Source organism: Tubulanus polymorphus, chromosome 2, assembly GCF_964204645.1.
Source record: "Tubulanus polymorphus chromosome 2, tnTubPoly1.2, whole genome shotgun sequence".
Lineage (NCBI taxonomy): Eukaryota > Metazoa > Nemertea > Palaeonemertea > Tubulaniformes > Tubulanidae > Tubulanus > Tubulanus polymorphus.
In genome coordinates this window covers 11,713,108-11,857,286 of record NC_134026.1, presented here as the reverse complement: position 1 = coordinate 11,857,286, position 144,179 = coordinate 11,713,108, and the positions used below count along the sequence as shown (strand labels likewise).

The window sequence follows — 144,179 nt, the reverse complement described above, 5'->3', positions numbered from 1 at the left end:
AATTTAGAGCTGGATCATCAATGATTACTCATCGCAGTGAAGGCAATCACGAATGTACTTCTCATTCCTGCCTGTCCACCGAGGTACACATACCCATCTACGTACTTAACGGCTACCCCGTTGGTATATGCCGTGGTCTAGATTTTAAGAACATCTCTTCACAAAATATGTACTAAAATCGTGAATATGGTGACATAATTACTCTACAACATGAACGCACCTATAAACAGAGAACTTTTCCAATCTCTGGATTTTCATGAAATATTCACATTAATAGAATGAGAGGAATATATCATATTCATCTTAACCATTTAATAACCCGAATGACTGGTAAGATACAAGGATGTATTTTTCGTCATGTCCCCAACACGAATTCTTGTCCTTGTCCAAGTCCCCCATAACATGGTGTCTTAGTCGAATCGCAGTAGATGATTTATGGAAAACAAAGACAAGTTGAAGTGAAGATGCTCACAAATCCAAGATCATTTTCATGTTCATGGCGTAAAATTCCAAAGGCTCCACGTGATGAGTATATGCAAGCAGCGTAGATCGGTTGGGGTTCAATTTAACAGAAAGCGAAAATGAAAATTAAGTTTATCTTTACGCTGTTTTATATCATGAAATTGTATATCATGGGCATAATACTTTTCGATGATTTTCTCTAATTTTTTTACATACGTTTCTATTCACACTGCATGTCTCATTCAATACATTATTAATTCACTCGCTGTTTTCCTTCTAGATAAAAGGTGCGTTCAACCTATACACCAAATGTAAAAGTCTGAAATTTGGTTTGTTCGTCCACTCCTACCGCAGGCCTGGCGTCATGGGATAGATACCCTTAATAACAGTAATTGTCGAGATGATACGTAGTAATCCACGGCCAATATCTAATGGCAAGATTTGCTTGATTGGCGATAGATGATCTGACAACCCTGGAGGAAGGACTAATAAATACGTCGCTTGTTTTGTTCATTTGTCGAATTCCGATTTTTGTTTTCGGTTATCTATACCACTGGTCTTTACAAGGATTGCTGTGAAAAACGCCACGAGCGCTAAGAGAATTCGATCGAAAACTGAAGAAGGCTCTACCTTCCAGTTTCAACGAATTTGTATGTAGCTCCCACAGCTTATAACACCGGAGGACTGGTGAATGGTGAGAAAGGAGGAAAAAACCTCGACGCTTAAACGATCGAGATGATACACCATGTCCATGTGAACTTGTCCGCCGGTTAAACATCTGCTGACGAGAGAAATTTTCGATAAACTCTTTTGCTGCCTCTAGCAGAGACCATACTATAATCTGTGAGTGTATGATCGTCAATCAAAGAAAAACGTTTTTGCTTTTTCGGGGAACCAAAATGTCACGCCTTGATAAGATGATATTTTTGAAATGATATAGATGATGTATAATGCTTCCACCACGAGTTCCATCTATAGATCCATTGATACATAAGAAAAATCTTACGTACGTATTGCTAATATCAGTCAATCGATATAGAATAACAAAACATAGACGATCGCGTCTCTGAACTATATAATCAACAATCTTCCAAGTTCGTCTGTTCTTGGGCTATGTCTTCTGTATGGTTACGAAGACTGTCCGGAAATAACTTGGCTCACAAAACGATGGGCATCGATACTCGCCTTGACACTCGTTGCGTAATATTTGTCATTTGAAACTACCAATCAGAAGTGAGACGTTGAGATATGATTTCCGTAAATGCCAAAAATGAGATAATGTACAGTGTTTCTCATTACAGCAAAACAATAAAACAGGACGAGGGCAGGATGTTTTTATTTTCATTTTCTTTTAAAAAAAAGTTCAAATAACAATGATTTACAAGTAGTTTTTTCCATGATGAAGGGTGGGGTATTTTTTATTCATATGAGGTCAGAATTTATAAGCCATGAAGGAATTCTGGCCAGATTTCCAACACCCGAGTGAAATAAAGTTGAAACGAATGGCAAGTCAATGACTTTAAAAGAGAATACACTTTTTTGTGAAATCTGTTTGCCATTGATCGAAAAGTCGCAAACATAGAGGTTCGAGTCCCAGGGATATCTTACAGAGCCTTTGGTTCGAATTGTCAGTTATGAATAGTACAATCCAAAGGTTGCGATCGGGAATAATTAAATACTTAGTGACGATATAAAAAACTTACGGCAAAATATTCAAATCCGAGCGCGCGCGTGGATTCTTTTCACATCTGTCACTTAATTATCTCGATGCGGGCTGGCAATTCCGTTTTTTACTTACGATCTTTGACGTACAAACGATCTGCGCGTGATCTTCTTATATCACTTTATCGTCATTCCTAGCAGCGCCTATTTCTGGTCGGTATCTTGCAAATTACTTGCGAAGTCTCAAGTCTGAAACCGCACTTATATGATATATTATTGTTGGATTGAAAACTGATGATATTATCGCAACTCCATCGAAGGTCGTTGAGAGAAATGGGGGAAAAAAAATTTGTAAACGCCGTAAAACCGTTACAATAATGTATTTAAGGCTATACAAAGAAATACCCTAGTTGGCTCCACTTGTAGCAGTTGAGGGCGAGTGCCTGGGTTGCGGGGAAGCTACTTCGCCTATTTGCATTCAATTCAATTCAATATTTATTCGCAAAGAAGTATAAAAGAACTATAGACGTATTTGTTCACGAATTTAATTTTCTAATAACTGTTCACATTTTTCGAATGATGTATCTTGAGTTGATGTGGCCTATTTTATCTATATTGCGGCCAGTCTGGTAGAACTGGTTGCCGGTCAATTCAATTAATCGTCGATATATTCATATTCAAAATAACATCATCGATTCTTAATTAGAGTTGTATGCTTATTGCAGAAAAGCCTTTTGGTTTAACTGTTATTTCATACTTTTTATTATTATTATCTTGAACCTCAAAACAGCTGAATCTCTTACTCCTCCGTCATTTCTCAACCAGTATGTACCAAATTTGCTGGATATATACCGGTACTACACCTTAATACATACAGCCCTGATAAAATTTTGATTGACCCCTCCAAACGTCAGCTAGGGGGCTTCAGGGGGCGTCAGCTTTTTTAATTCTAAGGGTCCAAAAGTTATGATAAAATTGCTATTTTGAGATTTCAGCTCGACGTCAGCGGGAAAATTGAAGCTAACCTGTTGTTTATTTCACTGTTACACCTTTCTAGGTCCAACCGTTTTCCGCTCTCTCAACGTTTTCACCCATAAATATAGGACGAAAAGCCAAGAATCCCGCATTATTCCCTTATCCAAGTATTGAATAAATGAACAAAGGTATTTAACGTAACACCCTTGGTTGCTTTTAATTTCTTCATTTAGCATTTCGTAATTCCCAGCAGTTTTACCCACTTCTATTGGTTTTCAGAATTTCTTTAGTTATACTATCATTATTGACATGATTAGACCAACGCTTTCAAAGCGCACCCCCTCAATATAATCTTCATCTTATTCATTAAAATCTCGGTTCCACTCAGTAAGTTCATTTTGCACACGCTTACTTTTATGGCGTTTTATGATGAATCTCTAGGCCTTGCTGGCCGCGACGAGATTTCCTCGCGATAACAATTAAATGAGCCACTTCGTCTGAGTAACGTCTAGCGAGATGGTAGGACGCCTGGCGTTTCTACACTATGTGCCAAACCATTGCTTGTCTACCCGGTTACGTTTTGGTAACTTCTAGGTTAAGATTCTATTGTGGCTGATTCGGGACAAATCGATATTTTTTCATCCTCTACGAGAATGCACAGAATCGAAATAATTTGTTTGTGCAGTATTTGTAAATGCAACGGAGTACTAATGACACGTAATGAATTCACAGAGTTTAAGAGTGAAATATGTTAATGCTAGGATCACACACACGATTCTTCGTCGAGGAATCGAACAACTGAGAGTCGAACACCTCTATTCTGAGACATCGAGAGAAAATTTGATTCGTTATCGAATTTACATGTAAAGTCACATTTTACCGTGATAAAATTGGCTGAAAAAAAATGGATAAACAGTAATAATCAAGGAAATAACAAGAGAGTTTTCTGTGAAAGCAACAGAAAACCCTATGAACCAAGAGAATAAAGATATGTATTTCTGCAAAGTAGCAGAAATAGAAATTATTACATTGAGACAGTTTGTAGAGTTACAATGATTTTTTATTAACAGAGACCATCATCAATAATGCAAACATCAGCTCCGCTAAAATCTCATCATACAAACTTCTCAATAAATGTGTGGCAACCAAGGATCTTCTCGTTTATGAAAACGCGTGCCAATAAACATTATCAACTCAACTATATGAAGCATTTATCGAAAAAACCTTTATGGCATATTCTCACGACAGCAATTTCAGCCCCACGTCCATATAGCGATTTCCCTTTGACAAACACATAATCTGTGCAGAAATAAGAGTATACGATGTATTTAAGGTTATGACGTAGAGATTTGCGGAAATGTAGATATGGGAAGCTGCTTTATATTTTCATCATAATTGAGTCTTGGGTGAGGATTGGCCACAGCACGTCATCCTAAATACAAATTGTCACGAAACAAAAAAAAAATGTACTGCGCGCACTGGTACATCGGCAGGGTATTGTCAGAAAGCTGATCTAAAAAGTTCTTTCATAGACTATGAAAAGGAAAAGTCTTGGTTCTAGAGGAAATTATTATTAGCATCCATAATTTTGAAAGAATTGGTCAATGAAATATTCTGATAGAAGTTTAGATTCTGTTGTATCACTCCCATTATTGGAAATGCCCTGCCGCAGTGAAAAGTAATCATTTGGCATTTGTTATCTAATCGTGTGTTATTCTATTTACAGTCTGAAGCAAGAAGAATTACACTATGCGCGGGAGCCAGTGGGACGGACACACAGTAGATTTACTTGAATAGTATGAAATATAATTATAGACTTTTGAGGTGAGAGCGATGTAAACCAAAACTCTTGATTTATCAAAGAATTCTTAACTGGAATAATTGGAGAGGCTATATTTCTAACAACCGATGAATATGCGATCCTTATTAATTGCAAAATGCGACGATATTTACGGACATGGTTGGAGATAAGCACTAAAATTACTTGTTCTAATTTCCGGTATTTAAAAATATTATGGAAATCGATATGGAGAATATTCCTGCAAGTGAATATTGGTCATTTGTATGTCATTATTGGTTGATAAGTGGGGTCCTTAACGCCACAGACTATCCTATCAGCTAATGGGTTGTGCAAGTTATAAGTACCCATTTTGTCCCTTTTTGGTCGATCACTTGCGTGTAAAATATCCATGAATAGTTTGTTGTAAAATATTAACCTATCCGTCATAACAGAAGTACATAGACCATACAATTCATATATTTTCGCTCACACAAACAAAGTAAGTATATACTGTTGAAGACGTATTCACCCGGCACACACACGTTTTAGACCGTTATAACAAATACAATAATTTTCAAATTCCTTTTTATGACCTATCCCATAGGTTATCACGGAAACGTATCCGACATTTATTTGTCACGGCATAATTTATTAGCGGTACGATTTGAGAAAAATTTCACTTGAATCGAAGCAACAAGCATGTATGTTACTTTTTAAACGATGGAAAAATACAGAGCACAGCGCTAAAAATTTAAAAAACACATCTCAGCAAAACTATAGGTTAAGAATTTTTCAATATCTCCCTCATAATTTTCAATCATAGTCACCGTCTAATTTTGAACTTCAGAATTTGTGACGGAAATTGCTTAAATCAGGTGGAAGGCAATGATGTTCAGTACGGCATGCATGTTTTCGGCAGGTGTCAGAATACACAATATCTTATTTTGCCCAGGGTTCGTGATTTCAGAATCGATAGTTTTTCTCTCTGATATACCAGCTGTCGATTTAGGAAAAAAAGGTCCTTTTCAAATCGATGAGGAGCAATTCAGTAACATGTGCAATTGTTTCACTCGATGGTGAAAAAAGCAGAAATCAATTTTAGTTAGATACTGAGTTGGTTCAGTTTGATTTCGCCAGAATGCCGAAGAGCTGTGATAGAGTTTTTCAACTCTTATAGAACGTGTATGGATGTTTCGATTATCAATTTTTCGAATCGGATATTTTCTAAAATGGAAGTTACATAACACCGAGGTAAAGAACCACACAGAAGCCAGAATGTGTCCATTCTGCTTCACTGTCAGACACTGTTCCCAATAACACGATGACTTTTCTAAGCTTCTTAAAAGAAGAAGCCAATAAAGTGATAACATCTTCAGCTAATCAGCCGCCTGCAGATTGATTTCCTTCAAAAGCCTATTAGCCGCCCTGTTTATGCGATATTAACAGGCAGAAAACAGACAAATCGTAGTTACAGAATGTCATTGGCTGTCAGCTCCGATCACATATCATCCATGAATGATTGAATTTGAAAACCCGCGAATTATCTATCATGCCATGAAGTATCGTTAGGCATTACTTAATATATACAGTTACTGAGGATTTGTGGAGTATTTGATCACACTAAATCAGCTGGTGCATTTGATTGCTCAGTAAATGAATTAAGCGAATAAGGTCAATCTTTCCACTAATATGTTAATCAATGAATCTGAAAAACAGACTTCCGCGCCATTAATTGCACATTTAATGGAAAACAGATATGCTTAATTTATCGCAGGCTTCTTAAACCTTGTCTAAGATTGTACCGAAAATCTAATCAATTGGTATTGATGCATGTATATATTTGTATATAATTATATTTGTAGATGTGAAGTGTGATGACCTCACAGAACGGCAGGTGGAACACAGTGAGCGGAAAATCGTAAAAGCGCATTTCGTTGTAAATAGCACAAAATGGCTCCAACAGAAAAAAATCTATGAATAAACCTCTTGTTTTACATTTAATACTTTATATACTATCATTCACTGTCTAAAACTATGGACATTAGTTCATCAGAAAAGGAGACCGTGAGGAGAGGTTAAGTTATGAAAAAATGCTATCAGAACAGGAAAATAAAACCCGTTAAAGAATAAATTTGAACCATTCTAAGTTTATAGCCTGATTAGCCCATAATTCAGCCAAATAAAATGAATCTCTAGTATATGGATGGCAAAAGCAACTATACCAAATACGGAGATTCGGAATTCAGCGAAGGAACGCAGCAACGTGGTAACTTATCAAGAACAGGTTTTGCTACTGAGTATGTACAACGGACAGATCTTATGCAGATACTTGCTTGACACCGTCGGTTTAGAGACCTATAATCGACCTTATACGCATACGTCATTTCAATTGCGTTAAACATCGAATTTTGCTTCTGATAACGGCCAGCTCGGTGCGCGCTGTGGCGACACGTGAATAAGCTCTATATTTTCCAAGATCATCCATTTTCTACAGCATCAAGAATTATCTACATGTATATATTCATCGTCAATCTTCAATCTTAACAATTCTATGTAACGTATACAGTGTTCCACAGTAAGTTTCGTCTCATTAATCCTTTGATTATCAAAAGTATGAACTATGCTTTTATCAAGGTTGGATTGTTTAGGTGGTGGCCTGGATATTCTACCTAAATGAGTTCATGATATTGTTAAGACCCGAAGGTTTCAAATTTCCAAAAAAGGCGGGCGATGAATATGAATGATATAATGCCTACGTTGCTACCAAGTCCATGGTATAGCAGGGTAAGGCCAAAGAAAAACCCGTATTTCTCAAGAAAGTCAAATGCCGTCCGCGTATTAAATAAAAAGTACCTAATAAAAATCAATACGTAAAATGCGCTCACCTGCTTCGGCAAAGCATCGATCGTGTTTTTATCTATAAAGATTAAAACCTACTTGACCGAGCTGTAAATTATTTGCACAGTCGTTGTTTTCTGCGGGCATATGACCGTCCTTCACGTTATAGGCATTTATAAGTGTTCGCGGTAACAACAACGCCGACTAGGGCGTTGAGTTTCACAATTTCGAAGAAGCGTGCAAGAATGCTTGCTTCAGTTTAAATACGATTAAATATGAACGATATTTTACAAGTTTAGAGAGTTTCTTAATTCTAAATAAAGCTTTTTGCATATGTTCTACTCGCTAGCATTAATTTAAGCCAAAATTTCAAAACTTCTGAGGAAAAGTACGCCTGGTAACATTTCTATATATTTGGCTGGAATTATTGTAGGAGTTCTTTATGTGTCAATTGATGAGTATAATCTTTAAAGTAACAAAATCAGCAAACCAAAGAAACACTCAACACTAACAGCATTGCATTATTTTATCCAGTGGAGCTTACGAAATTATTCTCCGCCAGAGAAATTGTTACATTTCAATGAACTTCTTTCCCTTTTTAAACAAATCAATCACTCGGGTACTGGTGTTAAGTTTGACCCAGGACTAACATTTTCAATTGAGTTAGCTCCCAGGTTAATAACAGTCTATAAAACCGGCCCCAGGTGTCAAAATATGATTCACAAATACTCAAGAATACTTTCTTGATTGACAATCAATTCTTCAATGAATTTCAAGAATGACATAAAAAAAACTTCCTAGTCCAAAATATGATCCACGATTGATTGGCAATTTTCATGGAACCTTAACTTCGGAAAAATCAGATTTTACTTCTTAAAATAAAAGTCTTTACGTCCTATAATAGTGTTTACTACTAAGCATCTAAAAGGAAATATTTGACCAAAAATAATAGGTTATCTTGATGAGGCAGGCATTACGAAGAATTAAAAGAATTAAAGGAAAAATCAAAAAGATATCTCATGTCGAGTTAGAATCTAGAAGTCAATTTATTTTGTAAATAACTGCAGATATATTTGCTTTTATGTCGAGGTATGATTTAGAGGATACGTAGACAATTTTCAATTTGGATTTTTGTTCGAATTTATTTCATTAAGTCAACATTTAATAAAAAATAGTTCCACTTAATTCAAGAATAAAAAAAACAAGAGATGAAACCGAAAAATAAGGCTAGCAATGTGCTATGAACGTGAACAGAGACCAGTGCGGCAATTGAAGTTGACAACAGATATTTATTTAACGAATATATGTACGTAGTTTTTTTCCAAACAAAAATAAATTTGTCCATTACGATTTGTATGCGAATGAACTTGGCACAAAATTGTCTATCGAGTCACGTACAAAAAAAGGGGAGCCATAATAATGAGCGTGGGCACTGTCATTTTGGTAAATATGCCAATTTCGTCACCATGTTGTTGCAATCCTAGATTTCTAGAATAACGTCCGTCAATAAATAAATTGGATATCTATAAATTAGCGATTTCATTACAGACGAACGAACTCTAATATCAAGTCTGGCCTGACAACCCAGACCGGTTTGTAGAGCTTCCCCCAAAGGATATGCAAACTGTGTTATGTCTAAAAGAAGTCATCATCTTTGCCAATCGAATAGGTTACATCCATTTCGAATCAGAACCAGTAAAATATGAATTCATTTAATCATTATAGATATACATGTACTGATCTGATTTTGATATTTCGTATGCAGATAAGGACATCTGATTATCTGATTATCTGATTAATGATCCAAAATAAATTGTTCCAGGGGCGTAGAAGATGAACGTGAAATACTAAAATAGCCACCCAAGTCCGATATACTTCGAAAGAGTGTGTTACGCGCAGTCAATTGAGTAATCGTCATACGTTTATCTGAAATTAGCGTCTTCAGGTCGACACTACACTGTCGGTCTGTCAACAAAAAACGATACGCGGTTCAGTAAATAAGAAAAACATTAATAATTTGAAATGTATACGTGTACATGGCCTTCGTAATTTTCCTGATATGCTATACATTTATTTGCATTAAAAGAAGCCGAAATGGTGGGACAATATGCCAATAATCTGAATACATGGACTTAAACCCTATGATAACTACTGTCGAAAGTGGTGTCCCTATTTTGTGAACATACCGTCACCAAATCTGCAAACACATAAAAGACAAGGTGGCCCATTTTATGAAATATCGACGTATTAAACCATAAATCGAAGAAAACTAGAAAATTGCTCAATTTACTTCTCTATAGTCTATAATCAAACGGTACCGGTTGGTTTGATAAGATCGTGGTAATCTATTCGTCGAATCTAAGCTTTACAAGGGCGATAGGAGCGAGTTCCATGTATGCGAAAGTAACCCAAAGTTCACAATACGAAGTCAGAATGGAGGCAATCCCGGAATCCAGAAAAATGTCGCACAACGGGAGTCTCCACGTTTAACGCAAAACAAGGTTCAGCACCTACTAAGGAAAACGCTACAACACGAAAAATATGACCGAATGTGAATGCGCAAAGCAAGCTTTTTCGGCTCAAGTAGCGTATAGGGTATTGCACAGTGAAGTTCCTTCGCGTATTCTTACTGCGTTGTTCGGTTTATGTGTATCCCAAAGAAAGTTGATATATGTCGACACATTTCGCCATCGATTAACATTCCATGTGTCGACGTGTCGACGTGTCTACCCACCCACAAATTAACTATGAACGATCTATTAACCTCATACCATACACCAAACACACCACGTGACCAAACACATGAAAAACCCCGTGACACCGCCAGCAATTATCATAACAGCCAACATTTCATGTGTAGACGTGTCTACGTGTCTACCCAGACACAAATTAACTATAAACGCAGCCCCATACACCAAATACATCGCGTGACCAAACACATGACAAAACCCGTGGCAATCGTTCATGCCATACCATATCATAACCATGGCCACTTCTAGATACGAAGCACCTTGGATTGTACAGTTCGTTATAGAAGCATTTAGAACTAAAAAAAACAATTGCGGGAAAATGGACGTTAGCAAGTTCCCAGCACTGTCAATAGAGATGCGCCTCCAAAAAAACAAACTTGGGGACGGTGAAAAATGGTATTGTCCATATTGCTACGGAACAACGTAGAAACGTGACGGCTCTTTTTTCACGATCAAAAATCACATTTTTCGCAGCTGATGCTTATAGTTTACTGTTTCCGTTTAGATTTGCAACAGTTTGAAGTCATGAAGTTGCAACCGGGTACTGCCAGGACAACTAATATGGAATATTATAAATTGTTACAAAACTACGAAAATTATAGTCTGTAATGTCTACGGCATCAGTGCAAGCGACTTTGAAATTCTCCGAACCCAAAATGAAGGCGTTCCCTCTCGTTTTGAGTGTATTTCTATTCTATGCAAATACATGTACATGTACGAGGTAATCACTCAACTCCTTCCGTAGCCTCAAGTGTGAGAACGAAGTTCCTACACACATGGTGAACTAAAGTTATGTTTCTAAAATAAAATACGTAACAGGAAACCAATAGGGCCCTATAGATTTTGTATGGACTCAACAGCATCACGTTCAATTTGATCACCGTGAACATCAACGGCCTTGAACCTTCACTAGCGCTACTGTCGCTAAAGACTTGGCGATTTAGTCGACAGAAATCGCCTTTCATAAATCACGTAAATCGTTTAAGAGCCATGATTGGTCGGTTGAATACGGCGCTCGAGGCGAACGATCGATTGATGAAATCGCCGGCGACCAAATGCGAAATGTTGGATTCGGGCGATTCCGTCAATCGCCGACCCTGACACACATGCGATTAAATTTGTCATGTAGTACGCAAAAATTAATTTCATTGAAAATTTAGAAAAAAAGAAAAAATAAAGAAAAAATATATCAAAAAGGACTTAATTTTAGTTACTGACTTTTTAACGAGAATGAAATCTTCGAAAATTGATCATGGGGATTTTTGTCTCAACAAATTAATGTTCATTTATTTCAATACATCCCTGGAATGACATATAAAACAACCAAAACTATGAGTGACCAAGTTTATGCAAATATGTGCCGGTTACTGACGAAATAAAGTTCATCGACTGACATGGTTTTTAAAAATTTCATGATATGATTGCTTTTAGTAGGCAGACAAGCTTACGTCTTCACTCACACAAATCGTTGTTACCGTTATCGACGACTGATACATAGACGCAGTGAACACGAGAGTGTAAAGGCGATATTGCATACGTGACTGTTTTCAACGCGAACGCTCACCACTGCGCTGCGATTTACAAACTAATACAAATAATCCAAAACGATAATAAACATAATAATTCCAAAACGAACGTCAATAGAATGACTTCAATTAAAGACGATAAAACAATTATCTCACTCGTGTAAATATCAGAATCATCTTAAACAATTCGATGCTATCATCTGATCAGTATCATCAATGAATCAGCCGTGTGGCGAACACGGAAGTAAATTTCCGCAATTTAAACCAATATCGTCAGATATCTTGATGCAAAGTTACCTTATGCACGAGATATCAAAACTAGATGAATCATTGAACACATCGCACACAATAAATCGTTATATCATACGCCTTGAATATCAGTATTCGCGCTAGAAATGATAATTATTAACATCTTCAATTGTTCCGCCATTTTGTTAAGCGAAATAACGCGCACCCGCCGATCCACCTCATTTACATATTCAATGAATGCCATGACCTCATGATGGAAGTCAAACCGGGTCAACACAAATTATATATAACCGAGATTTTGGTGGGTTTCGTCTTTGAAAGCCCATAACAACCGAAGCAAAGCGTCAAATCTTAACGAGATAAAGTTCTTCCGACCCAAATCACATTGAATTTTCACATGTGTAATTTTGGACAGGTAAAAATGCTGCAAAAAACGTGCTCAAATAAATCGAATTTTTGACCAATTTTGGTTAATTTCTCAAAAAAAATATGAAACCCACAGCTTTCAACTTTGCGCACCCAAAAGAAAAACAAATGCGAAATATAGCTGCAAAGCAGTGATAACGGGTTTTCTGCATAGTCCTGTAAGTATTCTTGATGTTGTCTGAATACTGTGTCGACCACGATCGCATGTATGCTGAAGCAGTCGCACCAAGTTCGACACTCCTACTGTACTTTCGGCGCGCTCGAATCGCTTCAATCGACCTTTGAACCAGTCTTCTACTCAGTATGGCTTTACACCAGGCGAAAGCATTTAAATACGATAATACGATGGCTCAGGATTTTGAAAATTTCTTCCTGATACCTAAGATTAGGGTATAGTATAACAAACTTGATACTGCACATCAAATCTGTGAAATTCTGGCGACTGACGATACAGCTCGGCAGTGCGTTGAAAAAGTGATCGATTTCAACACTTACAACGTAGGAGTATTCTGTGGTTCCCCGGAGAAGTACGTAATTCTAAAAACACTTGAAACAGCACCCATTGTCAGAATCGAAGGTATTCCGGCGATCTGCCCTCATGAAGCGGTAGATATCTTACCAAGCGTATTCGTGACTTTGACATTGAAAAAGCAAAAAGTGCAATTATATGATCTGAAATTGAGTGGAGAGAATTTGGAGAGAAAACAAGTACCTTCTTTGCAAATTATGAAAAACAGCGCGCTAAAAAGAATCACATCAGGACTCTCAAAAATAATCTGGGTGAAATTAAAACTGGTCAAAAAGAAATTGAAAAAATTCAACTAAAATTCTATAGAGACTTATATAGAAAAGAAGAAACGGATTTAGAAACCCAAAATCTATTCCTGACTAATCTACCTAAAATTTCTAATCAAAAGAAACTCCAGCATGACTCCGAAATAGATATCGATGAATTAACAAATTCAGTCAAATCTTTCCAAAATAATAAATCCCCTGGTATAGACGGACTACCTATTTTATAGAATTTTTTGGCATACTCTCCAAAATGACTTTCTACATGCGTGTATACAAGAAAATAGACTTTCTAAATCAATGCAAACTGGTATTATTTCATTAATTCATAAGAAAAAATGACAAAACGGACTTGGAAATTGGAGACCAATCTCATTACTATGTACAGATTACAAAATATTCACAAAAGTTCTCGCTAACAGATTAATTACCTGTCTAAAGGCGCGTTCACACGACGAAATTAAGACCGGTCTAAATTTGGTGCGGTCCAATTTAGACCGGACCAAGCGTTCACACGGGCAAAATTACCGTTCCAAATTAGACCGGTCTAGTTTAGACCGGTCTAATTTGGCACGGTCTAAAAGAGCGAACCAGGTCCGGACCAAATGTTGGACCGGTCAATAGCCGCGTTCACACGACAACTAGTTAGACCGGTCTAAATGGGTCCGTACCTGGTCCGGTCCAAATTTAGACCGGACCAAATGTTGGTGAGCGTTCACACGGTGTTTTGACACGCGGTGATAAAATCGCTTGTCACCGGGCCCACAAGATGTCGCCATCTGCTAAATAATTAATGTTTGGAGCGTAATTCGTATTCGTATATCGCGATCATCATCCGTTTTACTGCCGTGCTTTGAACCGTGTTTAAACGACACTTAGAGTTTCAGCGTGATAGAATAAAATCGAATTCGCAAAAATGTCTAATCCTGACAAGAGGATCGAATTGGTCAAATGAAGAATGTCTTGCTATACTTCGAATCTGGAAGCAAGACTTCACCCAGGCGCAAATGATTATTTAGCAGATGGCGACATCTTGTGGGCCCGGTGACAAGCGATTTTATCACCGCGTTTCAAAACGCCGTGTGAACGCTCACCAAAATTTGGTCCGGTCTTAGACCAGGTACGGACCCATTAAGACCGGTCTAACTAGTTGTCGTGTGAACGCGGCTTAACAGACATAATACACCCAGACCAGACATGTAGCGTAAATGGACGTCGAATCCAAGACAATGGTCATATAATAAGAGACTTGATTGATTACGTTAATAATGATAATTTAGAAGCATTTATAGTGACAACCGATCAAATGAAAGCTTTTGATCGCGTTGACTGGCAATATATATTTAAAACTTTGGAATCTTTTTCGGTTTTGGAGAAAATCTAATTCGATACATCAAAACTTGCTATTCAAATCCAAAATCCAGAATTAAAAGTAACGGTTTCTTAACTAAACCCTTCACTTTAGAAAGAGGCGTAAGACAGGGATGTCTCATGAGTGCAATACTCTACATAATAGCAGCGGAACCAATAGCAATTAAAATACGCGAAAACAACAATATCAAAGGAGTAAAACTACCAGATGACAGAGAAATTAAAATCAAACAATATGCAGATGACACTACATTATGTCTAACCGACTTAGAATCATTGACTCAAGTCTTTACAACTTTCACTCTGTTTGAAAGAGCATCGGGTGCAAAAATTAATAAAGATAAAACTGAGTGTATGTGGATAGGATCTTGGAAAGCTAGAAACGATAAACCTTTAGACTTAAATTGGAAGAAATCAATGAAAGTTTTGGAATTCATTTCGGCAATGAAAATACTGATGATTTAAACTGGAATCCGAAAATAAATAAAATTCAAAATATCATAAATCTTTGGCGCCAAACTAAATTATCTTTACATGGCAAAAGGTCGTCATAAACTCCTTTATACTACCTCTATTGCGGTACACTTCCGAAATTTTTCCAATTCCGGATAAATACATCAAGATCTTTGAAAAAAAAAACATTAATAAACAATGGGAAACGCCTTGTCGGTAAAGACATAATACACACAAAAATCGAACATGGAGGTCTCGACATACACAGCATCAAATACACACAACAAACACAGGCAATTAAGACGATCTAACCACGCTCTAAAACCTACACACTGGAAACCACTGATCAACTACAACCTGCAAAAATATCTAGGCCCAGGCTGGAATATTTCAAACATCACTCACAATGAAATACTAAAAAAAAGTCATTACGAATGACTATTACAGGCATTTATTAAAATCATGGACAGTTTTTCAACAATATCTAGTTCCAACTGAGTCCATTACTAAAATTCTGCAAAAACCTATTTTTGGCAACCAAAAATTAAGCTGAACAAGAAAACCAATTTCACAGAATACATACAACACGGTATAACCAATCTACGACATCTATTCGATAATCGTGGCAACTACAAAACATTTAACGAAACCCCACTAACAAATAGCTTAAAACACACACGTATATACAACGCGATACCGCAACATTGGAAACTAATTCTATCTGACCAAAATTTAGATCCTGGTGAATTACCAAAAATCTATGTGCAATTTGATAATATAGACTGTACTTAAGAAAAATTTCATCATCTCAAATTTATAGAATTCTATTATTCAAAAATCTTTATCAGATCACACCGATTGGACAAACCAAAATTACTGAAATTTTAAATATTGATCTGAATTGGCCTGAGATTTGGACTGAAGTTATAATAAACATATTGATAGACGATTTAGTGATATTCATTGGAAATTACTACATAATACTCTCGCAACAGCTTCATAATTATTACTTAAGAACATTAAAACTGATCCAAATTGTAAAATTTGTGGACGCGCGGCTATAAATGACCATGTAGTATATTCATGCACTGAAGCACAGCAATTATATTCACGTATACAACCAATCTTTCAACGCACACTAAACGCACCTATAAATATCACTCAAGACATCGTCTACACAGGAATTACTAAAACAATAGAAAGAGATTTCTTTAAACGCACACTCACAAACTATCTTTTATTTCTCGCACAATCCATTTTGTACAAAAATCATTACAATCTAGAACAAGGCTTTGGCCGCATCAACACTATAATTTATTTCAAAAACTCACTAATAGATCGCCTAAACCAAGAAATCATGCTTCAACAAAACCTTCATATTTGGAGTCTTAACAATATACTTATACATCCGGACACAAGCGGACTGAATTCAGTAAACAGATTCACAATCGACACCATTAGCGTAGTCTATTAATTAAACCCAACGCCATACACCTACATACCCGACTTTGACACTTGAGGTATGTTCTGATTTATATCGAACCGGGATGACGGTCTATCAATACGCATAGAACTGTCTGACCACTTATGTTTTATATCACCACATACGCATTAGTTACCACGCATTAGTTTACTGTTTCTGATGTTTTGACTGTAAACTCAGTCTCATTGCCGCGATAGCTGGAAAGCTGCCTCCTTTTTGGCTTCAGGATAGCAAGCTCAGTCTATCTGCGCGCAATGATGACTGGAAAGTTGCCTCTTGACATCGGTCTCATTAAAAACTACCAAAAACATAATTGTTTAAATAAAACCCGATCAAGACTGTATATACGTTTGTGTACAAATATGTATTCAATACTCACGTGCCTGTGCCGCTTTCTTACTGACTGTCTATCAATGCGCATAGTACTGTCCCTTCGATTCGACGCACCCACAGACCTAACCATGCACTGTATATTAGAAACACAAAACTGCTCTCCGTGTGAAAACTTTTACTTTTAGGCAAACTCAGCACCAGATGTGAAGTACCGATCGCGCACCTCTTGACGGAGAAACCCATCCTCATCGGAGCTGCACCGTCGATGTCATAAACAACACTTCGGATACCCAAGGACCATGCTGTCATCTGGAAAATTTGCGTTTTGAAATGTACTTCCTTTCTATCTAGTCAACACGCGGGACAATCAACTTATAAGAATTTCTATATCAACATCTACCGGAAAAAAACTAAATTATCGGACTATTTACACGCAGATAACGACCAAAAAAATACAAAAATGGACAAATGATCTTCAACCTTGTAATCTAACTATTTCCAAAATTTCGATGTATTAAATTAGGCAGCCAGAAAAATTCATCCCAATCAGTCGCTTGACACTAGGCTGGAAGATTGTTTGAATGAACCGGAACCGAATTTCCCAATCATGTACTTCGATTTAAACAAAAAAATATGTAAACTCGACCGCCGATCACACAACTATATCTGTACTTCGATTTTCGATTTCAAAATCAAACCCCCTGTTTCGCTCCCGGCAGGTGTGGTGGGTCTGTAAGGGACACTCAATCAAAACAAATCAAACAAAATTTACCTACCAAATAAATAACAGGGACAATCCCTATTTTAAGATCAAAGAAATTGAAGGGAATTTGATAGAATCCTGTTCAACGGTCAACACGGTTTTATAGAATGAAGGTCTACAAACAGTCAATTAGGCTTACTTGTAACCATGGACAACTGGACCAGATGGTTGACTCTGGAAAATCTGGTTGACTCTGGAAAATCGACTGTTAGGCCTTATAGTCTTTATGGATTTCGACATAGCATTTGATAAGGTACTACATCAGCGATTACTAAACAAGCTATTTGGAAACGGTATCAAAGATGGGTCGCTTAAATGGCTCAGCAGTTTTCTCCGATCGAAAACAAGTGGCCGAAATCAATGGAACTGTCCCATCAGGAATAAGTAGATCTAACTAGTGGAGTCACGCAAGGTAGTATCCTATGTCGTCTTCTATTCACTGTCCTAAGAGACAGAGCAATCCTAAATGTACAGGACCGAGTTAATTTCCAAAGTGACCTAAACAAGTTGTGTCCCTTCCATACATGGTCAGAAACATGTAAGATAAGCTTCAACCTGAAAAGGCATAAATATGGATATTAGATACAATACCCAGGTTCATATTATACCTATTGTGTTTGGGTGTGAAGATTATTTTGTTCGAATGAAGATTACTCGTTATACCGTGATGAAAAGACTATTTAGTTCCACGAAAGTCTTTTTCTTTGGAATGAAAACCACTTCGATAGATCAATATACTTGTTCGAACGAAAAACGTAATGTTCCGACAAGAAAATTTTGTTCGAATGAAAACAATTTTGTTCAATCGAACAATATACTTTTTATTCAAACGATAAACTTTTCGTTCTGACAAAAATATTTGTTCGAATAAAAAGCTATGTTATTATTCGAATGAAAAACTCTTTGTCCCGACAAAAAAATTGGTGTGCGAAAAGAATCTCGTTCAAATAATAGTTCGAATGAAAACAATTCTGTTCGATCGAACATTTTCGAATAAATAAAAAAAATTGGTGTGCGAAAACAATTTTGTTCGAATAATAGCGAAATCTATTTTGTTTGATCGAATAAAACATTTTCGGTTTAAACGAAAAACTTTTTGCTCTGACAAAAAAATTTGTTCGAATGAAAAGATGCTCAGACGAAAAAAAGGGCATAACATCCGGGGCTCTGTAGTAACTCGATTCAGCAGGAATTGATGGAATACAAGTTTCATTAATGATGAAAAAACAGCTTTTTAATAAAATCTTCATTTTAGCTTATGTAGTCCTACGTATGCGCGTAGGCCTAGCATCCGGACAGAGGAGGCTTTGACTTATTGCACTTTAACCCTCGTAAACATCGTATTCCTACACCTCTATTTAACAGGGTTAGGTTTCATGGTGTATTCGATTTGCAAAATCAATTTTATTTTCGGACGAAGAAACAAATCTTTTGTACTACGTGTCATAGCAATGTTGCCGGATTTTCTATTGCAAATTTTGTTTCAATTTCGGCTTGACTTTATTATTATTAGTATTTATACCTAGCACACACGTGTAAGTGCACCGTTTGAAGTGATTCGGTTCATATCAATACACACCGTTTACAGTGATTCGGTTCACATCGAATATACAGCATGTTGTGCATTGAGTCCTACTACGATATCGCCGTGATTCGTACGGCTTATGATCGAATCCCATATATTGATCAGGTCAAACACAAGTGTCTAGGGTTTTATATTGCTTTATATCGTTACTTTCAACTTGATTTATGTATTCAACTTGAATAATGTAATTACTATCCCGAAAGTAGGTGCCTGAAAGTAAGTCAAATCAATGTATTAATGAATTTGTGTCTATGTCCAATCTCTTCGTTTATGTATATGTTTCGGACACTCTTTTGTATTCGCGGATTCGCGGTTTCCAGGAATCGGTCTGACGGGCGTTTTTGTCTGTGTTAACATCATTTTCCACCGATTCGTTTAGTGTGACCTATCATTTCTCACAGAAACAAAAAAAACAACTACTATTTTTAGGAACTATCGTCATGTGTACTCATGTGTCATTTCAACCATAACACACTACAATTCGTTAATATTTTAGACTCTTTATCAATACGAAGTACATTTTCATTTGTCCGCCAATGTGGTATTGTCATTTCATTTGCATTATAAATTGTTTTCACGTCATGAATGACAGGAATGGATCCGAAGGTCCTACTTCGCACGTATTGGCCAAGATAAGAGTCAAAATGTTCTTTCACTGTTCGATATTTCGGAAAGTTTTTTGCATGAAGCCACTGATTCTCGATCAAATTTGTACATGCATTAGTTTCAGGATCTAAAAAGTGACACTATGATTAACCGTCGAGTGACTATATCCGCGCTCTCCCAAACTAGTAGAATATGCTTTCCAGCAATCGCTCATTATCGTGGTTCCCGGTTAAATACACTTCTCGATTGTCGGTACCAACGTTTCCGCATCCCATTTTTCGACTGCAACCATGAACACGTTTGCATTCTTTCCACGTTCGATTCCACCTGTCTTCCGTGGTTGTATTTTCTTTTGCCGAATTTCGATTGTCTATTTCAACAACCTGGGCCACCGATTGCTCTACATTCACGGAAAACAGTTTGATCGCACACTTCTCTGAAAAAAATCACCCAATCAACTATTGTGCGGCTCGAGAGCCCCATTTCAGTCTGAATAACACATTGTTGCACGCCACGCGATAACCAATAGGTAATCTCTAAAATTTCGGCTATCGTCAGATTGGATCTCGCGAACCAACTTCCACATCCAACCGACAAGTGATGGCGATGTAATTTACCTTTTATTCGCTTGCAGCCCTCATTTCCAGCTTTTGTACTTTTGTATAACGTTAAGCGCATCGTCCCTTTACAATGTCCGCACTATCTTGAACTAGCCATCAGATTGCAGTCCATTAACGATTGCAAAGTACCTTTCCGACGACTCAATATCGTTGTCTTCAGTTCTTTATAATTTATGATTTTCTGTTTATCGTCTCTATCGTAACTGCAACGCTAACTGTCATCGCTCTCGATTTTAATCCTTTTTGCATCCGGTGAACTCGTATAAGTTTGAAATTCTACACGTTCGACGTGTTATGTATTCTAAAACCTCAGCAGTTGGTGGGGGTGGATCCCTATAGAGATTTTCTTTTAGAAATCTTTCAATTGTGACAAATCAATAGGCCGGGTGGATGCAGGGTGCCTCATGCCTTCCTTGAGGTACTTCAAAAATTTCACTCCCCTTTTTAAAACTGGCCAATGTTTAATTTTTGTAGTTTTTCAAAATTATTTTCTGTTTGATATTAAATGAATTTTAAGTGGCCTAAATTCAGCTTTCAATAATTACATAAATGTATCTTATGCCTATGATTGTCCAAATTGGTGGCCCTTTTCATAGCGACACCAAAATTGTTTCATAACGGCTCGTCTTTTATCATAAATACATATTTTCATAATTACTTCGTAATCAAACACCTCTTAATAATGACAATAAAATCTCACACGGGTCATTTAATTCAGTATCATGATGCCCGTTGTCTTTATAATTTCGAATAAACCAAATGCATTACCAATCAACTTTTAAGGATAACGGTGGCGTATATTTTCATGTTGGTTATCGAGCACTGTAAAAAATATTGTTGCATTTTTACAATTAAATATTGGCAGCAAAGTTGATTATGTGCAAACTTGACAAGAATAAGTTGTAGAATTAAATGTCTCTACAAGGAAATTTTGTAAAACGCAATAGATTTTGCAGAAATACACTGAATTTTGTGACAATCTACTTGTAAAACTGTAATTATTTCTAACAGTGCGGCTGACAGCGCGAGCGCCAGACGCTACACCTTGTGCGGGGCTTGCTTGAAATAGCTTAAATTGAAATGAAAGAAATGAAGTGCTAAAATCTCTACCGATCTGAGGGAGGTTAAGTCTTAGAAGTCTGGGGTCAGTTGCATAATCATGACTTAGACTTAAGACCAATCTAAGACCAACTTCGTTCTATAGCCAATCTAATGACTTAAGACCAGTCTTAAGATTTAAGACCACTTTTGGACTTAAGTCACGACTGTGCAACTGGCCCCAGGGGCCGGTTACTCAAAAGTTGGGTAGAGTTAACTAGTGGATAGTTGATATGGTGACAATTGAAATTTCATTGTTACTATGGTATTTAACGGCCGGCTATCTTTAACCAACTTTTGAGCAACTAGCCCCAGGTGTAAGTCTCATTGATTTTGTATTGAGCGTGGAAAAAAAACTAAAAGATAAAACCCAAAGTGACATTCAGTATCTATGTCATCGCATATCATATATCATTTAGCGTTTCTTTTATATTCATATCTCATGTAATCGTTTTCATATCAGCAATGTTTTGATAATTTTGATTGTTATTATAATAGTACTATAAATGAAACTTTAAGCGAATACTCTTGTGCACGAAAGCAGTTTTATTTTCGTTGAAATATTCGTTGTCAGAACAATAATATGTTCGCATTGTGAAACTTTTTCCAATAGGTTGAGTGGTCGCAGCGGTTGCCTGCTGGCACTAAATCAACACAACTTTCGTGTGTCCGCACCACAAAGAAGTTCACTGAGAACCTTAGTGTCAGTGACACTAAGTCGCGGAAGCCATATACGCGGTGATTTTAAATTCTTTTTAATTCAACTCTAATTATATCATCACTACTCAGCTCTCATTCAACCGATTTCAAAAAATAAACCATCATTGCAAACCTCTGATCTTTCTTGTTCTTACTGTTCCGTGTTTATTTAGTCATTTTGTCATCGTATTTTGTGTATGAAACGATTTTTCATGACTTTTCAAATATCCACGAGTCGCGCAGGGCTCAAGTCCATAGCATTAAATAGTTCCAGCGGAGACTTATCACATTGGACTGGTATTTGGAATTAATCCGCCAATATTGGACTGATTGAATCTTACGACATTACGCCATAGGGACGTGCGGCTCAACTCCAGATAAAAGTAGAGATCTATCAATCCTAAATGTCGGCCGATTCTACTCGTCGACAATGTCTACAACCCCGATTGTCGACCGATTTTACTCGTCGACAATGTCTACAACCCCGATTGTCGTCCGATTCTACTCGTCGACAATGTCTACAACCCCGATTGTCGACCGATTCTACTCGTCGACAATGTCTACAACTCCGATTGTCGTCCGATTCAACTCGTCGACAATGTCTACAACCCCGATTGTCGACCGATTCTACTCGTCGACAATGTCTACAACCCCGATTGTCGACCGATTCTACTCGTCGACAATGTCTACAACCGCGATTGTTGTCCGATTCTACTCGTCGACAATGTGGATTACCCTTATATAGAGTGGCCGGGATCGAGGGGCTGCGAGTGTGCGTGGATTACCCTTATATAGAGTGGCTGGGATCGAGGGGCCGCGTTTGTGAGTGGATCACCCTTATATAGAGTGGCTGGAATCGAGGGGCCGCGTGTGTGCGTGGATCACCCTTATTTAAAGTGGCTGGGATCGAGGGGTGGTGTGTGCGTGGATTAACCTTATACAGAGTGGCTGCTATCGAGGGGCTTCGTGTGTGCGTGGATCACCCTTATAAAGAGTGGCTGGGATCGAGGGGCCGCGTGTGTGCGTGGATCACCCTTATATAAAGTCGTTGGGATCGGGGGGTGGTGTGTGAGTGGATTACCCTTATATAGAGTGGCTGCTATCGAGGGGCTGCGTGTGTGCGTGGATTACCCTTATAATGAGTGGCCGGGATCGAGGGGCTGCGTACATGTGCGTGGATTACCCTTATATAGAGTGGCTGGGATCGAGGGGCCGCGTGTGTGCGTGGATTACCCTTATATAAAGTGGCTGGGATCAAGGGGTGGTGTGTGCGTGGATTACCCTTATATAGAGTGGTCGGGATCGAGGGGCTGCGTGTGTGCGTGGATTACCCTTATATAAAGTGGCTGGGATCGAGGAGCTGCGTGCTTCCATCAGTTGATTTTGAAAATCTGTATGCGAGGGGAATGAATGATGTGCGATTGTGTGTGTTTTAAGGTGGCCCAATGCTCTAAACAAGCATTCTTGCTTTTTATTGGGCTATCCTTCACTAGATATTATAACATCTTGTCGACTCTTTATTCATATTTATATGAAATGTTATGCATGACCATCTGTTATAATTTCTCTTGAAAATAAACAATATTAACCACAACCGAAAACAACCAAGATTAGGCTGCAAGCACGGAACCAGACATTAGCGTAGTAACATTAAATGTGTGTGGACTGAAAAGTAAAACTTTTGTAAACGAATTTCATGAGAGTAAGATCACATGACATTCTTATCCTGACCGAGACCAAACTGGACGATACTGACTAAGATTCGGCGAATACATTACTTACTAGTTTAGGGAATACCACCTAATCACCAATAATCGTGAAAAAAATTTCTAGGTTTCGGTCAGGAGGAATAGCATTAGTGATCAGAAGTTGCTTTGAAAACAAAATCATTAGAACAGGAACAACGAGCAATTTAGTACTCTGGCTTACCCTCGATAAAGGTATTGGCTTGGATAACAATCTGTTGATTGAGACTAGCATGAAGTACGGTGGAACACAATGCTTCGAAGAACTAAATGTAGAAATCATTTCAAATTATAAAGCAAATGAGGAATTTCGGTAATAAGAAAATGAAGAATTGAACCTCATAGTTTATCATTTTACGAAGCATACGAAGCATAAGACAAATCGCCCATCGTAAGTTTGAATAAAGATAAAATGGGATTATAAAGACTAAACTCATCCACAGTCCCACAATCAGAAAGTCGAAAAGGTAGATATCAAAATGTTAAAATTTACCATGAAATCTGAAATTCCGGATGACGTCATTCATCGATGACGCAACATCGACGAGAGGATTATTACCACAACGCTAGTTGGAGAACCAAACCCGGATTCACAACACTGGTAGATATACGCAACCATAACATAGGTGGAAAATCCATATCCAGAAATATACAACCTTTACACTGATCATGTACAATGGCGTTTAATTCACTAGCAAATGAATGTCAGAATCTACTAATTTTGTGATAATTTTTTATTAGTTGGTTGTTGTATTTTTCATTTTTATTCAACCAATCAATGTTTCATATTTTTTCATATTCATTCAACAATTATTTCAACAATTTCAAAATCATGTAAACCATCTTCATTTTTCCCATGACAAATTGTTTCAAAACTTAATAAATCTTTTAATTTATCATCATTTAACCTTACATTCCATTTATCAGGTAGAAATACCCTAAATTCACGTGTTGAGTTTATACTACCATAACTTAAATGAGCTGAGTTTTTTCACCGTATTTAGTTTTTACTATTTTTTAATGTTTCATTTCCTGTAACACATCGTTCAATTTTTTTATTTCATATACTTTTTTCGATGGTTTTATTCTTATTATTTATTGATTATTGACCCCAATTATTAAGGAAGAAAAAATATGAAAAGTGCGGGCGTCTCGACCTCTGGCCTGAACCCTAACTTTCCCATTACTGATATTGTTGAAGTCCAGATTTTCATTACTTAAGTAAACTGTGAAATTGACTCCAACACCTGTGGGATAGACCTTAATATAACCCAAAGCCATTCCGCATCAGTAACTACGGTGTACCGGTCAATCACAATACTACGATTCGGCAACCATAAACTTTCGCAAAACTGCAGACATCAGTCGAAAAGAATGAAAAACAGCAATTTACGTTCGAATCGATACTTGTGTCACTCGGCATAACGGCCGACCACCACAGCGTCGAAATTGCTGATCTCAAAAAGAGCGAGTTCAATACCTCCAAATTTGACAGTATCGCAGAAAATATCACATTATTCACGCATTTTAAACCAGCGGGCGCCAAAGTCCGTCAAACAGGGACAAAATGAAATTAGAAAACGTGGTCATTGAATAGCCGTCCGAGCTAAATACAAAAATACACCGCAGCCCGTTCGATTAACCCGACAACTGTTTAATTATCTCCGAATGAGTTGAGAAAAAAGATGCCCCTCATACCTTTTGTGCCGAGAAATACACTGTTCTTATACAGCCCATGCCCGAAGGCATTGGGTTTGTTCGGCTTAAACGTAGGAATGACCACTCACCGGCACTTGTAAAAGAGACAAAAGTTGATGTTGTTCACGCCAAAAAAAGCAGAACGAGGACAAAAAATTCGAAAACGCTTGGATGTGGGGCGCTCAATCGTAGATCGACTGCTAAATATAAATACACGCAAGATGTTGGGAGCTGGTTACTTGGAGATACAAACTTTAAGTGGCCAGTAATGGTAGGCTTATCAAGCGAAATGATGAACATACCATGGTTAGTACCCATGAGGCATTGCTACCATGTTCAGATAACCTATTTACGTTCGGAGACTAAATCCGCAAACATGCGAAAGGTGCCAAACACCACAGCAATAGGTACTCGGCGTCCGGCCTGCAGAAAGACAGACACGTAACGGAGTGGAGCGGGAAAAAGACAAAAAAAAGCCACGGTTGTCATCCGGGGACACACAACAAAGTGCTAGCTGAAATCACCACCCCACACTGCTGGAAAGTGCTAATGCATAGGAACGCGATAGCATTTTGTTGACTTGCTTACACGTGTGGGCTCCCAGGCTAAATCCCCGTTTAGTGAGTTTCGTACCTTTATCTCGCGTAATGACATCTTACATTTTACCGAATCTAAACTCGACACAACCGATGAACCCTTGATTACCGAATTTGCTGAAAGTCTTTGACTGATTTGAACCCGTTATTTCTGAATTCCATTGTCTCATTTCTGCAAGAATACCAATCCCGCAGTTAGACATATAATCGTAGGTATCCTAACCATTAACGCAATCAAAGCGACTTCCCACCGACACAGACACGAATAAAGTGGGATATGAATAAAGCTAACTGCTACAAATCAGAGGTAGAAATCGACGGATTGCCGGAAATTTTAGATGATTTGGCCAGTCAGTTTTTGCATAGGAACCTCGGAAGCTAGTAATACGAGTGGAATAAGCCACCAGCCACCAGCCCATAGCCACCAGAATAATGAGTGTTCAATCGTTAGATATTGCTCTGAACGCCGCTCGGAGAGCAAAAAGAACCCTTTATAACATCGAAACCGAAATCAAATATAGCTGCAAAGCAGCGATAACGGTGTTCAGCACCAAGCGCACCATGCAATTCAGAATGGAATCCACCCATTTAGTCTTCTTACATTTAGTCTCCCGGACATTTAGTCTTCCGAAAATTAGTCCTCTTTGATATCACCAACCCAATACAATTAGTCCCCCTGATATTACTAATTAAACTGCTCATAGGACTCTATCAATGGATTAGGATTGTTTTATGGATAATATGTAGTACAAAGTGTAACAACTTCGATTAAAAAACGATAAATTAAATTCACTTCACTTTTAAATGTTTTTATTTAGCTGCATATCTACAAGAACGAATATCTAAAAAAGATATTTACATATATTGCAGCAAAATATTCACAATACAAGAAAGCACAATCTTCAGCACAGTTATCATTATTCATTTGTTCATTAATTTCGCAGGTTGCGCCCAACACGACGTAAAAAGGCAACAATATTTGATTTACCGTCGCGATGTTGCTCACAGAGGTTTTTCAGCCGATTTTGTAGCTGGACGTAATTTCGTTTGACATGTTTTTTTTTGTGTGGCTTACCAGCTTCCATTTGTGCCAGAACAGTTTCAACGCAACTTTCCTCTGGCAAACATTCGATACCACGCCAGATAGATGGATGTTTTGATCCGACCAATATACAGAATTTATTGTTCCAAGCCTCTGACAAATTGCTTTTTCTGTTCTCAGAATTCATGGCAAAAGTATACATGTTCCAGTTCTTTGGAGGATGCTGGGGGGCACGTTTTGAACGGAACAGCCCACCTGGAGCATGAATTTTACGGTACGTTGACGCAAGGTTACTGCCGAAGTAATCTACAAGCTCAGCATTCTCTTCTGCAGCAGTAAATTATTGTATCCGGATTCAACATCATCTACAGGCAAGGAGGCTAAAGTAGTCCATTTAACTGTCCACAGAATAACTGAAAATCTTTATCGTCCCTGTACATGGTTACAAGTGCAAGGTTTTGATTCTTTCGATATATACACTGGGACAAATGATAGAAGCATCCTCGTAATTCAATATCAACAAACACAGATTTTGTCGCATTGAGAACTGCCAACTCAAAATCTATCACAAAAGTTTTCGGCAAGAGAAATAGTCCCTTCCCATCGCACTGTTCACATAATACGGTGAGAAATTCTTCATAGGTTTCCCGAGCTTTCCTTTGAAAGAATGCACTAACTGTAGAAAAATCAGCCAGAGGGACATGGATTACATACAACTGTTCGAACAAAATTGGTGCCATCTGGAAATTTCCGTCCGTGAACAATAATATCAGCTTCACTGAGTTTTTTTAAAATAAGTCTGTTGCAAAAATCACGATTCTTGTGCTCGCGTTATCATACATCAGGAACACTTCTCCACCCTCTCGGGTGAGATACCATGTATCTGTAATGGTTGGAGGTATAAATCCCCAGGGTAAAAATCCCCTAGGTAAAAATCCCCAAATATTCAAAGTAGGTAAAAATCCCAATGTTGATAAATTCTTTTCTTTTTTTCCTTATATTTCCCTCTGGCATTTTTACCGATGATGTGATTTTTCCTCTGGCATTTTACTTCTGGCATTCTTTCCTATGGCATTTTTACCTCTGGCATTATTACCTGGATTACCTGGATTCTTCCACAATGATAAACTGGATACGTATCAATTATACGAATTAATTGACCTTAAGATTGTATCTACTTACACTACATTCAGAAAGGGTATTTCTATCTACTTTGAAGAATTGGGGATTTTCACCGAGGGGATTTTTACCCAGGGGATTTTTACCGCTAACCATTCGTAATGGACAGTTCATCATGGGTTGCAGGATCTTTCGGATATTTCTTGCGTCGAACTCTTTGCATTACTTTCGTGCACGTATCAGCGTGAGGTAATCAGCTTTGTACATCTTGGTAGGTAAATCTTGAAATTAACAAGAGAAATTCCACAATAAATTCAGCCAAAACGAGAAACTTGAATAGAAGAGTATACATTGTATATATTTGCGCAACGTTTCGGCTAAAGACTATTAGCCATCATCAGGCGTACTGAGAACAGGAGAATATTACAAGATATCTATACAAGACCAAAACAATAGAAACCTAGGAGTGATTAAAATGTTGCAAGGGGAATAGAAAAGTAATGACATTACAGCTGGAAAACAATAGTAAAGTAAGCAAAGGCAACCTAGGGGGCAATATAGATTAAAGTAATTTAAAAACAGAAGACACAAACTAAAGTGATTAAACGTGAGGACAAGCTAAGGGGTAATCAAATTGAAAACAAAGAGAAGGAACACGAAAGGCGATAATCAGTGAGTGAGTGGAAACAAGCAAGCGATATTCAAGGCAAACAATGGAGGGAATTAATATAACGGGGATACAAGAGACGCGAGAAATTTGGAGATCAACAAGTTTGGGGGCGAGAAACCGTTATTCAAATTGACACAATTTCCCGAGTTTTCGATAATCAGAGCCGATTCCAAAATCTGTCGTTTAAATTTTTCCGGACAGTGGGAAATTATGGAGGCATTTTCAAAATCAAAATTGTGGCTGGTTTTGTATACGTGATTAGCAACAACTAAGCTTTATTCAAAATGTCGTCGGGGTACGTTCATTTATCAAGAGAAGTCTTGATCTGCGTTAATTCATCATCCAAGAAAAGGGGGTCACAAATCCTTAGCGCACGAAGGAATAAGCCTTGGACAACACTAAGTTTAATGTTAGGAGAAAGAATGCAGGTATGATCCAGAGCGGGTAGGTTTCCTATAAACTGATAATTTTAAACAAGACAAACAATTGTGAATACAAACATCAAGGAAAGGGATTTTCCCATCAATTTCCAATTCAAATGTGAAGTTCAAGGAGGGATAAAAAGAGTTGATAAATGTGAGAAATAGATCAATATCAAAGTCAAAAGGTAGAAGCACAAGAATATCATCAACGTATCGTAACCAAAGTCTAGGGGGAGTATCCGTGTCAAGAGGTAGTAATTCAGTTTCAACGTGTTCAAGGAATAGATTCGCTAGAATGGGACTAAGCGGGTTCCCCATAGCCATGCCAAAAACTTGTTCGAAATATGAATTGTTGAAACTGAATAGGGGTTCTGAGTGCAAAGTTCAATTAATTCGATAATACAATCAGCAGGAATGTCAAAATTAAAATCCACCGAAGGAAGCTTAGTTTAAGAAAACCCCGGTAGGCCTAAGAGGAGCATTGGTAAAAAAGAAACTAGCATCAAACGAAATGAATCTATCGTTACCAGGTATAATGTGTTTTAACCGTTCTAATAAATCTTGATTGTGTCGTAAATGTGAGGGGAGAAAGAACCGGAATCCCATTTAGTCTTCTGACATTTAGTCTCCCGGACATTTAGTCTTTTCCACTTGGTCTTCTGACAATTAGTCCTCTTTGATATCACCAACCCAAGACAATTAGTCTTCCTGATATAACTAATTACCTGCTCATAGGACTATGGGTTAAGATTGTTTAATGTATGGTATTGTACTAAGTGTTGATATGGTTGTATGGTATAGTACTAACTTTGATTTAAAAACAATAAATTAAATTCACTTCACTTTTAAATCTTTTTATTTAGTTGCATATCTACAAGAACCAATATTTACAAGATATTTACAATATTGCAGCAACATATTCACAATAATACAAGAAAGCACAATATTCAGCGCAGTTATCATTATTCATTTGTCCACTAATTTCGCAGGTTGCGTCCAACACGACGCAAAAATTCAACTATACTTGATTTACCATCGCGATGTTGCTCACAGAGGTTTTTCAGCCGATTTTGTAGCTGAACGTAATTTCGTTTGACACGTTTTTTCGGTGGATTCCCAGCTTCCATTTGTGCCAGAACAGTTTCAACAACGCAATTTTCCTGCTGCAAGCATTCGATAGCACGCCAGATAGATGGATGTTTTGTTTCGACCAATATACGGAATTTATTGTTCCAAGCCTCTGACAAATTGTTTGTTCTGTCCTCAGAATTTATGGTAACAGTATGCATGTTCCAGGTCTTTGGAGGATACTGTGGGGGAACACGCTTTAAACGGAACAGTCCACCTGGAGCACGGATTTTACGGTACGTTGAAACAAAGTTACTGCCGGAGTAATCAACAAGCTCAGCTGCCTCTTCTGGAGCAGTCTAGCGTATATGATTGTATCCGGATTCAACATCATCCACAGGCAAGAAGGCCAGTCCATTTAACTGTCCACAGAATAACTGAAAATCTTTATCGTCCCTGTACATAGTAGCAAGTCCATGGTTTTGAATCTTACGATATATACACTGGGATAAATGATAGAAGCATCCTCTTATTTCAATATCACCTAACACAGATTTTGTTGCATTGAGAACTGCCAACTCAAAATCTGTCACAACAGTTTTCGGCGAGAGAAATAGTCCCTTCTCATCGCACTTTTCACATAATACGGTGAGAAATTCTTCATACGTTTCCTGAGTTTTCCTTTGAAGGAATGCATAAACGGTTGAAATAGCAGAATCAGCCAATGGGACATGGATTACATACAACTGTTCGAACAAAGTTGGTGCCATCTGGAAATTTCCGTCCATGAACCACGAATCAGGTTCACAGAGTTTTTTCAAACATATGTCTGTTGCAAAAATCATGATTCTTGATGTTGTGCTCGCGTTATCGTACATCAGATACTCCTCTCCATCCTCTCGGGTTAGAGACCATGTATCTGTAATGAACAGCTCATCATGGGTTGCAGGATCTTTTGGATATTTCTTGCATCGAACTCTTTGCATTACTTTCTTGCATGTATCAGCGTGAGGTAATCGGCTTTGTACATCTGGGTTGTTAAATCTTGAAATTATTTCTGAATGTATTTGAATTGGAATTTCTCTCGTATTTTCAGCTCGTTTCTTCATTTGAAATCTTGCTTTAGTTACTTCAATTTCTGTCATATCTCTACAATGACTATGTTCTGCGGTTTCTCTAGGTCCAGTGATTTCTATACTCGTCATTAAGCTTCCTTTACAGCCACCATTTCTTTTCACACACACCCAGCGAATACTTTCTTTTTTGGTGTATTGCTTTGTATACATGAAACCACTGTAACACAACTTCTGGCCATCTCGGGTACTTTCGATTATTTCCATCTTCTGAGAGCTGTCCTTTAAGCATGGGGTTTAATATTGGACTAAATGAAATTTGAAAATAGCCCCTTATATATGATTCAGTAGGGCCTAATTGCTGATAAATTACTGATTGAATGATGATCAAAAGCAAGAAAATTGTCTGAGTTATGACTATATCGTCACTTCATTAGTTATCAATTAGCTACGTGAACATCTTATCACATTTATTGATTTAAGCCTATCCAATAGTTATTTAATCGATCAATTGATTATAATGCATGAACAGTCTTTGCGCTTGCATATTGTGCTATTATCCGCGAAGCAATAACATGTAAAGTAAATTTTTAAAGAGCAAAAGGGAAAAAATAAGAAAAGTAATTGAGTTTTCCTAAGTTTATTTTTTGGGGGTTCCAGAATTAAAATCTTCTTTGTAAATCCTTGCTGTAGTTCCTCCACGTACGTATCATCCCAAAGTCTTCAAAATAGAGTTTGAAGACAAGCTTTTGTTATTTATTAATGTTTCCTTAGATTTAATGTTTCCATCATTTCTTTTTACACACACCCAGCAGATCCCACCTCTGCTCTGTATTGCTCTGTATACATGTAACCACTGTAACACAACTTCTGGCCACCTCGGGAACTTTCAATTATTTCCATCTTCTGAGAGCTGTCCTTTAAGCATGTAGTTTAATATTGGACTAAGTGAAATTTAAAACTATCCCCTTATATATGAATCAGTAGGGCCTAATTACTGATTGAATAATGATCAAAAGCAAGAGAATTGTCTGAGTTAAGACTATATCGTCACTTCATTGGTTACCAATTAGTTACTTGAACATCTTATCGCATTTATTGATTTAAGCTAGATCCAATAATTAATCAATCGATTATAATGCATGAACAGTCTTTGCATTGTATATTTAGCTATTATCCGCGTAGCAATAACATATAAAGTAAATTTTTAAAAAGCAAAAGGGAGAAAATCAAAAATGAAATTGAGTTTTCCTAAGTTTAATTTTTAGGGTTCAAGAATAACAATCTTCTTCGTGATGTCTTTGCAGTAGTTCCTCTATGTACGTATCATCCCAAAGAAGCTTTTGTTTTTTTGGGGATGGATAGGGGATATTTACTTAATTTACTGATAACATGATTTGCACTTACTAGCCATTTAACTTTTCCTTTAGATTAAAGATCTATTTATCAATGAATTTATTATAAATTCCTTTCACCAGGCTATATGAATTGTTTCCTAAGATTAAAGAATAGATTATGAATTAGAGAATTAATTAATGAATTAGCTGATTGTAACTATCGTAGGAAAATACGACAACGGAAATATTACCACCAGAAAAAAAACATGCCACCGGCAAAAATGCCACCAGTGGAAATGACAGTAGGAAAAAATGCCACCAATGACTTTTCTACCAGTTTAGAATGGACAAAATAGATGATAATAAACTGCTACAGTTTATTTTCAGAATTCTTCTTTCTAGATTATATACACATTCGAAATATAATTACATGTACTACTTTACCACTTATGATGAATAAAATTCTCAATCTTTATTAACACGTGATGTACATAGCATTTGATTTATCATATTGATATGAACAAGGGAGTAGTAGGCAATATAAAAGCAGTAATGAACTAAACAAATTTCAAGCAGAGTAAAGTAGGTGGTACTAAGGTACAATAGTAAATATAAGTATAAGCTAGGGTTAATATACAAAGTAAAATCAGCCAGTAACATTTTATATTTCATAACTATTACTTATTCCTTTAATTCTAGATTGTTCTAAATTATTATAAGTTGTTTCTGCTAATATTTTGTCATTTTTATAAATGATATTAATATAATAATCATCTTTCAAATGATGATAATATTCACATCTAAAAATTTTAATTCTCTTACTAAATGTCTAGCACCCTATCACTTTATTACTAGCACCCTATATTATTATATCCAGGAAGAAAGCCACTAAATATTTGGATTGATATATGAAAGCTGTGGGTACTGGAGTGTGTAATGGGTAGTGTAGTGTGATCTGTGTGCATTTGTGGCCAGCACACAGATCACATTGTTCATTGGGGTTTAGTCCAGGACTCGCGAGATTTTCAACAACACGGAAGTAACGTGTAATAAATGATGACTTGAATTGCATGACTACCTACCACCCCTCATTATTGTTGGAAAAGTTAACGTTCCGCACTGACTAAAAATTAGTAATAATAATTAATAACATTTTAGAAATGGCCAGAATTTTAACTTAGGGTTCTATCTCATTTTTATTTTACAATTGCGATTGGTATAATTTTTTCTTAAACGGCCGTTAAGGCTTCATGTTTCGTCTGCAATTCACTGCAAATAGTTACGCACTACGCACATTTCAGTGTTTTTGGCAGCTGTACACTCAATCGGCACCGTTCGTGACTAGCTTCACTGCGGAATTATCATTAATTAACATCGCCATATCACATCATCAACTTATATTGTGCCTTAAAACCCTAACAGCCGAAATAATTGAAATGCACACACGATTTCTATCATTGAAAATTGAGGGAGTGGCCGTGTTTGTGTTCTGCTGTTTCGCGTAAATCCCGCGCGGTGTGGGGCCGATACGTCCAGATCAAACTGAACTGTTGATGGATTAGTTGAACCAACATCATCACCTTAATTAGTACCATATGTTGTTTCATTATCATTATGAAAACTTGTATCAGTAAAATCAGGTTGTGGTTCATCAGTTATACCAGGTTCATCGAGTATATCCATTTCATATCCTTCTCCACCTTCAGCCATTTATATCATATAAAAATATAAATTCAAAAATTCAATTATTTCATGTTGAATATCATCAGTTTTTATATTTTCTGATGTATTGTAATCTTTTATTTTAGAATCATTATCTAATTTAATATTCTTAGTTTTAGTTTCTGTTAATTGTATATATTTTTTTTACCTTCCATTAGTTTTGGAGCAGTGATAATTGTTATTAACATCATTTAATCCAAATGAATTATTCATTCCAGCAGTCTTAATTAAATTATCATAACTAATTATATTCCCCATCTTTAATATTAAATAATTAGAGATTATCAACAAATTAGGACCTATAAAATAATTTAATCTTATATGTGATTTATCTTAATAATTTTGATATCTTACTATATTGTCTGGAATAGATCTATTCTTATCATTATGAATTGAATCTTCGAATAAATTTTGAATTGTTTCTGTGTATCAAATGAAAAATTATCATTCCCAATCATCGGGGATCTTGTTTCAACCTGTGATCCTAATATGTAAACTAAATATATTCTAATAGATTGATTTATTCTTTGTATACATGGCTTGGTAAAACCTTCACTATTTTCTAAAGTAAAATCAACCCAACCAATATTATTTTCTTTATTTATATCTATTGATTTATTGATATTCAATGTTTTTAAATTTATATTTTCTATTTTACCATAACCTAATTTATTAGTATATATATATATTGTAAATACTATTAACTGGTAAGGGAAGTGTACAATATTGTAAAATATTTTCAGGACAAGGAAGTGATCTTATTGTTCCAGTTTTTGTTCTAAAATCAGAATTATTTATATTCATATTAAATTCATTACAAACTTTGATAAGTTAATATTATTATATAATTCTTAAAAATATTTAGATCCTGGTAAAGGACATTCTAACACATTTAAATATTAATCTTATTTGAAAGTATATATGAAATCTAAAGACTGATAAAATTAATGGTAGACTTGGTTTATTTAATGATTGTTCCAACTTATACCAAACCCCGTTGTTGCACAATAAACTGCAAAAAAATAATTGGTTCTGCCAATACTTCATATTAGATTTTAATAACCATTTTTTGCTTCTTTTAATTTTTTAAAATTAATTAAATATACATGAAATATATTTTCCATCTTTACATTAAAATTATTATTTTCAGTAACATAAATATCTAAATTAATTAATGAATCTAAAACTTCATGTCTATAAATATTTTTATTAAAATCTATTGCTGGAATATTATATTTAATTATATTATTATATTGAAAATCCTTTGGAAAATTATTTACCATTTATTTTACTAAAAGATAAATAATTAATTAATTCTCTTAATAGTTTATTATCTTGTTCTTCAGTTGTAATATTACCATTTAAACTAATCATACGATCTAATGTATTTTCTAATTTATTCATTTCTTTTATATTAGATTTAATTTTTTCTTTATTACTTTTTATATTTAACTTTGAGCTTACGCCATAGTCAGGTCAATATAACTCAAAATTGGGCTTAACCGGGAACAAATTGCAACAAAAGGTTTTTTGATTGTTACCATACCTATGTGTGCTGAACAACATTCTAAAAGTCTACCAAAGTCTGCCCACCGGAAGTCCGATTTTTCAAGATGGCCGCCAAAGACCTACCTGTAATCAGAAAATCAGCCGATACTCCACAAATATGGATCATAGAGTTTGTTAAATGGTATGTAACCCCATGTTTTCAGGTACAGCGAATGCATTGGTGATGTTATTTCAACCCACCCATGGTCACGTGACCCAGAAATTCAAGATGGCCACCATTACATATGCAAAATGTATTATATATATTAGAAATTCTTTGATATCTTTGTTTCTGTTAGTGCTAACGGCGTCGATATCGGTTTCTACCCTATGTTTTCAGGGTCAGACAATTCATTTTTCATATCTAGGTTTTTGTAAAGTGATCACGTGACCCAGAAATTCAAGATGGCCACCATTACATATGCAAAATGTATTATATATATTCGAAATTTCTTCATATCTTTGTTTCTGTTGGTGCTAACGGCGTCGATATCGGTTTCTACCCTATGTTAATTCATTTTTCATATCTAAGTTTTTGTAAAGCGATCACGCGACCCAAAAATCCAAGATGGCCACCATTTGTATCTGGTCATGTGACCAATTTAGCCAAGATATTTAACTTCCACTTTTTTCTGGTAAATTGCTTTATTTTATGCCGGCATATAATTTAACAACGATCATCATTTATGTTAGTTTGAATGTAGGTAAAATGGTTTGAAAAGGTGCGATGACGTCAGGTAATTGGTAACTACTTTTTCAAATTGACGCCTCATTTCCAAGATCTAGTTGCGAATGAGGGTAGTCTCTGGTGTTCCGATTAGAATTTGTTAATGCTAAAATTTAATAATCAGTTCATTCCACCACGTAGCAAGAAGTTATGAACCCTATTTCCGTAGTAAATGTTCCAAATTGTTGATCTGGAGACGCCATGATGCCAATGGATTGTAGTACCATCAATCTTCATCTAGAATAGGTCTCGTGCTATTTGGGTTATTACAAAGAGTGATTTGACATGAACCACATACAGAAGTACACGACAAACCATACTTTCTGCAAGTGCATCTCTGGGTTCTACAATTAGTTGTGCAGTTGCAGTGGACCATGTTTAAAAGTATATCAGGGGCTGGTTTCTCGGTCGTCATGACTGGAACATATACTTTGTCGTCTAATAATTGCCATCCCCAGTGAGCAGGATCGATGTTTCTTTCATTCCCAGTCCAAACCAAAATCTGGTAGTAGCATCTATAGGAATGGAATTTGGTTGCTGAAACTGTTGGTGGCAAACGTTCTGGTGTGACAAATGACTTCCCGGATGTTACTTTCTTAGAGAATACTGCTTTTCTTAGAGCTGCTAGTGAATAGTCAATGTTTCCATCAAAAAGGGCAACCATAGCCTTACCACCAAGATCTTCAATAATTGCCATTTCTTGTTGCGGCTTTAGAAACTCGTCTGATGCCAATTTCAAGGCAGGATTTATTTTCATTTTCTCAAATGCAGTCTTTTTGCCAATTCCAAAAATTCTCGAGGTAGAGTCGCATCCAGTAAATGCGTGAAGAAATAAAAGCCTGCGACATTGCTCTTTGCCAATGCTGTTTTCTATTGTTCTAATATCATAGACTTTTGATTGCCTTCTACCACTTGTGAAATAGATAGGATGAGTACTAGGTTCGATTGAAGAATAGTATAGCAGGATAAGTAAATCTGTGTCTTCTCCTATAAGTGTAGTTGGTTCACAAACTGCAGACTGAACGGCTTCTATGGTAATTTGAACATCCGCATCATTTGGTACATTCACAACCTTACATCCGCAGTTTTTCAGCTCAACAGTAATCAAGTTGATAAAACGTTGTTTGTTGACATCTCTACCTAGAAATTCATCTTTTTTTCCTGTAAATATGGTGACATCAGAGAAATTTATGACAGGGTGCAAGTTTGATCCGCGACGCTGGTGGGTATTATCCTTTATGCTGGGACCTCCATACCCATCAAATACAATTGCAGCCATGCCGTTATTATGCTCAACATATGCCGCATATGACTTTGCTATATTTCTATAAGTGTCACCCTTTTTCCATTGCAATTGGTGTAATAAAAATCCACCATCGATCACAAAACTTTGATCATTTGATGGCGGATAATCTATGATTGGGTTGAGTGTATTGCATTTTACATGTTCTACAAGTGCATTGGCTAATTGTGGTTTATCAGCTTTACGCAGAATGTTCTTTCCTTCAAACAAAGCCATAGGGTATGGGCTGAGCTCGTACTCCATTGCATCTTCTAATACAAGGTCTCCTGACTGAGAAATGACAACAAATCTCTGGAAAAGTAATGCAGGATCTATAGTCTTTTCTGCAGATATATTTACTGATGACCCTTCAGCAAGCGTGACTACTATGTCCTTGCGCTTGAATGATATGCTGAAGACATCCTTTCCGACCATTGATGCGATCATGTTGTTCCCAATGGTAAACATTTCACAGATGTTGACATTTTTTCTGCTACAACTCCAGTGACGATATTCCTAAGTAAGGGGTCTGATGAAAATGGTGGATGTAATTGGAATTTAGATAAGATTTTCTTAGAATCCTTCACATCACGTGTTATTCTGGCTAATGATGCCTCTTTGTGCTGGATTGTGGATGTTGCAGATAGATCTAGGAAGTCATTCATTGCTGCATTGTATTCAGCTGTTGTAGGTGACGACAAGGTCCACATGAGACGAACATCTTCTGCCATCCCACTCCCCCTCGTTAGACCACCAGTACTTTTTAAAGATTTCATTAAGGTCTGTTCTATGACAAGATCAGAACAAAGACCACCCCAACACTGTTCACTTCGTCTGATGACAAACTTTCCATCACTGAACTGTTTGAATATCTTTGGGTATTTTGTAGGTAACTTGACCATTTCTTGTAGATAGAGATAGGCAGATTTGCGATAGTTAAAATGGCCGGCAGCTGCAAATATGGGTAAGCATTCTGAAACGGCTCTTAGATGTTGCGCCCAGCAACCCGATCGTTCAGCATGTATCAAAGATCGTGCTATATCGATCATCCTAAGATAGTTTAACAATAGTTGGCAAGTATGAGATAAACTTTTCAATTCTAATTTCGTTTTTTCTATTTCAGAATTCATGGTGTTGATTGGAATTGAATTTCGAACTGCTTCAGTATCTAATTTCCCTTCTTTCGCCATATCATATAGGTTTTCACATTCTAAAATAACCTCTTCCAACTCAGAATTGAATTTCGGCATTTCAGTGATAACCATATAATTGAGACACCTACCCATTTAAGATGCCCACGCAATGCACGTTCTGCTTGTTTTCCAGACAACATCTGCATAACTGTGTTCTCACGATATATATCTCCAAGAATTTCTTTCAGACCGGAATTGGCCATCAATGATCCTATTGCACCTACGAGATTCATGAGGGTGTGAAACGAACCAAGCATCAATACAATATCTTTGAGTTCTTCCTCTCCATGTATAATTTCACAGGCTTTCCAATATAAGGGTTGATCAAATGTTATAACAGCTTGGAAATTATACTTCTTTGCAAATGTATTGAGGAAGTTCAAAGTTGATAGAATGCAAGTTTCATCCCCGGAATACATGTCAATCATTGGTAGGTAGAATATTGCTGACCTATCTGGTGATTGCATGCTGTTACTTTCATGGAGCAAGCTCATCATTCCTTTCCAGTTCGGAGTGTCTTCGGCAAATTTCAAAGACATCTCCCACAATATATCATATGGCATATCTATTTTTTGGAATTGATCAAGACGTTCAAAATTCAATTTCTTCTTTGCAAAGCGAGAAAATCTGTATTCGATGATTGGCACTTTGTCCTGTTTTAGATCAATCATGGAAACATCTAATCTTCTGATTGCTCGTTTTATCTTCTGAAATGGACTGACAGCTGCCATCAGTCCCATACCATGGAAGGACCCTTTTCCGATTACATTCCTTGGACGGACTGACTGTATGATTGCTTGCCCTATGCTGCATATCTTTGGTTGAGCACATTTACCAACAAATAAATGACCTAAGAATATACGGAGGCTCTCAGGAAGATAAGCGTATGCAGCATTGATATCTAGTTCATCGACAGTTGGATACGTATCCGTACTGGGGAATGTACTGTTTTTTATGTCGCTTTTTATCAGTTTTGCGGCCGTGTCCAAAATTGCCTTCTTTTTTTCTTCTTCGTTATCATTTTCTTGAGATTTGTTGAAATATGATCTGAGGATCATCAATGTTTTTTCCTTGAGAGTAACAATATCACACTGTCCTGAATGATTTGAGATAGTAATGGACTCAACGTTATGTGCTTGTGAGTTTGCTTCTTAGATACTTGATGCTGTAAGGTTGAATATCATCATTTTGCAAAAAATCTGCCATCTTTTTTTTGTAAATCAGCTAACCTGAATTGTTCTTCATAGGATGATTCAATATAAGTACACAATTTGTAGAATGCCTGCTCTTGGGCATCACTTGTAGGTCTTCCGAATTTCTTGTGCCTTGTATCTTGATCTCTTTTATATTTGATTGGAATGTCGCGACCAGTTCTAAAGTTAGAGCAACAGGCGTGGTGGTACGTACAGTCAGCAGCATGAAGGTCTGAAAAAAGGAATTCTATGCAGCCTTTCACAAGGAATGACCATTCGTCACATCGGTTTTTGCAGCATTCCAAGATGCTCGTCACAAACATATTTGTTTTGACGCAGCTGCTGTTTTCATCATTTTGGACAGCAAACCCACAAAGGATGCAATTCCTTCGTATATTAAAGCTTCCAAGTGATGACCTACTGATGCTTCTTTTAACACCCAACAATTTTACCTCAGACTCTATATTTTGTTGATATTTTATTTCTTTTTTGTTGACGTATTTTCTTCTACACTTGGTGTGGACACACTGGCCTACTTCAATCTTCAAATAATCACCTCTGGCATTGCTTGCATTGTTTATACCAAGGGCACCTTTCTCACCAACATTGCAGATATCATCACACCAACATTGCAGATATCATCATTCTCGTTAAAACTTTCTCCACAAATTGGACAACCACAATCAGAACTATTCATACCTAAAAATCAAATATTGGTATGCTTAGTGTTCATCAAAACCATAAACGATAACTCTCGTTAAGTTCATAGGCCCTATCCTACATCGACGCTTTCGTGCAAAACTAAGACACTTCAACCTATGAGCATTACGTCGGATTTCTCTTATTACATGAGGACAATAACAGGTTTTTTAATCAAGAAAAGGTATAGGCCTACGGATGTGTAAACTGACAGTAAGGGAAGTTTTAGATTGCACCACAAGATGCTTACACTGCAGTACCATCACTGCAAACTTAATGTTCAATCCGCAAAGCATGTAAAATTCAATTTAGACTGCATACATGGCATTTACATTGGTGTAAACTTACTCATAAGATTATGCCTAACACACCCTCAAAGAATGAACGACATATATTGCTGATTTCACTAACCTTGATCCCTTGGATATTTCTATTCACTTGAAAAGGACAACTGTGCAAACCATATTCAAATCATAACTGACAAATGCAACAATATTTTCTGTTGCTAGGCTAGCGTCAGTAAAATTAAGAAATTCTTTCTATAATCATTAAGGATGGAGATGCTTCATTTGCACCTCTTCCAAGGGCCTAATGCTATCTTAAATCATCCGGCAGACATCTTGGCTAAATTGGTCACATGACCAGATAAAAATGGTGGCCATCTTGAATTTCTGGGTATCGTGATCACTTTACAAAAACCTAGATATGAAAAATGAATTGTCTGACCCTGAAAACATAGGGTAGAAACCGATATCGACGCCGTTAGCACTAACAGAAACAAAGATATCAAAGAATTTCTAATATATGTAATACATTTTGCATATGTAATGGTGGCAATCTTGAATTTCTGGGTCACGTGACCATGGGTGGGTTGAAATAACATCACCAATGCATTCGCTGTACCTGAAAACATGGGGTTACATACCATTTAACAAACTCTATGATCCATATTTGTGGAGTATCAGCTGATTTTCTGATAACAGGTAGGTCTTTGGCGGCCATCTTGAAAAATCGGACTTCCGGTGGGCAGACTTTGGTAGACTATTAGTATGTTGTTCAGCACACTTAATAGGTATGGTAACAATCAAAAAACCTTTTGTTGCAATTTGTTCCCGGTTAAACTCCAATTTGACCGGACTACCAGTTAATACACTTGATGATAATCCTAGCACACCAATTTATATAGCTAATAGGTGTCAATGGTGGGAATATTGCTTAAAATGTTATCCCCGAACTAATTGTAACAGACCGACTTATAAGAAAATAATATATAATTTTAGATTATAATATTTTTCTTTTTAATTTTCAAATCATTCTCAAATATTAGTAATTAAATATTTCTGATGAATTGTTAACTAAGATAGCTTTTTGAATTTATAATCTACAGATTCAACATTTGTTGTAACTTTAATTCCATCTAAGAATGATTTGTTGTTCTCACTGTGTACTTGTTTACTCTCCATTTTAATAACAAATTTTCTATTAAAATTGATTTCATTAATATAATATTCATTTATATGTTATTCATTTATATGGAATTACTAGAGTAATTAGATAAGACTTGTTTTTTTATCAGAGGTTGAAAGGTTGAGTGAATAAAAAATAAAGATAAATTCGAGCTTGCGAGAATTCATTTTTATTTTTTATGAACTCGACCTTTCAACCTCTGGTATGGAACAAGACTTATCTAATTACTTATAGGATGTGTTTTCGTCTTGGATTAATAAATGGGCATGTGTTTGGGTTACCAAAAGATCACAACTTTTTTCATTTTCATTCGATTTTCTTCATATTCTAACCGCTTGCACATAACTTGTAACTTGTTCCCTTGATTATCAATTGTGAGATTGTTCCCCAAATCAAAAGTTAGCCGTTATGTAGTATCATGACTACTTAAATACCCTCGAGTTGTTTATTGCAATAGATGTTAAGTATATAAACACACTCCTGTCGCTGGTACAGTGTTGCAGCATGACTCCTTCCACTCCAATCATCATTTGAAAATTATATGAAAATGGAAAATATCACAACATTGGTTGCTTCTCTGTTAAAATGAGTAAAGAACCAGCCTTCTTATAAGTTCCTACCAATGTATGACAAGTTTCACAATTCGAAGTGGCCTATTTTTAGAGAAATGGATGTAATTCTGTTGTTTCCAGTTACAGCTCCGAACGTACTGGTTACCAGTATATCACGTGATATGGCTCACTGACAAATGATGAGCCTTATATACTCGGACTCAGCCTTTAAAAGTACAACCGTAGTACGCTATATTTTCGCTGTCTAACTGCGCAGTACAGTCATGAATGGCGGACATTATGACATTATGAATTAAAAGCAATGCATATCAAATCCTGTAATGCCTTCAGTTTCTTGTCTTTAATGTAGCAGATTTCGAATACTTCATCCACTTCAATCAATCAGTATCTTGAATTCTGAATTCAAATGAGCCGATGACCTTCAAATTTCTCTTTACTTATAAAGTTTATTCATCAAAGGATACCGATAACGAATTACAAGGCTACTTATGCAGATTTGTAAAACGAAATTTCGTAACACAGAAATTCATATTCAAAGGCAGGTTGTCATATACATGTATATACATTGTACTAGTACACATGCACATACAGTATTAGTCATTAGGATATATTCAATGAAAATCCATAACAGTGTACAATATTCTGACATTGAACATATAATGGCATTATCAACACAACTTAAACCTAAATGTCACCATAACTGGTAAATTAGACTGTCGAGGATATGCGTCTAATGTCCCAGCACATTATATTGATGGACATCCATTATGACATGTGAACTATAAATGACATGTGACATCTGCACAGTAGATCTAATGGGGTCGGTCATTTGATATCAAACTAGAGGTCGGACACAGCAGAATGTATGATGATAATAACTAGGGGTCCGGGAGCACCATAACCACTTGATGCTTGAAAATCTGACAGTTACAATACAGTCAACCTCAGTTAATCCGTATCACTAGGGACTGAGCTTTTTAGTACGGATTAAGTGATAAACGGATAACAGATTATTTGGTTAGCAGTAAAAATCCCCTAGGTAAAAATGCCCTCAGTAAAAATCCCCAATTCTTCAAATTAGGTAAAAATCCACCTTCTGAATGTAGTGTACGTAGATACAATGGTCAATTAATTCGTATAATTGTACATATATCCAATTTATTATTGTGGAAGAATCCAGGTAATCCAGGTAATAATGCCAGAGGTAAAAATGCCATAGGAAAGAATGCCAGACGCAAAAATGTCTAGTACCTAGCCGTTGTTCCTCAAACAACGTCTAGGGCGAAAGTGCTCATATAAGGTTAATTTTCGAGGGACGAGGCTTTGAGCATCTATTTCACCCCTTAAAACACCATCAACTTACCTCAAACTGACTGTTCTGTAATCAGACGGAAGTTAACTATTGTTTGTGCATAAATTTGTAATCCTAAGTAGCTTTTGACGATCGTAGTAGCTCAAAACTTTTGACTAGTCGCCTCAAAAAATAGTTGAAGTGAAGCAACATAACAAATATGGCGGCTTTTCGTGGTGCATGAGGGGAGTGTAAATTACGGATTCGGACTTGAACTTGTACTGACATTGATGCCAATGCAGATATTATTCTTGTTTCAAATTCTTAAGGTTAAAATTGACCAAAATTTATGCGTTTTATCAACAAAAATTAACATTTAGAGAAATTTTAGCGAGACATATTGAATATTCACACTTTATTAATTTAGTCTGTATTGGAAATCCTGATGGTGGCAATCAATTCAATTCAAATCAAATCAATAAATTCTCCGGTTCGCGATTTAAATCATAAAAAATATTATTATAAAACACGTTTTCAAAGTCAACAAGGTAACTAATTAATTTATTTTAGTACAAAGGTGTTATTTGACACCAAAATCACTTGTTGCATTGCAATTTACAGGAGTTCACCTCTATATGATACTTTAGCGTCAGACGTTGTAGGGAACCGTAACAACGACTGGTATTCAGACTATAAAAATGCCAGAGGAAAAATAACATAAAGGACCAATGGTCCAGTGGCTGGCCAAACTTAATCCGTTCAATTCGCCCATTAGTAGTGAAATTACAGGCTAATGAAATTACGTTTGAGTGTGCTAAAAATAGCTTCGAGCGTAGTGTATTAAGCATATGAATGATTATCGATCGGCCAGACGGTTGACATAGGCTCGCTAACGCTAGCCAATCTTATCATAGGTAAAAATATCAGAGGTAAAAATGCCAGAGGGAAATTTAAGCAAAACTAAGCAAAGAATTTATCAACATTGGACCTGATATTCTTATTTACATTAGCTTTTACGTAATGAATGCACAGATTAGATATACATAACATATACCTACGATAATAAAAATCAAAAAATGAATCACAAATCTATAAAATAAAGTCTGACATAAGCATGAAATTCTTAAAAATTTTCTTATTCACACAAGATGATATTGAGTAATTGATACAACATATTTTTAGATCATCGGAAATTAAAAACTTAATGCACATTGCTTAATGCAATTCATGATATCAAAGCAACAATTAGATGATTAGTTTACGAGATATTTTTGACAAGCAAGTTAGTTGTAATTTAAACAATCAAAGGTTTGGCTGCAATTCTTCCCACAAATTTGAGTAGTTTTTGACGTGTTAGTTTGCTAGGATTCCTGATATCAAAGCAACAGTCAGATGAATAGTTTATGAGAAGTTTTTGTTGTAATTAATGGAATCAAAGGTTTAGCAGGAACTTTTCCCACAAATTTGAGTAGTTTCCGACAAGTAAGTTTGCTGTAATTCATCAATTTACCCCTCTGGCATTATTTCCTGTGGCATTTTAACCTCTGGCATTTTTACACCCCTGGCATTTTTACCTCTGGCATTATTACTGCGTACCATTGTGGAACATCATAAGGATATCATCAGTATACAAACTATAGTATACACTTGAATTAAAACATACTACAAATTACCAGCCCATTTATACCAAACTAGTACTTAAAGTTATCACACAGCTTAATGAAAGGGTTCATCACACTAATATATTACACTAGCTTGAATCTAAAATATCTACAATTAAAAGTCCATTATTGCTTATAATTCATGGCATTGCACTGCTCAAATATACCACAAGTCAACAAGAGTTCACAGTACAAAAATATTCCAGTTCAAATCTTTTTAAGATATTATGAATTAAAAGTTCATTATCTATATATTAATACGAAACTTTGTACCAAATAGCGTGGCCTTGGAGAAGAATTGGGACTTGAAATTTTGTGCGGTAGTCAATCATTGTATAAACTAATGCAACCGGTATAAACGGGTGTGAAAATAATTATAGGGGGGCCAAACGGATGCAGACAAAATTTCAGCCAATCAGTAAGCAGGAATTCTAATAATAGAACTTTTACTGCACCAAAGCAATTCTACAGTACTGTATCATTATGCATTCACAATGGCCCCGTTAGTAGAGCTCAAGACTGGCACCTGGTGGGGCAGGAGTTCGAATCCCGCGCACCTTGGCCATATTTTGTTTACCACTGATAGTTCCCGGTCTCCACGGGTACAGGTCATCAAAGCTCACTGACAGTCTCCACGGGCACGGACACATAGATTTTAAACGGCCGCACTTAATTTCATTGGGAATAAATTGAACAGTTTGAAGTTCTGGGCCAAAGGAAATCACCCATGGTTTCTACGGGTATTACTCTAGTTCTTAATAATTCTAACAATTTATCTTATTCTAAGAGTTTACATAAAGAATCTATCCCAACAAAAGATTCCATTGGGCAGTTCAAACAAATTTCAGTCTCATTGCAAATGAACAAAATTGGAGAAACATTTTGCTTTGAAATGTTCTTGAAAATCACGAATCTTGAAAATCACGAAGTGGGGATTTTTATTTACTTTGAACATTTGGGGATTTTTATCAAGGGGATTTTTACCTACAACCCAGATAACCGATAATTCGTAATTGATACGAATTAACTATTACCCGTATAAACTATGATTTAAGTGCACAATCCGTATAATAGCTGGTTTAGTTATTTCTCAAATGACTTACACATGGAAAGAAACCACTCCCTGGTGTGATGAAACACAAACCAACTGGTTTTAGTAGAGTAGGACTATTTGAAGCCATTGTGTGTCTAGTACAGATAACTCACAGGCCATGCATTTGAGGGCGAATCATCAAAGGACTTTCACTGATTGACAGATAATAGCATCTGTACTGAATATTTAGTGAAGCTTGAGACTATGACATTGACACATTAACTTCAGTGTTTTCTGGAGTTTCTCATATTTCCTACTGACCACATTAACCTCATTAGAATACAGATGTTATTACTTTTTTCACTTCAAGTGTATGTTCCCGCCAGCTGACAGCTGATACAGATTACACATAAGGATTAACATATAAATTGGACAACGGGACCATGCATTTGTCTACGGAATAAGTGAAAATACGGATTATGGAGTACGAATTAGACATAGAAATTTAATGGGAATAACGTTACTGAAAAACGGGACCAATTTATTTATACGGAATAAGTACTTATTGCGGATTAAGCGAGGTTAACTGTATTCAACAACCCATGGTGTACAAACCAATGAGCTTGAACTCATAGAACTAGAGCCAGAATTTTATTGATAACAAAATAGGTATGTATATAGGTGCCAGTTTATAAAGTGGAAATACCACGTAATTCTGCAACTAATGCCTCCTGGCGAACATATACAGATACCTATGACCTTGAAACTCCTGTTATCATAGAATACAAGTATGTCATGAGCTACAAATGTGCAATTGATTGTGGATACAAAATATGCATAGGTCCCATATATATATATATATATATATATATATATATATATATATATATATATATATATATATATATATATAGATATTTTCCCAAAAAAAAACCAACACATGAGGATTGATTAGAATAAAATGGATGCTCACAGACCGTTTTGGGCTTAAAAAGGTTATAGGACAGCCACTAAAGGGCGTTCGTTGCCAGTGGCGTTATGATCAAGAAACACAATGAGGCATTGATTAGCGGGATGGGAAAATTCATTGATATTTTGCTCATTTACTTGCAGTACTTCCAAACAGTTTTGAGCTGATGGACAAAACTTTCCACATTAATTCAAGCCCCTATCTCCCTCCTAATGACAAGATATCAGCTGTGTATATCCAGTAGTTACAATTTGTCGATTCTGATCAAGTCCAATTTTTGCGCTTCCGGTACCTCCATGGATGCGTCTAGGGTAAACACATGTATACACTTGATATCAAAATAATCCCAAATCAAATACCAATAATTCCATCTGATAGTTTGACAATGGTTAAGCAGGAAATGATGTTGGTTTTATTACTTTCGGTTATTTGGTTGCAAATTCATTGTCGATTCATTTTCAGTAACAATGTTTGTGGACATTTGATAATGGTCTAATGTATTGGACAAAATTGAATAACAACCATTTCACCCAATAGTTTGACCATGATTTAGTGGGTAAAGACTCTAGGTTACTTGGTAGCAAAGTTATGTTACAAAATTAATTTTCAGTACTGGCGGTAATGACCATTTTGAAAAACTGCAATATTTCAAATGTAAGGGGTGATCTCAATTGTATCTTTAGATTTTTTGCAATCACCTTAAGGTAATTCCATTCCAAAGTGGACCTTTGTATCATCGTGTGATTTTCTGCACTTAACCCACCCACTATTCCCAAAATAATAGGATTCCATCTAAAGTGATTGCAAAAGCCCGAAGAGATTTTGGCATTTGGCATCTGTCATTTCCTGCCAGACTATTATCATTCACAAAAAATAATTCCATTCACAGGGAATGCCTGATGAACGGCCTGAATGTAACAGATGATTAATCAACAGATAAGCAAACAAATGGCAGAAGATGAATAAAATAGGAAGCTGAAAGGCTAAATAGGATATTTTTGTAGTTTGGGAATTAAACTGCAGTGGAACTTCTTCATAAGTGACCTTGGATAATACATTACTAAGTTATTACTAACAATGGAATTTCATCCAAAATAGGACATTTTTTATAATTTCATACTAGATATAATGATTATTTTGGTTAAAAAGAACATACTTTCTGGTCCCCTGAAGTTTGTTAATTGTTGTAACAAGGTTCCACTGCATTTCTAAATGTATGAGATGTAGGCACAGCTTGTCTTAAGTGAACATCTCCATCATTCCATGACTATTTGAAATGATCCCTTACAGTTTTATCATTTCACATTATATTCAGTCATTTGACATCAATTTATAAATCACATCGTGGCTGCTCTTTGGTGAATTGATACCATTACCTTACTTTGGTGACAGGTAAAAATCCCCCATAGGTAAAAATCCCACCTGGTAAAAGTCCCCCCCAAATTTGATTTCACAGCAATATTCAAAACAAATTACTTCAATATTCTTATGTTGAAAAACTTACTAGTTTTCAAAAATTTCAGATTTTCCGTAATGTTTTTCACAATATTCACCTTGGATAATCGATGACTTTGACCAAGCTACGAGCATAAAAATTACATTATTCTGTGACTTTTAGCAAGTAACATGCATAAAAATGATATTATCATATTTCTGAAAAGTATTATCTGTTTTCATTTAGGTTTTTTACTTAAATTTGATAGAAAACTGAAATTAGGGGGATTTTTTACCTACATTCGCTTACTTTGGGTAGACAGTCATTAATCAAACATCGATCACAGTATTAATACAAGATACAAGAGTGTTATCTATTATCGAGGAGACACATTGGAATGTGGTAATGAAATTAGGCGTCTATTTTGAGCCTGTCTTTGTCGCGCAAGAAACGATTGACCAGCACCGATATAAGCTAAGCGTTCCTCACCAGCTTTCCTATGTAACTGCATGCCCTGCAAATAGAATAATAGGAAAAAGTTAAAACACTCATGAGTGTGAACATCTTCGGTGTGAGATGGCTTAATCCTGTTATATAGTAATGGTTTAGACAGATCAACAGGTATAATATTTACAAGGTGCTCGTTCACAGCAATTGATCATCCGCATACTGATTGATTTGGACTGAAGAATACAACAAGAGCTCCAAAGGGCACTATGGCCAGCCTGTCAGCTTTTCATAAAATGGCACATCATGCTCTGTGGGTTATACTGGGTATTTGTCAAAATACACTCCCAGCTCAATGGAGCTATAAAATCGGTATCGTTTTGATGTTTTGCTCGAAGAGTTACTCGCGCGAGCATTCGGCTTTGCGCGAGCTTTTCGAGCGCGCGAAGTGAGAAGGCCTACTCGAAGCTCACGCGCGAAGTGAGAAGGCCACTCGGAACTCGATCGCGAGGAGTGTGGTTAGCGAGTACGCGAGTGAGTGAGCGTTCGTGCGTGGTTTGCAACTTGAAAGGATCAAATTAATCCATGATAAAAACTTGAGCGTGTCTCCGAATCAAATATGACATTTCTGGGTCTACAATAAAATACGAAAAATCTAAAGTTTTCCCGGAGCGTAAAATCTGAAAACGAAACCAACGATGATTTTTTTTACTGACCTGTTATAAGAGCTGGATATAGATGTTAATAGGACCGGTAACTTTCCGAATTATCTGTTTACAAAAATGTCAAATGGTAAATGTTCAGTCATAAAATGTTAATTATTTTCAATACCGTTGTTTCGTTTCGATAGTTTATCATTTGGCCTAGTCCGCGTGCTAACAGGGCAACACAAGCCTGCCGTGCCAGTTTATGGCACTCTTAACAATCACAAGCTAAGAAAGCGGCGTGAACGTCACGTCTCCGTGTGCATACTTTAGATATTTATATGAATAATTATGCCTCGATTAAGCCACGTGGATTGTTAAAAAAAAACAAAAATTAGAGGAGAAAAAGCAGCCGTGCAAGAAACGTCGTCGAAGAGGATTATTTGAAAATCGTCAGCAAGGTGGCGATGATGCAACAACAACGACAACGACCGGTGACGGTCGAGTAGAAAGCCAATAATTGTCAATGTCATTGAAATCGCGCTCGCAACAAAATAAAACCAGGTTTGTAGCTATATTGAATCAACTTACCAGAAATTTAACTGTATCCAGAATAGGATTGTTTTAGCTTTCCTCTGTGACTTATAGAAATCAAATGATAAACAGAAAGAGGCCGATTGGGGGCGTTGTCGTCGTAGTTCGAGCGCTCGCTCGCTCAGCTCGAAGGGATTATCCGAAATAATGACCTCTGTGATGACATTGTTTTCACGCATGTATTTCTTTTTTCATTTTTTATGTTTGATCCTGAGTAAAACATGTGGAAACCAGGATGATTGATTTTAAACTTAAAAATGTTTTATTTATTTATTTTTAATATTTAGTAATTTATATATATATATATATATTTATATTTTTTTATTTCAGTAATCCAAGTGTCACAACCGTACACATAGAATGTCCGTTGGATGAAAATAAGATATATTTGATGACTTTAAGAAAGAACAAAGAATACTGGGATTTATTTCCTGGAGTCTTTGTACTGGCAGATGGCAACGAACATTTCATTGTAAAGAAGCAATTGCGATACTTTTCGGCGGATGGAGAGTGCTCGATATTAAATTGTAACTGTCCCGTTGGATACGGGCGCATGAAAGAATTATCGTCATTGGACAAAAATTTAACGGAAGCAATCTCTCAGTTTAAGGTCCGGTGTGAAGCAAATTATTGCAAGCATTGCTTTGCCATAACTATGTTATACAGGGATATAGAAATGTGTGTGTGGCCAGCTGATGGAACAGATATCCATATTCTGTCGCAAGCGCCTATATTAATTTCTGCTACCTGTCAACAGTCAGTGAACATTGTTAAGTGGAGCGGTCGCATGGCGCATTTTATTTGTGAAACATGCAAATACAATTCAAATTGTGTTGATGTTAACATGTATAAAGACTGGTGTGATGAAAAGGGCATACAACCTCAGCCTCCGTTATCAAATGTTTCACATATTCACACAAGCATGTCGGTAGTGTCACGTCATCTTATTTCTTATCCGCTACCCACTGAACTGCAGATGGTCTTACAGAACCGAATGTATGGCATGCCATACCCAGAGAATTTTGTGCCTATTTTTGATGCAGAGTCAAGATGTACTCATAATTTTTCGTGGGATTGTCGCGATCCTGTTCTGATGAATGGGCGTTTCGATAAAAAGGCCACTGTATTTAATGAAACAGGCAGCCAGGAGTTCACATTGCTTGGTGGTGTTTTGAAAAGAATAAATGGTATGTACGAGCCTGTATGTACATATATTTAAAGTATTGACACATTTTTAAACTTTATCCCATGAAATTTATTTTAATATTCAAGTAATGATATTTATTTTGCAGTGAATAATCGACCATCAATCGGTGATTGTAATTGTCAGTTCTTCTTTGATGGACAGAGGGAATTACTGTTGAATGTTAATAACTGTCAACTGGTAGATTACAGACTGTTGTTCAAATATCTGCATGGCATGCCTGAGGCTAGAAATCCCCTGTCATCATATCAAAGGTAGTTGGGGTTTGTTTATTTAGTAACTTTCAATAATATACAACAACTAATGGAGAAAGTAACCAGACATTTGCATTCTGATTGTGTATTTATTCCAGAAGCTTGGAGAGATCCGCAAATATTTCACTAAGATCATCAGTAATACCGCGGCACACATTGCAAAAGAGTTGGAGTGCATTCATGCGACTTCTCGATTTCAACTGGACATCAGAGTTTCATTGTCCACTTTGTAAAGATTACCCAAGCGTGGTAATAAGCGATGGTGTAGATCTCGGTTTTCGTAAGGATTTGTTCCATTCATTGCAAGATGTTCAGCCTATAATATCTGCAGATAGTCCTGTGACTTCTGGGAGTAAACATGATGATAGAGTGTTCATCATGCAATGGACCAGCTTGTGCAGTTGTGCAGTCAACGAACTTCATACAAATGCTGCTCTAGTCGAAAGATGTCTTTCTGCTGAAACTGATTTTTTTAAAAGCGAAAACCATGCTGAAATAGGCGAGCTCATAAGATGTGCACCTATTATACACAACTACATTCAGAATATCAGACAGTCTACTGGTAGATTAGATGAGTATTGTATTGGTTTCCTGAGGGATCTTATTCAACGTGCCAAAGTCTGCTTCCAGGTACATTATGTGATAATAAATTAAAAATTATAAATTGAAAAACTAGTTAACTCCATGATAGCATGAACTTTACTTTTTCTTGCAGGTATCTGATTATCCCAAGCATGTGCTGCAGGAATCAACAAATGAAGATCTGTTCAATACATTAAGTTTTTTCCCTGTCTCCCAAAACTACACAGGTAATAATTAGTGAAACAGTAATTATGCAACAAGTAAAATTGTATTGTAAATATACCTGATTTATTTGACCCTTCATTATTTTAGAGACGGAAACTACGAAATGGATGCAAAGAATGACCGTGTTAAATATAGAAGAGGTGATAGTTGTAACAAGTATGCAAAAACTCACTGGGTGTTAACTCCGGGCATCTTCACAGTTTTCTGTTCGCATGGTGTTAACTATGGTTTCCAGGTATGTGTCTAACTTAATAGTAGAATTACCACTCAATGTGGAGAACAGATAATAAGTTTCAAACCTACTACATACAGGATTTAAGATTAAAAACAAATTATTATTTAATTTATTTTTATTATTGCATCTTAAATTATGTATACAGTGTGTTTTAAAGTTATTAATGCCTAACTTAATTGATCAGTGTAATTTTTAACTACACTCATGTATGAAATAAACTATCCACTTTTATTAATTAGGTTATGCAGAGTCACGAATCTCCCAGGCACCCTTTTAGCATCTTCAAAACAAGATTTGCAAAAGCTCCGAAAGTTATTGTATATGACAATGCCTGTCGCCTACATCAGTATAGCTTGAACCGGTATGTTTTTTTAAAACAAATAATTGTAATCGCAATAGTAAAATATCTCATTGCACGTGACCTTATTTAGAAATAATTCTATTTCTTAAAGTATTTACTTTCTTTTATATGATTTTTAGGGAACCACAGTTTTTTCAAGATACTATGTTCTGTGTTGACCGTATGCATTGGAAGAATCATGTTGGATGCTGTGAAGGTTACAAGTTAGATACATACAAGTCCAATGTTGACCTGCACAGCATTAATACTCAAATCAATGAACAAGCTAATGCTGGCATTGTAAGGTTAAAAGCTCAGCTTGCATACATGAAACCTGAAAACTTTGTTCGTAACATTGCTTTGTTTTTAACAATAAAGAATAGGGATAAGAAACAGAAGATTAATGCATCGTAGTGATAAAGTACCTTTCCTCAAATATTGATTCTATAACATCAAGGAAATATGAATATTTTAATTGTTTTATTGATACATGTATTTACAGAACTTTGCGCTTCTTCAAGTACTCAGACATTTTCTCTGTTGGTTTCCTCTTCCTGTTAGGGCGTTTAGTTTCTGTTGTTATTGATGTTTTGCTGACGGCTTTATCACCTTTCGAGCTACTGTCTTCATAAACATCATCTGTTGTGCTGCTTAGGATTTCAGGTCCATCATATTCGTTCATCCTGGCTATTTAGAAAATTATTATTTCATGAACTCATACAATTATTTAATTGATAATTTCATTCATAAGTTGAATTTTATTATTTCATACATTTTTATAATTTTTAAAATATCGACATGTATATAGATCTGAACTTTAGATTTTTGAAGAAAAATGTTATTAGGCATTAATGTATTTATTTACCTGATATTTCTGTTACGTTCAGCTTCAAGATGTCACTGATGTTGCCATTTTCAATTGTTTCCATAATCATGGACTCGCCGAGTTGAAATGATGGAGGCAGATGATTGACAGCACTTGGGTTACATGACGAGCTCTCGGCTAAAATACGTAGACAAAGAAATAATTTACATTATTTTCGTAATAGAATTCATACATTTTTATAATTTTTAGAATATCGACATGTATATAGATCAGAACTTTAGATTTTTGAAGGTTAACTCAGAAAAATGTATTTGTATATACTGTAAAGAATATCTTGCTGCAGTTTGGAAAAATGTTAGAATTTTTAGTTATTATTTGAACATCCAAAACATTAGGATAAATAGCCCAACTAATGTCAAACAAGTCTCCTGTGTTACTTACTTGTCTCTAGTACATCTGCGAATTCAGTCTCTGGTACATCGGCGAATTCAACTGGTGCTGGTAATACAGAAACGAATGACGAATTTTCTGAAAGCCGTGTCAGTTCTGCCAGAATGTCATCGCCTGTTGAGAAGTGGACATATATTTCAACATTGTTACATGTATATTGAGACCAACTTTTTTAATCATGAAAAAGGCAGTCTAAAATTAAATGCATTTAGTTAAATTTACGATGGTCATATCTCACTGCTCCCTTAGTTTGCTAAATTAGGTTCACAGGTAAATAAGTTTATGATATTAAATTTATCCACCGCTTTTATATCACTTCTTGAAGATACTAATTATATGTATTCTAATTGTTCGAACTATATGAAAGGCCTCATGAAAAAAATAATGTCATTAAATATTATTACATAAAAAACTTACCGGCTAGTTGAGATACTTCATGGAACTGATATGCAGCTCCACAAACTTTGCGTATAGCTTCTGCAAATGTTATATCACGCTGATTTTTTGGTCTGAAATCACACCGGGGATTTTTCCATTCCAGTGTTTCAGGCCACCAGGGTAAACGTTGCGATTCGTCACCCCATTTCGGATTGTTACCTATCCTTCCTAAGAGTTTTCTGCTCGTGAATACTAAATTAGCGCAAAGTCCTCGAACTTCATTGCTGTTCAAATCGCATAATGATCTTCCATAAATTTTCTTCACATCCGGCAGGCAAAGTTTTTCACATGACAATATCACTCCATCACGGTCATCACCTTTTCTTTTATTCATATTCTCCAAGATTTCGCCACTTTTTTCGGTTAATTCCTGCATTAAATCGCTAGTCCCAGTCAAAACACTCTCAATCTTTTGGGATCGGTTTTCAAAAAAACACAAAGCTGCAACTTCGTTTTTGGTCACCTCCGCGTATCTTTTAACTGCTTTTTCGACCTGTTGCCATGCCTTACGCGCCGCAGCATTCATTATCACACGTGTACGTATCGGAATGTATTTCAAGGAGCTATAAAATGTAGTCTTTTCGTTTGGAAGGTTGAATGTATATTAAGGTTTATAATTCAAGGCTTAAGAATTTATATTGAAAATCAGGGAGAGATGACAATGTATGGTTTAATCTAATTACGCATTTAGGGGCATAATCATTCAGTCACAATTTGCGGCGGCGGCTACTAAAAATTAGTAGTTCCCACTACATTTGCAAAATATGTCTTTTTGTTTAGGATTAATTTGTTAAATTAGTTCGCCGAGCCAAATACAAAAATAACTAATCAAGTTAGAGGGTTAAATGATTCATCATGGCGTCTAGTTCCCACTAAAATTCACCACAATTTGCATCTTGATTCCACGATTAACAAATATACGATTCTACGAGCTGTGTAAGTTAAAAATACTGAAAACTCGCGGCTTAGTTGGAAACGTCGAGGACGGTGGTTTTTTATTTTTTATCTTTTAAATGAAAACCATTTTTCTATATAACGCATTATTCAAAATTTCAAATATATATATATATGCACAAAGATAATTTTTATGACTTCTTGCAGAAAAGTAAGATCGGGAAATAAAAATTGCTGTTTTTATGGCAATCCGTCAATCAATTGAGACGATCTCAGCATTACTTGTAGTACCGTCGTAGGCCTATGATGATTCATCATGAATATACGTGGTTGTGGGTTTTCCTAAATCCGTGCAACTTAGGCGTAAAATGTTCATCAAACATGTTCATAAAATATCTGAATATCGTATTTGCGTATAAAAATGTTCTCAAAAAATCTTGCGTACTAGAACGGGGCGGAGTGGTGGTTTAAAGCTCGCGCACTCGAACGGGGCGGAGTGGTGGTTTAAAGCTCGCGTACTCGAACGGCTCCCGTTGATAGTTTCACCTCCCGCAAAGCGCTGAATTCGTAGAATGCTCGCGCGAGTTTAAAGCTCGCGTACTCGAACGGCTCCCGTCGATAGTTTCACCTCGCGCAAAGCGCTGAATTCGTAGAATGCTCGCGCGAGTAACAGTTCGCGCAAGAGCTCATATTGCATGTATTCTATACCTGGTCAATGCCTATAATTTACACAGTGCAATTGTGTTTTCATAAGTAGCACAGACAAGGAGCTGGCAGGAAAAAATACCTCAGATCAATCTTTTCCCTTGGTCTTATTTATTTGAATTGGGAAGAAAACCAATTTTTCAGAAATTTGATCAATAAAACAAAATTGAATTGGATTTGATGTTTTATTTGTTCAATAAAGTGAAATTGAATATTTTTGCAATATAAAATTTGATTGAATTTGCAGTTTGAGCACATGGCCAATAACCATATCAAGGTCATCCATGCGATTTGAGATAATGCTATTTTACAAATAAAAATATTCCACCCAAAAACCAAATCAACTTACGATTTCACAGAAATCAATCTTGAAAGACAACTTTAAATCTTAAAATAAAACCTGGAAGTAAAACATGTGTTCACGTGAACACCTGCTGATTTCTGCGGCTAAGGGAGTCTTTGCCTTCTGATTGGCTTTTTAAAACCAATATTTTTGTGTTCAGATTTTTGCGGGAAAAAAACTCATATTAATCTTTTCACAATTCAGCTCGCTAGGATTTGGAGAATGGGTAACACTTTAATGAATGATTAGTATGAGTATATGCTCAGTTGCACAGTTAGTGAGAGTGCTGTGTATACTATCATTGCCTATCTATAGACTCGCTCAGGTAATTTCCAACACACAGCCATATACTGTAGGCCTACAAATGTATTAGCAACGCAGTATTAATAGATTGACTGCAATTTCACAAGTCAGAATCCATCCATCCACAAAATGTGAAAAAATACAAACATATGCAGACTTTTTGTTTGTTTTTTTCATGGAAATCAAAGCAAATACTGGCTACGATTTTTTCCATAAATATACAAATAAATACCCACTTGGAAAACCCGCTACGAACCCTGCCATTGGTATCATCATACTTGCTAGTTCATATACTGAATTAAATAGCCTACTTGCTTATATTCGTAACAACGAACAAATTATAAGCGAACAGACGATACCTAGCCGAATGAAATGCTCTATTTTGTTTTGGGTTCCAATAGGCTTTCCCAATTACAGCAGAAGCGCCGAAATTTCCAGAATTTCCCATATATCCCACAAACAGCCAATCACATTCATTGTAGCTCAGGTTAAAAGGTCAACTCAAATAAATAGAAGCGAGAAAATTAAGGGGCTTTATAAAGTGAGGGCCTGTAGGTCGAAAAGTACATGAAGATCAGTCGAACAAAAAACAACAACACTTCCAGGAGGGATTGAATTTTTACATATTTCAATTCCAAGTATGCAAATTGTCATATGTAAAAACGTGTCATTATATAGTGTTAAAAAGCAGGGTTTTTACATGTTTTTCAAGAATAAGTCCCCTAAAAATAACTCGATCACTATGAAATTTTTGTGGGCTCGAGAACTCATTAAGTCAAACCATAAAACCAAAAATCAACACTATTGGTACAATAGTCAATGTTTGTGCCTTGTTGACACACTCAATTCATTTTCAATGAAAACTGCTTCACCAGACTGTTTGCATAGGCAAACGTATGGTCCGCCAAAAATGTGTGGAGAATTGGAGGCTCTATCACGCTCACATCATTTTTCGATACAACTCACTGTTGGCATACTTCTGTATTAAGTTTGAAACAAGAGCAGGTGGACAACGGCCAGTCAGTGATATTTGATTTTCATGCATGTTGCAATTTGTGGATTATATGTGACAAAATACACTTTCTGCTTCAATACAATTCACACAGCATTATCATGTTTTTTAAAGTAACAGTCTGGAAAAAATACCTAGGATCAATTTTTCCTCATCTCATTAAACTCCATGCAGAATAGAGTTGAATTAGATTTGATGTTATTTTCCTTCCTACCACAGCTCAAAGAGTATTCAGTTATTTGTGGGCATGTACATGAATTCTATTGACAAACTAGGGGTCCAGGGACGCCATGCCCACTTGGAAAGTGGTTTCAAATTGACAACAATCACCAAAAAATTTCAATATTCAACGTCCCCTGGTGACCATATACACAAACCAATGACCTTGAAACTCACCACAATCTTAGAAATATCAGCAGCTACAATTTTGCAATTGATTGTGATAGCAAAATATGCCTCGGCACAAATATGGTATGGATATACTAAGTTATTCTACTATTCGATGCCCCTGATGACCAATACAAAACCCAATGACCTTGAAACTCACCACAAACATAGAATGTGTCATAAGCTACAATTTTGCAATCAATTATGGTGACAAAATAATATTCTGTCACCATATATATATATATATAGGCATATTATGCCTAGGTACCAATATAAGTTATTCTACTATTCAACACCCCCTGGTGACCATATAGAACAACTAATGACCTTGAAACTCACCACAACCATGTACCATGTCATGAGCGATATCTTTGCAATTGATTGTGGTAACAAAATATGCATAGGTACCAATGTAATATCAAAATACTAAGTTATTATTTTATTCAACGCCCCTTGGTGGCCACATACAAAAACCAATCAACTTTCCAATTGGTTGTGGTAACAGAATATGCTAAGGTATCAATATAATGTGGAAAAACTTATTTCCACCTACGAATGAATACTGATGAAACCAAGATGGCCACCAATTGCTTGATAATTGGCTGATCAAAAATACCTGTCTCACCTAACGAGAGAAATCCCACAATAAATTCAGCCAAAACAAGAAACTTGAATAGAAGAGTATATATATATTTGCGCAACGCTTCGGCTAAAGACTATTAGCCATCATCAGGTGAGAACAGGAGAATATTACAAGATTTTTATACAATACCAAAACAATAGTAACAGAGTGAGCAGACCTGCCAACCCCGTGTCTGACTAAATCAGAACAATATCATAAATTTTCAGTAATATCTGAAGCTTTTCAGTAACAAGCGTGTACTGTATAATATGGCGCTGGATTGAACAAAAAAACGGTTAATTTTACTTGATTTTGCGTTGTGTTTTTTCATTTCAATTGTCGATATGATATTGTACGTTTGTAATACCGGCATGAGACGTGTAGATTATTATTGTCAACTCCTAACGCTACTAATACTTAACTCGTCACTAGTCAGTACAAAAAAAGTGTGAGTGTGAGCCTCTACAAAACATTCATGCAAGGAAACTTAACAGTGCATTATCTTCAAAATGGTGGGCTTCCTTCTCTTTGTTGCCGGTTCCTTATTGATTAGGTTCATCACTTAAAATGACGTCTAAATCTATTAAATCATTGCAATCCTGGTCGCGGTACCCGCCATGTACAGACACACTGATTACAGCAGAGAACCGATGCGTCTGGTTGGCGGTGAGAGGTCGTTGTTAAGAAATATTCTTTTTCTAATTTATTTTTCATTTTGACCAAATAAATAACGCAGAATCATCGATTGATATACAAATAAATTAACTTAGTCAGGTTACTTCCAAAAAATGATTCAACGCCTGCAAGCAATTGTCATTATTTTTACAGCAGAGAGTATATACAATAGATCAATAGTAGCAGGTTGCCCCGTTGACAGCCAGCTGATAGATGTACTGTATTGAGTGCGTGCAGGAAACCACGTATATGCCAGCGGCCTGTGTAACTCAGCGATATTGATTGGAAGCTTGGCGTGTACATCAACTAGCAGAACAAGTGGCCTGTGCTAAGAACTCCTATTTTAGTTTCCGATAATAAAATCAACCTGTTTAAACTTCATTCGCGACATATTTTTTAAGAAACGTAACATTGCTTGAGTTTTTCGTAAAACGTAATGAAAATAGACTAAAATCGTATTTTTGAGCACCCACTCGTAACACCATAATTTGTGCTGTCAATCCGTAACGATTACGGGAAAATCATAACAATTGGCAGGTCTGAGTGAGTGATTAAAATGTCGAAAGGGGAATAGATTAAAGCATGGACAGAACAGCTGGAAAACAATAGTAAAGTAAGCAAAGGCAAACTAAGGGCAATATAGATTAAAGTAATTTAAAAACAAAAGACACAAACTAAAGTGATTAAAACGTGAGGACAAGCTAAGGGGTAATCAGATGAAAACAAAGAGAAGGAACATGAAAGGCGATAATCAGGGAGTGAGTGGAAACAAGCAAGCGATATTCAAGGCACCTAATGGAGGGAGTCAATATAACGGGGGTACAAGAAACGCGAGAAATTTGGATATCAAAAAGTTGTGGGGGGAGAAACCGTTATTCAAATAAACATAATTCCCGAGTTTTCGATAATCAGAGCCCATTCCAAACCTGTTCTTTCTCCCCCTCGCATTTACGACACAACCAAGATTAAGTAGAACGGTTAAAACACATTATTCCTGGTAACGATAGATTCATTTCGTTTGATGCTAGTTCTCTTTTCACCAATGTTTCTCTTAGGCCTACCCTGGATTTTCTTAAACGTAAACTTCCTTCGTTGGATTTTAATTTTGACATTCCCACTGATTGTATCATCGAATCAATTGAACTTTGCACTCAGAACTCCTTCTTTAGTTTCAACAATTCATATTTCGAACAGGTTTTTGGCATGGCTATGGGGAACCCGCTTAGTCCCATTCTAGTGAATCTATTCCTTGAACATGTTGAAACTGAATTACTACCTCTTGACACGGATACTCCCCCTAAACTTTGGTTACGATACGTTGATGATATTCTTGTGCTTCTACCTTTTAACTTTGAGATTGATCTATTTCTCACATTTATTAACTCTTTTTATCCCTCCTTGAACTTCACATTTGAATTGAAAGTTGATGGGATAATCCCTTTCCTTGATGTTTGTATTCACAATTGTTTGTCTTGTTTAAAATTATCAGTTTATAGGAAACCTACCCGCTCTGGATCATACCTGCATTATTTCTCCTTCAACATTAAACTTAGTGTTGCGCAAGGCTTATTCCTTCGTGCGCTTAGGATTTGTGCCCCTCTTTTCTTGGATGATGAATGAACCCAGATCAAGACTTCTATTAATAAAATAGCATATTCAACCCCCCCCCCCCCCCCCCGACGACATTTTGGATAAAGCTCTCTTGAGAGTCCATCGTTCACATTTCTGTCATTCTCAAGTGACCCGCGCGCGTAAACAGCCTGTTGTTGTACCTTTTGTTCCTTTTCTGGAAAAATCTAAAACCCCTCCATCTCTTAAATAAACAACTCATTTTTACTCACTCATTTTTACTCATAACAACAAACTTAGTCATAATCTTACTCGTAACTCCCCCAAAATTGAACTCCTGAAGATTGGTGTATATAAAATTCCCTGTAAAGTTTGTAATAAAATATATATTGGTGAAACCGGGCGCGATTTACACAAGCGCATGCGTGAACATAGAAATGATGTAAAGAATTTTAAGCCTGTAAGTGGTGTTGCCAATCACGTATACGAAACCAGCAACAATTTTGATTTTGAAAATGCCTCCATAATTTTCCACTGTCCGGAAAAATTAAACGACACATTATGGAATCAGCTCTGATTATTGAAAACTCGGGAAATAGTGTTAATTTGAATAACGGTTTCTCCCCTCACAACTTTTTGTTCTCCAATTTGTTATATTGATTCCCAGTAGTATCCCAGCCTGCACCGTCCCGTGTAGTAGTAATGTGTGCTGCATACATACGTAGCCAGCCAGTATGTTGTACACACTACAGCGATGTGGGTCACTAGGGAAAGCCATCAACATCACCGCGCAAACGCGAGCGTCCGGTTGCTGCGGGCTTCTCTCGAGTTTGGATAATGAAATTAAAAATTTTTTTCGTGAGACTACTAAAGATGCATACGGTAAATGTTTTACCCAAAAAAATTGATTTAAAATTTGTTTTCAAAACCTCTTCATGACCCCTTTAAATCAGTGTTGAAATAGGTCGGTAAATGTGAAATAAAAAGCAACATGCGTGATGATTTGTAAAACAGGCACTGAACGCTTTTAGGGTCGCCCGACTACAAATTGCAACAGACAAGCCCAATTACCAGTCGCACCAGACAGGGTCAGTGACACCATCATCCCCCTTAAACTATTACATTATTTTAAAACTATTTTGAAAAAAATGTTTTTTGGTACAAAAACTACGGTTTGCCGTGGAATTCTTATCTCTGTTACATATACTACATGTGTACAGTGCTGCCACCTAAATGTGTATTTGGGGTTTTGCCTGGTGGTACCTCGTAGCATAGTCTTGAATAAAACATTGTCATTGATACAGTTAAGTCACATTATCTCAGTCGATAAGTTGAAGTAAAATCTATTGTGAAATCTGGATAGATGAATTTCTATCAATGTATATCCTTGTATAAAGATGTTCAGAAGAAAATGGATTCATAGTACTGGACAACATTGTCTCCTTTACTCACCAGATTATAAAATGCAGATACCAGCAACTTTTCTTCTTGTTCCCGTGAGCTCCTTATGCGGTCTTGGTCCCTCTAAGAGCAAACAAATAAATCAATTTCAGATATACAGTAAACTATCAGATCCATGTAAGTGGGATAAACACTTTAGTCTAGAGAAGATTTTCTGTTTTTTCAAATAAATTTCTTTCACATAGTAGAACTCTTTTTTAATACAGAAGTTCAAATTGAATGATTAGAAACATCACAGTCTGACATCTTTTCAAGTCAGAGAGAATTATCTGAATCCAAACTATAGTTACACCTTGCGGCCTCAAATACCCCACGCAATCCCCCCACATTGTAAGACTTGAAGTCGAACGCAGATAAACCTGTCTTAACTCTCACATCAAGTTTCATAGATATCCACCAGATATTCCCTGCTGTATTGTCCTAATGTCGGTCCTATGGAGTGACTCAACTATGTCAACTGTCGTTATTATGAGTGTGACTGAACTGTCCAATGAACTGTACATTTCTATATTTCTGAATTCAATACCATTTGTTATTGACGGTCTGTGACCATCATATTTGCAGCATATAAATATCTGTGTATGAATAAATCATGAGGCATTTGTAAGATCAAACTGATCCTCGTACTGAGTTCTGTTTTCTGGTCGTCTCTCTAGTCTAATACAACAGCTAACAAGAAATTCAAGATGGCTACCCTGGCGGCCATATTTGATGGCTGATGAAATCCATTTTCAAAAATAGTGAACATCTTACCTGCCCCAATCATCACACCAAGTTACATGTAAACCCTTTAAGAGTTGTAGGCTGTATACCAAGACAAATCAAGATGTTTGCCCTAGCAGGATATGTCCACGGATGGACATCGGATGCTGGACAACCTGACTCCAGAATACACATGTGCAACTTAACATAGTAACAGAACAGTTGTATGTTGATGCAAGACACCGGTTGTGCACCATCACAAGGGAGATATTTCAGAAAGGGTTTTATCATTAACCAATATTCAATCATTCAGCCCACCTACGGTACAGCCTAGAAGTAACATAACTCATAACGCATCCGGCGTTCGTCAGAGATCGTTGCGTTTTCATTTTTCCTTTTTGATAAAACGAAATAGAAACGCGAATCAATCTAGTTACTACCGCGGTTCAAATGTATCACTCATCGAATGCAGCTCCCTTCTTTTTGAGAGCAACTTCTTGTATTTGGATGACTACATGGTAAAATACATGCAGTAACATTATAAACGCTCAATAGGAGCGTTCGAAGTTTTGTTGCACCCATAAGCATGCAACAAAATGCGTTATTTAGAAACGGATATTCATCCCTAACGAGTTTCGAACGCGTTCGGAACTAAACGAAAACGAATTACAGAACGCGGTTTAAACGACATAAAACTAAACGCAAATGAAAACGGAGTTAAGTTTCTTCTAGGCTGTACCGTACTTTCACATAATTTCAAAAATTCTGTACGATTACCTCTAAATGTTCAATAAGACGATCTTTTTCCTGCAGCTGATTTCTCAATGCTTGCACCTCTGGTGTCGCAGATGGATTAAATTTTGGATCTAATGTACGTATCACCTATAAACAAAAATAAATATGCCAGAGTAAAAACCTGGATAACTCATATGTGCAGAAATATAACTACAATTGTGTTCTGCTCATGTAATTTGCAATATCTAAAAATAATGAATGCTAGAAATATTCCTCTTGAGGCGCAAAGGCTGAGACTCGGCCACGGCATCAAACCCAGTCTGATAAGCTTGAATGCACAAAATGTCACATAAGCCAATCAGAAATAATGTTTCATTTCAGCCTGGGTTTTCTTATCCTCTATTTACCTCACTGTGACTTTGCATCAGTAAACAGGCACTGAATGTTTTCATGCAGCTAACCCGCGCATTCACAGTGATAAGGTAGGGTTTCTTGTCATGACAGAGTCTTACGATGGCATAAAGTTAAAATTCATGCCAGGGGAGGATATGATGGGTTGTCATAACATGAATTTAAGTAGGTAAAATTCTAAACACTTTATTCCAGGAACAGGATAATCTGAGGCAACCAACATGTCATTGGAGGCATAAGACAGAACCAAAAAAGTACCTGTAATGAAAAAGAGGTCCCCCATAAAGATTGCCACAGTTCGACAAATAGGATAGGGGGTGAATTATGGTTATATGTATGAAATCTGTGGGCCCTAAGGTATTATGCATTTCTAATGGTTATCATATTGTTTGATTCCATTACAGGCTGTCCATATTTTGTCCATATATTGACTTAGTGGTCAAGGCTAACTAAATTCTTACTTTATATTGGACAAACTTAGGCTGTAAATTATTTACACGAAATGCTACAGCTGTACTAATTCAACTGTATATTGATTGCACCCTACCATATTGCACCCTACCATGTCTGTATTCATGTAAAACTAAAGGTATATATATCACGTCAAATCAAATTTGATTCTTCTAATCATAATTTGCTAGTCACGTGTCATCTAATCGAAGCAGATTTGCACAACAGGATAAATTTGACTATTTGTTCAAACCGCTGACAAGAAAATTACAATTTTTGGAACTAAAATTTGTATTTCCGAGTAGTACTTACCCTTTCCTATGGTTTTTGCCAATATTTTCTAAATTTGGATTGATCGCCAATGGTTTTTCTATACGACCCGGCCCTGCGGTATTACATTTAGCCACCGGCGAAATCCGCCATCTTTTTACGTCATAGCAGACCCAAAAAAAGCAGCTATGCAGGGCAGGTCGGCGGGATTCCCACCATAGGAAAGGGTAAGTACTACTCGGAAATACTAATTTTAGTTCCAAAAATTGTAATATTTCCGTCAAGTACTGTACCCTTTCCTATGGTTTTTGCTAGACTAGCCTAGCACAAGGATGGTGGGAAAGGTAGATAGAAAAACCACCGCTCAAACGGGAAAAAAGAGAGCACTTACCCAAGCACGGAATGGAGCACTGTAGGGCAGGGAAGAACGGTTGGCCACAGTGAGTCCGTCCAGCTCAGGGCCCCCCTGAATTTTGTGAAATTAATACTTGCGAATATGAACCCAAACTATGTACATGGATACACCCCCTGTGATCCTGATAATGCAACATAAATATTCAACGCTAAAGGGTCCGATCGGAAAGAACGGACACCTTGAGCCATAACAACAGGACCGAGTGAAGCTAATGTGCCTAACTGGCCTGAAACATCCCGTAAATAAAATGACGTGAATGTCGATGGAGAATTCCAAAAGGCGGCCCGACAGACTTCCGACTGAAAAGGCTGCGCAGGAAGTAGCCATAGACCTCACTTGATGAGAAACCACTCCCTCCGAGGAAAGATTCTCCTTCAATAAAATGTCCTTGATCAGTGAAGAGACCCATCGGGCCCCTGTGTCCCGAGAAATATCACCCTTCAGGTGATCCAGCAGCGGAATAAATAACCGCTCCCGCGAACCCCTCCGTGGAGCAGAGCGATCTAAATAGAAACACAACGCCCGCACAGGGCATAATGTCCTGTCCGGAAGACCCGTTTCCACTCGATGTTTTAGGGCTTCACCATTCGCCATTGACGCCCAAACGAGCCTGGTCGTTGGTTCTTTGCCAAAAACTCCAAAGCAGGCCGCTGGCCCGAAGACAATACGACCTCGTCGGACTGAAAACGCATGAATCTCAGAGCGACGGGCCGAGCAAACCAAGAACAGCAGAAATACAGTCTTTTTTGACAAATTCGCAAATGACGCTGCCGAAAGAGGTTCAAAAGGAGCCTCCATTAACTTCTTCAAATTACAGACAGATCCCATGGTGGAACTATCCTTGGTACTCGAGGCCGGGAAATAGAAAACCCTGCAACAAGCTGGGATATCCGATGATCCCCTGTTACATTTGGCCGTCCAGAAGCACGCAATGTATGAGAAATCGCGGAGTGGTAACCTTTAACCCTTTCAGTGCTGACTAATTAATACCCTATAGTGCTGGAGAAAATTTGAAAATTCTAAAAAATTCCACCCTAGTGTGTTGAACAATGGGAATACCACTATAGTGCGGTGTATCGTTAGTTACTAGTATTTCACTATGTTTGACACTTGCTGCCATTTTTCAATAGAGATAATTACAAATTACTAATTACATCAATACACCGCAGTGCGGTGTACTAGCAAAATCCATCACTGATTTATACACCGCACTGCGGTGTAGACGCACTGAAAGGGTTAATAGTTATAACCTGCAAACCTTTTACTACAAATAGGTGCAGTAAAAAATCTGCCAATTGAGCTACAGAGGGTGAGCATGGATCAATTTCCCCTGCAGCACACCAATCCGCAAAATGACCCCATTTGGCATCGTAAATGGTACTTGTTGATGGCTGCTTAGATCCTGCGATAAAGGAGGCAGCCTGTTCTGAAAAGCCTGAAGCTGACAAGGATCGCTGGACAATGGCCAGGTGAGTAGATTTAACCACTGGCTGTTTGGATGATGCCGAGAGTTCCCCTGAGACAGAAGCGATGGGAAATTCGGAAGAATCCTGGGGATGTCGCACAGTAGGTTGAGAAGTGGTAGAAACCATTTCTGAGCCGGCCAACATGGTGCTACCAGAAATATGTTGCAATTGACTGATCTCGAACCAGCAAGCGCGGCAGGACTGTTGTGGGAGGGAACGCATATGCATGCATCCCCGACCAGTCCAGAGAGAAGGCATCGACCCCCCCACGCTTCCGCGTTTGGAAACGGGGACACAAACAGAGGACACCTCCGATTGAACCGGGTGGCAAACAGATCCAACAGCGGATTGCCAAACATGCCCCAAACCAGATTGGCTACTTCTTGGTGGAGAACCCATTCTGTCGCAATAGCCTGACCTCGACGAGATAGAGCATCGGCCATCACGTTCCTTTTCCCTGCTAAATGTGCCACAGTCAGGGACATGCCCTTTGTGTGGCACCAAAGAAGAATTTTGGCCGACAGACCCGTGAGGGTTTCTGAGTGAGTGCCCCCTTGGTTCTGAAGGTAAGCCCTCACTGTTGAATTGCCTGTGGCTAACCAAACGTGGCCCTCCACTCTCCTGTGAAAGAACTTCAGGGCCTTCCACACGGCCAGCATTTCTAGGAAATTTATGTGGTTGGTGGCCTCGTAGCGAGACCATCTCCCGGCTTTGACTCGGTTCTCCAGATGTGCCCCCATCCTTGGTGACTGGCATCTGTGAATACACGAACTGGAGCCTCTAACGGGGCTAGTGACACTCCGCGCCGAAGATTCGTAGTTGCCGCCCACCACTGAAGATCCGGACTTAGATCGGTTGGAGGTACGGGAATCAAGGTCTCCCAGTTGTCCTTCGACCGAGACCAGAAGACTTTCCAATATTGTTGCAAGCGCCTGCTTCTGAGGCGGCCTAAGGGCACCACCAGACCCATGGAGCTGATGGAGCCTAGAAGCCGTGACCAGTAACGAGCTGTTCTCGGGGTTGTGGACACTCCCACTACAGCTTCTTGAAGTTTGGCTACTCGAGCCATTGACGGAAAGACTTTGCCGATTTGGAGATCGAAGTCCATGCCGAGATAAGTGAACTGTTGGGCCGGCGTCAACTGAGATTTTTCCCTGTTTACGCGGAACCCTAGGTGATGGACTAAGTCCAAGACTGAGGTCATTGCCTCCCGACATTCCTGAGCTGAATTCGCGACTGAGTACCTTCTGAACTGACTTGACCAACTTGGTGAAAACCCACGGGGCCGTAGGCCAAATGGATGAGACCTGAATTGGAACTGGCGGCCTTTCCACTTTATCCTGAGAAATCGCCGAGATTTTGGGTGAATTGGAACCTGAAAGTAAGCATCTTTCAGGCCCAACGAAGCCGCCCATTGACCCGGACGGAGCCCTTGAATCACGTCCTTGGGTTTGGTCATCCGGAACCTTGGAATGTCTAGGTGCCGATTGAGGGATGACAGATCTATCACTGTCCAGTGACCCCCTGTGGCCATTGGTACCATGAATATTCGAGAAAACCAGCCGGGAGAAGTTTCGTTGCAAACTGGTTCTATCGCTCCCTTCTCGGCCAATTCCTTGAGAGCCGGAGAGATTAAGGCCTCCTGACCTGGTTTTGGCCGCATGTCGGGAAGTGACCTCGTCAGGCGCGGTCGCCTTAGGAAACGGAGACGGTAGCCACGAGAGACGACCCGGGAGGGCCAACCGTCTCCGAAAAGGTCGGACCAGTGGGTTGCTGCCTGCTGCAGACAACCTCCCACTGGTCCCAAGAATTCATTTCGAGTTTTTCCGAAAGGAAGAGCCCCTTTTTGGAGCCGTCCCCTTGCCTCGATACGAACCGGAACTGTTACGACTGGACGAGGCTTGACACGATTGTTGAAGTTGCGCGCTAGTTCTCCAACCGGCATCCGAAGCCGCCTGAGAAAGCACTGAAGTTTGAGATGGTCCTGTTTGCGTCCGTGCCGAACCTAGCGCCGCCGGCGTCGGACCAGAACGCTTTTTCCACGGAGTTCGGGGGTAGGACTTGGCCTGGACCTCCCGAATCTTCCTCAGCTCTGCGGAAACCGGAGCGCACCAACCGGAGAAGAGACGTGAAGACGTCCCCAATGGAGTTCTCAGCAAAGCATTGGACACCATATCCGGTAGACGAGTTTTGGAACTGGAGTCCATCACTGACTGACGGGAGGCTAACAAAAGATTAGCCTGACCCCGAACCGACGACGGAATTACATGCGAAACAGACCGAGCCAAAGATTGGATAATCCGATCCATTCCCTCCAGTTTTAGGGCAACTGACTCGGCAGCGTGAGTCTCGCGAAGCTCACCCGTCAACACCTTAAGTGCCATATCCTGAAACGAACCAACCCTGGTAAGATTGTCCAGGATTGACGTCATGGCCACCAAACCGGCATTAGGCAAACGAATACCGGACTGTGCTGTAACAGTATCCGGGCTGATCAAAGTATAATCAGCATCCAGGCAGTTATGACTGTGATCCACAGCACCTGGAGTTGCGTAATAGGCTGAGCGAAATGCGCCTATAGGTGGATCGGTTGAACTAAAATATTTCCCAGATTTCATACCCCATTCTGGAGGGGGAAATGAAAATGTTCCAGGCCGATATTCACCCCATAATTGCGTATCCAATCGAGCCCATTCTCTCGAAACCGCCGACGATTCCCGTAAAACGTTAAGATCGGAGTCTGGAGGGCAATAAGCTTCCATTGACTCACCGACCAGAGGAGCTGCTGTGGGCTTAGCGGGAGTTGCCCCGTGCTTGACAAAGAACTCACTTATCATCGCTCTAAATGGCATGTCCCCCGCTGGTTCGGATAAAACTGAACGGGACGGAGATACATTGCGAGCCAGGGAAGTCCCCATCGTCTGGGGCAACCCACAATTGCTCGCGACAGGAACGACCCCAGAAGGAATTGCCGCTTCTGGGACCGGATCCTCATTGAACTCAGACCCTACCGCAGCATCCAGGATTTCAGAGTAAGAATTCCGAAGAACTGAGTGGGCTGGCGAACTTCTAACCGGACAATCAGGAATAGGCTTACCTGTTGTAGAGGTTGCAGCGACTTGTTGCGACGATGATAACGAGTTTAAAATTTTCTCTTCAAATACATGGAAATCCTTCTGAGTCAGGAATTTTCCAGTATCCCGACGATCATGCTGACTTCGGTGTGGGTCCCTCGAACGGGATCGAGACCTACTAGAAGAATCGCCTTCATCGCTAACCGACGTCGACGAACGATGAGAAGACCGACGGCGAAACTTCCTACAATAACGATCGTAATCCCTCTCGCGATCAAACGTTGATCTGCGAGGAGATCTTGCGCGTTTATTACGCTCACGACGTCTAGTGGGAGAGCGAGCTCTATCCCCGGAGCGACGATCAGAATCAGACGATGAACGAACCCAATGTTTTGAACCGGATGACGTCTGGACCGGACCGATGCCCGACCCGGACCGGACCGGTACCGACCGAACCGGTACGGGCCGTTCCCGACTACCGCGGCGCGCGCTCGGTTCAGAACATGTAGTCTGAACCGGCCGAACCGGCTGAACAACCAGTGACCGGTGAATGACTGGAGACCGGTGCCGGTGAACCAGCGTTCCTCCCCGGTGAACGGAGTTGGGAAGCCAATTATCAGAACGACCGGCGACCGCTCCGCTATACGATTAGAAATAGAATTAGAGACGTCGGTTGGCACGAAACCGACGAATCCCTGCTATTAACTTGACGACGATCTCTTAGTTTAAGAGCCTTATCGGCCCGAAGCCAAAGGTCCTCGGACCACACCTCGCAAATCTTGCAAGGATTGCTCCTTGCACATATTTGACCGGATTTGCGCCTGCACGAGACGCACACGAATCGTGATTGTCCCTGGCGCCAAACAATCCCTCCCCGCCACGATGTTGACCCCTAGGAGGGGGCGGCATAATCATTCTGTCACAATAATAAATTCAATTCAATTCAATCAAATTATATTTGTAAATAAAATTCTTACCGAAAAATAGAAACCAGGGATAACCCCCAAACCAAACGGACTCACCGTTATGAGAGTGAAAACTCCTTAATATCTTATTCCCAGATTTTTACGGCGAAAAAATCCAACGCGTTCTACTGCTAGAACGCCAAGAAAAAAGATGGCGGATTTCGCAGGTGGCTAAATGCAATACCGGAGGGCCGGGTCGTATAGAAAAACCATCGGCGATCAATCCAAATTTAGAAAATATTGGCAAAAACCATAGGAAAGGGTACAGTACTCGATGGAAATATGCTGCCCCTGGTTATTGAGTATCATTTTCTACAACACATGAGTTTCAGTTTCACTGAGTTTTTGAACATTTGGGGCAGCTTTGATATTTTCCATTTGATAATACTTATCGTGGATTCTAAAACCATGAGTTGATGTGACACGTGCATCGAGATTTCAAAAACAGCTAAGGGCATTTTTACTGAATGGCACTCTTTTGAAAAAGAAATTTAGAGTCTGCCATCTTTAAATCAAATCAAATCGTATCAAATCCCACTGGTGATTTGATGAATCGATTTGAATTTGATGCCGTGTTAAATTAAAAAATTTGACCAAATCAAATTTGATTATGCCAGGATAGAAAAGATTTTACTTAAAATCAAATTTGGTGACATGACAAATTCGCCTTAAGACTAGAGGACCAGAGGTCCAGTGCTCTCGAGCAGATGTTTTAATGAACACGGTACAATTGTGACACACATCACATCACATCAATGCTTTAAATTAATTATTCTTTTCTTCTCAATCATTTGCGATCAATCAATCTATACTGAACAAAACTTAAATTAGATTTGATGGTTATGCTGAATATAAGTAAATCAGATTTTAATCTGAATAAAATTGAATTGTTTGATGCTTCAAGTTGAGTAAAATATAATTGAACTTGCAAGCAAAATGGCTATTTAGCATATCAGAACATTCACGCCTACAGCAGCCACTTCAGAAAATGCTATTTTTCCCAAACCTTGCACAATTGTTAAAGATAGATTTTCTGTTGTGCATTTGAAAAAGTCCTTCCATAAACTGAATTCATTCAAGACTTTACTGAAATCAAACTTCAAATGCATATTTCAGTTGTACAAATCTAAATATAAATATCATTACTATCCTTCAAAATTTTTAAAATTTCGAAAAGTAACTGGATTCCAGGTGAACAGATGGATGAAGGATGAAAAGTGAACACAATAGCCCTCTGGGACCAGCCCCAAGTGGGCTGAAAAGTATTGATCTCAGCAAACAACAATTGGGTTAGATTTTGTGCTGTAAATGTGTCAAAGGAACAAACCAACGATCAACACAACCCATCAAAACAAGGAGCCTATTGGCTTATATAGCTCCGCTGTGTGATTTGAAGAAATAGAAGCTGCATACCTAGGAATGCCCCCTTGAAGCCAAATCCAAAAAGGGCTCAGTTTTTTGTAGGTATTAGGTCCATAGATTTAGAAGATTCATACCAAATTTGGACTTGATCTGATTAACACTATAGGACTAATAGGACTAATAAAGCAACTTGAAGAAATAGAAACTCCCCCCAGAGGCACCCCCTGGTGGACAAATACAAAAAATGGCTCTGCAACTTTATAGGCCATGGTCCATAGAACATTCATACCAAATTTGGAATTGATCTGATTAAAACTATATGACTAGTAGCAATATGAAGAAATAGAAACTCCACCCCTGGGGGAAAAATCCAAAAAATGGCTTTGTAACTTTATAGGCCTCGGTCCATAGAACATTCATACCAAATTTGGAATTGATCTGATTAAAACTATATGACTAGTAGCAATATGAAGAAATAGAAACTCCACCCCTGGGGGAAAAATCCAAAAAATGGCTTTGTAACTTTATAGGCCTCGGTCCATAGAACATTCATACCAAATTTGGAATTGATCTGATTAAAACTGTAGATCAAGTAGCAATTTAAAGAAATAGAAACTCCACCCCAGGGGCTTAGTGGAAGAAAAAGTTTACAGACGCATAAATGAACGAACAACGACGACGGCTCACCCCCTTATCCGCTGACCTTTGGTCACAGCAGAGCTTATGAGAAACAAGGTATCTTTTTGAGCTTGATTGCCTAATTTTCATTCCTTGTAAATAGTTTCCAGCAATGAAAATTCAACATCATGGCACTACTCTTTTAGATTGTAGAACACTTCAAATACTTGGGTGCTTTAACTTACACTCTTTGCTTTCTCTAGATATTTCTTATATCTTTCTTCCATTACTTTCATTTCATCATCTTTTTTAATGAGAAGACTTCTCAGTTCTTCCTCTGTATCTTTACTCATCGATTCCTTAGATTCTAACTCCTCGATGTACGTGTGCTGTTTTTGCAGTTCTTGTTCAGTTTGCTTGTTCTTTTGCAATTGATCTTTCAATTGTTTTTTGAACTGACTATGGTCAATAGATGTACTGCAACTCTGCTCTTGTATATCTTGTATCTGTGCTTCTAACTCGATAATTCTTTGATTTGCAATTCTGAAAAGGAAAGATTTAACTCAACATTGTCCATAAAGGGCTAACAACTGTAGATTGTTATTTACCTATTTTCTGATTCTATTTCACTATTTCTTGATTGCACATCTTCCAGCATGGATTTTACTAATTGCACATCTTCTTCATCCGCTGTTGATTTTGATAGTTTCAACATCTGGTTTTCGTGTTGCAAACGAATTAATTTTTCCCTGTAACATATAATTTGGATACTTCATGATGAGAACAACAGTTCCTGTGTCCTTCAGCTAATATTTCAACCAGTAAATGATCATTACCTTACTTCCGGAGGTATATTCATGAGTTCAAAATTTGGAGTTATCGGTGATCGACCAGATTCAACAGGATCTTGAATATCAACTATGTGTAAAAATAGAACATTTCAATATCCCAGAGGCTTGCAGAGGGAATCGGCTTGCAGAGCCTGAAGAGGCTTGCAGATTCAACAGAAATGAAGTACTTGAAGGTGGCTATTGTTGGGTAATCAATGCAGAAAGGAATTGTAATACTAACCTGACTCACATTCTTAAATTTGATCATTCAGGTATCACCCCAGTAATTGCCATTTCAAAGGAGGGTCACTAAGGAAAATGTCGTTAGGGTAACATCATCTCATCACATATTTCTATCTTAACTTTTATGAACTCACAGCTCAGCCTCCAGGTCAGTCTGAATATCATGCCATTCCAGACAATTTGGTAGGCAAATTTCAGGCCATTTTAAAAAATTCGAAAATTTCACCATTTCTTACATTCAGAAGAAACAATGAAAAATATCAATGCTGGATCCTAGGAATGAATGGCGGGACAATGGGAACACAGAAATCAAATGTAAAACTATTTCACAATAAAAGGGTTTAGTTGGGCAATCTCAAAATATATGTTTGTTTGCAGTAACACCGACCGAGTAAGTTTTCAAGGTGGGTTGGTAGGTAGATAAAATCTGTTTGCCAAAAACGTTTAAGAGAAAACACAAGAGGCCCATGGGCCTTGAGGCATTGGTCGATTATACTGTAGTAAGGTATTAAGTTGTTGGTTAATGTTTTACATCTGCCGGAAAATGTTCCATGACGATGTTGATTGGGAGGACCATAGACTTAAGAATTGAATGAATTTCGTTTTTCTGCCGAACGATTTAGCCTACGCTATTTGTATTGTTAAACCTCATTGACGCGATTCTGTTAAAGACGAAACTAGTTTATTCTGATGTTTTCCATCATGTCCCAGCCAAGAGATTCAAATAAAGATTTGTATACTAAAACCCATTCGGCACTTTCGCTTACAGAAGATTCGTATTCAACGTACAACTGTAAGGTAATCTCGACTGACTTACTAAATTTTAACGAGGCCCTCTTTCAAAATTCAGCTTTATAGGGGTTGGAGAATGGATAATGCTCTAATGAATGATTTGTATGAATATATGCTCAGTTGCGCAGTCAAAGAGCCTTTACTCTGGAAACCATGTCATTTAAATTCACTCCATTTGTGTAGTAATAGGCTAAGCCTATGGCTGGCCTAAAAATGCGATAGAATTACTTTTTTGGCCAATTAATCAGAAATCTGAGAATAATCGAAACATTATTTTGAGTCATTTTCAGCTGTGTCTAATGTTTTACAAGAACAGAGTGAACAATTTGAACAAGAACAATTTGAAGTTACTAGGAAAATGAGAAGAGTCTGTGTTTTTTTTCGACTACGACTTTCGATCCATTTTTCTAGCATTGGCATGACGTCATAGACGTCAACCAATGCTAAAAATGATCATGTTGTACATGAAAAAACGATATCACCAAATGATGTTGTACACTAGAAATTTATCTAGACACCAAGAATAATTTAGTTTTTTACCCTTACTATATTTCCAAATTACTGCTGTGCCTTATGGACGTATGTAGAATGCCCAAATAAGTGAAGCAATGATTAAACCCTGGCAAAGTAAATACATGTTTTTGGGATGTACACCAAACGTCACTATGGCATTTTAGTTAACAACATTGGAAAATACTACATATTTCATTAGGGCACTAAGAGGCATAACCCATTAGCACTCAAATAGCACAGAATAGCTCATTTAACTGTTTATTTCCATGTATTACAAGTTCGTATTATTTTGTAGTAATTAGTCAAGGCTTTCGTATGATATTAGATTTGATGAGGTGGGCCACCAAAATTGTGTCCTTTAGCCCCCCGAAATTCATTCGAACTTACTTGGATTTGAAGTAAGCACATATCGGTCATGTTCATACTCTAAATACTCTAGCGATTGAAATAGGCAGGGAGGAAAGTCACCAGAGAAGAAAAATCCGGAAAAATAAAAGTTACACACCTGCACTACCTGGCGAACACCGAAGGCGCGAACCAACCCCAGGCGGTTTGGAAGCCCTCCCCCAAGAAAATCTTTTGAAATATAAAGTGTTTTCCGAGCACTTAGCGTGAACTTGAGCCCATCATGAACGATCACCATATTTTGCAATGTAATGTCTATTTCCAATGCGCCACATCCACATTTCACTAACAATCAGCATCTCAAGCAGTAGAGGTCGAACCCCTAAATAAGTGAACAGTGCGCTGCACACTGCGCTACCCAAATGACTGTGTTGAGTATAGACACTCGAGACACACAGTATGTTTTCTCACCACACATACTACTACTGGCGGCTATAAATAGCCTACGTGTACAAATGAGGTCACGTCACACAGGTGCACGGCTATCGCCGAAAGATCGATAATTGAAACAGAAGGAAATTAATACACTTGTTAAACGTCAGTATTAGAATCTAAACGCATAACGAAATAAATGTCCGGTCTGCGGCGCTTTGACGGCCACCGGTACCAACAAACTTTCGAATAAACCATACCCCCTCACATTTTCTCATCGTTTTTAGGCTTTTCAGAAAAATGACCTCGGACTTGAAAAATCCCGAATTCCGGATCAATCCGGAAAATTTTCCTCCCTAAATAGGAGGATGTTGATTTCTATACGGTATTTCGAGGACTTGGGTGTTTTGTTTATCATAAGCTATTGGGTTATAATCCCACTATAAATGTTTCTGTGCAGCATACAAAAAAAGTGTCGGGGTGGATTCGGGTGGCTTGAGTGCTAATGGGTTGAATGTCAAATTCCCTCTAATTCCTACTTTTTGAGATAAACTTTCCAAATGATACTTAAGAACATGTATATAAATGACAACCTGGGATCAGCCTTATAGAAAATAATTGCCCATGGGCCAAAAGGTTTACCACAGCCTTATGAAATGCTCGACATAATTCAACATATATCAGAAAAAGCCAAGGGCACACGAGCGTATTTTTTCGCCTGATTGCGATGATTAAATTCGCTGACGAATTTATACGCCCGATAAGAGCGAAATTCTGACAGCGTACGTTGTAAATTGCGTGAAATTCACACTACATGCTATCAGTTCAACTCAGTTGCAGTCAATCAACAATTGCTTCCAACGGCCTTGAGTTGATAAAAGCAGATCGCTCGGCGGAAGCCGTCGAGTGCAGGCAGACGAGCAAACTTGCAGGCAAACTCATCCTCTCACAGTAGGGATTGGTTCGGATCCCTGCCGGGGGAGGATGGGGCAAACTAGGCGATTGAATTGTGTGCCCCTACTTTGTAGGGATATGAGTATATTTGATCCCAGTCAGAAATATGATCCGATTCACAAAACCACAGCAGAGCCGCAGTAACGCAACTTCACTGATAAATTCATCAGTAAGCTACAGCCGACTTCGTCGCACCGCAGCCGCGCCAGTACGGTGAGGGAACCGAGCGTCATGACGATTTGCATGTAAGCCGCTCATGTAATTCCCACACGATGCCCGTTCGAGGACGGGATTGCTGCAGCCAAGCTATGATGATACCTCAAATGACGATTATTTATATCCTAAACAATACTAGTTCACCTGTTCGGTGTTTTCTATATGCAAATAAATATTGCGTAAAATTCATGGGCATCTTCATACACACATTTTATTCACCAAAATAAGCACTGGTGCACCAATTTTCATACATTATAGATTTAGAATACAAGTTTGGCAAGGAAAATGTGTTACTAAACAGTCTTTCGACGGGACTCCGTAGCAGGTGCGCGTAGCTCTGATTTGTTGTTGCGATGTATAGGGAACCCCGTTAATGAGGAATCTCTGTCAAAACATCATACATGAAGGTCATGGGATGTTTATGCCTTAAAACCGAGGATAGGAAAAATCCGCCGTCAAAAATATCATTTTCGGCAGAAATCTCTGAGGAATCGATAGCCGTGATCCCGCTTCTTTGCATGTGGCTAGGCGCTCATGTCATGGACAGTTTGCGCACATACAAATCGGCACTACTACTAGCATAAAAAACCATACCACCAAAAAGCGGACGCACCTGCTCAAAAGTGATGGCATAGGTAAACCAACTAGGGGTCCAGGGACACCATTACACCCACAATGTTGTTCTTTATAGATTGAAAGTATATCATGCAATTTCAGATGAATAGATATTGTCAAACAAATGACTATATGGGACAAATCGATCAGAGTCAGAGCCAGAGTCAGAGTCAGTGTACATAGTTCATATCGTATATCATACCTGATGAGGCTGAATTAACATCAGCCAAATCAATTTAGAGCTGAAATGTACTAACTTTTTTCAAGGATGAATTTTTTTCTTGGTGCAATTTTGCTATGGTTCTATAGAATGTTTGACTCTTTAAGTCAGACAAACCACATTGATTGTCCATCAAACCATGGGGGGTTGGTCAGGATTTCGACTAATTGCTGCATAAAGCGGGACCCAAAAGTATCCTAACATTTGCTCTAGTAAGATGCTGAAGCTTCGAGACTGCATGAAACGTGACAAGCCGTTTCCAGAAACTTACCACCAGATAGTTGTGAACACGTCAATTCTTCATTTGTTTCCTTCAATGAATCTCGTTCTATCATTAACCTCTAAAATACAAGTACCAAAACCAAATCAACTAGTATAATCAATCAAAGTGGTGAAATATAACAATTATAAGAAGACGCTGTGATTATTAGACCGGGAGCCAAAAGCACTTTAATCGAAGGGGTAAAATAGCCTGAACATGTATTAGGAAAGGTCTTGATCCAAGTTTCAATGTAATGGAATTTTGCCTGACAGTAGCCTTTACATTTAACCCATGGGCATATGAACTGTTAACAAGACCAATGGCGAGAAATATAGAAGACAAGTTGCGAAACATCATAGGCGGCATTGTATAATGGTAGGCCCTATATGAACATGCAGAATGAGAATGCAGGGGGTTTGGGGGTTGCCCAAGAAAATTTTGAAAATATGGATCATTTCCAGTGATTATTTATAGTGATTTTAAAACAAATGACCTGCCTTTTTTCAAAAACGTCAGACTACAGGTCCCTATTAAAATAAGCGGCACTATAGCCAGGGCCAAATTCGGTTTTCATATCCAGTTGACTAGTGGTCGGAACTAATAACCAAATGCGCTTGATTTTCGAACTATTTCCGGAATTTAGTCCCGACTAACGGACATTCGGTTTCATTTAGTTCGACTTATAGTCGAGTAACTTAGATAACAGAAGGTGGCCCAGCATGTCAGCTTTCTATAAATGGCAAATAATGCATTCTGAGGGTTATATCAGTCAGATTCACTCCCTCATAGTCAATACCTATAATTCATACAGTACAACCGTGTTTTCATAAGTAGCAGACAGGGAGCTGGCAGGAACAAATACTTCAGATCAATCTTTTCCCTTGGTCTTATTGATTTGAATGCGGAATAGAATTGAACTGGATTTTCTGAAATTTTCTCAGTTTGAGCAAATGCAATTTGAGAACAAGAAAAATAATTTTAATAAAGTATTTGACACCTGCGAAAATATAGAATTTTTGGGATAAGCTTATGTGGAATCGCAAATTTGAAATCGAAGTTTTAAGAAATTTGGGGAATTATGAGATTTGGCCATTGGGTAGATGATACAGGTCTTCGACTGTTGTAGTGGTTTCATTTGATTTATTTATTGAAAATTGTCGATAATTGATAATTTGCGACCGACTTCATTCACTTTTGCTTCTAAACTGGTCTGCAACTTCATTGCCTCCATGGTTGAGGGAAGAGCTCTTCTAATGTCTGGTTCATCATTACATCATACATTCCTCTTGAGTGGGTTGAAGTAGACATTGTCATTTAAAATATTTTGTTTATGTTATTCTGTGTGAATTCTGCGTGTGTCTTGTATGTTGTATTTTCTTATTTTGAGATTTTTAACTTTATTGAATTTGGGAATTTTGTCCCGGAATTTTATAGGCAATAAGGATCAATAAAGAATTGAATTGTCACCTAATACACATGCCATCAGAGGAACTGGAGCCGTATATGACAGCTATGCTATTATAAATTGCTAATTTCATCAATCCTGCATACCCCTTATATCGAACAAATTTTTGAATATTGAAATTATATGTTTACACATTTTCATATTGACCTCATGTACCCATGTCAGGGTCTTGCTTTTATATCAGACTTCCAAATCGTGTATACATCCGCCATTTTGACCGAATAATCCGATTTACTTATCATTTTTATTTATACCTGCCGCCTCCGATATAATCAAACAATACTTCTTCTAATGATATTCAATGCAATATAACATTTCGTCGTTCGAATAGAGCTCATTATATAATCACAGGGAGCCATTCTACATCTTTGTCAATGATATTTTGCCAAATAGCTTGTATGTGTACACATAGACCTGTGACGTTTTGCACATCCATTGCCAATGATTTCTGTAGTGCAAATAAAAAATTCCACCCAAAAACCAAACAAATACAAAAAAAATACAATTTTAATTCCTTTAAATAAAACCCAGAAGTAAAACAGCAGATGATACCACGGGGCCACATGAACAGCTGCTGATTTTTGTGGCTAAGCCAATCATAGAGGTGTCTTTGCTTTCAGAATGGCTTTTCAAAACTGATATTTTGCGTTCAGATTTTCACGAAAAAGGTCATATAAATTTAACGAGGCCCTTTTTCAAAATTCAGCTCCCTAGGATTTGGAGAATGAAAATGCTTTAATGAATGATTTGTATGAATAAATGCTCAGTTGCGCAGTCAAAGGGCTTTAGCTCTGGAAACCATGTCATTTAATCCCTCCATTTGTATAGTAATAGGCTCAGCCTATGGCTGGCCTAACAAGATAAAAATTTTAAATACACTCCAAACGCTGGCTAGTGCACAGATGCCGTATTTTATGACAACACTACAACATGGAATTCACAGACAACATCAAAATGTGTGCAGGTGGTGTAGTGGACAATATTTTTGATGATACATTCATTTAAGGGCACCAGAAAACTAGGGGTCCAGGGACACCATGCCCACTTGGGAAATGGTTTCAAATGCTCAACAATCTAACAATTTCAATATTCAACGCCCCCTGGTGACCATTTACAAAAACCAACGACCTTGAAACTCACCAAAATCATAGAACATGTCAGCAGCTACGATTTTGTAATTGATTGTGATAACAAAATATGCCTCGTTACCAATTTAATATGGAAATACTAAGTCATTCTACTATTCAACGCCCCCTGGTGACCATATTCAAAACCCAATGACCTCGACACTCACCACAATCATAGAACATGTCATGAACTACAACTTTGCAATTGATCATGGTAACAAAATATGCCTAGGTACCAATATAATAAGGAAATACTAAGTTATTCTACTATTCAACGCCCCCTGGTGACCATATAGAAAAACTAATGTCCTTAAAACTCACAACAATCATAGATGATGTCATGAGCTACAACTTTCCAATTGATTGTGGTTACAAAATATGCATAGGTACGAATATAATAAAGAAATGCTAAGATATTGTATTATTCAACGCCCCCTGGTGGCCATATACGAAATCCAATTACCTTGAAACTCACCACAATCATAGAACACGTTATGAGCTACAACTTTCTAATTGATTGTGGTAGCAAAATACGCTTAGCTATCAATATAATCTGGAAAAACTTTTTCCCACTTACGAATGAGTACTGGTGACACCAAGATGGCCGCCAATTGCGTCATAATTGGCTGATGAAAAATACCTGTCTGAGGTATAAAACATCCCTTTCCAAAGAATACCCATCACAAATTGCAATGAGAAATGGTAAACCAGTAGGAAGCTACAGGACTGAGAATTCGGGCAAAAATTAACATTTTTGGGCACTAAAAAGGTCATAGGACGACCATCTTGAGTGCGACCGACCCAATTTTTGTTTCGTTGATGGGCCCTGGGAGGATTCATATATATCCGAAAGATCAAGGTAATTGATCGAAGCGTCTTCAAAATTTCCCTCAAAAAGTTCAAAAATGTGTAAAAAGTGCTGATTTTGGTGAACAACAATGGCTGCCAGTCAGCCATCTTGATTCTGACAGGGCCAGTTTTTGGGCTGAAGATGTGTCTAGGGTAGATACACGTGTAACCCAAATATCAAGACGTTACCTTGAAGCGTCTTCAAAACTTCCCAAAATAACTGGATTCCGTCTACGGACGAACGAACGGACGGACGGACGACGGACGAAAAGTGAACGCAATAGCCCGCTGGGACTAAAGTCCCAAGTGGGCTAAAAATTAAAAGGGGTCACACACTGCACATTTTACTTATAATTAGTCCTAGACAGACCAATTTTGGAAGGTCAGGTGTGGCCTTTTGATTTTTTAGATCTAAGGTATAATGTATTTTTACAAAATAACAATGACAGAAACTGTAGCCTGAACATATTAATATGAAATATTGAGAAAATATTCTCAAGTGTCTCCAAATAACACTTGAAAACTAAAAAATGCGTAGAAAATAGTGTTAATTTTGGTGAACCACAAGGCCACCGGTCAGCCATCTTGAATCTGATCTGGTCAGATTTTGAGGTACCGATGTGGCTAGGGTAGATACATGAACAAACCGAATATCAAGACAATCCATTGAAGTGTCTTAAAACCTCCCAAAATTACAGAATGACGTCTCGAGTGAGCTAAAAGTCTGCTTATAATTGAAAGCTCTACTGTGCTAACATCAGTTTTTAGCACAGCCCCCTGGTGGCATCATTTGGAACTCATTGCAGCATGTGGATCAACTTGCAATTGAAAGTTCGATAGGAACAGTTGCTGAACACATTGTTAAAGTTATCAGGTGAGATGATTGGAACTGCATGGTTACAATGGTATCTATTGGAACACAGGGAGAAACAAACTAGATAATAGGATGGTTATATAAAAGCTGTGGGTAGTTGGGTGTTGAATTGGTAGTGTAATGTGATATGTGTGCATTTGTTGCCAGCAAACAGATCACAACGATCGTAGTAAGTGTAGTTAATATGTCCAGGGAGAGGCAACATGTGAAATGAGATAATAAAAAATTCAGTTTATATCGAAACCACATTTTCCAATGCATTTCTTTAAAAGAATCGAATGATTTAGATTTCATCTTTTATTTTTCAATCACTCATCATCATAAGAGATACTAACTGATTTTCCATTTCAAGCACGAGCGGGGCGGCCTATCGCATGTGCGATCATTTGAAGGCTTTACGACTATTTCTTTAATGAAATCCTCCAAAAGTTTATGAGATGAAATATATGAATGACATACGTGGCAAAAAATCAATATGCGCACTGCCAATAAGATGGCGGAAACTCTCTTGTGAAAAAAAATTGTTTCCCAGGCAACCATCGCGGCCAAACACACTGATCGTAAACATGCAATTGTTTATCGGCACTTTATCGGATAGATTATGATTATGTACAAAAAATTTGAATGATATTTGCAATTTATTGCCAGTTTCAATGTTGCGCCATTCTCGCGAGATTTCAACAATATGAAGTAACATGTGGTAAATCATGACTTGAATGACTACCTACCCCCACTCATTATTGTTCCAAAATGAAAGGTTCCACACCGACTACAAATTAGGCCTCACCAAAAGAAAACCCTTGAGTTCGAATTGGACTTTCGATTTAAATATTGGAAACAAACTAAAGTTTACTTGGTTGTCAAACATGTAACTAAGTCATGTTACTAATTAAACATGTAACATGTAACATGTAACATGATGTGTAACTAAAACCAGCCTAAGCGTTAAGCAACTCCAGAATTTTTCTTGACACGAAAGGACACCAACATCTCATACGTGTCCGACTTCTACAGTTACCTCTTACCTCTTTTTCCTTCAGTAAAGATGAGATTTTTTCCTGAAGTCTTTTATTTTCAAAGTCTAGCTTATCAGCACGTTTTGTTTCCTCTGAAGATTTCCCTTGCAATTCTTGTACTTGACGTTTGTACATTTCCAATTGAGACTTCAATGTACTTGACTTCCGAACATCCTTAAGAGGAGATTATTATAAACATTAGGAATTCTACATAATACAACAGAGGCTTAACTTGGCATGTTAATTCAAGTCACAGGGCATTTAGGAATATGACAATACAAAATATATGAATCAGACAACTTACAACAGGCGGACTTGGATACATTTTTTCAGTTTACATTTCATTGGAAATATAAAATATTTCATATCTCAAACCAAGATAAGAAATATGAACATATCATTTCAAATTACTAACTGAACGATGCTACCAATCATGAGCATCTGTTAAAGCCAACTTGCAGTATAAAAGGCTAATCAGTTGTCACTGGTACCAGATCATGTGGTACTACTGTTGAGTTTAGAGCCTCAATGGATTCACACACATTTATTTTGTTTTCTCAGGAATTCGGCCAAATTGAGCCCTCCCAATTGTCATATAACTTAACGAATGAATATATTCCAATGCAAAAGCCATCATCAATTTACACCAAGATCCAGCCTATTACGAACAATATCTTAAAGATTTTGAATTTCCCTCTCAGTTTTGAATCGTATCATTGGCATATAGGAGCTATCTTCATAAATGAAGCTGCGTCATCAGTACACTAGCAAAAGCTCTTATATATGTGATAATAAACAAACTGATTGAGTACTATAATTAGATATAACTGGAATGACATAATCATTCATTAAACTCCTTTGATAATTTGTTGATCTTAAAGGCCCATTGGTATGAGCAGTAGATAACAGGGTGGTAAGCACTTGAGATGGGCAGTCCCACTAGCTACAGTAACATATTGATGATATTTACAGTGAGTAAGGGAGGCTCACAACTGTAACTGTAGAGGTCACACACTGTAATATCTGACAAATGCATAAATTTTCATATAAAGTTTTGAGGTAATTTTAAATGGTGCAGTTTTATTGGGGATGAAAATCTGAAGCTTGTGATCATTTTCTGTAAGAAAAGGACCAAGATTAAAGAATTTGACGAAATTTTGAGATTTTTAAAAATTATCAATTTACATCTGATTTTGATGAAATTTGGGCATAACGCTGAAGGTAGATAGCTTAACAAGTGTATGAATTTTCAGACTGATTCCTTGATCGGGAAAAAAGTTTTTTTGTAGTGAGATTCAGGTACTATGAATTAGCCTATATTTTTGTTTATGTGTAGTGATGACCTAGGGTATCATGTTACCGTTACCGTGCCATGCAAGCTATGCTGATTCACTGGATAACTCCTCCCTTTACGTCATTCAAAGATTCAAATTTTGAAGAAAATACCAACGAAATTGCTTAATTACTCAAAGAGGAGGGTCTAAAACATAATTTTGACTGCAGAAATGAATATATTGCACATTAACACATATGTCTGGGCTTTTATACTGCCAGTGGGCCTTTAGTGAAATTTTCAATGAAATATCACCATCAATAACAACATATAACAATTTAGTTTCTTATACAATATTTATATGTAACAATACATTTTTGCACTGTCAATACATCCTGAAATCCTGATCAACTGGAATCGGAAACCACCTTCGAAAAAGTTTTAACACACAATCAGGCAAAATGTCCCTTCAATGCCAGGCAGTGTTTTTTCGTGATGCTTTCTAATGCTGGAATCTCAGCCGCTGAGGGTATTCCCTAAACAACCAATAAGAGCGCAGCTTTCTCATAATGACTTCAAAAAGTGCGATTATGTAGGCCATGGCCTGAACCACTGAAGAGCAGTGATTAGCTGAAAGTGATCTCTGATCCCTGGTGATCTTCACTGATCACCAAGGAAAAAAATGGAAGGCATTTTTTTGGTGCATATAGGCAAACAAATTCAAAATTCATCACCCCTGGTGACCAAACAACAAAACATATGACCTTGAAACTCACCACAGTCATAGAATATGTCAGCATATACGATTTTGTGATTGAGTGTGATAACAAAATATACCAAGGTACCAATATAATAAGGAAATACTAAGTTATTCTACTATTCAATGCCCCCTGGTGACCATATGGAACAACTAATGACCTTGAAACTCACCACAATCATAGAACATGATATAACCTACAACTTTCCAATTGATTGTGGGAGCAAAATATGCTCAGGTATCAATATAATGTGGAGAAACATTGTTCCACCTACAAATGAGTACTGATGGCACCAAGATGGCCGCCAATCGCGTGATAATTGGCTGATCAAAAATACCTATCTCAGGTATTAAAGATCCCTTTCCATAGAATACCCATCACAAATTGCAATGAAAAATGGCAAACCAGGAGCTATAGGACTCGGAATTCGGGCAAAAATTCACATTTTTGGGTACAATTGTCATATTACCCATGAGCCATCTATCGAAAAACCTCTGAAGTAGTTCAGCTACTTTGTACAAACAGTAGTTTTGAAATATATTTAGTGGATCAATATTAATTAATTATTTCTCTAATTGTGTGAACTACCTTTCTACACTAAAATGGCCATAATCTTTTAATCACAGGGAACTTTACCATCAAATCTCAGATAATCATCCGAACATACTGCAGAATAGAAAAGCAAGCTTTAGCAATTGGTAGGATATCCAAATTTAATTTGAGATTTTTCTGAAAAACTATATAAATTATGCTAATTAGGTTACGTGACGCACATAATTTGTATAAAAATTAATCTTTTTATCACCAAAATATTTGGCCACTATGTTGCCCTCCATGGGGCACAGTATCCCTTTTATAAAACTTGCTGTATCTTTATACCAAGGGTTTTAGTAAAATCACCAAAAACTTCGATTACTCTCTCAGGTGGGTATATGGTCAGTACTGAAAGGGTTATGCTGCTACAGCTACAACACAATTTTTTAGAAATTGTTTATGTGCATCCATATCTCATAACCATTCTTCTTCGGTTAAAAGTCCATCAAGCAGACATATACAGCTGTCCCACAAAAAAGTATAACGAAATTACGCTGTCCTCGGTTCCATTAAAAATCGTGATTTGTGGACATATCAATTCCCGTTTGAAGGTAAGACATTTATCTTTCAAGTGAGTTAGTGTTTGTTAGAACCCCTGCGTGCGTGGCTTGAACATTGTCTTCAGAAGTTTATAGCATTTGATCAAACATTCATATTGTGTTTGTAGATGCTTTAAAATTGCATTTAGGCTAATGCCCAATTTTTCACAAATTTCTATGTTGGGAAATTCCCCTCAGGTTTTGCTGCTTTCTGCTTCAAGTAGCCTAGCCATTCCACCGACTGACACAACTACTTTTGGCTGTCATTTAATTCTGAGAATGAATACCAAAATCATGACTGATGGCTTATATATATTTCTTAATATAGAAATATATATAAGCCATATGGCTTCAAGAAATTAAACTGATATTCAATGTTAATATTTAGGTATGGCAGCATCAGCAACAGAATGAAGAGACAACACTTATGGAATTCAATATGCATACCTCTTCTAATTCCATATTCTGTTGCATGTAACTGGTATTTTTTTCCTCTAAGATCTTTAACTGCCTTTTCAAGTCACCCATTTCCTCTGAAAGATCACAAAATGTTCTTAGTTAATATGTAGGGGGCATAATGCAAATTTAGTAACTGTTGCTGAATTGCTAACAATCTGACAATTTCAATATGCAATGTTCCCTCATCAATCCCTCATAAACATATACAGGAACCAATGACATTAACCCTTACAATACCACTACCGTTTGGCATACGGTACAAATTGACAAGCTAGCATACCCGTACCGTATGTGATACGGTATCACTTAACCCTTCTTCTAGAAGGGCATATCTATCAGTATCAGCCGGTGCTGATTTTGCTGATTTTGAAACAATTTGGCTGGATGAAACGGTTCAGCAGCTTGTATATGATGCTGACAGTGATGCAGGTGACGTGGAATTTGGTAGTGAACAAATTGAGAGTGACAACGAATATGACAGCAGCAGTTCAGATGATGAGACTTAGTCAGAAAATAGGTTTATAGTGCCGGCTATGATTTTGATGATGAAAATGATATCAGTGACAACTTTTTTAGACCCTGTTGATACGGTTGTCATGGCAATGGACACCAATAACAATAATGAAGAACCAGAAACCGTCCATCCTCAATGTCACATATATCCAAATAATTTGTCTTATTTGTAAGCCCAATGGTTATCAACACCATGGTATACAATGTATCAGTGTCAAATACATAGGTAACAATTTTCTGAGGCCTGAAATTATACCCCAATGAAACCCCTTACATCTGGCCTTCCGACATATCATGGTAAATGAGTGGAAAAATAAAAAATTTTAGTTGTTCTATTGCTTTGAAATTTTTACTACATAAAGTAAGGATATATGGCATACAATTTCAGTTGGAATTGAATAGATCAGTGCATTTTGCTGGGAGACAGAGCAGTTTATCTGAAACTTTATCGTGAATTTTTTTCATGGCGGCCATCTTGGAGTATGTGACCTTGACCTCAAGTTCACTTATATCCAAATTATTTATGTCTACATTGTTGGCCCAAAAGTTATCAACAACATGCTATATAAATTTTCTGTGTCAGATATCTTGGAACTATTCTATGAAGTTTCAAATATACACCTATAAACCCCTAAATTCCCTCCGGTACAGCAGCGGAGACACTATGTGGTATTGAAAGGGTTAAAACTCAGTACAATCCGAGAATATGTCATGGGCTTCAACTTTTGAAAACAGGTGCTTTTTTTCCAAGGGCATGGCCTCTTGAGTTTTAAGCATTCAAAGTTTTATTTCACATTGCATTTTATCTTTTTCACAAATTATTTTGTAGCCAAATAAAGCCAAAAACATACATTTCTTAATGATCTATGTCCAGAGTCCGGATTGTACTACTAAAATTTTACATAATTGGTTTAATGCCAACTCCATTATCGCTAACAAAGGGAAAACCAAACAATTGGGTGACCTCAATTCCATGGGCGGAGATGTGTCCTATAACAATGCTTACAATTATCAAATACAAATATGATGAGTTAATATGGAATATTTTCCTCCAACCAGCCGTCGAGGGACACAATGCCCATTTGCGAAATGTTTTAAAGTGCTGACAATTTCAATATTCAATGCCTCCTGGTGAAAATATACGAAAACTAATGACCTTCAAACTCACCCAAATCAATGTCATGAGCTACAATTTGGCAATCGATTTTGGTAACAAAATATGCCTCGTTACCAATTTGATATGGAAATACTAAGTAATTCTACTATTCAATGCCCCCTGGTGACCATATGCAAAACCCAATGAGCTTGAAACTCACCACAATAATAGAACATGTCATAAACTACAACTTTGCAATTGATCAAGGTAACAAAATATGCCTAGGTACCAATCTAATATGGAAATACTAAGTCATTCTAATATTCAACGCCCCCTGGTGACCATATAGAATAACTAATGTCCTTAAAACTCACCACAATCATAGACAATGACATGAGCTACAACTTTGCAATTGATTGTGGTATCAAAATATGCTTAGGTAAAAATATAATGTGGAAAAACTTCCCACCTACGAATGAGTAGTGATGATACCAAGATGGCCGGCAATTGCGTCATTATTGGCCGATCAAAAATACCTGGCTCAGGTTTAAAACATCCCTTTCCAAAGAATACCCTTCACAAATTGCAATGAGAAATGGCAAACCAGAAGGAAGCTACAGGACTCAGAATTTGGGCCAAAATTGACATTTTTGGGCACTAAAAAGGTCATAGGATGGCCATCTGGAGTCCGATCAACCCAATTTTTCTTATGGTGATGGGCCCTTGGGGATTCAAATATATACGAAAAATCAAGGTAATTGATCAAAGGGTTTTCAAATTTCCCACAAAAAGTTCAAAAAAATGTAAAAAGTACTGATTTTGGTGAACATCTATGGCTGCCAGTCGGCCATCTTGAATCTGACAGGGTCAATTTTTGGACCGAAGATGTGTCTAGGGTACATGTGTAACCCAAACATCAAAACATTACATTGAAGCGTCTTCAAAACTTCCTAAAATAACTGGATTTTGTCTACAGACGGACGAACGGACGACAAACGATAAGTGAACGCAAATAGCCAGCTGGGACCGAAGTCCCAAGTGGGCTGAAAAGGTCCCACATTGACTAAACTATTGGCACAAGTCATTCCGGAAGGAATTGGTCACACTGTCACATTGAGCTGTTCTTACCCATTTTCTTTTTGTATGTTTCGATAGTTAATTCATATTTTGCAACTTTGTCAGAATTATGTTTCAGGAAATCAATCTCATCTTTCAACGAACGAGCTTCTTCGGCTAACGATGTCATATCGTCATTCTATGGATTGAAAAATAAAACAGGAGACAATTACCATCATAAGATTAAATTTTTGTGGATAAATACAGAAATTATACATAAGAACAGTAATACAATCATGTAGCACAATATACATACCGTAAAAACCGGCGTATAAGTCGAGTTTTTAACCCTTGATTTTACCACTAAATTATTGACCTCGACTTATACGCCGAGTACAGTTTTCTACGAAGTATTTTCAGGTCACAAGAAATATTGATTCTGCCAGACAAAAAAGACAGTGTTCATCTTCTTACTGCTATAACAGTTTGAATAATTATTCATGATAAATAAAGTTATTTAATGAAAAAAACTTCTTTCATTTTGACACAGCTTCATTTAAAACGATGTATTCATATATGCGCGCTCATAGCAGCGCTTAATACATTAGGCTATATATAGCGTGTGACTCACACTACTGTATCACTGTATGGTAGTGTATTATACCTGAGTGTGTGTAACAGTCTATTGATTAAACACACAGCAGCACACATCGTTATCAAAACAAACTATTCAATACAATGATACTAGTAATTATTCTTCTAAGAGAAGGGACTCGACTTATAAGCCAGATATATGTTAAAATCATGAAATGTAGGTCTAAAAATCGACCTCGACTTATACGCCGCGTAGACTTATACGCCGGTTTTTACGGTACTCACAGACAATAATATGAATGACATTGAAATTGAGAATGAACTATGTGCTAATAAAAATGCTATTCTTTTCAAAAGTTCTAGTGGATTTAACATAGTCTCATATTAATTTTTTCTCCTAACCCCTTGACTGCGTGAATTTAGTATATTTTAGAGGCTGTATCATAGAAGTATTAGGGTTCCATGATTAGGTTTTACTTGTACCTTTTGCTGTAATTCTATCACTTCTCTTTCAAGAAGTTCTACTTTTACTCTGTAATCATCGCGAGCTGAAATGGCAAATCAATATTTAAGAATTTATCTGAAAAAGGATAACTAGCTTTCAGTAATGCTGCCACATGCATTTTCAAAATGAAGGTAGTCATAGAAAGAATCAATGACCAACGTCCGATAACTCTTATAGCATCCCACAAAATAACAAAGGGTTTGTACGAAGCATCAGAAAACCATAGTCATCATGGGAATGGTAAGAAGGTTTTTGTAAGAATGAGCAGATAAAGGACAAATGGTCCAGTGGCTCGACAACTGTAGAGCTAACAAGTGAAGTTAAAATCTGTCACGCTGTAGGCCTATCAGTATGCAAAAATGCTTCTTTGAAAACCAACCAAGAAAAGAATGAAATGATATTGACTTCAATTAATGACGATAAAACAAGTATTCCAGTCATGCTAATATCAGACTATCACTAAAAATTTGATGCTATCAATGATCGGCCGTGTGGAAAACAAGGAAGTAAAATTTCCTCATTTTGAACCCACATTTTCACCACATATCTTGATACAATGTTACGTTTAATGCGCACCTGGCTATGACATCATGAGGGAGCTCAAACCGGGTCAACACAAATTAAATATAACCAAGAATTTGATGGGTTTTGTCTTTAAAAGCCCATAACTACTGAACAAAGCGTAAGATTTTGACAAGATAAAGATCTTCCCGCACAAATATCATTGAATTTCTACATGTGTAATTTTGGACAGTTTAAGATGCTGCATAAAAAAATGTGCTCAAATAAATCGATTTTTTAACCCTTTTAACCCTAAATATTTTAAGTAGAATGAGTTCCTTTTGAACTTGCATGGATGGATGTACAAATATCCTTTATTGGATATCTAAGCCTTCATTTCTATCAATTAGATTAGCTCTATTCTTTTCTGGGCCTTTTAAGTAAAGTTCCACATTTTTAAACAATTTCAACAGAATATTCGCAAATGAACGTTTTCATCATGAATTAGCCATGCTATGGACTCTAGTTTATATGTTACCAGTAGCATGGGCGATTAAGTTCATTCCGAAAATACATGTGGCAAAAGGATACAATATTTCTCACCTGCTTCTAGCCTATACACTTCATCCTGTAGCTTTTCGACCTGATGCTGTAATGTTTGGTATCGTCTCCCAGTGGTTGTTCTGAAAGATGTTTTTAAAATTTTGACCAATTCGACTCATTCCTTCTATTATATACACAAGATACATAATTGGTATACGAGTGTAGCCTAACATAAATTAATATTCCATTTCATAATGGCAACCTTGAACTCTTAAACATCATCAGTTTAAACGATATTGAAAGTGTAGTCGGTGTATAAGTCGACCTACGTTTTTTGACATGATTTTTTGTCTCAACTAGGGGTCCAGGGACACCATGCCCACTTGGGAAGTGGTTTCAAATGCTCAACAATCTAACAATTTCAATATTCAACGCCCTCTGGTGACCATATACAAAAACCAATGACCTTGAAACTCAATACAATCATAAAACATGTCAGCAGCTACGATTTTGTAATTGATTGTGATAACAAAAAATGCCTCGTTACTAATTTAATATGGAAATACTAAGTTAATCTACTATTCAACGCCCCCTGGTGACCATATTCAAAACCCAATAACCTTGTAACTCACCATAGAACATGTCATGAACTACAACTTTGCAATTGATCATGGTAACAAAATATGCCTAGGTACCAATATAATAAGGAAATACCAGGTTATTCTACTATTCAACGCCCCCTGGTGACCATATAGAATAACTAATTTCCTTAAAACTCACCACAATCATAGATGATGTCATGAGCTACAACTTTGCAATTGATTGCGGTAACAAAATATGTATTGGTACAAATATAATATAGAAATACTAAGATATTGTATTATTCAACGCCCCCTGGTGGCCATATACAAAAAACAATGAACTTGAAACTCACCCCAATCATAGAACACGTTATACGCTACAATTTTCTAATTCATTGTTGTAACAAAATATGCTTAGGTAACAATATAATGTCGAAAAACTTTTTCCCACCTACGAATGAGTACTAATGACACCAAGATGGCCGCCAATTGCGTCATAATTGGCGGATCAAAAATACCTATCTCAGGTATAAAACATCCATCCCTTTACAAAGAATACCCATCGCAAATTGCAATGAGAAATGGCAAACCAGTAGGAAGCTACAGGACCTAGAATTCTGGCCAAAATTGACATTTTTGGGCACTAAAAAGGTCATAGGACGGCCATCTTGAGTCAGATGGACCCAATTTTTCTTATGCTGATGGGCCCTTGGTAGATTCAAATATATTCGAAAGATCAAGGTAATTGATCATATCGTCTTCAAAATTTCCCTCGTAAACTTCGAAAATGTGTAAAAAGTGCTGATTTTGGCGAACAACAATGGCTGCCAGTTGGCCATCTTGATTCTGATAGGGCCAGTTTTTGGGCTGAAGATGCGTCTAGGGTAGATACATGTATAAACCAAATATCAAGACATTACCTTGAAGCGTCTTCAAAACTTCCCAAAATAACTGGATTCCGTCTACGGACGGACGGACGGACGACGGACGAAAAGTGAACGCAATAGCCCGCTGGGACTTAAGTCCCAAGTGGGCTAAAAACTTGACTTATACACCAGAAAATAGAGTATATGTTATTTGATATACGCTCGCTATACAAGGTTGTTGTTTTATGAAGATTGTTTTAAAATCACACATACAACATTTTGCACATGCTTGATATTATGTTAGGAATTTCACTAAAGGCTGCATGTAAGGTTGAATGAAATGGAATCATCACTTACGTTGGGTCATCTAAACTATCCGATTGATTCATTCGCTCTTGAAGTTTTTCATATTCTGATGATAGAGTGGCTCGTTCATCTTGTAAGGCAGCAACCTTTCAAAGTTCAAATTAAAGAATTAACTTTCATAACAATTATTATCCCGCAAAATTTTGACCCAATTATTCTAAGCACATTATAACTAAAGGCTATTTATTCACTTTGCAAGTACCATTGAGTGGAAGATAATTGATTCATTATGAGAATTATCTAGCATACCAAAACATATGTTTAAATAAGACGAATAATTGATTACGTACTTGCAAGTCTAATTCTCGACAACGAGTGGCTATTTCATCTCTCTGTTGTATAACTGATTGTAGTTCTTCAGTGGTGCGTTTCAACTAAAAAATTGGTTCATTGTACAATTTGTCCGAAAAAGATTGTCATTAACAACAGCAGTCAACCTCGCTGTAATTGTCACTTTAAGGACAGGCTCAAAAATGTTGATTCATCAGATTGATAACTTCAGTACATTTCCGCTTTATACTCAAATTACTAGTCATGTTTATGGGATACTTGAATCATGGGCTGATACCACAGGCACTCGCCGATGGGCTTGGGATACAGTTGCTGGGGTTTTTGATAGTGTATCTGTGTTTTGAGTGGTTATTCTGCAATAAATCCGAGAAAAAATGTCTTGGTACTGATACGTTTAAAAGATAATGGCCGCTGGCTCCACACACGGCAACCTCACAAAACACTAACAAACTTCGTTTGAGACGGCAACACTAGGTCACACGGGCACCTGCTACAAGTATTCCCCTTCTATATTCAAATAAAGCAGGATTTCGTTATGACGTCACTCAGCGGTTGAACGACGTTCGGTGACCTAGTGTTGCCGTCTCAACGCCTGTAAAGTTTTTCCTATACGCTCACGCTTCGTCAACTACCTTTTCTTTTATATTACTAAAGACGTTTCACAAATTGACAGTGTCTCACAATTGGATGGAATAATAGGATATATAACTGTCATATCACTAGTAAGTGTCATATAAAATAAAAGTTTTGATTTTAGATTGAAAAACGAAGTTTGTTCAGTATTTTGTGAGGTCGCCGTGTGTGGAGCCAGCGGCCATTATCTTTCTAAACGTATCAGTACCAAGGTCCAAGACGTTTTTTTCTCGGATTTATTGCAGAATAACCACTCAAAACACAGATACACTATCAAAAACCCCAGCAACTGTATCCCAAGCCCATCGGCGAGTGCCTGTGCTGATACCTAGGTGAATTCCACATTTTATACAAAAAAAAATAAGAAGGGACTTGCAAAACAGTGACAACTCAAGTAAAATGACAACCGTTGAATAACAAATTAACCACAGAAACCAAAGAAAATCGGGAAGCGTAATTCAATTTCAAGGATAGATGACGATCCAAAATGACAAATTATACGCTGACAAGTGAAACGAGGTTGATTGTATGCTGATTACTGAACGGTACAGCCTAGAAATAACTTAGCTCATAACAGGTCTAATGTTCATAAACAGGGGTGGATCCAGGCTGAAAGAAAGGGGGTTAACCTCATATGAAAAGGGTACTTTATTAAGTATGGAGGGAGTCTCAGCGCGTGCCAAAAGCGCGATAGACCTGTAGGGTGGTCTGGGGGACCTCCTCCAGAAAATTTTGAAAATTAAGGTACATTTTCATACATTTTTATACAAGTACTATGGACTTCTGTCATTGATCAATGTCGGGTGGAATTTTTTTCATATATGATTTTCAAAAGGGCACTTGGTCAGAAAAGGGGGGTTCGAACCCCCAAAACCCCCTCTGGATCCGCGCCTGATAGAAGCCTTCATATTTTCATATTCCATTTATCAAACAGAACAGATTAGGAAGGCTTAAGCTAGTTACATGCACTACTGCAGTTGATGAAACATTGTATCAGTGTTATTGGGACACACTGTATAACAATTGAAGAAATCCCACAATTCAAATTTTATATGAGATAATTTATTAGAATGAAACCACATTGTTTTGGCTGTTGACTAACAGCCATCATCAGGTGGAATGACCAGAAAAAAGAAGTAACATAGCGTACAAACTTACAGGACATATGAAAGCGATGTGTAAGAATTAGTTTCACAGAACAAGTGACAAATGAAAACAACAAAGGGGTACCACAGAAACCATAAAATCTATAAACAGTTAGGATGAATACAAATTATGTAACTAAGTGGAGTAGAAGTGGATGGGGATAGCAGTGTGACACAGTGACATTAACCAAAATCTAGTAGAGAGTTGATATGTCTGAATAATAATTGATTATGAGAAAAACCAGTATTTAGATTAGTAGACAAGTTGGATTTCGAAAGTTTACAAATAAGGGCTTATTCCAATATGTGTCTCTTATGGATGTCTTTACAAGGATAAATGAGTTTACAATTTTGAAAGTAAAATTGGTGGTTGGTTGTAAAAACATGGTTTCCTATCCCACTTTCAGGCTTTTGATTACGGATGTCTACCCTATGTTCCTTAACACGTTGACTAAGATTGCGACCCGTTTCCCCGATGTACATCACGTTTCCAATCCTTTCAGGGTATCTTATAGACCCCAGACTCAATGAGCTCACCATTCGGTTTGTTTTTACTTAAAACATTGTTGAGTGTATAATGATATTGGAAGACTAATCTAGAGTCAATGGTGCTTACTACTGATAAATACACGCGGTGAACCGTTCCAAAGTGGGTAGATACGGGATTACAATACTCCTTTGAGCTCTGCATTTTGTGGTCAAATCTTTACATCCAAAGTGAGAGAAGTCCTGGCTTTAAAATATGCTTTGTTCAAAATCTTTACTGGGTAAGCCAATTTTCTAAGAGCAGTTTTTAGCAGCACTGGACACCATGTTGAGCAAGCTCGTCAGTGATCTGTTCTTGGTTCCATTCGGTTAAGGAATCCCGAAGCTCTCGTTCACCTCCCTTAGGGTTCGTACCATTGTCTGAGCAGATGGTAATCGGATTTCCTCTTCTTGCAATAAAATGTCTAAGCGCTAGCAGAAAATTGTCAGCATCAAGGGTATCAGCAAACAAGCACGCAGCAGACCCTTATCATCAAGCATCAGCGTTAATTGGAGGACACAGCTTTTTCGTAATGGCTTCTTTTCTCACAGGGCTTCAACCTCTGACGCGGAAATTCTGGCTTGAACATCTCGTAGAAGTAATAGTTCTGCTTTCTTCAACTCCGGCGTAGTTAATGGACCAAGTTCGGCGGGTATTTTCTTCACAATTCGGATCAGATTCTGGACATAGCGAATGGCCCAAACAACAATACACACATAACGAATCCATGACGTGAACCTGGTTGCATCGGGTAAAACTTGGATCAACACAGCTTTGGTATTATAAGATACTCTTCTTACGTCCGGGTCGTCATCTTGCAGCGGAGTCGTATCTTTGTCTTGGTGTGGCCAATGCTTTGGATCCAACAAAAACTCTGGACTGTTCAGCCATCTTTTATCGGCAGCCAGTTCAGAGGTTGACGCACCCCGAGAGCAGATATCAGCAGCGTTCAGTACACCCGGAACATGGGACCATTGGTCGGGAGTGGATTCATTGAAAATCACAATGTTTGTATTGCTCTCTGCGGCAGTACACCCGGAACATGGGACCATTGGTCGGGAGTGGATTCATAAAAAATCACAATGTTTGTATTGCTCTCTGCGGCGGATTTCGTCGAGCAAAACGGCAGGCACCGTCATCATCTCGGTCGTCTAGTTGGCGGAAGCGGGTGTCATTTCGGTCATGATGGTGTCGGTTGGCCTCAAAGTCTCAGTCGTCTCCATGGCGATTTCGGATATCATCAACGTTTCGGTCATTTCCATGATGATTTCGGGCATCGTCAAAGTTTTGGTCGGTTCCATGGCGACCTCTGGAGCTGGTTCCAACATCTAGAGGCTGGAGCAGTATCATAGTTTCAGTAGCTAGCGGCTGGTCATGAGTGGAATCAGCTTCTTCAACATCATCAAAGTCATGCACACGCTGCTCCTCTAAAGTCTATCCCAGTGGAAATGATCGCAGTGTATCAAAGAGTTGTTATCACAACATTTCTGGATCCCTGTGGTTCCTACTACTCAACTCTATGTGTTACTGCGGTCAGGCGACTACGGAATTTAAGAGTGCATAATAACCCATCAACTGCATCGTCATTCATAAGGATAAAGCCATCCTCATCCAAGACCATATTAAAACAAACCAATATCATCTTATTTTACTAAATAGCCATTCTTGAATTTTAGTCCCATTTTAAGAATAATCATGTGTCAAAACAGGGAGGTGGGAGTTTCACTTCCACCTACCTGGTCAAACAAAGATTTGACCTGCGAATAAATATCTCTTCATCTATTAGATTCACATATTTGTACAATGACATCTACAATATCTAAGATTATTTTCACTGACCTAACAGCTCGTCAGAGTCTGTGGAAATATTTTTCAAATGACTTAGTGGATTTATTTATCTTCTGGAATTATCTCATGAGTCGTGTGCTGTTATTTTGCCTGCAAATCTGTCTAAATATCATGTTTCAACTTGGATATTAGTTCTGACACTTTGTAATGTAAATATCTACTTCGGTACCCTTTGAAAATATTCACTCTTGAATGCAACAAGACTTCAAAACTGATTTTCATAGCTAATGTCTTCATTTTCTTTGGGTAAGTTTGGAAAAGTTTTGCCCTTTATTCACTCTTAACTGTTACTATAGTAACAATCAGCTGGGGTCCAGCGAGTTAGCGATGCTCATGGTGAGTTTGACCACTTACAGCTGTTAGAATCAATTAAATTGTTGTTGATACTGGCTCTTTGAGAGTGAAATGCCGCGATCATATCCACTGGGATAGAATTTAGCGGATTAATTCCACTTCTGATCAAACTTGCTTCAAGTGCTGCAACTACAGCTGCATCTTCGGCTTCTTGGAGGAGGCGACGACGACGGGGTTCTTGCTCTTTTTTCTCCTGTTCCAATCTGTTTTTCAGTTGAGTAAGCTGCACAACTTGCAGCTTGGTTTTAACATCAGCGGTCTTAGAGCACGTGGAGGTTGTAGAGCTTGCCTTTGAGATACCTGATGTACCATCATTCAGTCTTGAAGTTAGATTTTCCCGTATGGTTTTAGAAACAAGGCGATGACGGGTTTCTACTTCAGCCACATAACTATGTGCATCAGCAACCTCCTGGTCACTAGTCAACATCGCGACATATCTCTCGTTGATTGCGTGGATTTCTTCTACGGTCTTATCGATCTGCGACAGTTACTGACGCAGCTCACGTCGGCTTCCTTTCACATCAATGATATCATCAGCAGTGTTGCATCTTCTCGTGAAAACAGATTTGTGGGATCCTCGCTCTTGTTTCAAGGCTGGTTGTTGCTGCCTTCGGTTGAAATCACTAGTTACGGACAACCGGCTCGAGGGACCAATAAATGTCGGCAGTAAAGCCACACTTCAGCATTTGTAGACAACGAACAAGTGAATTACGATGATAAACATCAGCCAGGAAAAACATCAGCAAAAACAACCAACTTCTGATGTACATCTAACATTATGTATTGCTACCAAAATAGTGAAGTGAGGTGACATTGTATACAGGGTTTATATAGTCAGGTTCAAGTAACACATACAAGTTTCTATTGTTAAAATACTGGTCAGCCACTGAAAACCTTAAGGGCAGCAAGTACAAACTTTCGAAATCCAACTTATCTACTAATATAAATACTGGTTTTTCTCCTAATAATCAATTATTATCCAGACATATCAACTCTCTACTAGATTTTGGTTAATGCTTGGAGTAATCATTTGTCAAATGATTACTCCAAGGTTAATGTCACTATGTGTCCACTTCTACTCCACTTAGTATTAATCCTAACTGTTTGTAGATTTTATGGTTGTTTTCATTTGTCACTTGTTCTGTTAAACTCATTCTTACACATCGCTTTTGTTCGTCCTGTTTACTTCAGTTTGCTGGTCATTCCACCTGATGATGGCTGTTAGTCAACAGCCAAAACGTTGTGGTTTCATTTTAATAAATTATCTCATATAAAATTTGAATTGTTGGATTTCTTCAATTTATCTACAATATACACGGATTAGAGTGTTACATTCGACGACAACACTGTATAGCGTTTGCATTAAAACACAAGGCATTGACAGGCTTCATTCACAATCATTTTTTCTTTCAGAAATCTGCTATAACGATGATGTATAATGAACAATTTTCATAAAATTTTGCAAGCACAGGTGAATATTTAAGGGTAACTGACATTTTTTTTCTTTCGAAATATAACAATATAAATTTTGAATAGACAAGAAATAAATGAACTACCAAATAAAAAGATTAATTAATTTATCAATCATAAGAGTAATTAAAAGGAAGACATTGTGATACTCTATGTTTAGGCGAATACTCACATAGATCATAGCTTATGAAATGCTAATCATTCTTATCAAGCCTTTGTGGCTCAGGTGGTTAAGGCTCAGGTTTTTAAGACGATGTCGGTTGATTTGAATCCCACACTTCCACGTTTCGTTTTCAGAGAAGGGGTTGGCCAAGTGATCAATTTCTAACTGGCAGAGCTCATAGAAGTTTCTACATGAAATAGAAACGGCAAATACGGGCATCTGACTGGTCGAGGACGATTGACCGGATTCAAAAGCTTGTTATAAGCATTCACAGATTTTGATCTCACTAGCATTCAAGTAGTTTGAAAACTTATGCTTGAAAACTCCACAAAAACTTACAATAAATTTCTACAGCCCTTTTACGACAAATATTCAAAGGAATAATGTTTCAACGATTCATACCCAACTATCTTTAGTCTCAAGCTGCAGATGAGTTTTGATAGAACAGCACATCACAAATCTTTTACAAATATTATCTTTAAATTTTGAAATAGGGATCGATGAGGAAATATTCTAATATCGTGATCAAAGCTGCTACCAATACGCAGTATATTTCAAGCAAAAAATTGAAATTATTCCTGCAGCTAATTGTCATCAGTTCATAAGTCAAAATATCCTTGATATCAAACCATGATCTTACTTACTATCACTAAATGATAATCCAAAATGATGATTTATACTTAGTTGCTCCTTGCTGTCTACCAGAGAATGCCATGGATTACTATTCAAATCCTATTTTTTGTGCTTAGCTTGAACAGATGCGGTCTGTTCAACCGCTAATTATAATCACTAATATGTAGACTTTCAAAATCAAGAGACATTTTGTCTGAATTTGAATGCCAAACAGGTATCAAATTAAGTTGAATTGTTCTTATAACTGATTTCCTATTCATAGCTATTGACAATATATCTAAGCCATCACTGTCATGACATAGTTCTTTTAAAAGACACAGTACTACGCGTTCAGCAGGAGCAATGTAAACATTAAAACAGGTGTGCGAACATCTAAATCATCAATTCTACTAGATTCAAAAGATTTTTCCAAGTGTGAAATCACCTAGCCTTAATGTATACTTTTACCCATCATTAGGTGTAAAAAGTAAAACCTTCATTGAAAAATTGTCAGTTACCCTCAGCACTGCGTGGCAACATTTACCAACTTGAAAAATGTGTCTGGGATGTGTGGTACTAGGCAACAACTGGCTATGTTCCGCAGTTCGAGCATCTGATTTCTCAAATACATGTATATGTTGTTTAAAAATTAAGTATGTCCATGATTTAATGCTTCTAGAAGCTTGCACGTATGGCAAAGGAAGGAATCATTATGGAAGGTGGGTGAAAAAACTTTTTTTCGAGACTAAGGTTCTCAATCTTAAGACCCTCACGATAAAAGGATATACCGCAATGAGTAGGAGAAGTTTCGTTATCAGTTATGGCTTTGCAGCTAGCTACATTTTTTGTACATTTACTCTACATGTCAGTTTATTTCCAACAGGTTTTACAGTACCTGTTCTCCGAGTTCTGAGAAATTTTCTGAAATGTTTGCGGGTGCTTCTTTTGTCATCAACTTTAAAAATGACCAGAAGAAATAACAATCATTGATAAAAAACAAATTTGAGACAAGGGTGCAAGAAATGAAACTAATGCAACTGGTTTACCTCTTGTATGGCATGCATAACACTCTGCTGGACAGTTTCTTCCATAGCCATTATCTTTTCAATATATTCTTGTTTGTGATTACAGTTTACTGCACAGCCTAAAATAAGCTGCAATAACCTGCCCAGTTCAGGCCTACTTCCTTCTTCACCTAACAATAGAAAAGAAAACTGTGAAACTGTACATTTTTCTTGAAACTTGCTCTGCTGATGATTTGAAAAGGTATTAGCTTATTTCTGGGGTTTTTTCTTCACACAGCCAATTGGGTAAGCATTATTCTATTGAATTGGTATTTTTTGGATTAAAAAATACAAAATTGCATGTGTGCATACTGTTTTCATGTTTGGGTGCCTGCTAATATTTTACATCAATAAAGGAAGATTGGTTGGCTACAGTGAGTCCGCCCAGCCCAGGGCCCTCAAATTTTGCAAACAAATCAACTCCTACTAAAACAGGAGCTAAACTAGTTAGAAAACTAACATGAAAGTTTGTTGAAAAATAACATATGTATTGCTTTTTGTTCTTGACGATAAATAATATACTCAAAAATTATCATTACGATGTGAGTTTTGATGAAGTATATTTAACCTAATTAAAAAAGAAATGCCAAAATTCACAACATTAGTTATCATTTTGGCAATATTCTTTTGATTTAGTAGGTCAAGGGGTGCCTAGTGGCCTAGATACATATAGGATTAGCATTTAGGATTTAATTTCAAATAAATTATGCAGAAATTGTTTCTTAATCTTATCATAGACTGATTGGAGAATACAAACAACAGTTTTCATCATTATCTGTGCAGTCTGAGGTGCCCAGGAGTCACTCAGATCAAACATTAGCCATACAGTACAATAAGCTTCAATGTTGAGTTCTTAATTATTTCAGTACCATATTTCTAAGAAATATTTTGTTCAATTAAATTTCTTTGGTCATCATATCAACAAAAAGAAGTGTAGTGGTCTATTTCAGTATGAAAATTGGCTCTATTTGGAGGATAACTATTTTTCCAGGCACCGATTCCAAAAATACCATAGCAATTTCGAATCCAAGATGGCTGACATTGGTTAACCTCAACTCACCAATCTGAACCAAGGGAAATTGTTCTGAAACATAGCCCAATAATTGATAATGCATGAGCCACACCGAATCTGGACCAGGATGACGTTTTATAAAAGATACAGTTAAAAAATACAGATAGAAAAAGGCATGCCCTTTTGTTTTCCGCTCAAAATGGTGCATGTTGTCACTCAAGCGAAAATTCAATTCGATTTAGTTCGGCATTTGAGGCACTAATTCGCCATCTATGAGTAAATAGTGAAACTAAATTGAAGCGCAAGGTCGTTTAGTATCGCTACACACCAGCAGCGTAATGACTCACCACACCAGCATTTGAAGTAAATGAATATATTTGTGATGTAAATAATACGTCATGCATGTGAGAGAAGGTCATTATTTGCGACGTAAATATACATCACTAGTGGTAGGGAAGAGGTTAAGATGAATGTCCACATCATTTGGTAGCTCTGAAATGTTGACAGATGTTGTAACCCATGTACGTACCAATAGCATTGATGTCTGGCATATGAAAGTCATTGATTTGTTGACCTAATACCTACAAACAGCATGAAAATATAAGATAAAACAATGCCTAATGGTCAATTTGCGAGTATGCTACTTCTATTGATAATGTTTATTCAGTGTTCTCTACAGGTAAAATCTTTCACAGGGCGGTTGGCCTATTCAACTACAGGCAGATGTTAAGGCAACAAATTTTTAAAATTCTTATAAGAAGAAAATTTTACTCGCTCCAATGCCTTAGGCGCTTTAATTAGTAGAAGTTAGTATCAACACGGAACCAATCTATCATTTACTTCCTACTAGTGCAGCGGGCAATGACAATCCTGTACCGCCGCCCTCTAGTCAGGACATCGACACTACATCAACACTATTTTTATTTCCTTGATGTCTGGAATCGACATCAGAACACCACTATTTTAAACATTATTCGACGGAGTATCACCCATCCAATATCGGGTAACGACGCCTTATCACAATAAGTTTAATTTCAAATTCTAAAAACACCTTGGTGTTAAAGTTTGTGTAGTGTGCTGCCTTTCTTTTGCCATTATTTAACCCCACCATGCCTTTTGCTTTGCTTTTTCTGTAAAATAGATGTTGACTTTTTATGCATGAAAACAATTGAGATCCATGTTATTAACAACCAGCCTCATCCTTTCTGCTTCAAATTCTAACTAGGGGTCCAGGGACACCATGCCCACTTGGGAAGTGGTTCCAAATACTCAACAATCTAACAATATCAATATTGAACGCCCCCTGGTGACCATATACAAAAACCAATGAACTTGAAACTCACCACAATCATAGAACATGTCAGCAGCTACGATTTTGTAATTGATTGTGATAACAAAATATGCCTCGTTACCAATTTAATATGGAAATACTAAGTTATTCTACTATTTAACTGGTGACCATATTCAAAACCCAATTACCTCGAAACTTACGACAATCATAGAACATGTCATGAACTACAACTTTGTAATTGATCATGGTAACAAGATATGCCTAGGTACCAATATAATAAGGAAATATTAAGTTATTCTACTATTCAACGCCCCCTGGTGACCATATAGAATATATAATGACCTTAAAACTCGCAACAATCATAGATTATGTCATGAGCTACAACTTTCCAATTGATTGTGGTTACAAAATATGCATAGGTACGAATATAATATAGAAATGCTAAGATATTGCATAATTCAACGCCCCCTGGTGGCCATATATAAAATCCAATGACCTTGAAACTCACCACAATCATAGAACACGTTATGAGCTACAACTTTCTTAATGATTGTGGTAACAAAATACGCTTAGGTATCAATATAATGTGAAAAAACTTTTTCCCACTTACGAATGAGTACTGGTGACACCAAGATGGCCGCCAATTGCGTCATAATTGGCTGATGAAAAATACCTGTCTCAGGTATAAAACATCCCTTTCCAAAGAATACCCATCACAAATTGCAATGAGAAATGGTAAACCAGTAGGAAGCTACAGGACTCAGAATTTGGGCCAAAATTAACATTTTTGGGCACTAAAAAGGTCATAGGACGGCCATCTTGAGTCCGATCGACCCAATTTTTGATATGCTGATGGGCCCTGGAGGGATTCACATATAACCGAAAGATCAAGGTAATTGATCAAAGCGTCTTTAAAATTTCCCTCATAAAGTTCAAAAATGTGTGAAAAGCGCTGATTTTGGCGAACAACAATGGCTGCCAGTCGGCCATCTTGAATCTGACAGGGCCAGTTTTTGGGCTGAAGATGTGTCTAGGGTAGATACATGTGTAACCCAAATATCAAGACATTACCATAAAGCGTCTTCAAAACTTCCCAAAATAACTGGATTCCGTCTACGGACGGATGGACGACGGACGAAAAGTGAACGCAATAGCCCGCTGGGACTAAAGTCCCAAGTGGGCTAAAAAGCCAAGAGCAAAAAGCATGTCTGTCCCCAGTCAGATAGAAGGGGGAGGGAATAATGGCAAAATTCTACAGATGCGTCGCCACTCGCCAGCAGTTCAGTCACTTAGAACCAGAAGTGGGCTAAAAAGCCAAGAGCAAAAAGCATGTCTGTCCCCAGTCAGATAGAAGGGGGAGGGAATAATGGCAAAATTCTACAGATGCGTCGCCACTCGCCAGCAGTTCAGTCACTTAGAACCAGTCGCCATATATGGAGCAAAAGCAGAGGTTCCAACCTGATGGCAGGTGATGAATCCACACGTTCCATAAAAAATAAAAAAAGCCAGCAAACCATCCCATTTCGAGTACGACCGTTGGCATCTCAAGGACCATATTATAATACGTTTTCTGATAATATTTTGACCGAGGGTAGCAATGATTGTATATATCCCGTAATGTAACAGGCTCATTTGCTAAAATGAACTTTGCAATGCCTATATTTCTCATACATGTACAAGACTCTGACTTATGGGCTAATAATCTACAAGCATATTCTTGACATTTAATATATTCTTCAAGAGAGATCGAATTAAACCGTAAAACTTTAACATGTGACCCATGCTGCGTATACTTTGGTTCATCACTCATTCGGTCATTTAGGTACTTTTTATTTAGTTCAGAAATGGGAGACTTTACCAACTTTTCACTTGCAACAGAAGAGGGGTTTCCACGATCGACTTCCCGAATAACTTGGTACTTGGGCATCGTCCCTTTCGCCTAGAACCATTTCTCGTTCTAATACCGTTTTCTTTTTCGTTAGGTGTCTCTTATCCCTAACAGCTTTCAAATTCTTTTTTCCAGGTTCCTTTTCTCTTCACGAAGCATATTAATTTCGTCCCTGTTACTCTTTATTTCTTCTCGTATGAAATCTGCCTGATTGATTAGATTAAGTTCAATTCGGTCATTTAATAATAATTCGTTCGACAGTTTCAGTTCATTCAATTCAGCGTCAATTTGTAGATCTCTTTGTTTTCGGACATCAGCAGATATACGTTTACGTTTAGTCGTACTCGATTCAGACCCAGTGCTAGTGGAGGATGAAGCCTGTTTAAAGGCATATAAAATCTTAATCTTGAAAGCAATAATTAGATAAAATATAGATATTAAGTGTTTCATATATAGTTCCCGACAGACATAAGCCTATTGGTTGTTAAATAGCTCCACTGCGTTTCTGGCATATAATTCCACCAGGATGCACTCCAGAGCCAGAGTTGAATAGCAATTTTAGCCTCAGACACATAGATCCAAAGTTCTATTACTGCTGGTACTATCATCCACAGTGTTAGACCCAGTCTCAACATCAGAAGCCTGACTCTCATCTATGAGTTTCATATTGCTCATTGCAGGTAAATGCTGAAAAAATTCTTCATCCACCTCTATCAACGTTCCACCAATATCTGCCTTCAAAGTCCCGTTATTTATACCAGCCCTCTCGCAAGCTGAAAAGTAGAATAAAATACCAATAACTTAAGATATGGAGATCATAGTGGATCCTTAATATATCCATATATTGAGCTCAAATATAATCTACCGAGAAGAAAAACCTGATGGGGGATATAACCTCCACTGCATTATGTCAATAATCTTTGACATAAGACAGAAAAACACAACCCTACCTTCTGAACTAGGCTTATCTAGACAAATGTATGCTTTTTGCAGAAAAATGAGTTCTTACCTTTTTGTAAAAGTTCTTCAAAAGAGCTTCCAACTAATCCCACATGCCTCTTATCAGGCAATTGCACACTGTAAGGACGACTTTTTGGTTTAGACATAGGCCTACTGGTACTGAAATCAAAAATTAATGTTTAATCAGATAATCAATAAAACATTCCAGATGTCGACGAAATATCACTTATGTAGTTCCTACTTTCACTGATTGATGGATATGACTGAACTGATCAAAATGGTAAGATCTCCTGTCATGGAGGTGAGAAATCTGTTTCTTTTCTGGTGAAAGGAGTGAGCAGAAATTGTTCTGAGAAACAGCAGTAGGCTTTTCATGTCATGTGCCGACACTCCGATAGATAAAATAGTCATCAGAGATTGTAAATAGCCCCATTGATAGGCCTAGACCTACTTCAACTAAAGAAAATTAAGTAAAAATCAAACCCAATTTAGATTTGTGGCCCGAGGACTCAGAAAAAACATCAAAAATTAGATGGAATTCCGTATTTACTTCCTACTCCACACAACCTTGACAACGTCAACGAAGTTCATGGAATTGCGCAACTCTTTCATCTGCTGTTTTCCAGCCGAAATGCTTATATACTGATTCATCAAACATGTATATTGTGCGTTAAAGATTATTGCAATTAGCACTTTTTATTTTTTGGGAGTTTTTATCATCTCATAATAACTTACTTTGACGAAGAATCCTGCTGCTGTAGCATTGCCGAGTTCGAGGTGCGCGTCGCCATATTTACGGGTTAAGAAAACATCGTAGCTATCATCCGCAGAACGTTTCTCTGTCTCGAACCGCAGAACATTCTTTATTATTTGAATTTGAATTTATTAAATGATGTTTCAGAGATTTCAATACGACAGACATCGGAAATCATAACGACACGCAAAGACGTCTTATCAATCTACTCTTTGACACGAATTTTTAAAGATTACTTTCGTCACGGATATGATGTCGAATAGGCGTCGATGTCTGACAGGGGGGGGGGGGTTACAGGATTGTCATTGACTGCTGCATAGGATTGGCTCACATTGTCCATTTATTTTATCAAGTGCCAACGCGAGTTCCCAACACAAAGATTAGTAAAATGGCGGTTGACGCTAATTTTCACCTTGGTCTACCATATTATATACCTTAAATTTGGGCCATTTATTCAAGGTGATTTGATTTGTGCCACGTGATAATACTTTGCAGCAAACATCTCACAAGAGATGATTGCTCATAAGTAGAATTAAGCAAGTTGATACGAGTGGCTCAAATAACTAGGGGTCGAAGGACACCATGCCGACCTGAGAAGTGGTTTGAAATGCTTAATAAATTGCCCATGGGCAAAGTGTGGTTTACCTTGAAAGCTAGAGGTTGTTTGGGGTAAGGGCATTGCTTGAAAAATCTATTTAATTCGTGACTTCAAAGTTCTACAAGTTTAAATAATCTATTATATCTTTCTTAAAGGATTATTTTGTAGTCAAAAGACCAAAGACATACATTTGTTTACGGTCCACATCAAAAATTTCGTAGGGTACAGGTAGGCGCGGCATGGAAACTATTTTATATTTTAAAGAAATGTTTTTCATAATATGAAAAAATATTCAAATAAAAATCATATGATGTCACATATCAGAGGGTGGCTGAATGTATGGCCGCGGAAGCAAAAATTCTGGTGCAGTAAGAAATCGGCGTATTAGATCGTTTTAAATCCTGGAATTTACCACTACAATATTCAGACCTCGACCTATACCTATAGTTTGCTGCTTAGTATTTTCAGGTCACAAGAAATTACAATTTATTACAAATTCTATCAAACAGAAAACACAGCGCTCATCTTCTGCTGATTAAATGTCAAATGCGCCAGCAAGCAGCGTTACAGTATCACTATAGTAGCGTATACTGTACGCGCGTGTGTTTGTGTGTGCAACAGTCTGATCTAATGATTTCCGCGCGCACGTAGAGGCCTTGTGTTAGTGTATGTACGCTTACACTTCAATGTCAATCAAATCAATCAATGGGTATTAAAAAGAAACAATACCTATGGCGGATAATAATTACATTATCACCTGCAATGAGCATTTGAAATTCGCACATATACGGCACCTAGTCCAATGAAACGTTCACCATTCTACGGCTTTCCCATAATTATTTTAGTAGCGCCGGAATTCCCCGTAAATCCCAAAAACTGCCAATCACATTCGCTCGTAGAGACAACGCCTCCCAATCGAGGTCATTGCAATTTTATACGCGAGAGTTAAGAATTTTCCCGCCAAAAACAGTTTTTCGTAGAATTTGAACTCAGTTGACCATGTCATCGACGGAGGTTCGCCATGTCTTCAATCGCATCGATTATACGTCGTTTAAGCCGAGAACCAATGAAACAAATGTTCACATAAAAAACGTACCGCGATTTTACATGAATTGGCTCAATGCCAACTTTATATCGCTGACAAAGGTAAACCAAAAATCAGACGATTTCAAAATTCAATGCCCCTTGAAGAACATGTACTGACTCCAAACCAACGACCATGACACTCACATCATAAAACATGTCACGAAATATTATTTTTTTATTGCTTCTGGTAACAGGTAATGCCTAGTATTATATAATAAGGAAGCACTTAGTTAATCCGCTATTTAATGCCCCCTAGTGACCATACATCACTAGAATGAGGCAAATGCCTCAAATGCCTCTCACGTGATATTTAGCGCCACATATGAACTTACAGGGTATGTGTAGGTATAAGTCACGTACAAGCAGTTTACAAACGTGCAGCATTCACATCTGACTTAGGGACCCAGGGCAATAAGCCCAAATGCCCTTTTGTGAATCAGACTATAAAGTGCTGACTTTGGCGAACAACAACGGACACCAGTCAGTCATAATGATTCTGACTAACAGACTGGGCCAGTTTTTGGGCTGCGGATGTGTCTAGGGAAGATAGCAAATATGAAGATGAGCTAATGAAGAACTGATGGACAACGATTGAAAAGTTAACACAATAGCCTGCTGGGACGTAAGTCCCAAGTGGGCTAAAAATGGTTGAACCCAGGTTCAAAGTGGTAATTCTGGATATTCCACCTATATATAATCTAGGTGGAAGATTTTCAAGCTTATGAATGATATTTTCAAAACTACATCCCACTTGAAAGCTTATGACTAATCAATTGCTGTTTCCACTGATATCTATGGACTTCAAATAATCAAAAAACATTTTACCTCAGCATAATAGTCAAGGATCCCCTTTAGTATCTTCTTCAAATTACTGACTTTCAGTCGCCAATTCATGCGGGCATCAGCTTTTATTTTGGAAAGCCATGCTGCATCAAAAAACTCAGAAGAACTACAATGTATAAGATACATGAACTTGTAATCACAGATCAACCATTTCTTCAACAGGATTGAGCTTATTTTCTAACTGATACTTAGCCTACATCTGGTGTAAGACTTGAGACATCACAATCCCATCCGATAGTTCATCAATTTCTTGAAATTTCCTTTCGACAGAAAATGTCTGTAGCTGAAACAAAAATATAACTTCAATAGAACTATTAAAAATTCTTAAATGGAGTACAAGTCCCATGCAACTCTAACCAGGTACATGTATGTGTGTGTGTGTGCGTGCGTGTGTAATACAGTCTATTGGTTAGAACTTTCGCGCTTGAAGCGTAAAGTGAACTCTCGCTTGCACTTCTAAGCCAATCAAAACAAACTACCTTTGTACAGGCATTAAATGCAACTGGGGGTCCAGGGACACCATGCCCACTTGGAAAGTGGTTTCAAATGCTCAACATTCTAACAGTTTCAGTATTCAAGGCCCTCTGGTGACCATATACAAAATGACCTTGAAACTCACCACAATGATAGAATATGTCAACAGCTACAACTTTGCAATTGATCATGGAAACAAAATAATATGCATAGGTATTATATATATGGAAACACTGTGATCCTACTATTCAACGCCCCTGGTGACCATATGCAAAAACAAATACCTTGAAACTTACAACAATCATAGAATATGTTATGTAACAAAATATGCCTAGGTACCAATATAATATGGAAATACTAAGTTATTGTACTATTCAACGCCCCCAGGGCCAGGTTTCACTAACGGGGATTAACATTTGATTCGAATTAGGTGATAATTCGAATCAAAAATGCTTAATTCGAATTAGTTAATTCGATGAATAAATCTGTTTCACAAACACGAATTAGCGAAAAATTAACTAATTCGAATTATCTTCGAAGTTAATTCAGAATTAGCTACCCATAATGCATCATTCATAGTAATACATTGTCGAAAAATGGAGAGCGCGGATCTCAAACATAAGCAAAATTTCACTCGAGAGGAGAAGAACATGATAGTAGACCTAGTCAAAAACAATTACGATGTGTTGTATGGTCAGTTAGACTACGCGAAAGGAATTACGAACATAAGTAAACAAAAGAAATGGAGCGAAATTGCAAGATCCGTCTCTAGTTTAGGAGTCGCCACGAGAAGTGGCCCTGAAGTAAAAATTTGTTGGAAGAACTATCAGAAAAAGGCGAAACAAGAGAAGATGACCATGAAAAACGTAGCCGCAAAAACCGGTGGTGGGCCACCTCCAAAATCGTTGGACGAGGCAACTTCGGCGATAGTCGAATTTTTTGATGGAGCGCGAAATTGGGATGGGATATCAGCTGTCAACCCAATCGAAAGTAAAGGTAGGTCAACACGTTAAGACAATAGCTTCAATTCATATATCCGACCTTGGAACTTTATTTATTTTGTTATAATTTTTATTTTTCGATTCGCGTTTTGTTTGTTTACGTCTGCTAACTTCCAGGAATATTTGAGCATTCTATTATTTCGCGGATGGGTGTGATAGGTTCCGTGGCTTTTAGATGCAACCTATCGCCTTCTTCAAATCATGTCTTTAGTTCACGTCGAAAATTTGTTATTTTTTAAATGACTCACCTCGATTTGTGCACTATCACTTTGAACAAAATGTTTTATGTCTAGCATATAGTATATCATCCTTCAGTATCCATATATTCATTCCGAAATTCTGCGGTAAACTTGTTCAGATTGAGCGTTGGGCCAGTCCAATTCTTCAGAGAGCGTGTGCTTGAGCTTGCTTAACGCTTAATCGTAGGCGTTATTGCTCGGCAATTTGATGTTCGAATCCCATTGATTACATATATTTATTAATTCATTCTATGCACTTTAACACCGGTGCTGTAATTTACAATTTTTAGGGTTTGATCAGAATGAGATCGAAGAGACTGACGGTCACCAAAATCATCCGCTGAAAGCAGTTTTACCGGTACCAAGTTCGACTCATACAGACACCAGCACTACAGCAGTCGACAACACCAAACGTAAAACTGCAGCTGACATTAATCATCAGCAATGGTTGAATCTAATCGAAGATAACAAGAGAATCAAGTTAGCGTGTCAGAAGTTGAACCTCGAAAACATAAAGTTGCAGCTAGAGATCGCTAAATTGCAGAAAGAAACCGGGGTGGAAATTGTAATTCAGGAAGAGTAAACAGGAATTTAATTAATTGAATTAACTTATAAACGTTTACGTTTTGAAATATTGTTTGAAGATTTAATTCATATGTTTAAATATATTTAAATAGTTTTTAGTCATTTATTGCAAGAAATTCTGCTTTTCATTTCTCTCAGTCGAAGTATTTGCTGACGATAAATTCTCTGACCGTCTGTCGTGCGTTTGCGGCATCAATTACATCATTTTCACCAACTTCGTCATCAAAAATTAAAACCCACATCTAAGTCGGGTTCTCCCATCGTTATAGCAATGTTATGAAGAATTGCACATGCTGTAATAACAGTGCAGGCTTTCCTCGGCGCTAATCGAATTTCACCATGTAGAATATGGAATCGCCTCTTCCAAACTCCAAATGTCCTTTCAATGAGACACCTAGTCTTCTTGTGCGTAACATTATACCTTGACCATCAAGATAGGAAAACAAACCATTATAAATATACATTTAATCGTATATACTCTAAAATGTTGGATCTCAAAACCAACCTTTCTTGTCCTCTCGTTGAAGGCGCAAGGTAGGGTGTGACTAGTTACGGTTTACAACCATAACCACTGTCTCCTAAAAGCACACCATCTCTAACAAATCCACGATGATTCATTTCAAGGTGTCTAAAATTTAATTTCTCATAAGACTAGCATGTCCCTATAAAATTGAATTAGCCTTCAGGCATAGATGACATCAACCATGGATCACTTCGATGGCCTACCTGCCAAGTGCAGAGTTGTTGAATATGTGCGCATCATTCGTAGAACCTGGCCAATTGCTTACGATGTTGATGAATTTACCTGAATTCCAGAAAGAATTATCGGTTTGATTATTACAACCGGTGAAGTCATTAGTAGTGAAAAGTGTCTTTGAATAAATATATGTTTTAAGAATTCTAAAAAGATTGCAATTGCAAACAATTGCTTTGATATTGCAGTGTCAATTAACCATTAATGTCATTCTAAGTAACGGCTCGTGGCCAGAATGGAATAGTCCCTAAAAATTAATATCGTTTTAGCTAGAGCGGAAACACCGCTGTCAGTTTTATAGAGACGTATCAATTTTTTGAATAAGACGATTTATTTACCATTACTATTGCATATAGCTTGAATGTTTATTGATGGATATGACTTGCGGTTGATGTACGCAGGTTCATTTTCACTCGGCCTTTGTATGCGGATGTGAGTCCCATCTATGCAGCCAATACAACCGGGAAAACCAGCGATTTCAATAAATTCTCTTTTTTGCCGAGTTCGTTCAGCGGCATTAGGCCAGCAAATAAAATCATCCATGTGCTCTACTAACACCGCACACACCCTTTCTACGATCCTCGACACGGATGCCTTTGAAATCCCAAATGTGTCTCCAATTTCATTCATAAATGCCCCCGTCGCTAAGTATCTCAAAGTGACGAGGATTTGGTGGTATGGTGAAATCGCATTTGATCGATGAGTATTTCTTTGAATACTTTCTCCAATTAAACGTTCTATATATTCAATACTTTGTCTTCCAAATCTCATTCGCATCTCCTCATCACTAAAATTGTCAACTAATTCGAAACTCTGTCGATTTCTGCGTTCGAGTCTCGCTCCAAAAAACAGTGCAGCAGCCATTTTCGTAGTAACTAATTCGAATTAGCCGATTTAATCCTTCTCCATGGCAGGATTAGATTTCCGGGTTAAACTAATTCGAAATAAAGTTAATTCGCGTTTGTGAAACGGGCATCGAAAATTAACCTCAAAATTTTAATTCGAATTAGAGAATTAATTCGAATTACGGACTTAATCCCCGTTCGTGAAACCGGGTCCTGGTGACCATATATATATATATATATATATATATATATATATATATATATATATATATATATATATATATATATATATATATATATATATATATATATATCCCTGGTGACTGTGTGTATGTGTGTATGTGTGTATGTATGTATGCATGCATGCATGCATGCATGCATATTGAAATACTAAGTTATTCTTCTATTCAACGCCCCCTGGTGACCATTTACTGAAACCAATGACCTGGAAACTCACTGCAATCATAGAATATACCATGAGCTACAAGTTTGCAATTGATTTTAGATACAAAATATGCATAGGCACCATTGTAAGAAGACAAATTGTATAGTATTCAATATCTAACTCCCCCTGGTGGCAAGAACAAAGAATTGGGTCATCCCAATTTCCATATGAGGAGATTTATGCCGCCACGTGCATAAAAGATCCCTTTTCATAGAATACCCTTCACAATTTGTGATGAAAAATGCCAAACCATGAGGAAGCTGCAGGACTCGAATTCAGGCCAAAATTGACATTTTTGGGCACAGAAAAAGTCACCGGACGGCCATCTTGCGTCCGATCGCCCCAATTTTTCTCATGCTGACGGGCCCTTTTTGGATACAAATATGTGTGAACGGTCAAGGTTATTGATTGAAGTGTCTTCAAAATTTCCATTGAAAACTTCAAAAATGTGTAAAAAGTGACTTTGGCGAATGGGTAATGCTCTAATGAATATTTTGTATGAATATATGCTCAGTTGCACAGTCAAAGAGCCTCAGCTCTGGAAACCATGTCATTTATATTTGCTCCATTTGTATAGTAATAGGCTCAGCCTACGGCTGGCCTAAAATTGTTTAGGTATTGTTATGTCCATGTATGTGAAATGTATATAATCTCCATGGTATTCTATCTTGTATATTCATATTTCTCTGTTAAACTGTCTGTATAACTTCTATATATAATGTGTGCTAAGAACCACTGAACTGTACTGTCTGTTCACAGTCACGGTCTTCAATATAAATATCTGGTTTTGTGAACATGCAGGCAGTTCGAGAGTTACGGCCAGACCAGTACTACGTAAAATAAATTGCTGTTATCTGAAATGTGGAAGTCGCTGGTCTTTAATACTTGACTTCGAGGAATTCGCAACAAGATTTCCAGAGGATTCTCAATTGGTCGTAACAAAGTGGGGGCTCGTCCTTACTGAACGTCGGCAAATATCATTCAGCATACGTAGTACTGGTTCTCGACTGCGGATGAAGTCTCCGTCTTTCTATTAAGGTACCGTGTGAAATTTTTTGTTTTGTGCCTTATTTGACTTCATCCGTTAGTCATCATGTCGTCAGTGGAGGAATTTCTGAAGTCACCGTCGAGTGAATATTTGGATAGACTCAGAAAAACTGATCTCATGTCTGTTGCCGAACATTATGATGTTTCGTGTAAAATGTCAATGAAGAAAGATGAAATTAAACATATTATTGCCAGTTATTTGGTTGCGAAGGGTATATTCAAAGATTCGGAATGCAAGCCTATTTCAGAAAATACAGAGATTCGTGAATTGGAACTGCAATACGAGACACGCCTGAAAAGTGTTTGAAGGAAATGGAACTGGAGTACGACCTGCGTCTGAAAGAACTTGAATTTAATAGCAACCGTCATCGAGACACGGACTTCGACGTTACGAAACACATCCGTCTGGTACCTGCATTCAATGAAAAAGAAATAGATAAGTACTTTTTATTATTCGAAAAAGTCGCGGTAAGCCTTAATTGGCAAAAGCAATTTTGGCCACTCTTATTGCAAAGCGTTTTAGTCGGTAAAGCTCAAAATGCTTATTCTTCTTTGTCACCGGAAGATAGTGCTAACTATGAAACCGTTAAACAGTCAATTTTGCGTGCGTATGAATTAGTTCCTGAAGCATATCGGCAAAAATTTCGAAACCGAAAGAAAGATGAAAACGAAACTTACGTTGGGTTTGCACGTGAAAAAGAGGTGCTTTTCGACCGTTGGTGTGATTCAAAATCGGTTAATCGTGATTATGAGAGTTTACGTCAAGTTATCTTATTAGAAGAATTCAAACGTTATATTTTTCCTAGTTTACATACGTATTTAGATGAACGGAAAATTGATAATCTATCAGAAGCAGCTAAATCATCTGATGAATATTCATTGATTCATAAAGTTAATAAAAATCAACAATTCAAACCTAAAGTTCAAACGGTTGATAATTCTACAGTTAGAAAGGATGTAAATAAATCCATTGTGTGTCACTACTGTAAAAAGCAAGGTCATATTATGTCTAATTGCTTTAAGCTACAAAACAAACGTGAAAATGAGAAAACTTATAGTACATCTTCACCTCAGTCTGGTTCCGTTCTCACTACAACACTACAATTTCAAAGTAAACCTGAAATGCATTCTACTTCGGTTAAGTTGTATGATCCTTTTGTTTCTGACTGTACGGTATCTATTGATTCATCTCCGTCAGTGAGTGTTAAAATGCTTAGAGATACTGGTTCATCGCAAAGTCTTATTCTAGAAAATACGTTGCCATTGTCTGATAAAACATATACAGGTAGAGATGTCTTAATTAAGGGTGTAGGCAATGAAGTTCTGAGTATACCATTACATAAAGTTCATTTAAATTCGGCAATAATTAATGGATCTTTCGTTGTTGGGGTCTGTACTTCTATACCGGTAAAAGATATAAAATTCTTACTTGGTAATGATATTGCTGGAGGAGAGGTTAACTTAAATCCAGTTGTTAGCTTGATCCCAAACTGTGACGAGGCGACAGGGAATTTGAATGAAATAACGCCAGGATTATTTCCTGCTTGTGTAACGACTCGTAGTAGGTCTAAATCTTTGGAAACAGAAATCTCTGAATTGTCTGGTGATAGTGCTGAAAATTTAGCAGTTGATTTAGATAAAACGTTTCTTCAGAAAATATTTGAAAATTCTGCTTGTGATATACCTGACTGTAATTTGTTGTCTAAAGATAATTTGGTTGTTTTACAGTCGTCTGATCAGAGTTTGACAAATATCATGAATAGTGCTGTTGATTCAAAAGAACAACTTCTAGATAGTTCTACTGGTTATTTCTATCAGTCCGGTATATTGATGCGTAAGTGGCGACCGCCTACGGCGCCTGCTAATAACGATTGGCAAACAGTTTATCAAATTGTTATACCTGTTGAATATCGTTCTGATATATTACATTTTGCGCATGAAACTCCATTTGGAGGTCATCTGGGCGTCAATAAGACGTATAGTAAGATTTTGAGACATTTCTTTTGGCCTGGTTTGAAAAGCTCAGTAGTGAAATTCTGTCAAACTTGTCATGATTGTCAAGTGAGTGGAAAGGGGAAGTCAGGAATTCCATCTGCTCCTTTAATACCAATTCCGGCCATTGGTGAACCATTTTCAGAGATAATTTGTGATTGTGTAGGGTCTTTACCGAAAACGAAATCGGGTAATCAATACTTACTTACTATCATGTGTAAAGCGACTAGATTTCCTGAAGCTATTCCATTGAGAAAAATTGATACACCTTCAATTTGTAAAGCTCTGGTCAAGTTTTTCACATTGTTTGGACTTCCTCGATCGTTACAATCTGATAATGGATCCAATTTTATGTCTGGCATTTTCCAACAGGTTATGTTTCAGTTAGGTATATCGCAAAGCAAGTCTAGTCCTTATCACCCCGAATCACAAGGAGCTCTTGAGAGATTTCACCAGACTTTAAAGTCTATGTTAAGAGTATATTGTAATGAGAACGGAAAGGATTGGGATGAAGGGGTGCATTTATTACTTTTTGCGACGAGAGAGGCGGTACAGGAGTCTCTGGGTTTTTCGCCCTTCGAATTAGTATTTGGACATCAAGTGAGAGGAGTGCTAAAACCTCTTAAAGATCATTGGTTGTCGGATGTAAAGGATATTCCTTTATTAAAGTATGTATCTGATTTCAAATCTAGACTACATAACGCGTGGAAATGTGCTCGTGAAAATCTTGCAGAAGCACAAATTCAGATGAAACATTGGTATGATAAGAAATCTAGAAATCGAAAATTCAACTGTGGTGATTAAGTTTTAGTACTCTTCCCTATTCGGACCGATTCATTGACTGCTAAATTCCACGGTCCGTACATAGTTCAAAAGCGATTAAATGATGTTGACTATCTAATACAAACTCCTGATCGCCGAAAAGAATTGCAATTGTGTCATATAAATATGCTTAAACCGTATAATGAGAAAGTGGAATCTTGCATGTCTTTAAACCGACCGTTAGTCTCAGAATCGTATTCTAGTGTTCAAACTGTAAATAGTTTAGATGAAATTGATGATGATTGTTGTGAATTTGATAACTATTTGGACCGTTCTAGTTCGGGTAGTAACAATGTTAAGGAAACTGTAACTAGTGATAATTTTCTTGAAAAGATTAGTTGTCATTTGGAGCATTTAGAATCTGACGAAAAGGCTCAATTAAATCATTTACTAATTGAGTATAAACATTTGTTCACAGAAAAGCCTGGTTTAACTGATCTCCTTAAACATGATGTTGATGTTGGTAATTCTCGTCCTGTTAAACAACATCATTACCGTCTAAATCCTGAAAGAGCAGAAATCATGAAGGAAGAAGTGATCGAAATGCTGAAATTAGGAGTAGCAGAACCTAGCGACAGTCAGTGGAGCTCACCATGTATCCTTGTGTCTAAACCTGGCGGTAAGTGGCGTTTTGTCACTGATTATAGGAAAGTTAATTCACTTACTAAAACAGATTGTTTTCCGATGCCTAGAATTGACGATCTTATTGACAAAATCGGCAAAGCAAAATTTGTGTCGAAATTTGATCTAAATAAAGGGTACTGGCAGGTTCCACTGACTGACCGTGCGAAAGAGATATCTGCTTTCGTAACTCCGGATGGGTTGTATCAGTATAAGGTTATGCCCTTCGGCATGAAAAACTCGGCCGCTTCTTTCCAAAGGTTAATGAATAAAGTTGTGAAAGGGTTAGTGTGTGTCATTGTCTATTTGGACGACATTATTGTCTTTTCTACCGATTGGAATGAACATCTCGAACAATTACGTGGTTTGTTCCAAAATCTGACTGCTGCTAATCTCACCATTAATCTATCTAAGAGTGAATTCGGAAAAGCGACTGTTAGATACTTGGGTCACGTAGTTGGTCAAGGACATGTCAAACCAATTTCAGCTAAAATTCAAACTATTATTGATTATCCGGTTCCTATAGATAAAAAAAGTATCATGAGATTTCTTGGAATGGCTGGATATTACAGAAAGTTCTGCAGAAACTTTTCTTCAGTAGTTCAACCATTAACGAATTTACTGAAGAAAGACGTTAAATTGTTCTGGTCCAAAGAGTGTCAGATTGCTTTTGAATCTGTTAAGAGTTTGTTAACTTGTAGTCCTGTCTTATTAGCACCTGATTTCGGCAAACAATTTAAATTAGTTGTGGATGCTTCCGACATTGGCGCGGGTGCGGTATTAGTTCAAACTGATGAAAACGGTATTGAGCACCCGGTATGTTATTATTCTAAGAAGTTTGCTGGTGCACAATTGAATTACTCGACAATCGAGAAAGAATGTTTGTCACTTATACTCGCTCTTGAACATTTTAATGTGTATACATCCATGAGAAAGTTTCCACTACTCGTGTTTACGGACCACAACCCGTTAACATTTCTGAAGTCAATGTGTAACCGTAATAAAAGATTGATGAAATGGAGTCTTATGTTACAGGAATACAATCTTGAGATTTATCATATTCGTGGCAAGAATAATGTGATAGCCGACGCTCTTTCCAGAATCTAGTTGTACTTAGGTCTATTACTGTGATGATTGAATTTTGAAGAAGGAATTTTGAATTATAATAAGTCTTAATGAGTAACGGCTGAACATTTTGCAGTTCATTCTATAGTTTATTAAAGTGCTATAATAAATTTGACTGACCCTTTTAAGGGGGGGGCGTCTGTTATGTCCATGTATGTGAAATGTATATAATCTCCATGGTATTCTATCTTGTATATTCATATTTCTCTGTTAAACTGTCTGTATAACTTCTATATATAATGTGTGCTAAGAACCACTGAACTGTACTGTCTGTTCACAGTCACGGTCTTCAATATAAATATCTGGTTTTGTGAACATGCAGGCAGTTCGAGAGTTACGGCCAGACCAGTACTACGTAAAATAAATTGCTGTTATCTGAAATGTGGAAGTCGTTGGTCTTTAATACTTGACTTCAAGGAATTCGCAACAAGATTTCCAGAGGATTCTCAATTGGTCGTAACAGGTATTAACAGGCCTAATATGGAAAAACTTTTTTCCACCTACGAATGAGCACTGAAGACACCAAGATGGCCACTTATTGCGTCATAATTGGCTAAATAATACCTGTCTTGGGTATACAGACCTGCTAACCCCAAAATTTCAACATCAGTAGTATTGCATGTTTATCTCAGTAAAAATACGGTTTCTTCAAATGCAGAAATTGGTGTGTTTATTTTACGGACAATAAAGCTAAATTGAATTTTACTTTATCCAGCTCAATTTCAGTAATCATTCCCGTTATACTGTGTTGTTGAAATTATACAGACAACATAGCCAAATTCACAATCGTTCTGAGCCACGATGAATGATTTACAATTGAATAAAAATACTAAGATTAAATATTCTGCTTCTTAAGAATTCATTCAAAACCCAATGCTGAAGCACAAAACCGTGCCGACAACAGTTTCGAAAAAATGTAGATAGGCCTATTATCTTACTCACAAAAAAATCCAATCATATCATGAGATTTGGAAGGGGTCCAAGAGTTTTATGCATAACCTGCAAATATATTACTCAGCATCTCAGGAAATCATTTACCGATGAAAAAGGAAACTTATCATATCGAAGATACATTGCTGCGGTTTAAAAGATTTGTTGAAAATTTGAAAGATTTTTTCTCTCAATTAGACACTTAAATCAATTTGCGAGCATCTCCATCTACAGATTAACAGATAAACAATGAACAAAACTCGTAGTAATAAATAGCCCACTGATGAGAAAAAAATGTTTATTTTCTCAGCAACCAAATCGTAACAAGCAAGCAGAGTGAGTGAGTTGGAAGGTCAAATTCGTTTGTATACAGCTGTAGTAAAAATATGTTTGCATGCAGCTTAGTTAATAGTTACCCAATCGCTTAGTGGTAAGCTTTTTATAATCGGATGGGCTTATACCAACATGTGGTTTGTAAAAATATCCGATCGTGAAACCAAACCACAGACAGGTTTCGACTTCATGCGGCTCTAATGAAACCTAAAAATTGTCCGTAGAATTAACACACCAATTTCTGCGTTTCTGCATTTCTGCGTGAAGAAACCGGTAAAAATAAGCTCATATCAGCAGTTTTAATGAATATTTCTCTGTCAGTAGTTTCCGATCAAGCATCGGTAATTTGATATCATAGGACGCTACAGGACTCAGAATTTGTGTCAAAAGTGACTTTGTTGGGCACAAAAAAGGTCATAGGACGGCCACCTTGAGTCCGATCAACCCAATTTTTCTCCTGCTGATGGGCCCTTGGGAATCAAATATATACACAAGATCAAGGTAATTGATCAAAGCGTCTTCAAAATTTCCGTCAAAAAGTTCAACGTTCATTGATTCTGACTGGGCCAGTTTTTGGGCTGAAGATGTGTCTAGGGTAGATACATGTGTAACCAAAATATCAAGAATTACAATACAGCGTCTTATTAACTTCTGCAATAGCATGCTGGGATTAAAGTCCCAAGTGGGCTAAAAAACATTATCAAGAGACGGGACAGGTGCTTTCTGCCTTAAAATGGAAAATGTTACTGAAACTAGGGGTCCAGGGACACCATGCCCACTTGGGAAGTGGTTCCAAATGCTCAACAATCTAACAATTTCAATATTCAACGCCCCTGGTGACCATATACAAAAACCAATGACCTTGAAACTCACCACAATCATAGAACATGTCAGCAGCTACGATTTTGTAATTGATTGTGATAACAAAATATGCCTCGTTACCAATTGAATATGGAAATACTAAGTTATTCTACTATTCAACGCCTCCTGGTGACCATATTCAAAACCCAATGACCTCGAAACTCACCACAATCATAGAACATGTCATGAACTACAACTTTGCAATCATCATGGTAACAAAATATGCCTAGGTACCAATATAATAAGGAAATGCTAAGTTATTATACTATTCAATGCCCCCTGGTGACCATATAAAATAACTAATGTCCTTAAAATTCGCAACAATCATAGATGATGTCATGAGCTACAACTTTCCAATTGATTGTGGTTACAAAATATGCATAGGTACAAATATAATAAAGAAATGCTAAGATATTGTATTATTCAACGCCCCCTGGTGGCCATATACAAAATCAAAATCAAATCAAAATTACCTTGAAACTCACCACAATCATAGAACACGTTATGAGCTACAACTTTCTAATTGATTGTGGTAGCAAAATATGCTTAGGTATCAATATAATGCGGAAAAACTTTTTCCCACTTACGAATGAGTACTGGTGACACCAAGATGGCCGCCAATTAAAACATCCCTTTCCAAAGAATACCCATCACAAATTGCAGTGAGAAATGGCAAACCAGTATGAAGCTACAGGACTCAGAATTCGGGCCAAAATTAACATTTTTGGCCACTAAAAAGGTCATAGGACGGCCATCTTGAGTCCGATCAACCCAATTTTGTTATGCTGATGGGCCCTGGGGGGATTCGCATATATCCGAAAGATCAAGGTAATTGATCAAAGCGTCTTCAAAATTTCCGACAAAAAGTTTAAAAATGTGTAAAAAGTGCTGATTTTGGCGAACAACAATGGCTGCCAGTCGGCCATCTTGATTCTGACAGGGCCAGTTTTGGGGCTGAAGATGTGTCTAGGGTAGATACATGTTTAACCCAAATATCAAGACGTTACCTTGAAGCGTCTTCAAAACTTCAAAAATAATTGGATTCCGGACCACGGACGAAAAGTGAACGCAATAGCCCGCTGGGACCAAAGTCCCAAGTGGGCTAACAAAATGGTAGCAGTCCCAAATTGGATCTTCTTGGAGCAATCAGGAGTTGAATTTAAAGGTTGTCTGGTTAGGATAGTGCCGCGCATTCACGGTCCAGGCACTCTTGATCATACCGGACCTGGGCCTCAATTAACCTGGGTAAAGTATAATTTACAGGACTTTCCTTCAGTAATTAAGGCTAATTCCATGTTAGGTACCATGTATTATATCATTTTCGGTTTTGTATATATTTATAATTTAGTTAGTATATTTAGTTAATCAAGATTCTGTTTTCCTTTATCATTTGCATTGTGTGACCAGTCAGTCAATTCAAATTCTCTACAATGAGAACTTTTAATTGCAGCGTATCCAACCTCGTTGATCAGATCTAACTCAATTGATTGTAAAATCTGTGAGATTTGGTTAACACAAACATGTCATGTATGTTCATGAGGAATATTATGACACAATACTATTAGCTCCTCAAGGGCTTACGCTTATACAATTAAAATTGAAGCTACTGACAAGTTAATAGGCCCACAGGTACATGAATATGGGCTTTGATAATTGGATAAACATGTAATAATTCACCAGCGATTATGTTATTCCTACTTCGATAATCCACCATGTTTTATAATGAATTTACCCACGATGAAGTTCGTCCCGAAATGTCAATTTTATCCTGAAATATGAGGAGGGCCCATGATTTCAATTGTAGATGATTTTTTGGAAACATTGACACTGATTTAGCTCCATTAAATATTTTAACCAGCAACAAAATTGATTTTGAAAATTCACCGGAAGTGCGACCACCAGATGATGGGGCATGAGTGCTCTAATGGAAATAACCAAATGCTTCTTCGGGATTGCTGTGACGTCTGCTGTCCCGATACTTGCGGTTAGATTTAAGCATTACTGATTTCCTGCCTTTCTGTATCGGCGAGGAGCGCGCATTGGATCATGGGTAAAACAGTTGCATCATGGATAATTAGGACGGCAACCCCGGTGTATTTTTTATCGTAGATCACGGTAAACTTCATCATTTTAAACACAGCGACAAGGCCAAAGCCCATATTCAAGTGCCTGTGGTAGGCCTATGTCAATTTTGGCATATTCTCAATATCAACATTGATTTCATTGCACACTTACCCATTTTATTAAACTTTCACATAATAAGTCTTTATCCATTTTGAGGTATCCACCATATGTACACTTCTTTAAACAAGGTGTATCTAAAACATAAGTGCATGCAAAAGTGAATATGCCGAGTACCAATTGGGATGAAAGTGACAGGGTAGGGAACTTCGTAACAACGTAACCCTTCTGAGTAGTCTAGTACCTAGCTGTCGTTCCCAAGTGCTCAAGATTAATTTTCATCCCCCATTTTGAGGGACGAGGCTTTGAGCATCTATTACACCCCTTATAAATCAAACGCTTTCATAAGCAAGAACGCCAAGAAAAAAGATGGCGGATTTTGCCGGTGGGTAAATGCAATACCGCAGGGCCAGGTCGTATAGAAAAACCATTGGCAATCAATCCAAACTCAGAAATTATTGACAAAAACCATAGGATAGGATACAGTACTTGACGGAAATACAGCCGTAACTTACCTCAAATTGACTGTTCTGTAATCAGATGGAAGTTAAATATTGTTTTTAGCATAAATTGATAATCCTTATTAGCTTTTGATAAGTCGTAAAACTTTTGACTAGTCGCCTCGTAAAATAGTTGAAGTGAAGCAACATAACAAATATGGCGGCTTTTCGTGTTGCACGATGGGAATGTAAATTATGGATTCGGACTTGAACTTGGACTGACATCGATTCCAAAGCAGATATTATTCCTGTTTCAAATTCTTAAGGTATAACTAACCAAAATTAATGAGTTTTATCAACAAAAGATAACATTTAGGATTATTTAAGGGAGACATATTACATTTTCACACTCAATCAATTGAGTCCGTATTGAAAATCCTGATTGTGGCAATAAATTCAATTCAAATCAAATCAATAAACTCCCCGGTTCCTACTTTAAATCATCAAATATATTAGGCCTAACATAAAGCATGTTTTCAAAGTAAATAAGTTAACTACTTAATTCATTTGAGTACAAGGTTTGATTTGACATTAAAATCAGTTGTTGCATTGCAATGAACAGGAGTTAACCTCTATATGACAGTTTAGGGTCAGACGTTGTAGGGAACCCATAATAACGACTGGTATTCAGACTACTCTTCCAGGAGTATCACATTATCACTGACTGCCAGAGTATCACATGTTGCACACCAAGCGCAGTGAATAAGAATCTAGAACACTGGCGGTTCAAATCAATGGTTACAAAAGAGCGCCGGGCACAGTTTTTTTATCGAACGTAAGACGTTTTGTTGACTTTTTGTTCGCTCCTTTTTGTTTTGTTCATATACGAGCACTCAGTCAAAAGTTTGCAAGTAGATATTGGTACCTAGTACTGTGAAATCTGCAATGAGTTAACCTCTGTTTATCAGTTAAGCGACATACGTTAGGGAAACCCGTAATGACTGGTATTCAGACTACACATTAGTCAGTAACCTGTCTGTGGTTCAGTTTCAAGATCAGATATTTTCACAAACCAGTCAGGAATGGGAAGGTCATTTTTCAAGTCAATTTTCGTCAGCCAATTTGACTGAAAAGTAATTTGCCTGTCATTCCGTAGTCTGTTGAGATATCCGTCTAATTTTTGTTGTAATCAACACACAACAGATTCATTGTTTGTTTGATACATATAACGCCTCACCTGACGATCTTAATCCATGTGCAAATCGGCCGTAAAATAAGAGTAAATTTCCGTCGACTCAACGGGGGCCATTTTGAAAACTTGTGGAACGTGCTGGCACCTGTGGACTGAGGCCAGGACAACAACACAAACTAACGAAACGACGAAATTGAAGAAAATTGAGAAATCAACAAGAGCCCCAAGGGGCACTTTGCGGCCAGCCTGTCAGCTTTTAACAAAATGGCAAATGATGCATTCTGTGGGTTAAATTTGTCCAAATACACGGCCCAGCTCATAGACTAGTCAATCCCAGGCTAATAATTTACACAATTCAATCGTGTTTTCATAAGTAGCACAGACAGCGACTGGAGCTGGCAGGAACAAATACCTCAGACTAATCTTTTCCCTTGGTCTAATTGATATAAATGTGGAATAGAATTGAATTTTCTGAAATTTGGTCAATAAAGCAAAATTTAAATGCATTTGCTGTTTAACCTTGTTCAATAAAGTAAAATTGAATTAGATTTGATATTTTTTGCAGAATAAAATTTGATTGAATTTGCAGTTTGAGCACATGGCTAATTAGCATATCAAGGTCATCCATCCGATTTGAGAAAAAGCTTTCCTGGACTTAGCACTGATATTTTCTGTAGTGCAAATAAAGATATTCCTCCCAAAAACCAAATCAACTAAAGATTTCACTTTCACAGAAATCGATATTGAAATACAATTTTAGATCTTAAAATAAAACCCGGAAGTAAAATGGTAGACGATACCGCAGGTTCACGTGAATACCTGCTGGAGTGACCCGGTACAAACTTGGTGAGAAATTGGGTTTCATTGGAGGTTTTTAATTATCATTTACAGACCAATCAGGACAAAAGCTCCCAAGTTCTTCAAATTTTTTGCGCATTTGAAGCCCTCCATCATCAAAATTGGTGAAGGATTTCCCATCAAACTCGTTTTAATGTTTGAAATCTGCAAAAACCAGCATCATAGCATTTTCTGTCCTGGCGATTTCGGGCCTTATTTTGCGTTCAAAGACAAATAATTCACGAAATATTCATTGGAAGTTAACGGGATTAGTTTCATTATAAGCAGGAAGCTATTAGCTTTCATATCATGCCTGGATTATCGAAATTGGATGAGAAATAATGAAATAGTAAGTGACTGAATTTGAGTAGTTTGTGAGCATCGTTAGCCCCCTATTTTATATATGTCTATACTATAGACATTGGATTAACAGATTATTGTTTTTACATTACCTATAACTCTGATACGTATGGAAGCCCTTAAACGACATTACGAATTACATTTTACGAACTACGTTTTACGAATTACGTCTTACGAGTTACGTTTTGGGCAACCATTTACCACTACATTTCGGTTCAATTTATCACAAGAGGTCAAGGTTGTGGTGCACTCTCCGTGTCATTAATAACTTTGCGTAGCTTACAGGCAGAAGGCAGCACTGTAATGTGATCGGTTGTAATTATTTGCCGAATGCTTCAACTATTAACGATGATGGATGACTTTGCAGTCCAAACGCTTTGCTTTCAAATATAAATATATATATTTTCATTATTAAAAGCTAAGACTTGTTCTGATCATTTGTAACAATTGCACAATTGTATCCGCACCGATATGGAGTCAAATTCCTTTTTATCTCCATGAACCCCGAATAATTTCCAGTTTTGTATTGTCTTAATCATCGTGCGCTTGCCAAACAGGACAGTGTCAGGGTTTGTAATTTATTAATTAATGAATCCGGGCATATGCAGGAATCTCCATACTTTTAATCACTTGAAATTATCATAAGTCACTTTTTGACTTCCTTGGTCTCATTATTACTCTATATTGTAATAGAAAATGCATACGAAACTCCCTCAATTTTACTACTGATATATACATATATATATATATATATTTCGAAATGCAAAATAAATTCAGTCAGATTCATTCTTCGTCATGATTCGACTTCATTGCAAAGCCCGTGTTTTTCCGAAAAACTGTTGAAGCAATAGCCAATATGTCAATGGAAAACATTCGTAAAACGTAATTCGTAAAACGTTTAATTCGTAAAACGTTATTTGTAAAACGTAATTGTATAAGACCTTGACCTCACACGACATACGAAATGCAGGGAGCTCATATGGTAAATCGTTAACGTAACTTGAATTTGTAAAACGTAAATCGTAAAACGTAATTCGTAATGTCGTTTAAGGACTTCCATACGTAAGGGCCCAAAACGTAAGTCGTAAAACGTAACTCGTAAGACGTAATTCGTAACTTGTAATTCATAAATTTTACGAATTCGTAATGTTGTTTAAGGACGTAATTCGTAAAACGTAATGTCGTTTCAGGGCTTCCATAGATACGAGCCCCTGTGGTTGGTACTAACGTTAGTCCTGGTTAGACTTAGCAGTTGGGAACACTTTCCAAAAACGGCTTATTCTGCCAATTTGGTGTTTTCCGCCAATAACGGCAGAATCAGCCGTTTATGTATCACTCAGTTTTAAACTGCTTCTGCCAATTTAGCCATTTTTGGTTTGTTCTTAAAAAATGCCATTTCCCCCGTTTTCAGCTGTTACAGTTTAAAACTACATCGCTAGAAAAGGCGTTTTTAGCATAGATAGTTTTACAGGTGCTTTTTATAGTGCTTATTTCAATGGGAGTCCCTATTATGACATCATCGCTTTTCTGCTGGCATACATTTGTATATTTGGCCGAAAAATTAATCTCATTGATCCATTCCAGGCTTCAAGAAAGAATTAAATATAGGCCTAAATATACAGAATTTCCGATGGCAACAGTACTTAAATTCGGTGCTTTCTGTATACCTGTAGGCCCTATTCTATGTAATAAATATATACATACATGTGTCCCAAATTGTTTCGAAAATGTTTTTTGTATTTTGAAATGAGTCTGAATACGGCTGTATCTATTTTGAGTGTTGTAACGTCAGGGACCACCAATTCATTCAATCACTATCCATCACAAGTCCAATTAGCTGGGAGGCATTGAAGATGTAAATTACCTTCAATTAACCAACATCATATGCAGTCACAGTCTGCTAATATATCCCTCAACCCTTCTATGCTTTATTAGACAAGTTAAGACCATGGGCAACACTTATAAACTAGATTTTAGATACACTAGTTTATACGTCCATGATTGATTTGTCTTATGAGAATGAAAATAATAATAATAATTTTATTTCTATTTTTAACATATAATATTTACACATCCGTTCACCTCAGCAAATTAATTTTTCTATTCCTAAAAAGTACCGTGTCGACACTAGGGAAAACGTTTAAGTGGGTGGGGGAATCCTCATAGGCCTATATAACAAGTGTACTGCCAATAATGGCTTAATAGTTTATGGTTATGAAACTAACTACGCCAGAAATGGGGAATTTTTTATGTGTACCCATGGCAACGTTTACTTGAAAACTTTATAGTAGTTTTTAAAACTAGCTCCCACATTAATTTTTAACAAAATCATGATTAATAAACTTGTTTCATGCTGAAGAAGTTTTGAGAGTTTTCCCGGAGGTTTTGGGCTTCAAATGACGTTATCATTTAGAAGATGTAAACTTGACCACTTTACCTAGCTCAAAAATTGGCGTTATTGCACTTTCGTACCCCCTCCAAAAGATTTTCATTTCTGTATATTATTAATCAGGGAGGTTGTAGTTTGACCAAAAAAAATTTTTTCCAAGTCAAAATTCTGATAATTTGGGGCCGATTTCCTCGACGGGTCGGCCATGTTTCCGCACTAATTTCCACCTAAAAAAATTTGAATAAATGTCTCAATAAATTTAATTGAACTGACAAAATTTCGTTTTTGGGCATATAACTTTCCTTCTTCAGAACACGTCTTTTAATCAATAGCTACGTGTGAAAATAATGCAAACATACGCGTAGTTTTCAGAAATGGTTATGTTTGAAAACATGGTTTTTTCAAACTTTTAATGTCATGACATTTCAGTAGAGGGTTAGAAACTTTGATTGACATCCAATATGGTGTCATTGACGTCGCAAGTCGGCGAATTTACACGCAATTTAGGGCCCAAAATATCAAAATTTTAATATAGAATAAAATAAATTGCCCATGGACAAAGTGTGGTTTACCTTGAAAGCTAGAGGTTGTTTGGAGTAAGGGCATTGCTTGAAAAATCTTTTTAATTCGTGACTTCAAAGTTCCACAAGTGTATATTGTATTTCATCTTTCTTAAAGAATTATTTTGTAGTCAAATAAGACCAAAGATATACATTTGGTTACGGTCCACATCCAAAAGTTTGTAGGGTACAGGTAGGTGTGGCAGGGAAATTATTTTATATTTTCAAAAAAAATATGTTTCACAATATGAAAAAAATATTCAAATAGGCCTAAGGCCATCCCAAAATAATTGTCTGTTTGCCGTAACACCGACTCAACTTTTCAGGATGAGTCGGTAGGTAAGAAAAAATTCTTTTTGCTAAATTTTTGGGCAAAAAAAAACAAATTTATCACCTTTTTACATGGAATCAATATCGCAAAAATCATCTACGTTGTGCACGGGAAATTTGTCTAATAGCGTAGATTTCGAGAATTATTCTAAAATTATAACTTCGTCTAGAGCGTCATCTCTGTGTTAAAAATGAAACAGTACATTGAATATGTGCGCGGTTTTACGTTGCCAGCTTTGATATAGTCACTATGAGAATGAATGGCAGCTTATTGGAACTCTGCCAGTTTCCTGGAAAACTTAAATTAGGCCACATTGACAAGGCATGTTTTCACGCGATGCACACTTGAATTCAAACATATATAATATGTAGCTCATACGTAGGCAGTGGGTCGGTCGGCCGTTTTTATCAAAAATAAAATTTATTTCAATGAATCCCAGAAACTCAGCGAGCACAGGTGGAGGTCTTGTGTAAGTGAATGTTCGCTTACACTTCAATGTCAATCAAAACAATCTCCGGGTATTAAAATGAAACAATACCTATGGCGGATGTGTGAAACAATTACATCCTCACCAGCAATGAGCATTTAAAATTCGCACGTATACGGCACCAAGTCCAATGAAACGTACGCCATTCTATGGCTTTCCCATAATTATTTTAGTAGCCCCGTATATCCCAAAAACAGCCAATCCCATTCGCTCGTAGAGACGACACCCCCCAATCGAGGTCATTGCAATTTTATACGCGAGAGCTAAGAATTTTCCCGCCAAAAACAGTTTTTCGTAGAATTTTAACTCAGTTGACCATATACATCGACGGAGGTTCGCCATGTCTTCAATCGCATCGATTATACGTTTAAGCCGAGAACCAATGAAACAAATGCTCACATAAAAAAAAAATGTACCGCAATTTTACATGAATTGGCTCAATGCCAACCTCATATCGCTGACAAAGGTAAACCAAAAAGTAAGTTTTTTGGTCAAAAGTTACTGATTTTGAATCCCTAGACCTCCCTGATAATAAATATGCAGAAAAAAGAATTTTTGGGCGGGGGGTACGAAAATGCAAAAGCGCCCAAAAATTTCCATCCTAGCGTCATATGAAAGCTTATCGTCTACTCGAGATTATGATGCAGGGATGAAAACGGAGTAGTTTGAAAAACGCGGAAGTAAGTAAAACTACGAGAAAACAGCTGGCTTAGCCAGCAGTTGCGAGCACCGAAGGTGCCAAGCCCCTTAAGGGGGGTTTGGGGGTCCTCCCCCAAGAAAATTTTGAAATTTCAAGGGGTTCTTGGCGCATCTGAGGTCCATTATCCAGCATTGACTAATGACAAAATAAGACTGCTACCGCGCGCCGTGAATCGTTTGTTGTTTATGTCTGGAGTCAATGAAAAGGATGGCTCCGACAATATCCAAATCTTAGATACATATAGTGAGACCAGTTAGGTTCGAATCCCTGAGTCAATGGTTGAGGGGTCCAAAGCGGAGCCCCTATCTATGATTTTCCTATCCATCGCTCAGGACCAACACAAAGTGCGTGGATTGAAACAATGACTAATTTTATCATTGTTTACGTATATATATATATATTCCTTGTTGAATGAACGCGCGACCGCAAATTCTAAATATAAATCTCCTGCGCAGCGCCAGCGCTATTATATACAATTATTGATTTGTTGAAACTCGCACTGACATGTGGCTTTAGACAATACCGATGTTTCGCAACGATGTTGTATACGAGAGTTTAAGAGATCGTAGCACCGGTTTTATAAGACCCTTTTACGGTCTGTGCATTAAGTGTGCTATGATCTCAACTCAGAACTTTTCCTCAAAACTATAACCACTACCAGGTACCCCCCCCCCCCCCGTATTTTCTCAACGGATCTACATGAATCACACGAATGATAAAAATAGATATCCAACCGCGGATTTCCGTGTTTCCGCGTAAGATTTTCATCCCTGATGATGTCATCGGCGACATGCACAAGTTGAACCGGAAGTGCACTAAAGACTTTAAAGCAAAACTCGAAACTTAGTGAGCTGAAACTGGCTGATAAAGCCATAAACGACTGTGAAAGTTTCAAAATTGAGTGATCCATAAACGGTATTCTGCCGTTATTGGCGGAAAACGGCAGAAATTGGCAGAATAAGCCATTTTTGGAAGGCAGTGGATATTTTACAGTATACGGTCGAGTATTTATTTCCGCTATTTTACCGTACATCGTCGCTGATTGGCTGATTTACGCCGCGCATGCGCACAGAGGTGCGCGAAATTCGAGGAAAGTGTGGAGAACGGAGTAGAGAAAATAGAGCGGTTAGACCGAGACTCGAACCCGGGCCAGGGCTTACTAGTGCAGTGTCATACCACTAGACCACCGAGCTCACTGACAACCAACCGAATGTTTTAACTAGCTTTAGTACCTTACCTTACCCTAATCCTATCCCTAAGGGTAAAACGGAACCCTCTGGACCCTCTTCTCACCCTCTCGACACTAACCCTATCGAAACCCTAACCCTAAACCGAATATAATGATTTTATTTTTACTTTTTATAGTTAATATTTTATATATATAGTAATAATGTACGGTAAAATAGCGGAAGTAAATGCTTTGCCGTTTATGGTTAAACATCCACTTCGTTTTCGGAAAGTGTTCCTGACTGCTTATGTCATCACGGTCATGACGTAGTTAGTTAGGGTTTTCAGATCATGTGATCAAAACCGGCCATAGTGGCGTAGTCCGTGAGTTACAAGCTGTTGGATTCCAGCCAACTTTAGATTGTTGATTGACAAGTGCGTGTATACTCTTCACCGCGGATTTCGAAAAATGCAGTTTTGAGATGCCCATCTTCTAGGCGATCGCGCAGAAAAGGGGCGGGACTGGGGATCACGAAACCTTCACAGGTGTTTTCAAAAGTTCTTGATTTACATCCAGGTATGCCGTACTTGTTTGTACCGGCAATTTTACCGATTTTGTGACATTTAAAGATTTTAACGCAATATATTTCATCAAATCGTGAAATTTAGAAATTGATTCTCCTCCAGGTGGGAAAATAGAGTAGTTTTAGTGTATATTGCAAAAGGTTTGATTTGATTTAGTTTGATTCGTTAAGACATCGCTCTCGACATTTGGGGTAAAGTTGGGAAGTATAAAAAAAATTGCTACATCCGGGCATTTTCATTCACTTCCGGGTTCGCGTAAGCGTTTGTTTACATCTGTAAATCAGCTGTTTACGCTAGTTTTAAGTTGTTTCAAGTCATTTTCTCTCAGGAACAATGAAATTTATGATAATTATTTTATTTTAAGCAGTTTTGGGGATGATGTCGCCGATAAAGCTCAAGAAATCCCGTGTGTCATTCTGAAAGCCTCAGGCCTACCTCATCAATCACACTGAAAGATCAGCTAGATGAACCCCCTGCCTCTCCCCAAAAAAAATGTCCCTATAAAAACTAAACTGAAAATACAATATTTATTCATTAAAAAATCATTTATTTATGTTTTTCAAATTAATGATAAGCTAAAATTGAAACGGCCAAAGCTGACTCTAAGTCAATTATCATGGACTCTTTGGCCGCCAAAAAATTTATAATTGCTGTATTTTATTGTTCATATCAAATTCTCAATCCACAATTCCATTAACTTATCTGTATTGAAGCTTATTTTGATCATCCTCATCATAGTTCTTTAGTGTCACCTGCTAAAGATAAAAGTTTCAATTAATAGACCCTTCTTCAAGTACTTTATATACCATAAAGGTTCTTTCTGGATCTTCTTAAGCTACGATGATCCTTTAGGCCTAACGCGACTTGGCCTAAATTTGAAATTCGAGTTGTAACTTGATCACTAATATTTTCTTACCAATCAACTGAATGCATGAATCCTGATCAAATAGAGGAAGCTGGAGTAAATACTGTCAGTTTGATACCAATCATGATGCGTTTTTGGGTGTGAAATACTTTCTGAGCGCCGGCAACCACTTTGATCCAAGGGATCAATTGTTGCTATAGTGGTTACCATGGCAACCGATTTTTTATATGTTGCGATATCTGCGATTTATTATGGTCGGATATATTTATCCCTGTAAAGTGGTAACACAAAATAGTAAACATTTATCCTCTGTTTTTAGCAGATAAATGCCTGGATCTGGCAACCAGCCAATTAATTAAGCTAATTACCCTTAATTGGCTTAATTAATAAATTATCATAATTATTAATATTAATAATCAATAATATTTATTATTATTATTATTATATACAAGTCCTCAGGACAATTCCTAAAGATATACAAGTTTCTTTTCTACTTTCAATTGTTACTTAACTAAGAAATTGATCAACATTTGGTCACCATTTGACCTTATGACCTTTAGTTCATTTCCTAATGCAGACACCATGGCTGAGAAGTGCGTTTTTCAGCCGACAAATTCCTTCATAACTTTTGAACAGCTTGACCGATTTTAGTTCTGTAAATTGCTATGGGTATGATAGCAGGTTAGGTGTCCCTAATGGTTATGTACCTAACCTTACCATAACACTATTCTTTACTAACACTAGCGCCACCCAGTGGATAGGTGACCCAAACTGCAGTTACACGTTGCTATGATCTTATATTAAACCCTATATTAATCTTTCATTTAGGCCTTTTAAATTGTTTCTATAGTGTTTGGAAAATTTTCACTTGAAAACCCTAAAAGTTAGTAGGCCGTTTTTCAGTCGCAACATTTCTGCTCAACTTTTCTTCATGAATTTTGGCAGTTATTGCCACAGGGACTTGTCACAATTGATAGTGAATGAATATAACCAGTATCAATGACCAACCCCAGTATCCCTGTATAAAAAAACAAGGGTGGCAACTAATCATCGATCTGAAAATGACCTCTCCACTTCAATCGACTGTAATTCCTTAACCGATTCACATGAAATTAGCTTTAATACAAACTAGAAGACTTTCTGCTTCCAACGAGCCTATAACGATCACTGTACGACAAATATCTCACAACGAAATTGGCGTTTATTTATGGGAGAAAGCTCAAAATGGAGGTGTACAGATTCTATGGTAGACAGCAAAAATGGCAGCTTATTCACTTCTAACAATGATTTCTATGTGAGATCTCTATGTGAGATAACCCAAACAAACCATACATATTCTGAAACGAGACAGTCATACCTTTCCAGCTGTATCATTTATTTGTATAATCCATGCAGTTACAGAGCTTACTCACGATAGGTAAAACACAATATCCGTGTTGACGCGATGAGGAGAGAATCCCACAATGATAATAAAAAGTCCGAAAATGAAACTTCGAGATAGTAGTTTATTCAACGTTTCGACTATATCCTAATAGTCATCTTCAGGAATAATGAGATACTACAGAAATTATGAGATATATATACAATCCAGGGACAAAGAGACTAATTCAAGTAATCAGAGATGATACAAACTAAAGGAAAATTAACGTAGAAACAGTTACACGCTAAAATAGATTAAAGGGAAGCAAACTAAGGGGTGATTATAAACAACAATAGTGAGTATAAATATAAATGAAACTTAAAGTCAGTAGTAAAAAGAAAGACAAACTAGGGGGCACTTAAAACAAAGGTGAATACAAGTTAAGTCAGAGACGAAATTGATGAGAGAACAAATAACAAATAATCAAAGGGGAAATCAAGTGTTGAGTTTAACCAGTTTACAGAGGAATTTTGATATAAGTTTATTATGGGGTGAAAAACCATTGTTAAGGTTTACAACGTTGTTCGAATTTTCAATAATTAATGCAGATTCCAAAATATGTCTTCTAGTTTTATCGCTGCAAGGGTAAACTAATTCAGCATTAGCAAAATCAAAATTGTGTGAAGTCTGAAAAACATGACTAGCAACTCCGCTTTCAGGTTTAAAGTTTTTTACATCTAATTTATGCTCTTTTATGCGTTGATTAAGATTCCGACCTGTTTCTCCTATATATACTTTGTCGCAAACTTTACAAGGTATTTTATAAATTCCACAGTTTAGGGATTCGGTTTTCGGTTTGTTGTTAATCAATATGTTACTAAGTTTATTATTGTATTTAAAGATGAGTTGTTTATTTAGTGACCGAAGAGAAACTTTAGAATTCTCGAGGAAAGGTACATACGGTACAATGATAGGCTGTTTATCGGTAGCCAACGTAGGAGTTCTAAGGTTGTTATTTCTAAAATGCGTAGTACGAGCTTTAAGTAGAGCTTTTTTCAATAGGAAATCGGGGTAGGCAAGTTTTTTGAGAGATTGGTTAATATGGTGAATTTCATCGGGTAGAAATGAGGGGTCGCAAATTCTCAAAGCGCGAAGAAATAATCCTTGAGCTAAACCGAGTTTAATATCCGGAGAAGTAAAAGAGAAGTAATGGAGGTAGGATTCAGCGTTGGTAGGTTTCCTATAAACCGCGAATTTCAAAAAGGATCCACAGTTAAAAATCAAAACATCCAGAAAAGGTATTTTACTATTAGATTCCCATTCATACGTAAAAGCCAGAGACGGGTAAAGGGAGTTTAAATATATAAGAAAGTTATCTACATTGAAGTCAAAGGGAACCAAAGCCAGAACATCGTCAACATATCTGAGCCAGATTTTAGGGTGAATATCAGTGTAAAGAGGCAATATTTCAGATTCAACATGTTCTAGGAATAAATTAGCTAGAATAGGACTTAGAGGATTTCCCATAGCGATACCGAATGTCTGCTCGTAAAAACAATTGTTGAATTCAAAAAAGGAGTCCGTCGTACAAATAGAGATAAGGTCGATGATACAATCCGTAGGAATGCCGAAGTTAATGTTAAGTGATGGTAATCTGCGTTTTAAGAAATCAAGAGTAGGTCCAAGAGGAACATTGGTAAAAAGGGAAGTAACATCAAATGATATAAATTTGTCGTTGCCAGGGATAATATTCTTAATACGTTCAAGTAAGTGTTGATTATGGCGAAGGTGCGACGGAGAGAACGAACCGAGCACCGGAGATAACTGTTTCGCGAGAAATTTAGATAACCGGTATGTAGGAGAATTACAATTGGAGACTATAGGGCGCAGTGGAACATTATCTTTATGAATTTTAGGCAAACCATAGATATATGGTAAAGAGGGAAGACGTGAATGGAACTTATTCAGAGTTTCTTTAGCGGAGGGGAAACGTTTAATAATATCCGAAAGACTTCTGTTGAAATTAGCTTGCATACGAGGAAGAGGATTCGATTTAAGTTTCTTATAAACACCAGGATTATCCAAGAGAGATTGCATTTTAACATTATTATTATCCAGATCTAAAATCACAATCTTGCCACCTTTATCAGCCTTAGATATTTTAATAGTCTTTAACTTCCGTAGTTCTTGGAGGGCGAGCCGAAATCGACGAGGTAGATATTCAAAAAGGTTCCTGTTGAGTTGATCGCATATAGCCTGTAGATTCATGAATATAAAGTTATAGTCCAAACTGTTCGGAGATGATTTGCGATATTCCAATTGGGTGACAAAGTCTAAAACATGTTTATCTTGATGAGGAAGAGAAAAATTCAAACCGTAGCCGAGAAGTTGACACTGAGTAGAAGATAACGTGGTTGAAGACAAATTTACTATGTTTTCGGTGTTGCTAAATCTAGTCCAAGGGCTGGAATCAATGAGTTTATTCAGTTGGTTGGTAAGATCCACGGACTTTCTGTGCTGATGATATTTTCCAGAGCCTTGAACAATAGTGGAGAACGATTCCCAGAGGAATAGGTCCGGTACGTGTGACTTCAAATAATTTTGAGATTGACGGAATTTATAGAACTGATAGTTACAGTCTTCCTTAGCACGATCTATAGCGAATTTGAGTTGCTTGTTAGCTTCGGGTGGAAACGCAGAGCTGGAGTCGTATTTCCAAATCCAAGAAAGTGATCGCGGAACCACTTTTTCGGCATAACACTCCTGAAGGAACTTGACTTTACTTTTAGCAGTCCTGGATTTGATATAGCTTAGTAGCTCAAAATACGAAAATGAGGAAGGAAACAGCAAATTCAAATCAAAGTCAAATTCACAACATCTTTATTGGAAAAAAATCAATGAAGAACATAAAAAAATCAAAAAACATTGATAAGAAATAAGTTTGTTAGGGTTATCTCTAAAAATTTCACATAGAAAATATTGTTTCAAGTGAAAAAACCACAGGGATTTGGCGATGGGCTCGGGTTTTCTTTCCGGGTTGTTGATAATCTCGCGAGAATGGCACTAAATATGAACTGCGAATAAATTCAAAATATCATGGAAATACCTGTTGTTTATATTGTTTATTGATCCGCTATAAAGTTCCGATAAACAATTGGTCGTTAAGGATCATCATCAGATGGTCGCAACACGTTACTATATAAAATCACAAGGGGTGAAACGCCTTCAAGTCGTGCCAGCCAGAAAGTTGGGACAGTCACGTGACCTTAACGCTTCTTATTTGAGTGAATGTGAACCTGAAACATCTAAGATGGAAACTATGATACGACAAATATTTGAGAATAACTTACATTCAAATGCATTTTTTGTCTATGAATTGTATATTTGATCATAATTTATTCTTTATGAGTTATTAATTTCATATGAATCATAATCTGACAATTGATATCCATCTGTGAATATGTTAACTTTTCATGTTAAAGTTTTAAATGTGATGACATCATCAGAATGTCACGTGACTGTCCCAACTTTCTGGCTGACAATTTAAGTACAGCGGAGGCCTGGCGTTTCATCCCTTGTGATTTTATATAGACCATCACGACCGTCTGATAATGATCCTTAACGACCATTTTTTTTATCAGAAATTTATAGCGGATAGATAAACAATATAAACGCAAGGTATTTCTGTGATATTTTGAATTTATTCGCAGTTCATATTTAGCGCCATTCTTGCGAGATTATCAACAACCCAGAAATAAAATTGCCATTTTGCTGTCCACCATAGAATCTGTACACCTCCATTTTGAGCTATCTCCGGTAAATAAACGCCAATTTCGTTGTGAGATATTTGTCGTAGGCCTACAGTGATCGTTATAGGCTCGTTGGAAGCAAAAAGTCTTCTAGTTTGTATTAAAGCTAATTTTATGTGAATCGGTTGAGGATTTTTGGAATTACAGTCGATTGAAGTGGAGAGGTTATTTTCAGATTGATGATTAGTAGTTGCCACCCTTGATTTTTATTATACAGGAGGGATACTGGGGTTGGTCACTGATACTGGTTATATTCATTCACTATCAATTGTAGTCAGTAACCTGACTGTGGTTTAGTTTCACGATCGGATATCTTCACAAACCACAGTCAGGAATGGGAAGGTCATTTTTCAATGAAATTTTCGTGAGTTAATTTGACTCACGAGTTATTTGCCTAGCATTTCATTGTCTCTTAAGATATCCGTCTAATTTTTGTTGTAATCAACGCACAACAGATTCGTAGTTTGTTTGATCCCCATCAAACCTCACCTGACGATCTTAATCCATGTGCAAATCGGCCGTAAAGTGAGAGTAAATTTCCGTCGATTCGACGGCGGCCTTTTTGAAAACGTGTGGAGGGTGCTGGCACCTGTGGACTGAGGCCAGGACCACAACACAAACTAACGAAACGAAACGACAAAATTGAAAAAATTAAGAAATCAACACTTATTCACATTTTCTTCAATCAGAATTTATTTTTCATCATTTATTGTGGAAAACACGAAGATTTGAAATATAAGTTGGAAAACTATCCAAAAAAAAAATTGTCGTTTCGTCTTGAAAGTTTTAGGCATATAAATCCTTATAGGTCACATAGTCTATCATGCATAGGTTACTGACTACAGACCTCCCTGATTAATAATAAACAGAAATAAAAAATTTTGGGAGGGGGTATGAAAGCACAGGGGCTTGTAAACTGGCTTGGATTTTACTTCCGGGTTGTTGATAATCTCGCGAGAATGGTGCTAAATTTAAACTGCAAATAAATTCAAAATATCACAGAAATACCTCTTGTTGATGTTGTTTATTTATCCACTATAGAGTTTCGATAAACAATTGGCTGTTAAGGATCAGTAATAGTATCAGCGGGCGCGACACCTTACTATATTAAAATAACAAGGGATGAAACGGCTTCGCTTTTGCCTGTGACCGTAATGATGCGGCGGAAACTACTGCGCATGCGCGGCAACTTCCAAATTGGATTACTTCGAAAGGTACCTGTGTTAGTTTGTGATTTAAGCCATTAATTGTGGACTGAAGTGAATAGAAAGTATATTTTTGAAGTGTTACTTTTTTCAACCGTGTTTTGCCTTTGGCCCTTCCTTGTCATCCCTAAAGTAAACGTTGGTGGTATAAGCCCATCCGATCCGATTAAAAAACTTAACCACCAACGATTAGGTAACTAACTATATCAATTGTGATAAGTCCCTGTGGTTCTTGCCGTGCCCGATTTTTGAATGAGGGCACCAAACCTTGCTGTAATTCGTTGATTATACTTACATCTGCAATGCACAGCCTCAGCCTCGGATAATTGGCTTTTCCCTGCATAAACACCACCAATTCAATTCACACTTTATTTTTTCGAGCCGCGATCTTTGGGTCAAAGACAACAAATTCAAAAACAAATTACCTTTATTGATATCGAACATTCCGCTGTTGAAGTTAGATCCTAAAGTCTAGTTCGTAAGCGTAAAATCTAGGTCATAATACGTGATGTCACGCGTTGCTCTAAGTTAAGTGGGTAATGTAAATGTAGTAAACAACAAGTCCACTGCCTACTTTAACAATCGCCAGTAACGCTGGCGGTACTAATGTAACCGAATAGGCCGGGCACAGTAACCGACTGGCTCTCCGGGCCAGATTTTCTCACAACGGCTGCGCCAGATAATATACCGCCGCTCAGTACTGGTCTACAGCTCATCTTCACCCGTCAAGGGATTCGAACCCACTATAGTCAGCCAGCCAATCATGGAAAATTCGACGATCACGGCATTTTTTGTTACAGCTTGGCATCCGGGCTCATTTGATAGCAGAGTATGTGGGCTATCATGTGTGGTGGATGCCTTTTACAATTTTTTCGTTTTTTGGCCTACAGGGGGCGTTAAAGTCAGACATTTTGAAATTAAAACATCTTCATTTTCATTCGTCAAGGAAATACACTTTAAACTACTTTTGCTAAATAATTCGAATATCTCATCTTAGGTTTGGAGTAATTTTACAATCTAAACCTTTTCTGAGTTGGGGGATTGCAGTGCATATAGCGCAACGTTAATTTTATGCATACATTCATTTGTTACCTAGTTACAGCAGCAACAATCGTGTAATATTCACTTGAAAATAGCAATTTCATATGAAATATTCATTTTAAAGGTTATTAGCTCAAATAGTGATGTTGTTAATGTTTTTTGTTGATCATTTTGATATTTCTTTAAACTTACTTATAACTCGTATGTACTTGGTCAATATCGGGATTAACTGTTTATTGGTTTCTATGGTAACAGCAATTCAAATCTGCGTTCTTCATCCGCCGTCAGAGGCCTACCGGTATTTTGGGCGTTGGGTCTTTCGTGACATTCCAAATGTTCTCAAACTTGC

General features: G+C 37.3%; 2 protein-coding genes across 5 annotated transcripts in view; one reads left to right on the top strand and one right to left on the bottom strand.

The window, feature by feature from the left end:
• The window catches only part of LOC141900551 (uncharacterized), a 15,276-nt gene extending 8,438 nt beyond the window's left edge, over positions 1-6,838 (top strand). The window contains exons 2-3 of the mRNA XM_074787504.1: positions 4,826-4,923; positions 6,742-6,838. Coding sequence (XP_074643605.1) covers positions 4,826-4,882 — 57 coding nt within the window. The 3' untranslated portion in view covers positions 4,883-4,923; positions 6,742-6,838. The remainder of the gene's footprint in view (positions 1-4,825; positions 4,924-6,741) is intronic.
• Positions 6,839-28,193: 21,355 nt separating this feature from the next.
• On the bottom strand, positions 28,194-143,140 carry LOC141899955 (protein Hook homolog 3-like). Of its 4 annotated transcripts, XR_012618651.1 has the most exons (23): positions 143,085-143,140; positions 126,557-126,639; positions 112,445-112,530; positions 112,230-112,353; positions 105,357-105,408; positions 103,798-103,946; positions 103,647-103,706; positions 96,000-96,083; positions 95,701-95,795; positions 93,957-94,036; positions 92,831-92,895; positions 91,826-91,952; positions 89,077-89,162; positions 85,475-85,639; positions 80,144-80,213; positions 75,549-75,630; positions 75,321-75,461; positions 74,958-75,255; positions 65,724-65,828; positions 64,236-64,307; positions 50,104-50,548; positions 28,825-28,952; positions 28,194-28,435 (listed from the first exon to the last, which is right to left on the bottom strand). XR_012618651.1 is itself a non-coding variant. In XM_074786596.1 (22 exons), the coding sequence occupies exons 2-22, from the start codon at positions 126,593-126,595 to the stop codon at positions 34,823-34,825; spliced, it is 2,124 nt and encodes a 707-aa protein (XP_074642697.1). In that variant the 5' UTR covers positions 126,596-126,639; positions 143,085-143,140; the 3' UTR covers positions 34,669-34,822. The 4 variants fall into 4 exon arrangements, 3 of the variants coding, with proteins under 3 accessions (XP_074642697.1, XP_074642698.1, XP_074642700.1); XM_074786596.1 differs by lacking the exons at positions 28,194-28,435; positions 28,825-28,952 and adding an exon at positions 34,669-34,941 and having other exon boundaries at positions 50,524-50,548; XM_074786597.1 differs by lacking the exons at positions 28,194-28,435; positions 28,825-28,952; positions 143,085-143,140 and adding exons at positions 34,669-34,941; positions 140,882-141,005 and having other exon boundaries at positions 50,524-50,548.
• Between the last annotated feature and the right edge of the window lie 1,039 nt (positions 143,141-144,179).

What these genes read in the sequence shown, in the direction of transcription:
- LOC141899955 (XM_074786596.1), bottom strand. Translation starts at nt 126,595, where the DNA reads ATGGATAAAGACTTATTATGTGAAAGTTTAATAAAATGG. An exon ending in TCTCAAGTCTTACACCAGAT is followed by an intron (nt 112,354 to 112,444) that starts GTAGGCTAAGTA and finishes TATACATTGTAG; the next exon opens with TTCTTCTGAGTTTTTTGATG. An exon ending in CTTTACTGAAGGAAAAAGAG is followed by an intron (nt 80,214 to 85,474) that starts GTAAGAGGTAAC and finishes CTTGTATTTTAG; the next exon opens with AGGTTAATGATAGAACGAGA.